General features: G+C 37.3%; 1 long non-coding RNA gene across 1 annotated transcript; it reads left to right on the forward strand.

The window, feature by feature from the left end:
* The first annotated feature begins 12,310 nt into the window (after window positions 1-12,310).
* On the forward strand, window positions 12,311-54,468 carry LOC123462732. The gene is made up of 6 exons (XR_006638493.1): window positions 12,311-12,501; window positions 18,002-18,077; window positions 30,316-30,406; window positions 38,849-38,943; window positions 42,867-42,947; window positions 54,257-54,468. It is a non-coding gene; the product is annotated as an uncharacterized LOC123462732 (long non-coding RNA).
* Window positions 54,469-144,179: the final 89,711 nt, after the last annotated feature.

The raw sequence follows: 144,179 nt of genomic DNA on the forward strand, positions 1-144,179 counted from the left end.
GTATAAAAGCTTCAGATAATCTTGCATTTTCAAATTATTTTCTTAAAAAGCTCAATTTAACATCCTGGCCTTCATTATATTTAAGAAAATACTTCCATTCTGAGTTACAGTTATTTCTCTTAAGTATAACAAACAGTGTGTCCAACTTACATAAAAACCACAATGCCCTTGCATGTTTGGTAACTGGGTAGGTATTTATTGTAACATCCCATACTGTCTATGTAAACACTTGATATTATTAGCTATTCATAACCATGGCCCGACATGTTCATGAAATTAAACAAAGTAATTAATTTAGTTTCAGGCATAAAACAAGGAGATAAGCAGGGCCATTGAAGCAACATGAATACTTGAAGCTCATAGAATTATTAAAATAACAGAAGTGTATAGCCTGTAGTAATATAGTGATTTTTTAAAATTATTTTGTCAAAGAAATACATTTAATTTATCATTAGTAGCCTTAAAGATACAAATTTTAATATAGCTTCCCAGAATTATGAGGCTGCTTTTCATATTTATTGATATAATTATTGCTGGTCAGACCCCAAACTAAACTCTGGCATAACAGCAGCATCATTTCTTTTGTAATAAAGTCTCCTTATTTCACCATGACAAAACATCTGGCGAGAAAATGCCATTCAAAATACCTCTCATCCAGAATACACATCATATAAGGAAAATAAGGACTAATGTAACAAACATAAATGAGATGGCAAGGAGAAATGGAAAAGCATTTTCTCTCTGTTCTAAACAGAATCTAGTTCAGGTATTGAGCATGCTACCATGGCTAATATGCATGCCAAAACAAATGTGACCCTTGAAAAGTTCTTCAGAAATCTTTACATGAAAAAAATTCTGTTTGATATGGGTTGATAAGGGAAATTCTAATCAACAGTTGTGTTGTCATTGTATACGCCAGATCTATCCTGTTTTCAGATGATTTTAACATAACAAATAATTGTAGCACCATAATAATGCTTAATATAAATTAATCTTTCAAAATTCCAAACATTCTTCAGAGGCTCGAAATGCATCATTAGATTAACTCTACATGGGAATCTCAGCTAATGTATACATATTAATTAAAGGCTGAGAGGCCTAGTATTTAATATATTTTAAAATTAGATTATAATTAAAATTCTACATTGAGGGCTGGAGGGTTGACTTAGCAGTTAAGACATTTGCCTGCAAAGCCAAAGGATCTCAGTTGAATTCCCCAGGACCCACATAAGCCAGATGCACAGGGAGGTGCATGGGTCTGGAGTTCATTTTCAGTGGCTATAGGCCCTGGTATGCCCATTCTCCCTCTCTCTGTCTCTCTTTCTCTCTCTCTCTTCCTCTTTCTCAAATAAATAAATGTATCTTTAAAAAACAATCCTACACTGAGACTATTCCATATTGAAAAGATGTACTAACGTAAGATTTATACATTAGCTAACAAAAGTTATTTATTAATAAACCATCAATGTATGCCTTCCATGCTTATGAAGTTTATAATAAATATTTTAGGATAAAAGGAAACAGAACAAAGTGGAGAAAAGAAGAAAGAATCAAAAGAATAAGAAAGGAAAGCAAGCAAGTAGGAAGGGAAGAGAGAAGAGAGAAAGGTGCAGGATTTCAATCCCACATAAATAAACAAAGTCACTTTTACAATCTTCATTAAGAGACACAAAAATATCTCCTAACATGTTGGTAAGGAGAGATGTAGAAGTTGAAAGGATTCACAAAACAATACAGGAATTAAGATGCCTTTGGCCCACTGAAAAATTACCTGTTCCTTCTCTCTACTCCAAAGGGGATTGTTATTCCCAGAGAAAGTATTTGACATGAAACTGGTCTATGAGTAGTGAGTTGTCCCAAAGAACTTCCCCTCCCAAGGTGTGGGAACCCCTTGTCTTATGTGTAAGAACACCATTGACTCTCTTCCTGCTCCTAGTCCTCTGGCTGTAAAGTGGTTAGACTAAAGCCAGGGGGGCTTCACCTAGGTGTGGTATAACACCTCGCTGTGGGACCTACCTGTGCAACCTGAGACTAGAGAGTGATTTTTATATCAAGCATGATACTTCAGCAAAACAGGAATAAATTAATCTAGATAATTTTCTGTTTGCGTTCTAAAGATGGGCATTGAGGGTTTCTCATGAAATAATTCCTCTGCTCCCTCCTTTTTCAATGCTAGGTATATATATTCTGTTATGAAGATCTTGCTAAGAAAGTTCTGAGTACACACATTGCTTTAGAATATCATTACAAACCAGATTTATAGCATATTTCCATTTAGTTATGTGTTTCATCTTGGCCACAGTTGGATAGCAACATGGAAAAAGGGGAAAGAAGGAAAGGAATGGGGATGGGCTTTATAAGGCATTAAATGGATACCTAGGATGAAATTATTTCCCTATAAGGAAATGTGTATAAATAACTTGAAATGAAATTGTTCCATGGAACTGAAAGTAAAACTTGATTTATTGAAAAAGAATAAAAATATAAACAATATAGGGTATTATATAACAGAAGTCTCTTACACAACTATCTTATTACCCTACATATTGTGTTAGTAAGAGTGCACTAGAAACCCAAAATAATCAGAAGCAGCTCTTGAATGGGGAAATGGCCTCTTTATACCGTTTAAAATGAGAAAATAATCTTCAGGCATCATGTGACAATGTCAGAATATTTTGTGTGACCATTTCTTAGGCTTTCCCTCTCTACCTGATTAGAGCAAATGTCAGTAATGTAGCAGCAGAGCTGTCTAAACCAAGTTCTTAATAGGAACAGACACAAAGGCATTTTCTGATGGGATACAGGGACGTCTCCTCTTAAGTGCAGTGGAACAGATAAGGTTCACGCACAGGTTTAATTTGGCCTCATAAACTTAGTTTCTCATGCTTGTTTATTGCACATCTGCAGCTGTTAAATTCCTTTCTTCTGCTGCTGCTGCTTTCAGTTAGGCCAGAGCCGGGAGCAGCCATGTGCCTGCCTGGCCTTCACAGTGAATTCTTGCCTTCCTTCCTGACCCAAGCCTGGCTGAAGAATTCATTAAAAGCGTGTTCCCTCACCATAATAACATGTTGCCACAAACTCCAAATTTTTCTTTTAATCATTTTTTTTCCTGTTAAATAATGTATAACTTAGTCAATAAAGTACTGACTTCTTAAGTATGAGGACCTAAGTTCAGACCCCCAGCACTCATGTAAAGCTCAGTGTGGTGGTATGGACTGCAATCCCAGCACTGGGGACGTGAAGATTGGAAACTCTGGTGCTTACTGGCTAGCCAGTCTCAATGGATCAGTAAGCTCCAAATTCAATAAGAGACCTTGTCTCAAAACTAAAATAAAGAAGGAGTTCGAGAGATGGCTCTGTGGTTAAAGGTACTAGCTTGCAGTGCCTGAATGGCCTTAGTTTGATTCCCCAGTGTCCACATAAAGCCAGATGTGCAAAGGAGAACATGCATCTAGAGTTTATTTGCAGTGACAGGAGGCCTACCACTACACTGAGTTAGTTTTTTTTTTTTTTGGTTTATTTTTATTTATTTATTTGAGAGTGACAGACAGAGAAAGAGGCAGAGAGACAGAGAGAATGGGCACACCAGGGCTTCCAGCCACTGCAGATGAATTCCAGATGCATGCGCCCCCTTGTGCATCTGGCTAATGTGGATCCTGTGGAATCGAACCTTGAACCAGAATCCTTAGGCTTCACAGGCAAGCGCTTAACCACTAAGCCATCTCTCCAGCCCTATGCTGAGTTTTTACATTGGTAATGGGGATCTGAACTCAGATCCTTATGCTTACAATGTCAGCACTTTTCTTATTGAAATAAGTAATACATTCTTTTTATTTATTTTTTTTTTTATTTTTTTTTTTTTGAGCTAGGGTCTCGCTCTTGCTCAGGCTGACCTTGAACTCACTATATAGTCTCAGGGTGGCCTCGAACTCACAGTGATCCTTCTACCTCTGCCTTTCCGAATGCTGGGATTAAAGGCATGTGCCACCACTCCTGGCTGAGTAATACATTCTTTAATAGGCAAAAAGATGAAAAGAAAAACTTGGACTTTTTCTAAACATATTATCATGAAGGCAATGTACTTGTAATGAAGTCTCCAGCCAGTCTCACGGCAGGAAGGAACAGGAAGCACTCACTGCAGAGGCCAGGCAGGCACATTTTCCTCCTCTCTCTCTCTCTCTCTCTCTCTCTCTCTCTCTCTCTCTCTCTCTCTCTCTCTCTCTCTCCCCTCATTCTCTCTGTCTCAAGTAAATGAACAAATAACAATATTTTAAAAAATAAACTAAAATGGAGAGTGACTGAAGACACCAAAGTAAACCTATAGCCTCCGCACACAGATGCATACACCTACCCCACACACGACATGCAAAAAAATGTGTGAATACAATTAATTCCCAATGAAATATCAACACACCTAATATTGTAAAGTTGATAAAATTTTACTTAACCTTTCTCCCCCTTTTTTTTCTTTTTGTTCTATGATTTATACAAAATAATACTGCTTCTCAAATGGCCTGGCCATTTGAGCAACCATTCCCTAAATTTATACAAATGAAAATATTTAAATTGATAAGATAAGAAGATTAAAAAAAAAAATCTTTCAAGCACAGGTTAGGTCTCAGTGAAGTCGCTAAAGGCAGAAAGTGAAATCAAGCACTATCATTGATAACATAGGATTCTCAGGCAGGCCTGGAGACAGGCATCTGCACCACCAGCTACTTGAGACACAAATGAAGGAGGATCTTTTGAGTCCAACAGTTTTGTTTTGCTTTGTTTAATTTTACTAATAAGTATGAAATACAGAAAATAATGGGTTTTATGGTGTCATTTTCATACATGCATGTAACATGTTTTATCACGGTCACCTCTTAATTTCTTGTATCTTCTCATCCCTCTCCTCTCTCAGTCTCCTTTGCTTTCCCCTGAAAATTCCTCTTTCTTTCACATGGTTTTAGTAAATATGGGGGAAAAGCAAAAAAAAAAAAGATACTTGCCTTTTTCTATGTGGCTTGTTCCTCTTCACATGATGACCTTGGGTTCCATCAATGTTCTGCCAATAACAATATTTCATTCTGCTTCCTAGCAAACTGATACTTTGCTGTGTTTATAGACCACATTTTTCTTATCCATTCACCCATGGGTGTGCACTTGGGCTGATTCCACAACTTGGCCATGTGAGTAATACTGCAGTTAAAAGGAAGGCACAGGTATCTCTGTTGTAAGCTGATTTTGTTCCCTGTTCACATGCACCCAAGAGTTGGATTTCTGTACTGCATGATAGCTCTATTTTTGATGTGCTGACTTTTTTGATGAACTTGTATACTGATTTTCATAGTTAATATACTAATTTACCTTCTCTCTAACAGTACATATGGACTTCTTTTTCTGTAGACCCTCACTAGCATTTGTAGGCTTTGGTTTCCATCATGATGGCTGCTCTGACTGAATGAGAAGGAATGTCGAGATAATTATGTTTTGCAGTTCTCTGATGACTGGAAATGTTGAGAGCAAGAGTTTGAAGTCATCCAGAGCAACATTGTGACACCATGTCTCAAAACAAAAATTAAACCTCTCGCATGTTCAAATGTAATTTTTCACTCTACCAAAAATTTCTGCTTTCACACTGTGGTGGTTTGATTCAGGTGTCCCCCATAAACTTAGGTGTTCTGAATGCTAGGTTCCCAGCTGATGGATATTTGGGAATTAATGCCTCCTGGAGGGAGGGTATTGTTGGGGACGGGCTTATGGGCTTTATAGCCAGTTTCCCCATGCCAGTGTTTGGCACACCCTCCTGTTGCTGTGGTCCATCTTATGTTGGCCAGGGGGTGATGTCCACCTTCTGCTCATGCCATCGATTTCCCCTGCCATCATGAAGCTTCCCCTCGAGCCTGTAAGCCAAAATAAAACTCTTTTCCCCAGAAGCTGTTCTTGGTTAGGTGATTTCTACCAGCAATGCGAACTGGACTGCAACACACACTTTTTTTGATTCTGATTTTTTTTGAAGTCTTGTTTCTCTCTGTGTTCAATCATCTATTTCATGTTTATTCAGGAGACATGCTTTGAACATTGTTGGGTGTCTACTGCATGGAACACTGAACCGAGAATATGGTGGGAAAGGTTGCTCTATATAGATTTATCCCTCTGTAGTTTGTAAAGCATGTGCCCGTCGTTCCTAGATTCAAGTTCTATTTTTTCCAATTTTAGCTACATGACCTCTGCAACTATGTGAACTCCTTGACTCCTTTTGTCTATAAAAATGAAAAAAAAAATAGTCATTATTCACAAATAAGTAAGTATTTGTAAAAGCCTTAGAACAGTGATTGGTACAATATTTTGGTACACTATATTTTTATATGAATAAAAATAAACTATACATATACTAATGTTAGTATATAGAATACAGATTAAATGAATTAACTTGTGAGTTGTACAACTAAGCCATGTGACTCAAGGGCTAAACAGAGATTAGTTGTAGTTAATATTCCTGAACAGCACTCTCCCGGGAAGCCTAAGTCACTGTTGCAAGAATTCTCACAGCTGTTCCAACTTATGAGACCCCATCAGCCAATCAGGACTGGCTTGATCAGACAGAACTCTCCTGACCAAAAGTAGATATATGATCTACCATGAGTAAGTACAGAAATCCAGCCATCTCTCTCTGGCATGTACTTTGTGGTTATAGAAAAAGTCAGATACGATATTAGGTAGTAAGAGTGGGACACAGTGTCACACAGAGAAATCAGAAGAGACTGGGACAGTGTCATTTCTAGAAGAGGGTGAAAAGATAGTCCCGCTACCAGTGATAGTTGGATTGTATAGCTGTATCCTCAGTTATCTTTCTACTTCTGACCTGTGATATAATCTCTTGGCACCTAAGTGTACTATGATTTCTACTTGTCCCATAAGTTCTACTGCCTGGCTTTTGTTGACTCTTATGAGTCACAACCATATCTGTCTAATATGTTAATAGTTGACCACCATAATATATTGTTATTTCTAAAATTTAAAGAGCCTTCACACTAAATCAAAGGGAAGCAGGACAATTGCAAAATGTGCCTCTCAATCATGGGTGGGTGCCATAACCACCTGTACTGGTTTTTTCACATGCATAGTCTGGGCCCTACTGCTGGATGCTGATTCAATGGACTGGAGAAAATCCTAGGCATTAATATACCTGAAGAGACCTCTAAGGTGCATTACCGGGTGAGGCATAAAGTAAAGCCAAACTCCACAACCCAGCATGTGGGCTGTCCATAAAGTACTCCATCATTCCATGGAGGCACATCCTTCTACAATGATGAATGTTTTAGTCATGGCTATTAGCCATTCTTGAGCATTCTAATGTATCCTTAAAGTTCTATGTGTTTACCTATGCTAATCTCTGGGCTGAATTGTCCTTTCTCATGTATTTACTATTTACCTCTAAGTATAATAGTTATATATTAGTAGTTATAATGTTATGAGAATGATCTCAATTTATATAGGTCACAGTGTGCTTTCCTGAAGCCTTTCTTCATAACAGTGGCAACAATGAGAAATAGATATGTTCCTTAGAATCCATTAATGGGTACTTATCCAGGTGGAGTAATGTAACCAATTAATGACATATAATGGAATGTTGACATAGATCAGCCAGAAGTTGGAAGTAAAACAAGGTTCTATAACATCAGAGTCCAAGATTGTTTTCAGTTGTTTTCTTTGTTTTAATTAAATATACTCAACAACTTTCTAAAATTGGGACCTCAGCATTGCAAAATCAGATCCAATGACATATCATGAAATCTTCTATAACACTCCTAATCATGGCATCTGGCTGATAATGATGAATAGTAATAAGTGACATTTTTTGAGTACTGAGCGTACACAAACGCTAAAAGGGATATAGCTGCATTGCCATAGCACTGGTCTACTGATGAGAGAGGCAAAGGCTTAGAAAAGTTAGACAACTTACAAAGGCTATCCACCTAACAAGAGGCAGCTCAGAGCTCAGCTGAGCCATGGATACAGCATTTATGTGCTTCACCATTGGGTGGTGCTCCCTTCTCCACCAGCTATCTTCTTTTAACTTATCGAAAGTTCATTAGTAGCATGCATTTCTTCTCTATGCACTAAAATTCTTTGAGTTTAAGAAAATTCTCAATTCCTCCTTGCCACAAACATATGTCCAGACACACACACACACAACAAACACATACATACAACCATCATTTTTTTAACCATTGAGTAGATGTGTAACACACTTATTAGTATGACTCTGACAAGAATAAGATCAGAATCTTTGGGAATCAAATACTCAGAAAATAAATGTTTAAGTTAATTCATTAGCTATATTTTCATTCTGCCACATCAAATTTATCTAGCACAAAAAAATATATTGTGAATGCCTATAGATGTCAAGCCTTCCTTCATGTTGCTTCCTCAGAAAAGTCCAGTGAGATAACATCTGAGCCTTCATCTAGGAATGCATAAATTGCTGAGAAATTTTTACTATCCCCTCAGTTCAGCCCACTCCAACAAGACAGTCATGGATACTAACAGGCATCCTTCCTATGAAGTTCTCCCGCTCAGGCTTTGGTTCTCTATTTCTGAATACTGTCTATGCTTTGTAAAGCTATGTAATTTTCAGACTGTAGGCCTGTCATAGTTGGGATAGATAATATGAAATGTGAGAGGATCCAAGGATCTCAAGTTCCCAGAGTGCCATCAGCAAATGATATTCTTCCTCAGAAACATGTCTTACCATGCTTCTGGAAAAAGTCATACCACCCTTCTATTTTTTTTTTTCCCTGAGGTTTTCTTCATCATTGGACCTACTGATCTTCTCTACTCATCTTATTTTCATTATTTTGACCTGGATCTCTTGATGATTTTCACTATTTCCAAACCTGTCTGACTTACAGGTGGTTCTCATTGCAGCCCATTTAAGAATATCAACAGTGGTTTAGCAATAGCAACTCTGTTCACCCAAACAGCTTGTGACAGTCCATGCACAGATTTTTATCTCTTTACATAAAACCCCATCAATGTTGCAGGCTCAGACACAGAACTTTAAAACCATATGTTTTTAATATATGAGGTTTTCCTTTTAGGCTCTGTGAATCAAAAAGAGACATCACAACCTCCTCATTCTTTCACCAGCAAAAGATTCATCCATACAATCTAAAGTCATTTGAGAGTGAGTCTTCTGTCCTTAAGGCTTTATTTTCAATTCTTTCTAAGATTATCAAGTTCACAACACATGCTTACATAGGAAGAACACTTGGTAGGTCACTCTTGCCCAAGACCATCCAATATCTTATATTTGTCTATTTTCAATAATATTGAAAATCATTTAGAATGTGATGTCAATGGTAATATGAACACAAGGATATGTGCATGCATGTGTGTGTGTGTGTGTGTGTGTGTGTGCGCGCGTGCGCGCGTGCTTGGTCATACCACATGCTACCAATAAATCATTGTAGCTGTGTGAGTCAAACTCAGTTTCCTGGATTGCCTTACTCTAAATATTTTATATTATGATAAACATGAACCTATCAGTTCTCTTTTATTAATTCTTCAATGTAACTAACTAAGTAAACTATATTGGGTACATTATAAGTAAGTACAGTAAGTAAGTCCCATTTATAATCTCAATTTTTTATATGATGAATTCAATTGTTGAACTGATTTAACAGATGAGAAATTGAGATCTAAAGAGATTTGGTAAATATTCCATGGCACACATCTATTAGCTGAGATTTGAATACAGGTGTGTCTCACTCCGAAGACAAGCTTTTAATCACAGGAACTATTTGCAATAATTCTGACTGCTCTGCCATGCACAAGATAGGCATTCAGCCCCAGTCAGGGTTTTGCTAGATTGCTGGCTTTTTTCTCTGTGCACAAGCTACATAATAGTCAAACCATTTAGCAACTGCTTCCTCCTTGCTCCTCAGGCATTGCAGCAAAATTGAAAGAATCTGAGCTCAATGATGTCCTTTCTGTTTAAATTGTATTGAAAAGGTTTTCCTGAAACCCAATAGCCATTAGTTCAGTCTCTCTACTACCTTCTTTTAAATTATTTTATCCTGTATCCTGTGGCTATGCAGTAATAAAAAAAAAAAAAAAAAAGCCCAGGCTTTAGTATCCTCAAAATGAATTTTTCTTGTCAATTCTTTACTCTCTCTTTCTCCTACCCTGCATAAAAGCCCTCCCAGATCCCTAATTCTCCTGGCCAGAGGAATTGAATAACAATTTGCAATATATCTTTCAAAGAACTCTGTTAGGGGTCTGTGAAATTGTTTGGACTGACTATGTGAGAACAAAGTTGAGACTCAAAAACTGTTCTTTGCTATGGAGTGACAAGTAATTTAAGATTTTTTAAAAATGCCCCAGATAATACTTGAAAATTCAGTCTCATATAAAGTCATGCTTTCTCTCAATTCCTTGTTTCCCAGCCTACATATGCTATCATATATAATGTCCATGAAAACATTGATTTAAAGTTCAAGTCTGCAATGGAATTGGGCTCTTTGCAAGTTACCTTGGTTTAACTCCTGACAACCTCTGTAATTGCCTTTGAGACCTGAGTCGCTAGAACTTTAACTCACTTGTGCTCTCACATGAGGAACTTAACTGCTCACTCTAGGCTCTCTCCCCTCCTAAGTACCTTTGGAAGAGAATGACAGACCAGCCCACAGCCTATTTGTGGGTACACGGGGCAACTCCAGCAAAATCTCAGCCACAAAATAGCCTTCTGGGTATTATCCATCTGTGAGACTGGTAATTTGCCATGGCTGTCTTAGGAATCATACCTCCTATGACAGTCATTAATTTTTTAAAATATCCATTGGCTTCTGACCTGTTGGTTTTGAGAAGGTGAGTAAGCAAACACTAAGAGTGGCTCAAAGTTACACCCAGCTCAAGGAGAGGTCAGAGCAGTGAAAAAAGAAGGTATTTTAGTGACCTCCAGGAAAAGCTTGACTTTCTCCATGGGACATGCAGACTCTCCATAGCTGACAAACCAAAAATTTGGACATGTATTTCCTTGCATTTTTAAGACCACTTTAAACAAAAGTCCAAAGCATGTTGTTGTTTAGAAATGTAGTTATTCTTCACTTATTTCCTACATGGACATATTCTGAGGCATTATAAAATTCTATGTAAAGTGATACTAAAACAAATGCTGTGGACTCTCAGTTGAACACTTTCTCAATCAAATGTACTTTGTATATACATGTGCAAGTATGTGCATATGATGTTAACATTATTCAAGGCCATGTGGCAATGAGCTCTTTAATGTTTTCATATATATGTGTATATGTTTCCTGTCTAGACAGTTAAGTGAGTTATCTCTGTCAGTTCATCAGCAAGAAACAATATTACAAATAATTTCCTTTTTCTATTTGCATTGAAAGGTAAAAGACATATGCAAAAGAAAAACAGAAATATCTGTCACTCTAAAGCCTTTCTACTTCTGTTTTTCTTTTTCTTTCATACATTAATCTCTAACCTTCCTAATTCATGATTTGGGTCAGATCCATTTCAATCTCTTAGACTTCTTGCTGTGTTGACTAAGATAATCAATGAGACTCACTAAGTTTCATCAGAGTATTTATTATAGATTTGAGAGGTAACATATTGTGAGTGGTAGAATGCTATGAGGTAGCAAAACATGTGTTTTTAGTTATTTCTCCTCTTGGACAGTAGTTGTGAATATAACAAAATAAGTACAATTCTTGTATTTCCAGATTAACTAGCACTAATTAGCTTTAAAACAGAATGTTTCAGTAAAATATGATGCACTGTACTTTTTGAAGCAATTGCACAGATATTCTATTTCAGGAAGGTGAATCCTTCAACTTGCCCATGAACACTGGCTTCAGAAGTTCCATGGTAGAAAAACAATGCTAAAAAGCCTCCAAAACACTCATGGATATTCATAAATGAACTCCCCAAATGGGAAGGCCAACCAGTGTTCACAAGACCCCTTCACTTGCCAACAAAGCACAGAGAATAAATAAATAAGTTGATGTTTCAGAACTCTTATTTCCCATAAATACAGAAATCTTGCAATTATCTCGAGAATTGGGCACTCTTTAAGACTTAGCGTTTGTTACATTGAAATGGGAAGCTGAAGGGTGTGGAGGGCAGGAAGGAGAAAAGTGTGGCTCTTAATGGATCTGGCCTTATGTTTCTTCAATTTTTATCAGCAATTTTATGCTCTACAGGTAGTAAACAAAAATGGTGACAGCCAAACATGCATTTTGCATCATAACAAACCTGCTAGATCTGCAAACAGTGGTTGGAGGCGCTCCTCTGCACAGGGAGAAACAATGGCAGTTATTAGCAGCGTTTTTCTCTGCTCACAGGATCTGTGTGTTCTTCACTCTCAGTGTCAGCTGTCACATGAAATGATGGGGACTGGCAGTTCAGAATTTTAAAAGTTCAGCTCCTTTCAAATTCACTAAATGAATAAGAGCAGCCTAATTTAGGCTGAAGAAAAAGCAACAAAAATCCCCTGTAAGTATGCAAGGTTTTATTCTACTTTTGCATGCCTAGTATGCACAGAGAATGTTAAATACTTTTCAGCTGGATACACTGTTAATTCTATGAGTGAGAAAGATTTCATTAGGTAAGCTTCAGGCAAGAGTGGGCTACAAATGGAATTCCCTTTTATTTTCTGAAATTCACAGTATATGATCCATAGCCAATGATAGATGGTCTATAAACTCTCTCACTGTATTTAATTGCATAAACTTCCATTATATTCTGCTATTAACATGGGAACACTTTGACAGAAGATCTCAGAAGGGAGTGGGGAAGAGAAGGAAAATACCAAAATCTTCACTGTTAACATAATCAAAATAACCTCAATATCTTTCAGAATTGTATTCAACATGAAAGTTCTATGCATATGATTTTAAATAGTTTTTCAACCAATTAGTTACTTTTAATTTTGGTTGCACAAAAATCTATTAATCACTATTTAATTATCTAGAGCTCTTGCCTGCCTAATTAGAGCTTTCCGTATTGCATCCTCAACTAAACCAGGGACCCCATCAATTCATTTATCTGATACGTATTTGGTGCTCTGGTGAGTTAATTAATGAAAAAAGAAAAAAACTCATTTAAATGGTTCATTCAAAAAAAACCTTATTAAACACTTTGAACATTAAATAAGCTGACTGATTTTATTGGGTTTTCATTGCTCTAAAAAGCATTATATAAATGCAAAATCCCATGTGACATTTCTTGGTAAATATACATTGTCAAAGAAACCAGAAGCAGCAGTGATGAGCGTTTTAACAGCCTGAGGCAGAGGGCTTGAGAAATTTTCTACACACAAATGGGGGCAAGGATTAGATAGAAGATTTCATTTGGAATTTTCTGGTGTTAGAAACATTAAATGTGGTTGTGAATGAAATTACATTGTTATGTTCCAGGTAATGTAATGTAAAAAATGTTCTATGCTAGACCTGTGCTTACAGTGCTGAAGAAAACTTAGACTGATTTTCTGAATCCAAAGTGGCCCTGTCCTACAACCCGTTTTGCTCTGCCTTGTCCAAGGGCCATGCTCTCTCCCTTTCAACTTCCAGCCCAGATGAGAGCATCCCAGAAAGTGTTTCTGAAGCTTATGTGTTGTACTCATCCATGATGTTCTCACAGCACCTGGGAACCAATGTTCATCTGCATTCTGGGGCAGTGGTGGACTCGGATGTTAAACAGCATGACCTTAGCCTCAGAAAGACCTGAGTATGTGTCTATCCCCAGCCATCAATTATGCTGTTAGAACTAAATGAAATTATCTCTGTAAAGCATCCAGCCCTGTGCCTCACACACAGTGAATGACTATTTGGTGAAGATCGCATTCTATTGCACTTGTCCCAGTGTTTCTCCTAGATCTCAGTTCCTTGTGGAAGAGATGCATGACCTGTCTGCAGATCTAACCACTCTGTCTGTCAGTATGCATAGCCATGTTTGTATTCAAAATGGATAGAAAAAAAAATAGTAAAAAAAGATATTTGAGGGATTTGACGAAATTGGGACATTAAAGCTAAATTGCCCTCCATTTTATATTGAACAGTGAGAATTCTGAGACATGAGTCTGTAAATTCTACATTGATAGAACATAATTCACTTTTGAAAATATTAGCTATTTAGCTATTAATAACATCTATACTATTTTCCCTGCAGTTTTATAAAATTGTCAAATAAACACAGGTATCTGATTCCTTATCTAAGTATTCATTTTATGAGTCTTTAAAAAACTATGTGTACTTATTTATTTCAGAGAAAGGAGAAAGAGAGAGGAGAGTATGGGCACATCAGGGCTTCTTGCTGGAACAAACTCCAGACACATGTGCCTCTTTGCATATTAGGCTTTGTATGTGTGCTGCAGAATTGAACTTGGGCCTTAAAGCTTTCCTAACAAGCACCTGTAACTGCTGAGCCATCTGCCCAACCCTCATTCTGTGCATCTTGCCAGTTAAGGAATTGCTCATAGAAAATTAAAGTTGTCACAACATGAAAATCTTCACTAGTGAAATGACCAATGACTTCATGGATGGGTCTCTCACCTAAACTTAGGAGATCCTTTCTGGGTTACCATCATTTGTGCTGGCAGTTGAGAAGAGCACATCTCTGTTATAAGACAGAGCAAAGGGGGATGTGATGGAATGATATACAATTAGTATAGGATTTCTCTGAGACATAAAGTGGATATCTTCATCAGTTACAATCCTGTTGACAATGTATTGCCTGTAACTTCCCATGCAAATGGAAAAGCCACAAGTGAATCGTAAATCATTTCACATATATTTCAAAAAATGGGTTCATACAGTGAAAAAAGTCAAGGAGAACTGCCTAAGTCACAGGTTAAGATTCTATAGTTCTATCAAGGTGAGAGGATTCAAATAGAAGTCTGGGCTGGGGAGATGGCTCAATGGTTGGAAGAGTTTTCTTGAAAAGGGGGAAGTTAAAAGATGATAAAATTCAAAAAGAACAATTTGAAGAGCAAATATTCAGGAAACTCCAGATGAGTAAAATGGTGAAATACTTTTACCAGCTTACTCATCTGATAAACCTTCTCTTGATGTTAAAAAGTATAAAGTAGAGCTAAATGACTGGCTTAGTGGTTAAGGCATTTGCCTGTAAAGCCAAAGGAACCAAGTTCAATTCCCCAGGACCCATGTTAGCCAGATGCTTAATTCTTCAACTATTCACAGAACTTATGAAGAATTTTTCTTGTAACTTAAATTTTATTTGAAAAATGTGCTCATTATTTTAAATTTCGTATTTCTAGCTTAAGTTCTAGCCAGTCTTTCCCCATTATTGTCATTGAAATGCTGGCTTTGATTTTAACTGGATTTGTGGTAAAAGGTCTATCCAGTTAGATTCATTGTAAGTAATCTTTGCCCTGCTTTGAGGAAATATTGGTTTTTGGAATTGCCTCCACCAGCTCTCTGTCTTTCTGCTCTATCCCAACATCCTCTTATGCTTCCAAAGGTCCTACCTGCAAAGGTGGCACTTAAATTCATGAATAATGCCCTTTGAAAGAGAAAGGAAATGATGTGTTGCCGAGATCTTAATAAACAATCCTCATCTCAACATAAGGCTCTGTGCATGGTATAGTTTACCTTTTCCAAGACTCTTTAGCTCAGAGAAATAAGGGAGAAATTCTCCTGCAATGAAAATGAGCATTTAATCCTTGGGGGCTGCATCAGTGCAATGATGACCATGTCTTCCTATGATATATCTTTTGTATATTGCATATAATATTCCAGAATATTACCTGATCTTTTTGCTTTCTTTTCTGACACAACCACTGGTTGGGTAAAAAAAAAAGAGAATTTATAAACCAAGTTTTCATGTGTCTTCCTTTCTAATGTTAAAATCCCTAAAAGGAAAAATACATAATACCAAACTATTTATATTTTATTTTGTAATACTTTGAAAACATATTAAAATTCAATATTCTTTGAAAGTATTCTATGGTCTGTGACTATCTTTTATGCAAAGATATTTACTTTATATCATTGGTAATTGTATATTATACATCCTGTGTTTTTCAAATGTGACAAGGTAAGTACTTTTGTTTCCATTTTAGTGATGCCTTTAAAGAAAAATTCAAATGCATTCATCAGAATGCTAGGGTAATTTTTTTTCTCCATCCCCCTGTCAAGTTAGTTCAGCTCTAATTCAGGCAAATTCCTGACACATATCAGAGTTCTATTTACTGATTATCTATTCTTCCCATTGGGATCATAAGATTTTAAGTGAAAAAAATCTAAAGATTTATTGCTAATGGGATTCTACAAATGTTATCTTTGTTCAGGGTAAAAGTAATATATGATCCTGACTTTGAACAGCATCTTTAATGGTCCTTTTTTGAATATGTATAACTCATTTAGAGACCAAGGATGGATAGTAACTCATCATTTTTGCTACCTACCTTAAAATATCTACATTTTCTCTGTTTGAAAAATAACATAAACTTGTGATTTAATTGATGTCATAACTCCGATTCATCACCACATTCATTGTAAATGAAGAGGCTCTGGATAATGAACAAATGCTTATTGTTCACCAGAAGAAAGGTCAGAATGTGTTATATTTACATTTATGTCATGTCTTATTACTAAATCTGTATAAACCATCTCCTTTCATTATTTCTGAATGGGAGACTGATGATAAGTGCTATTTTCAAGATTTTTTTAATCCTTTTTATTTGTCTAGCTAATTTGTGTGCTGAAGCATTGCAAAGCTGACTCTATGTTTTGCTTGTTAAGTTATTAGAGATTTGTAGCCCCCTAAAATCAAGAATGAGTTCCTAAATGTAACATTTGCATGGGTCGACAGCTTCAGGGGATGGAGGTCAGATGCCCCAGTGAAGGAAGACGAAATCTGTCTGCATGATCCTAATTTGCTTTGAATAATAGACATGGTGCTTGGAATGGGGAATGATTTTTTATTAGGTTAAGCAGCAGGGAAGCTTATGGCTTATTATTTTTACCCTAGATATAACTGAAGGAATGGGTGAGTAATGAGAGGGCCATAGATAATCATAATGATACCAGGCACTGCACTGTGTGTGTCTGGGCCATAGCATGGGTTTATCAGACCAGGATGGCCAGCAAGCCAATACAAACTATACATATTCAGATTACTCAAATCTTTATTACATCTGCAAATAGCTACTGGCATGTTTTTCCTTTGCCACTTTATAATTATAATGATTCTGACTCCAAGCCCTATCTTACATATGAAAGAATATGAATTAAATGTATCACATTGTGGTAGGGAAATGAAATTGTCCCCATGACACCTAGCAGTCACACAATCAAAGCATTGACATTAACAGTGTTCTTTTGTTCCTGGGACACCTGAAAATTGATTCCTTACCAAGTACAAGTCTATCCATTTTTTTTTCCCTTCTCTGTCCCTCCCACCCTTCCAGAAAACTCAGCTCACCCTGTTTCTCATTTGCTGTGTTCTGTCCCTTGTTTAAACTAAAGAGAATATAGGGCCAGTTCTCTTTTTTCTCAAGCATAAAGTCTCTTCAGAATTCAATTCAATGAGATTGTATTTGTTACAATGAACTCAGATTGTTCAATGGGGCAGATTGAAAAAATGCTGAAAAGAGTTCAGGGGTTCACAGGGTGGGGGCTAGCTGTACGGTGGGGGAGTGTGGACTTACACATACCCCATGTTTGTTAGGGTCTAAAAGCACTGAAAAGGATTTGTTCTGTTTGTGTAAAGGGCCTCCGTGCTCTGGGTCTCTAAGATGTCATTCCAAGCTTTCTAGTGCGTGAGCTATTCCCTGATCTTGGGCCTGACATGACCAAATGCAGGACCAGAGCTCTCGGGGTCTGAGCCAGTGCTGGTCCCTGTGGTCACATCCAGGAGTGTGCCACCCAAAGAGTTCACTTACTCAAATGACATATTCATATTAATATATGAATTAGAAAAATGTTTCTGTCTATGATACTAGTTTAACCATTGTTTGACTGAATATTTTCAGCTGTTGAATTAACTGCAGTTAAAAGACCTAAGACCACCTCCTAGGAGAATAAAGGTAGCTCATTACGCAAGGTGAGGTAAGTCATCACTGGGGCCATCAACATCAGCAGCTTGAAAGACTGCTCCAAGCTCTGCTGTTGCACACGGGTCATGATTTGCTCATCACAGGTTTGGTATCGATGGCTTGAACCCACCATTGCCCTATGCCTTATGACTGGCAATTCCATATGATTATGTGATAGTCTATGATTCTCTTTGATGCACAAACACAAGGATCTAGAGATGGTCCATGGACACAGAAAGAACACAGCATTGTGGAGTATACAGTTGTCTATATATGTGTACGTGTTGAACAGTATGCTGTGTTCCTTCTGCGTTCATGGAGCAACCTAAACTGGTCTTTTTATATACTGCTATTTTAATTTTTCATTCATTTGTCTAGCTAATTTTTCCTACCATGGACAATAGCTTAGGAAGTTCTCTGTAGCATTTGTGGTCATTTTTGGTAGTAGAACAGTATATTTATTTTTAGTTATAAAAATACCCAATTAATTCTAAATGAAATTTTGTTCATTTTAAAGCTTGTTCCCTGTGCCAACACAGGCTTGCCTTGCAACTGGATGACCAGAAATGGGAAAGTAGGGTTAGAGGTACAGAGGTTTCTGTTTTCTCTGCTGATTTCTCACCTTCTATAACTTTCTTTCCTAGTACCTTTTTTTCCCAAGGTAGGGTCTCACTCTAGTCCAGGCTGACCTGGCACTAACTCTGTAGTCCCAGGCTGGCCTCAAACTTATATAGATCCTCCTACCTCTGCCTTCCAAGTGCTGAGACTAGAGGCATGTTCCACCATGCCCAGCTACCGTGTACCCTTTCTGTTGCAAGGTCCTCCAAAGCGGGAAGCTGTATGATAGAGACTGGTGGAAAGCACAAAGGCTCATGTAACATGCACTGAAATCCCTCATCTCATGGATGGCTTGGGAGGCTCCTTAGAGGTCCACATTTTGTACCTGTGTGCTATAGCCTTGCTGATGCTGCAACACATTCAAGCTAACTACCTTTTCTTCTTCTCCAGCTTTTAACTTGGCACTATGTTCAATGGCTCTTGCCTGACAGTAAAGGGTCCTTTCTAAATAGTTCTAGTCACCATGAATATAGACCTCTTGGTGGATCCTAGCCACTTCAGCATTAGTGCTTCTCAAACAAGTCACTCCTACCAATACCCTCTTCATAATCTACTCCCATTCTATGCAAGTGCTAGACCTAGCACTTTCTAAAGATCACAAATATCACAGCTTGAAACTCACATATCTCTTCTAATTGACAGCCCCTATGTTCTAAGCATTGGAGCCTTTCACAGAACTGTGTAAAACAGAAATACATAACCTTTATGTTAAGACAAAATAGCAAATTACCATTTTAAAAATGAGACACAGGGTCTGAATCAACAGTTCTCCAAAGAATATATGCAAATGTCTTGTAAGTACACAAAAAGTTGCTCACCATCATCAACAGTCAGCTGAAATACCACTTCAACCTATTAGGATGGCTGTCATCAATAGGATAGATAATAAAATGTGTCAACCAAGATGAAGAATTGGAACTCTTACATGTTGCTAGAGATTGCGTAATGTGTGCGGCCACTTTGCAAAACAACCTAGTGTTTCCTCCAGAGTTTAAGAATAAAGTTATGTTATAACCCAGCAATTCCACACCTAGACCTATTACCTGAAGAAAGGAACACATATGATACAAAGCCTTTTCCACAGATGTTAAAAGCCAAATTAGCATTAGACATAATGGCCCAAAGTGGAACCACCTTTAATGTCTATCAATTAAAGAATGAATAAGAAAAATGTAGCAGTCCCATACAATGAAATTCTTACTATTAGATTTTTTTTAAAAAGTAAGTACTGATACAACATGAATGAAACTAGAAAGACATGTGTACTGAAAGAGCTAATCTCAAAAGACAGAAGACATATATTGTCCATATGTAAGAAATGTGTGCAATAGAAAAATCTATTGAAACAGAAAGCTGATTAGAAGTTACCTAAGATTAGGGACATTGTGAAGATTAAGGGATAAGTGTGAAAGGTGAGAAATTTGTTTTGAGGAGCAATGAAAGTGTTTAAAAATCAAGGCATTGGCTGAGGCGATGGCTTAGTAATTCAACACTCTTGCTTGCAAAGATTGCTGGCCCAGGTTCTATTCTGCAATTACTCACATAAAGTCAGTTGTACAACATTGTGCATGCATCTGGAGTTTGTTTGCTGTGGCAAGAGGCCTCCTCACCATCTCTCTTTCAAATAAGTTTAGATAAAAGAAACAAGATACTGTACAAATGTATTATAAGCCATTGCTGTATACTTTACAATAAGTACATCATTTAGTATGTAACTTGTATCTCATTCATGCTGGGGGAAAACACTAGTCACACTATCTTCCTTGGAAAAGCTGCCAGATTTTCTTTTTTAGGTGAGAAGAGAAAAGCTAGTCCTTTGCAGAGAAGTCTTACACCTTTCTTAGAGTGTGCAATACTTAACACTGATTTCCTCAGCTTGGGAGTCCCAACCACTCAAAGACAGAAAGAAAATCCCATTTAACAATGTGTTAAATTACTAAGAATACAAAACATTACTTATAGCATTCCACTTATCTTTTCTTCATGTCCAATTTCATGGTCGTGATTAAATTTCCAAACTTAGCAGAATGGTACATGTATTTTATAGGCAACATTGTCCTCCCAAGTGATTTAGTTCCCCATAATTCTGTTGGTTATGTATTTCAATTAAAGGAATAAGTGGTAGTCTTACAATAAACCCAATAAATATTTGGTAGCTGCCCAACTAACTATTCTAACAAGAATGTACTTTATTACTTCATTAGTATCTACCTACTTATTCTCAATCCTATCAGTATTTTTAAGTAGCCATTTTACAGAGAAGGAAATTGGAGCCTAAAATGATGATGAACTTGGAGAAATTAAGTCAGAAAGTGTGGACTGAAACTGAGAGTTTTTGTATACATTAGTACATTTCACCATCTTAGTGATCTTCTATGATCAGTCCACATGTGAGCCAAAGTTAACATTGCTACAAAAAATTAACAAAGTTCAGCCTTTATAAATAAAGATTTTCTTTTTAAAAAAAAGAAAAGAAAATTTATACTTGCTATTTTTGACACCTTACTTAACTTCCTGGATGTTTCCTCAGTACCCGACACGTACAGTGTAAGAGGTAGGGATATTCCAATGTCCATTTTACAAGCAACTCAGATGCAGTGAAGAGCAAAGGCTTAAACAAAGTGTTGTATTTTTTAAGTGAGAAAATTGCATAAATTGAAGAAAGGTTAAAAAATAGTACAAAATTAGCCCAAAAGATAATTTGAGTGTTATAAAAAACTAATAGTCTGAGAAGAAATAACTTTACAGCCATACTTTTCTACTCAACTGTAAAACAGAGTAATTATAAGTCAAGTACTCAGAAAACTTATGACCCAAACCACTTCCATGCAAACTCTGCATTACGAGAACACTCAAGACAAATGAGAAGCACCACAGGGTAGATGACGATCTAAGACAAAAGGAAGCATTAGCAATGGAGTATTCACGACAGAAAAATAAATTTAAAGAATTTTTGCTGAAAATCGAACATTATCATGCTAGAAATATATTTCTTCACAAGAGTATAATGGCATTGGGCTCATTAGATTTCTTCTGTAAATCAATTTAAATGATATAAATTTTAAATTTTTATATTTTGGGTTGGATGTATGGTTCAGCAATTAAGGCACTTGCCTGCAAAGCAAGTTTGATTCCCCAGTACCCACATTCAGCTAGAGTCCCAAGATGGCTCATGCACCTAGAGTTCTTTTGCAGCAGCAGGAGGCCCTGGTGTACCCATTCTCATTCTAGCGCTCTCTCTGTCTCTTGCTCTCAGTATCTCTCTCCCCCTCATCTGTCTCTCAAATAAATAAATAAAAATATTTAAAATTTTGTATTCAAGTATTATCTATACTTATGGAAGCTTCCAATAAAAGTTTTACAAATGGATTTAAAAGTAAAACATCACAGCTGGGTGTGGTGGTGTATGCCTTTAATCCCAGCACTTGGAAGGCAGAGGTAAGAAGATTCCCATGAGTTCAAGGCCACCTTGAGACTACATAGTGAGATCCAGGTCAGCCTGGGCTAGAGTAAGAACCTACCTAAAATAAATAAATAAGTAAATGTAAAGCATCAGGGAGGATAAAAGAAAGTAATGAGCTAGACATGAAAAATGCCATAAGTGGAACTATGGAGATTGCTTAGAGGTTAAGGAACTTGCCAGCAAGGACCCAGGTTTGATTCTACAATGCCCACATAAAGTCAGATGCACAAGGTGGCACATGTATCTGCAGTTACTTTGCAGTAGCTATAAGGCCCTGGTGCATCCAATCTCTTTGTCTGCCTCTATTTTTGTGTCTCTTTCTCTTTCTCTCAAATAAATTCTTTTAAAAATAAAAATTATGCCATAATATAACCCATTGTTCCATATAATTAATGTATTCTAATAAAAAATTTAAAATAGCAAAACATCAGCCAGTGGGCATGGTGGCACATGCCTGTAATGCAAGGAATTGGGAGGACATGGATAAAGGAGGATCAAGAGTTTATGACCAGTCTAAGCTGCATAGTGAATTTTAGGCTACAGGAAATTTTGTCTCAAAAAACAAATTTATGGAATCAATTACAATCAATTTTAAATTGGAATGTAAGTATTATATGTCTTGGAAAGGTAAAAAGGTATATTACAGTCATGATTTGAAGGTTAAGTGTCCCCTATTACCTTATGGTTTAAATACCTGATCCTAGTTGATGGCATTGTTTGGGAAGGTTTAGAACCTTTGGAAGGTAAGGTCTTGATGGAGGAAGTATATCACCAGGGGCTGGCCTTGAGGCATTATAGCACAATCCTGCTAGCTCTTGCTCCTTCCTCCCTGCTCATGTGACAATATAATGCCAGCTGCTGCCATGTATTTCCCCATCATGATACAACTTTGCTCAAAACTGTAGGTCAAGGGCTGGAGAGATGGCCTAGTCATTAAGCGCTTGCCTGTGAAGCCTAAGGATCCCTGTTCGAGACTTGATTCCCCAGGATCCACGTTAGACAGATACTCAAGGGGGTGCACATGTCTGGAGGTTGTTTGCAGTGGCTGGAAGCCCTGGCAGCATACCCATTTCTCCCTCTCTCTCTCTCTCTCTCTCTCTCTCTCTCTCTCTCTCTCTTTGCCTGTCACTCTTAAATAAATAATAAACAAAATTTAAAAATACTGTAGGTCAAAATAATATCTTCCTGCCATAAACTGATCTTTGGTGGGTATTTCATCTCAGCAATGAGAAATTGACATACAGTATTCCCAATGTTCTTCAGTTTCACATTCTGCAGCTTTAATTACCTATTATCAACAATGATTTGAAAATATGAAATGAGGCTGGAGATATGGCTTAGTGGTTAAGCTCTTGCCTGTGAAGCCTGAAGACCCAGGTTGGAGGTTCGATTCCCCAGGACCCACGTTAGCCAGATACACAAGGGGGCACACGAGTCTGGAGGTTGCCTGCAGTGGCTGGAGGTCCTGGTGCACCCATTCTCTCTCTCTGTCTATCTATCTGCCTCTTTCTTTCTCTGTCTGTAGCTCTCAAATAAATAAACAAAAAAAAATTTTAAAAAGAAAATATGAAATGGAAATTTCCAAAAATATGCAATTTGTGAGTTTTAAATTGTGCCATTCTAAGGAGCATGGTAACATCTTTAACAGTCTAAGGCATGAATCAAATCTTGGTCCAGAATCTTTACAGTCTAAATGCCACACACCTGCTAGTCATGTTCCAACTGTTATCAACACACTTCCTGGGATCACAGTGGCAGTGTTCACAGAGTGCTTAGTTTACTCAGCAAATTCACAAGTCACTTACTATTCATTGAAAAAGTAAAAGAGGCCTGTTCCTTCTACTTTAAACTTTTTAACATAGGTTAAATTCTCATTAGCATAGATATTACATTAATAGTATCACTTTAGATTTTTCGTTACTTTGCATTTTTTAAAAAGGTTGATATCCTTCAGCACATAAAAAAAAAATAAGATACATCCAAGTATTACTGGTAATATTCTGTCTGTAGGTTACATTCTGGATGATTTTTAATCTTATTTTTTACATTATGTTAATTTCCAAATTTTCCATGTATAATATTTTTCTGCTCAAAGAAACATAAATACTGTGATAATGTTATCTAAGACAATTTTGAAACTGCAATCTAATTCATGTTTTCTAATTCTGTCACCTGCACCTTGAAGGTCATAGGCACATAAAATTGGGAGTTTCTCCAATAATAAGAACTAATTTTATATAAGCTCCTTCAATGAATCTCCCCTTCCTCTTTACTTATTCTCCAACTCTGTAATAAAGGAAAGTGTTTACCATAAGTGTAACAGGACTGTCACACTATTAGTTCCAGCCCTGACCACTCCTCTGTGGCACCAAGTTCTGCTCATTACAGTCCTGAAAAGTTTAGGTTCTTTTCCTCTGCTTTATATCATTAGTCATGGACCTTCCACCCTCATTCAAAACTAATAGGATTCTAAGTGGCAAATAATTAACCCACATTAGAATTATAAAATTATCAACAGGTTTATTAATGTTTCCCTTACAAAAATAACCACCAACACTTCCATCAAGAGTGCCAAATATCCTTTCCCAAAACAGCCTTAGGGATGTATAGATGAAGATCATGTAGGTAAACCATTTACAGAGCATTCCAGTGCTTAAGTTCGATGCATTGATTCTTCTTGGCCTTCTTTCCCCCATCCTTTTATAAGCCCTTTACATCTATTACCTGCCTCCATTCTGCCCACCACTCTTCCCTAACAAGCTGACTTTAGTCTGCATGACAATTTCTGTTAAAAAAAAAAAAAAAAAAAGTTGTGGGACAAAGAGATGGCGAAGAGCACAAGATGCATCATTGAGTCCATTCAGTGTGTGCTTCTCTTGCAGCTTGCTAGCCCAACTGTTTCTTTTGGATTCTTATTGTCTATCATTAAAGAAAAGAGAAAGAAGCTATTATAAATCCTACCAGAAAATTTGAGGTTCCTAAAGCCCACACAGTGGCAGGAAAAAAACAGTCAATGGAATTCCTGCCCCTGTAACCAGAATGTATGTTGTGAAAAGTATAAGTGCTGTCCATCTGTAAAGGTATTCTTGTTATGGTTGTTGTCACATCCAATTGACTCTGATGGGAGAACCTAGTTCATTATTAAAAGCAGAACAGAGTCACTGGGGTGACTGTGGATACGCCTGACAGCCAAGAACAACCATGATAGCCCTTAAAGGGGACCAGCAGCTGACTTCAGAAACTTTATCTAATGGGGTCTTTTGCCTTAATTTCTACGAAAGAAAAAATCATTAATCCATTAAAGACATGTCTATGATTTTTATAAATACTCATGAATATTTCATAAAGTGATTAAAATTGTTAATCCTGCTTCCAATTAATTTGAAACAATTCTTAGAACTCACATATAAATAATAGGCAATTATAATGTTTTATTGTGTGTCATTTATATAACTTAGGCCATTAAAACTACATTTCTGATGTGATATATTTTTAGAGCAGTATGTCATTCTTTGAAAACAAAAGTTTGTTTTTACTTGCTTTGACATTCACTAGTTTTGTGGAGACAGGGGCTGAGGGAGTGTAAGGAAAAGAACAGTCAGCTCTAAGAATGGAAAGAATGGTCTGTCCTCTGAAATACCTTACTAGAACTCCAGGTTCTGCACAACTCCCTTGCTCAAGGTATTCAACATGCCTATGCCAAGAGAGAAAAATGCCATCCTGGAAGTTAAATGAAAGGATAATTATGTTCTTCTTCCCTTCTTTCTTCATACTTTAACTTTTCAGTATGCTTTATTATTTCATGGAGAGAAATGAGAGTTTAAATTAGGAGGCAATATAGAATCACAGAAAGCTCCCTTTCTGACAGAGCAGCTCAAAGGGACCATGACTTTCTAGATGGGATGTCTTGGTCCAATTCCATCACCTTAGTTTCTTCACTGTAACATTACGAACATGATACTTTTCCTATCCACCTTGAAAGGAGTTTTTTAAAGTTAGCTAAAATACATATTAAAGATATTATATTATATAAAATATCCTGCAAATTACACCAAAGGTACTAAATTAACCATGCCGAGTGAATTACTTACATTTTCATTTCTTTGAGACAGCTCCCTAATGTTAAATGAGAGAACTGAAACTTTCATTTGGAACAAGTTCCCTTTGCTAATGATCTAGCGATACATGTCTACCGTTTCTTTAATTTTAAATGGATAATTTCTTGAAAGTACAGGATTTGGAGAGAAATAGTCTGAGAAAGGTGGTCCAAATGTCATGGCAAATTCTGTGCCAGCATCAGGTATGGCTGGGTGTAGTTGGACATCCCCTGAAAATATTCTGAGCCCATACTCTTGAGCCCCAGGCCTGAATGGAAAATACCCACTTCTGAACAAAGGCTTTTGTCAGTAGCTTGACTGACCCTGAGGCAGAACATTTCCACCATTACTGGCCAAAGGAAGCTCTTTGCCTGTTGTACTTTGTAAGACCTGATTCTAGTCTTTGACACAGGAAGGCATATTTATGACATTTGGCTCCGTTATTCAACAGACTTTTCCTTTCTGTGTTTATGAGAGTTAGCATTAAATATTACTGCTCCAGCCTACTGGGCTCTTTCTGTTTAAAAGCATGTGTGTTCTTTGTGCTTCTGGCCATTCTTATGAGACACGGATCCAGACTTGCTTATTACTCTTATGTCCTTCCATAAAAGGTATCTGAATGAAGACAATCTTGTATTTATTATTTCTGGATCCATTAACACAAGTCATCTTATTATTATTAAATTATTATTATTAAATTATTGCTATTATTATTAAAACACACAGCCCATGTAATTATCTGTGACAACACAAGAAGACAGGCACCTGTATTATACACCACTAGATGTCTAGAATACTCTGACATTCTTTAGCAATGCATGTGCTCTGGCCAGCCAATGGTGTGTTGCTCTTAAATATTTGACTTGCTTAGGGGAAACTCATCAAAGATGTAAAATAGGGGTTAGGGTTTTAAAATGTATCTAAACTGTATTCAAAGTTAACATAAACACAAAAAGAAGTTGCATTTTAAGCCAGGTCCATAACATAATCAGAACACAGGATCTGACATTACATATTCTCCATTTGCAAATGCATGCCTTTCTAAAAAGCTGCAATTAATTACAAACTAGTTTTGATGCCGTTTTTGCTTTCCTTAAATATGGAGTGAATTCACCCCATAAACTAATGAAGCAAAGTAGAGCCAAATAGAGACCAGCTGGCTAGATGGCTCAGTAATTTTATCCACATGATAGATTTTATGACCCTTTCACTGAGTAACTAGTCTTTATTCCTACAATCAGCATCAGTGACAACTGGGGGTGGGGAATTATTAAAATCTGGAGAAAGAATAGGCGCTGTTTGCTTGAAACAAAACATCACATTCCTCCATACACTTCTCTGGATAATAGGTGCCGAATTCCAGGTCTCCCTGGCTTCCAAAGGAGCACACCGATTACTTGCCACAGAGACATAATAAGCAACCAATGTCCACATAATCGTTACCAATACTCCATTAACAGCATCTAACTGTGTGGCTTTTAACCATACAAATTGTTTTTTGACAGCTTGTAACCTTTTCAAATAGTTTCCTTTGGGCATTACACCACACTCAGAGCTAATTTTAACTTTTGCTTTGTCTATAATTTATAAGTTTCTTTGGAGATGCATGATGTATTTGAAGAGAATGGTTACATTCAAATAAAAGCTGAAAACAAAATCAATTACTGTTTTAATCCATGAAACAAAAAGAATGGAGGGAAGGACTAATAAACAAGAATTACCACAGAACCTCTTTTAAAATAATCAGGTCAAACCTACTTAAACAGAATTACAACAGCGCAAAAATAAAGTCTAGCACTGGAACATACAAACGTTTGCCTTCAGATCATGCAGTTCTATAACCCACAAATGCAAGATTCCAAAAAGTCTTTAATGAGGCTGTCAGTGAACAGCTAAACTCTGTAACACTCCGGAAGCAGAGAAAATCTCTAGGTTTGCCATTTCCAGATGCTGGAATACATCCACTAAAGGAGGAAGAGTATTGTTCCAAAATCTATTACAAAAAAAAATATATGGATTCTACTCTAAGATCATAGATCACAAATTGTTGGCACCAAAGAGAACATTGCAAACCATCTGGTCAGGCTCAAAATCAAGAGTAGTGGCTGGCTTGTTCTAAATCTTTCTCCTCCCTTACTCCCCACACATAGCCAGCCAGCAAATTCATCCTGCTCTATCACAGGACAAACATTTCTTCCACTGATGCAACCTCAGTACATGAGCGCCATCACCTCTCACCCAGGTTATTACCAAGGCCTAAGCTATGTGGCAGCTAGCTCCAGCCCAATGTGGCTTCCCTGCCCCTTTTCGTACATCATATGAGCAAAGACTAGTATTACATTTGAATATGACTGTAAAAAGTACGAAGAACAGTAATATTTCATGGCATGTGAATTCAAATTCTTGTGTCCATCAATAAAGTTTTATTGAAACACAGCCATGCTCATTCTCTCATGCATGTTGATGGCTGCTTTTGCTTTAAAACTGCAGATGTGAGTTGGTGACGCATAAAATGTATATCCTACAAAGCCTCCATCATTTATTACCTGGCCCTTTACAAAAAATAGTTGCCAAACTCTATCAATTTTCCATTACTATACTTTTTGTCACCATCAATTCTTGACACAACAGTTATCTACTTAAAGCAAGCCAAGTTTGCCACTTCCCACTCAAACCCTCATAAACTATGCTGTTCAGTACAGCAGCCTTTAGCCAGCTATGTATGCTGGACAGCCTGAGAAGTACAGATTGCAAAGAAAGGAGTGAGGTTTTATTTTTTTAATATTTTATTTATTCCAGACACATGTACCACTTTGTGATCTGGCTTTACTTGGGTACTAGGGAAATGAACTTGTGCTGTCAGGCTTTGCAAACAATCGCCTTTAATTTCTGAGACATATCTCTAGCCTGAAGTTTTATTTTTATTATATTTCCATTTCTATTTAATTTCCACTTAAAACTGACAAAATGTAACTATTAGAGAGCTTTTAAGTATGCATGAAGCAATTTCAGTTTGTAAATCTACTATTTGTTGTAAATTTTGTAAACTCTCACTGTAGTTCAAGTACATTCAGTGAAGATTTTGCCATCGAAATGGAGATGTACCATGAATGTAATATGTACATTGGATTTTAAAGAATTACTCCAAAATGAGAGTTTAAAACATCTCATCAACAACTTTGGTAGTGATTACATGTTGAAATGATAATTTTATACATATTGAGTTAAATCATATGTGTTATTAAATCTAATTTATTTCTTTTTACTTTTTTCAAGTGGTACTTAAAATTGCATGGTGGCTTGTATCATATTTTTGTTAGACAATGCAATTCTAAGGGGTTTACAAGCAATAAGAATAAATTCAAACTCCACAGTATTTGCAAGATATCCCATTGCCCCTACCCTCCCCTTCAATCACATTTCTTGTCACTCTACTCTCATTGTTTCCACATCCTGTCTCTCAAAGACAACAACCTAACTTAAAAAATATGTTTATTTATTTGAGAGAGAGAGAAAGAGGCAGATATATAGAAGGGAAGAGAATGGACATTCCAGGACCTCTAGTCAGCCACTGAAAAGAGGAATTTAATCTGAGTCCTTAGGCTGTGCAGGCAAGCACCTTAACCACTAAGTCATCTCTCCAGCCCAAGAACCTAATTTTGATCTCACAGTTTCCCTTTGAATCAACATTTGGCCTTACTCTGGGAATTTACACTAGATGTCATAATCATTCTCATGAGTCAGTATAACTAAATGGCTCTCTTTAGGGAGAAATTTTTTAATCCACCAGTCACCTTTTATTACTCTACCCAGTTTTCTTTTCTCCATAGCTGTTATCAATACCTGGAATTTTCTTTTTTTTTCTCTGCCAAATATATACTCTTTTCCCCTCCACACAGAGGGCAAGAATCTAGTTGTGTTCATTGCCATATTTCTAGCACTTAAAACAATGTCTATTGTTCAATAGCTATTTCAACAAATGATATTTCCTTTGTGGCTGAAAAACCAACAAAAACCATAGTTAGAAGAGTTAATGACATAGCTCAGAATAAAAACCATTCTCTCTCTTTCAGCCCAGAACAGTGCCTCTCCTGGTCAGAGCCGCAGCGACCTTCTGCCTCTCTGTGTGAAGCTTTGTCAGCATGCCAACTTCAAAAGCAAAAGGTCAGTTAACTCAACCATTTAATTCACCCATGGGCACCTAAAAATTTCTTAGTAGCTTCATTGGCTCTCTGAAGTCCTTGCCAGGTTGTTAGCAGCTTCTGAGGTTGCTTCTCAGATGACTTTTCCTCTGGGCATGAAAAATAATCACCAAAATTAAAGAAGAAAATCAATGGCATTTAGTCTCTCCCTCTCTCTCTCTCTCTCCCTCTCCCTCTCCCTCTCTCTCTCTCTCTCCAATGTGATAGCCACAAAACAGAAGAACTAGGTCATCAGGATGGAAGAAAAACCAATTAAATAGTTGCAAGTAACAATACATCCACTACCAGACAAGACAGAAAAATAAGCACCAAGGATCAGGATGCCCTTCCTCTTTTATCCTTTGCATTTTCCTGTTTCATTAATTAACATACAAACTAGGCTCAGTTTCCTACAAATTGAGCGGCAACCCAAAGGGTGATATTTGAAGACCACTTGAAAAAAATGTACATTTAATTCCTCAGTAAAATTCTAATTTTTTCCATCTTTATAACACTATGTATTTGAGCTATGAATCCCTCTTAAAATCAGATATTGCAGATATTAGCACCTTAAGTAAAAAGTGTTTAAAAAGAGAACTGGTGGGAGAGTGTCTATATTATAACTTTGTTTATGGATAGATATATTATGGCAAACATACTATATCCCAAGGTATTAAAAAGCATATTAAAGACCTTTTATGTAAATACTTACTTTCTTCCAGCTAAAAAGCACTTAGGATTCTCACTTATTTCCTCACTCATCATTGGGAAAAGATATTTTTGTTTACCTCCACATGCATTCATCAAGTGTTTCTTGAAATGTATCACCTGAAGTGTATGAGATATCTTTGCTAGCATGAAAGGAGGTTTAGATCCTTGGGTGAATGTGGTAGCATGGGACTGTCAGTGAGCAAATCACTGTGACTAAGTGGAGGCTTTATTGCATGACAAAAAAGAGAGAGATGTATATAGCTCTGAATGCATGAGATGAGAAAACTAACTGACAGGTTGAGTGTTGGAAGTTTATTCTGTCAGTAATATGAAACTACTGAAAATTTCATTACATGAATAAAATATTTTTATTTATTGCATAAAGTGTCATATTTAGGAGAACATTAATGATGAGCATTTGTTGAGAACCATATGTTAAGCATTTTACATGCTTATTTGTCACTTAAGCCTCACAATGACCTTAAAAAGTAGGTAACACCTTTACTATTTCTATTTTACAGATTAAGAAAATGAGATACAGCATACAGCTAGATTAAATATCTAGCTTACTGGCACACACAGCTAGCGTATGACAGAACCAAGATTCAGACTCATGTGGTCTGTCCTGAAACTACTAAGAACAACGGAACAGACCATAAGCATAGACAAGGCTTCTGCTGTCCTACTTGGAGCCTTCGAAACCAATTCAGAAAAGATGCTACTTCTGGGTGAACTCAGCAAAGGATATGGCATTTGAACAGCAAGCGTGTGTGTGTGGGTGGGTGTGTGTGTTTAAAAAGGATCCCCCTTGTGAACATACAGCTTCATGCCTTTGAATGTCCCCACCAGCAGACTGTTGAGTATTTGATTTTCAAGTGAGTTGCTGAAATAAATGAGACCTTTCTGTCCCCTACCCATCTGTAATGGCAATTATATGCCACAGAATCTTGTTTCAGAGACAGATCTCTGTATAAGTGAGTATTACACTGGTGTACATGTGTACATTCACAAAAGTAAAAGCAAGGAAAGAGATTCTGTCCCACTTTTTGGGTTATGACAGTGCATGAGCATGGAGAAAACATAGAATCTTAGAGTTAAGAATCTGAATTCCTAATGAATTCTCTTAGCAATTTATAGAAATCTTTATTAAAGATTAAAGTTCACAAAGTTCACTAGAAATTCTACTGGAGATTCAAACTCATGTAGATATTAAGAAAGGAGAATATTCTAGCTGAGATCTTAGCCACATTACTAATAATTTTATTAAGAGGAAGGGAATTATCCAGAAAAATTTTGAGGAATAAATGTCATTTGATAATGCTATGATTTGCCTACTAACTTAGACAACTTTATTTATATGCATACAGGGTATATCCAGTACTCTATACAAGATACTAAGATAGTTCTTGATGATTCAAAACAGCATCTCCCTTTCTGGATACCAAATTAACATCGTCCTTCTGACTTTGTCATGTCTACCTTTGTCTGTTGAGTTCAATCCATTTGCTTCATTTCCTGACCCCAGTGAAGAAAGCTATGAAAATTATCTACCTCCAAAGACCAGGCTTGTTGCTCAGCCATTCCTACCCCTTGTTCTCTTGGCCAGTTGTTGTCTGGACCCATGGTCCAATATTCCAGTGTATGGCTCTTCAGACATCCTACATCTTAGGGTCTTTTATACCTGAGAAGCCCTGGCCACACAATGTAGTATTGCTCATCTTAGTGAGATAGGAACAAAGACATTGAATGCTCCCTGTTTTTCCTACCTTCAAATGTCTCATGGGTCTGGTCAAGGGAATAAGAATCTGCTTCCTTTTCATAACCTGCATCATGTTTGACTGTTTACTTGAAGTCTAAAATTGATACTGGCTTTAAACCCTAGACCTTAAGTATAAATAACTACTCAAACATCATTTGAGGTTAGATCATAAGCTGACTTAAAATTAAAATTTGCCTCAAATTATTCATGGTTTACATTATCAAATTAACAAATTCATTAAGTCTCCTAAGGAGCTGAAGTTCAAGTTGATTGTGTTAAGGTAGTGCAGAGAATAAAACCATAGTATTTTAAAGAATAATCATTTATTAGCTTTCAGAAGTTCACAAATAGGCTTCAAGAAATCTATAAACTCTCTGAAATGATATACTATAGACAAAAGTGTGTATATAATTTTTTTCTATAAAAGAGTTTGTAGATTTCACCAAAATTTTAAAGTTGTCAAGGAGCTATATTAGTGAGCATTGTCTTATCCAACAATTATATTCTCAGCAAATAGTTAATACCCTAGCACACATTTTTGCCTCCAGAGAAAAGGCAACATATTTGTTAACTACATAAAGCTCATTGTCTTCCCTGCCATGGCTTTTGCCTTGTAGCACTTAAAATGCTTTAAGAGGTTACACATCATAAATCATAATCAGTAAGAGTCTTAAAACACCAAATATGACTTTGAACAGTCAAAAATTATTTTCTTATGAAGGCACATTTAAAGATCTGATATTGGGCTGGAGAGATGGCTTAGCGGTTAAGCACTTGCCTGTGAAGCCTAAGGACCCTGGTTCGAGGCTCGGTTCCCCAGGTCCCACATTAGCCAGATGCACAAGGGGGCGCCCACATCTGGAGTTCGTTTGCAGAGGCTGGAAGCCCTGGCGTGCCCATTCCCTCTCTCTCCCTCTATCTGTCTTTCTCTCTGTGTCTGTCACTCTCAAATAAATAAATAAATAAAATTAAAAATAAAGATCTGATATTATTACTAGTGAGACAGCCACAAAACTGTGTGTGTCAACATTCACTCATAATCTGCTGAATACTTAAATATTGCTAAACATTTAATTTAACTCCTTTTTTTTTTTTACAATGTGATAGCTTTATCCTAAATTCCACTCATGAGATGGCAGTGGTATGTTGTTATGGGGTAAGAGCAGCAAGAAAGAGCTAGTAGCTACAGCACAGGCCCATCCTTGCAGCTTCTTACACTGAGCATTTGGTATATCTGGATCCAGGTGACAAAGTGCTATTATACAACAAGCCTTCCTTCCTATGATGTCAGAAAATCCTGCTGTCCCTCCAAAAGGAATTCATTCTGGTTTAGATAATGTCAATATCTTAAGCACACATAGAAGCACTATTTATTCTATTAAATTGGAAAGGTTATTGGTCATGCAAACCCAGTCAAATCTCAACTTTATCTGATTTTGCCATCCCACTGGGATCACCTAAATCACATTCAATCAGAACAAATACAAGCTTTTTGACAGCAGAACCATTCTACAACCAATACTGCATAATGGAGTCTTTTTCAACTAAGGTCAACGGGGTTAGGATATTAGTTGTCAAATCTTTTTGTTTCCCCTCCCTCCCTCTTTCTCTGTCTCTATTTTCTCTCCCTCCTCCATCATTATGTTTATATGGCAAACAATAAAAGGAGAAGTAGCTTATCTTGGAAATGAGTTGTTTTGTTTTTTTGGTTTTTTTTTTTTGCATTTGCCAACTAACTATCCATAGGTTAAAAAATAACTAAAGGATGATTTCAAATTAAAATACATTTTATAATTAACTTAGTTCCTACAGTTTGGACCAGGTAAAAGTACCAAACAGATTTCTAGGGAATGAATTTGTAGATCCATCTTATTATTGTGCAGCTACTGGGTGAATTGTGTGAAATTTAGACTCAGTTAAAGAACTCTAAGTGGCTTTGTGATTAATATGTGCTAGTGGTAAATCACAATTATACCACATCTGAGAAAGAATGGTGTGGCAAAACCAGATTTAGGTAAAAGTCTCACTTATGGTGCTCACTTTTTATTGTTGCTGTAACAAATTACCACAAACAATACATAAAACAGCACAAATGTATGGTGCTGCAGGTTTGCAGATCAGAAGGGTAAGGAGAGTCTCACTACTCTAAAAATCTGTGCCAACAAGACTGCATTTATTTCAGGAAGCTGTAGGGCAAGATAATTTCTGAGCTTTTCCTAGCATCCAGGGTCCATGCCTGGGAATGGCAGTCTGTGGCCCCTTCTGCTGTCAGGGCCAGTGATGGCATATCACATCAGTTTCACCTCCTCTTCCAAAGCAGACAATCTTGAAGATCCCCCACAAGTAAATCATTCTGATTTTTGCATTTCAGAATTGTTAGATGATTCTACTGAAAAAAAAAGAGAACATGATCATTTGTGAGCAAAATTATGTAATTTTTTATTAAAAATTAGGCAGACCTAAAGAATATTTCCAAATGTCTAAGGCCTAAAAAAGCAAGTTGATTTGTTACAATCATTCTATGCTCCTCAGCAAATGCTTTGGTTTTGCAACTATAAGATCACTAATTTCCATTATGGGTTATATCATGAGGATGTGAAGGACGTACATGAGGCAAATATGAGCCTGCCCAGCCTAGAAGCTTATATATACCTGCTTTAAGTACACATGCAATCCACAGGTCTATAACTCAGAACTTGACACTATTGACAACATCCTTTTCTGACAAATTAGACAGATTCACTCAAGAAGTGAACTTTTTGCTCTAATGAGCAGGACAAGTACAATCTTTTCAAATTTTTCTAGCAACACCTCTTTTATCCAGATGCTATACAAGCAGAAAGGCTGTGCAATAAAGTCCTGCTAAAGAAATATAATTTTCTTATGAACTATTTTTCCATTATATAGTAACTATAAGTATATTCTGTTGGCAAAAAAATGGTTCTCAATATAACAAATTTATATATAATCGCACAGCAAATCTTTTCAAATAACACACATAAAGGAAAAAATATGTAACTTTCTATAAAAATTAATACCAATACTCAAGTATCAACCACAATTTGCTACATTAAAAATAAGGCAATCAAAATGCAGGTAGTAGAAGATACAGAAAATATAGTTTTTAACCTCTGGCTACATCTGCTTCTTGTTTGTTTGCATGGAAAAGAGGAGACTCAAGCCATATCAATTCCTAAATTTTGCACAAACTTCAAGAACCCTCTGTATTGTAACTTCATTTCTGTGGTCTTTACATTAAAAATAACTTTTTCTGCACTGGAGAGATGGTTTAGTGGTTAAGGCATTTGACTGCAAAGCCAAAGGATCCCAGTTTGATTCTCCAGGATCCACGTAAGCCAAATGCACAGAAGAGTGCATGCACTGGCATTCATTTGCAGTGGCTGGAGGCCCTGGCACACCAATTCTCATTCTCTCTCTCTATCTCTCTCAAATAAATAAATAAAATATATTTAAAAGATAAAAAATAACTTTTCTAATCACAAAGTTTTAGAGTGACTTTCCATACCTATTGACCCCACATAGATATACAATTAGTTCATTATGACACCCTTCTTAAAGCACGTAATAAAATACACATATTCACACACATGTACATAAACACACACACACACACACATGCCTGCATACACACACACACATATGGGCACAGTAACTCCATTCAGGTCTCACTTTGCACAATTAAAAATAAACTAATCTGCATCTTTGAATGAACTCAAATGAAATTACATATTATGAAGACAATATCTTTGATGATATATATACACACATATATATTAAATAAATAAATAAATTTAAAAAGAAAGTGTTCAGGCACCTTAATCACAACACAAAGAAAGATATCCCCCCCCCCGCAAAGAGTTCCAAATTATATTTATTCAGTATTCTTTCACAGTGCAAAATTTGTTAGGTTAAAGTGAGACAACACAAAATCATCACTTGAAAACATAAAATATAAATTAATATTTATAACTATAATGAGTTCTTGCTTAGCTACACTCTAGCATAATTTTTTTTGTGTATTCTTATCAAGATTAGATGTAAGGGCTGGAGGAATGGCTTAGTGGTTAAGTCCTTTGCCTGTAAAACCAAAGGACCCAGGTTGGACTCACCAGGACCCATGTTAACCAGGTGCACATGGGGGCACATGTGTGTGGAGTTCATTTGCAATGGCTGGAGGCCCTGGCATGTCCATTCTCTGTCTCCCTTTCTCCCTTTCTCTGTCAAATAAATAAATAAAAATAATTAATTAAAAAAGAAAAAGAAAAAACTAAATGTGAGCCAGGCATGGTGGCTCATGCCCTCAATCCCAGCACTCAGGAGGCAGAGGTAGGAGGATCACTGTGAGTTTGAGGCCACCCTGAGACTACGTAGTAAATTCCAGGTTAGCCTGGACTAGAGTGGCACCCTACCTCAGAAAAAAAAATAACAAAAAAGATTAGATTGTGCATGTGACCCATCTGCAAAGTAAAGCCAATTAGCCTGGGAACTAATATCAAAGAGCATTTTGATTCACTTCAAGCTTGGGGTGGAGTTATCTTTAAACAACTTTGCTTGCAAATGTAGAAGAGCAAATTGCTCTGAGCCAAGCAACAGTTCTTTCCTGACTCAACGCCTTGCAGTGCTGCATTTGTAGCTGGTTGGAAAGCCAGGAGCCTACTTGTGATGCAATATTTCTCCAACACGCAGAGGGAGAAAGCCTGAGGCAGCACTGTGATAGCAGCCCAGACCCAGTGCAGCAGACTCTGGCCTTGGGAGCAGAGCACAATCCATCCAGAGAAATGTTCCAATTCAGACGTCCTCGTGGAAAGCATAAAACACAGTTGAATCTTAAATCTATTTTACATGACTCACAACTTAAAGCACAATATCTGCTCTGTGCTCTTCTCCAAGCACATGATTTTAAATAATAATTTCAGCTTGGATTTTAATATTCTTTCCAGTAGGCTTTTTCCTAATGAAATTTAAGTGATTAAAAGCAAACAGACCCACAGCCATCATCCCTCATCCTGCTAGCAGCATTTGTGTTGTGGGTTTATTTATACTTCTGAAATAAATTTAATTGATGCATACCATCAGATTTTTCTCTTTGACTTACAATAACTAATGTATTTCTCACATAGATTCAATACTGATCTTGGAATACATGACTATTAGAAAAGTTCACATCAGTTTATCTAAATTATTCAGATTAAGGAAAATTATGAGAGAAATTTCTTTCTTAGATCTACCTTTTCTATGTCCATGACTAATTTAAGTGATAATGAAAATTGTAATCATCACTGGCTGGAAGGAAAAGATTTTATTATAAATGAAGTATACTACTATTTCTAAATTCTATGGAACTTGCAATCTGATTTAAGGGTTTTCCCAGAATCAACTTCTGAACATTTGCAATGCTGGTTACTCATTTCATTAGAATCTAATCATTCATTTATAATCCACAGAAATTTGTTTTCTTCCTCTGCACATGCTGACCCAAATATAATTCTTATATTTTCCATCATCTCATAAGGTAAATACATAACACGTTTCATATGCAAACCTATGTGATTGTCCATAAGAAGGCTTAGTACAGGGGAGGACTTGAAGACAGACATACATAATGGAAAACACCTAATGTAAATTAGCAATACTGAAATGTCCATGCTTTAGACCCAATGCATTTTTCAAAATGGAAGACATGTCAAAGTATATGGTTTGGCTTAAAAGTAAATGAGATATTTTGATATATGGTTCATATATTGCTAAAACACATTACTTTCTTTTTGTCTGGGGTTGATATGTTTGTGTGGGGAGTGGTATCCCGTTTACTGGCGTGCTACAGATTTCATTCACCTATGGTGGCCAGAGCAAAACACCCAGGGTCCTGCTCCATCTTTCTTCTGACCATTTTTGTTTGATCTGGAGTCTCTAACGGGTTTTTTTTTTTTTCAGTAACTCCTGTGATTCCCAAGTCTCTGCTCTGCCAAGAGACTGGGGTTACTGGCATGTCTGGCCACGGTCACCTGTGAAACACATTTTTCAAGGACGTGAGTAGAAACAAAGGGTTGATATCCCTTACAATACATTTTGACTCAAAGTTCTACACAAATATAATCTGCCATCCTTTCAGACTAAAAAGCAAAAGGCTGTGTTCATTTATGATCTTTAACTCCCCCAAAATGCAAAGCACTAATTGCACACCCAAGTGTGTGCTCAAGAGAAGGGTGGAGACAGTGCTTACAACACAAAGCAAAAGCAATCCCAAAGAGATTTCAGACAGTTTCTGAGACCAAGCCTTCTGTCCCAGTTGCAATGTGGCATCTCAGTGAGTTTCTGGGTGACTTTCCTCTATGCTGCTGCAGGACAGCAATGGCTTCCAAGACCCCAATGGAAACAGAATGGTCATCCCTCATCACAGACTCACTTCTAGGGACACCAGAAGGAATATAATCTAGGCTAGCACTGGCCCAAACCTGATTGCACCTTAACATCATCTGGGAGATTCAAAAAGAGGTACTGCATTGCATGGACCCCACTTCCCAGCAGTCCTTGAACACTATACCTGGATGGGTGACCCCAAAATTGGAGATATTTAAATATTTATTCCCCAAGTGATTATGATCAACCCAACTTGGAAACTATCAATAATACCATTTACTGACCAATTAGCCTTGTTTGGGCTGATACTAATTGATTATGTCCAGGCATGCAAATTGTTTTGTTTCTTTGATTGCTTTTAGTTTCTTTTTTTCTTTTTTTTTTTTTTTTTTTTTTTTTTGGTTTTTCGAGGTTGGATTTCACTCTAGCCCAAACTGACCTGGAATTGACTAAGTAGTCTCAGGGTCTCAGGGTGGCCTTGAACTCACAGCGATCCACCTACCTCTGCCTCCCAAGTGCTGAGATTAAAGGTGTGTACCACCATGCCCGGTTTTGCTTTTTGCTTTTAGTTTCTTTTGATAGCATATTTAGTACAATGGTGTGTGTGTGTGTGTGTGTGTGTGTATGCATGTTGAAATCAGAGGACAACCTCAGTGTGTCTTTACCTTCCATTTTCTTTGCAGCAAGATCTCTTGCCCACCAAGTTGTTAACCAGACTAGCTGGTTGGCAAGCTTCATGGATTCTCCTGTCTCCATGTCCCATCTTGTGGGAGGTGTGCTGTGATTACAGATGCCTGCTATAGCAGACAACTTTTCCTGGGCTCTGGGAATCTGAATTCAAGTACTCACACTTGCAAAGCAAGCCCTTTATCCACTGAGCCATCACCCTAGCCCCCAAGATGCTTTATACTCAGCCTGGCCTTCATTTAAAGAAAGTAATATTGAAAAATAAGAGACTAGTATGATGTTCTGTGGTATTGTTCATATTTTACAATATTATCTACTTATCTTCCCCAAAGAAAACTTCTTAGCTCTTAAATTATCTCACACTAAAAGGGCACTATGTAGATATCAATAGCCTGGTCCTATTCTCAAAGACACCATCTCCCTCATCAGCCTCTTTGCTTCCTAGGGTACTTCAAGGACTTGCATGGACTCTGACAGTTAACCAAAATTTGTTGTCTTGACTTGTCTAGCTTGAATGGGCCAGATCCAGAGATATGAAAATAGATAGCATTTTGCATGATGTTACCAAACATATAACCTAGTGAATTTGGTCATGCCATCTAAAAATCAAATCTCCAAATTTAAAAATAAACAAGCTGTTACCTAAGTATCCAGCAAAACTAAGGTTATAAAACACCTTCCTAGTGAAGTCAGGGGAAGAGATTGAGCAAACAAAAGGTAGAGGGAGAGCTAATCAAAATCCAAGAGGATATAAATGAATCATATGGAAACCTACTTTTTTTTTGTGGACACTGGAACACTCAGGAGCCATAGATTGTTACTAGAAAATTTTCAGTGCCAGGGAGGGTATACCTTCAAGTGAGTTTTTACCAGAGAGGTCTCTGATGCCCTCAAAACATTACAGGCCATTGCCAAGGCCCTTGGTTTCCCACCAGAAATAGATGGGAAGACCCTATAGCTGAAGACTCTACATACTTGGGCTGCAAGGTCACTAAGAAATCCTGCTGGAGCTGAGCTGAAAACCTCCTCCATGTAGACAAGCTGACAGAAAGCTGGAAAAAGTCATGCTGCATGCAGTTCAATGAGAAAGAGAGAAATTACCAGTGCAGATACTCAACAGTAACTGCAAGACTTGGATTTGGCCAGCTGAGCCAAATAAGTCAACAGGAGCAATAGTGGCATGTCTGTTATGGGGGAAACAAATTTGTCTCTAGTTAGACTGAAAGCCCACTCCGTGGGAGGGAATATATCCCTGATACTGAAAACCTACAACAGGGGTAGTCATGAGCCCTAGGGGTATAATGTCTGCTGGTGTCTGGCTAAATGTATATACTATGCTCACCAAACTTCCCAGTACACACTTTTGTTAATGTTCATACCCATATATTAAGGCTACTCTCACTTTTGGTTAGAGAGCCTTCTCTTTTCAGATGGCAGTGACCTTGGGATAACTCAGAAGGCACCATGGTGCTGAGAAAAAGTGACAGAGGAGTGTTCAGCACTGAAATATCTCTATCACACCTCCCAAGCTCAGAATCCTTTGCAGAAGAGGTGGCGGAAAGGATGTAAGAGCCAAAGGAAGGGTAGGACTCCTTACAGTGTGCTCCCTCCAGACATAAAATGGCCTGGATATCCATGACCTCACAGTGCCTGACACTACCTACACAAGACCATCATAACAGGAGGAAAATATCATGACATCAAAATAAAAGAGACTGATTGAGAGGGGGAAAGGATATGATGGAGAGTGGAGTTTCAAATGGGAAAAGTAGAGGAAGGGAGGGAATTACCATGGGATGTTGTTTACAATTATGGAAGTTGTCAATTTAAAAAAAAAATTAAAAAACACCTTCCTGGCACAGTAACTAGAGCACAGTTGTGGATTAGACTCGCTTTATCAGACTGCTTCTGGTAGTTTTCTTAATTTTCATAGCTGAAAGACTTTTTCCTGCATAATAGCAACAGTGATATTGTATTATTGGTACTTTTAAACTCTTTATTGACAGTGTTCATGCCTATACATTAAATATTTTGATCATAACCCAATCCCATTACTTTCTTTTGTCATTCTCTTCATCCAACCTCTTCTTTCCAACTAGTCCTTCTACCTTTATGTCTTGTTGGTTTGTTGTTTGTTTGTTTTGCACTTCCCATCATCCATGGCAACATGTTGATGAGCCCAATATTATGCAGGGATTGTGCAGCCACTGTGAGGTCATGAATGCAAAGGTCACTTCATGTCCCAAAGATAGCATTCCAACACGTTCCTCCCCACACTCTACCTCTGATATTCCCTGTGCTTTGATTTATTAACATGTAAATCCCTGTGACTGAATGACTGAAGAGGAAATATTCATTCAGGCTCACAGTCCACCATGCTGAAGTAAGAGTGTGGTAGAGGCTGTTCACACCATGGCTGACTGGTAAGAAGACAAGAAGGAGTGAAGGTTAACATATCCTGGATCATCTCCCAAATTTCCCAGAATCTCCCAAGATAGCATCACTCTCTGGGGACTGAGCATTCAAAACATAAGCCTATGAAAGTCATTTCAGATCCAAACCCTAAGGACACCAACCTGACACAGTTTCATTGAAGGTTAAATGTGCTGGTGGATGGGAGAGTTCTGTGATCACAATAAATGCTCAACAATTATAAAGAGGAAGGCTTTGGGATCAGAGGGATCTTGGATTTTGTCCTAGTTCTGCTTTTTAAAAACTCATGGGAATTCCTTCAATGTTCTAAGTTGCAATTACATCACTTATAGCATGAACATAGTTTATACCTACTCTCTGTAATGATTACATTGAGTCAACTAAAGTGTTTCATGTCTTGTTCCATATGCTAGGACTTAGGAGGGAGAATAAACAGCAACAATTTTTACTTTCTTCTCCTATTCGTATTCAGAAGATTCAGGAAGAAGTTATCTGGGTGTCCAGAGGAGAGGGTGCTTGTCTAACACAGATGAGGATGTTGTGGCAGAAGAAGGTAGGTAATAACTCTCAAGCTGGGTCTGGGGCTCATTGTAGTTTTGCTTGTATAAGAAGGCAATGTTTCTCTCACATCTCTCAGTAACATGAATGCTTGTGGTGAGCACAAATCACTAAGAAAACCATTCTCTACCCTCATGGCTGGAGAACAGATCTCGGCTATTGATTAAAATAAAAACAAACAGATCTCTTGGTCACTGTAAAATACTACTGTCCAAATCTACAAATGAAATTCTAAATTTCCATTGTGGAATAAAAGGCATGGAATGTCTCCATGTGACTAAGATTCTGAAAAGGGCATGTAACTCCTCCTCGTCTCCCCCACCAAAGTGCATAGGAACATTGATTCTGTGGGCCTCCCAGCTCATTTGGGAGGATTTGGCCATATCTAAGCAGAAAGCAAACTCTCCTTCCACCAAAAACTGGAAAACAAATCTCCAAGGCACAGGCATGCAGTGAGCTCTTTCAGGGTGATCAACGACAGATGTACAGTGGTAACGACTTTCTGTGCCAGGGCTGGAGGAAAGTCCACAGCAATGTGAGTCCACCCTTCCCCTGCAAAACAAAATCGCATGAAATTTGAAAAGAGGGCAATGCATATTCCAGAGTCCCTTTGGACTTTGTCTTTCACTCACAGATGATCACAACCTAAGTGGTTCTGGCCACAGCAGAAAGCAACAAAAGGACACACAGCTGATGTTTCTTAAATGAAAGAAAGAGAAGTTTATGCTATTCAAATTGCATGGTCCAGATGGTGTTTTCCATCCTGAATGGTCTTCTTCTGGTTGAGGCCACATCTTGCCTATGGCTTTTGTGGCAGGACACACTCACCAGTCAGCAATTTCACCACTGCTTGGGTCCAAATGAGCTATGGAGAAAGAAATTAGGGTGAATGGAGAGGCCACAGCTGGGAGAGATCAGCCACACTCAACAGGCCTTCTCCCACATACGTAAACACAGTAGACAGAAGGAGGAGGGTGGAGAAACAAAATCCTGAGGTTTACAGGCCAGTATTGGAGGCCTGTAAAGCACTAACCACATGGCATGCGCCTACGGGTTCTTCCCCAATTGCTGAAAACTCCCCGAGTGTCTCTGAAAAGGTGGCTATTAAATTTCTCACCAAAAAACGCTCAAATGCTTTCTGATACCACAAGACATTTTTTTCATGCACTTAAACTGTTCCCTAAATACCTCACTGAAAGCAGAGGATCATTTAGTAAGTTCATTCTCTTGTAGGAAAGCATCACCATTAATAATGGACCGCACTCGTTGGGCTGAGTTCCTGCTGTGGTTTCAATCACAATCTTCACTCCAGTTGCTTGTTGAAAATTTCTAGGATTCAGAATTCACGTGGACCCCAATTCTCATCTGTTTATTAGAAGGAACATTAAAGCATGTAACGTGTCTTTCATGGCAGATTGCATTTTCACCTGAACTGTGAGAGGAAACAAATGCCTGGAGCGATGGATTATGGCTTTTTAAGTACCACTTTCCTTGCATAATACTGCCATAAAAAAAGAAAACATCCAAATGAGGTATCATACTTTTTCTACTGAGTAGAAGTGTTTTGAACTCCATAGTTGTTGTTTATGTTCCACCACCTGCTACTGAAACACTCAGGCTGGTTTTTTTCTTTCCCTTTGCCAAAAGTGCCATGCCTCATTCTCTTTCCTTGGTGTCACCCAATGAACAAAATAATGCATACCTAAGAATCTTCCCATCACTTCACTAACTCACCATGACTTTGTGGCTCATCATCTAATGGAGTCATCTCTAGGAAGTAGCACTCATCTATGCTGAGGCCCACATCAGCCACAACTGCAAAGCTCAGAGCTTACCTTCTAAAACCCAATTCACCGCAGGCTTTACTTTTTACTCTCTTTCTTCACAGCTATTAAAATGGCAAAAGGCAAGAAAACAGAAAGAAAAAAGGTGGAGCAGAGGAGGTGGAAAGAGGAAGAAGAGGTTAAGAAAGCCACTCTGATATACTTCTACCTGGAATATGCTAATCTCAGATAAAATGTGCTAAGAGACATAAAGTTGCTGCTAGCCTGGCGATCAGAAATTCTATGTCTAGAAATTTATTATAAATCTTCAAATAAATATTTCTGTAACATATTTCATATAATGATGATTCATGAGAAACCATGTCTGTGTCCAAAAGCAGAAGTTATAACACAAGATGATGGCCTGAGGATTATTAATATTATTCCTATACTGTGAGATGTTATATTTTTCAAATATTCTTTATAGCTATGATTCTAAAGTTGTATGCATGTCTTTGTATGCATATGTTTAAATTTAATTATCCATACATTATACACATAAATAAAATTTGAAAATGGAAGGGGAATGACAGGGCTTTTTCTTTTTCTTTTTTCTTTTTTTTTTTTTTTTTTGCTTGTTTTCTTAAACCATATAATTTGGTACAATAAGAACAAATGGATACTAAAATTAGTGTAGGGGAAAATATGTTAAAAATTTCAAAATTTATATCTTGAAGAAATTTTAAATCATACTTTTTAGAACTAAAAGAAATCCATTTGTCCTAGTTTTCTTACTTAAAAAGTTAATATAATTTGAAGATGAGGATCAGACATCTTTACTGAGTCATCTAAGGGACTAACATATATTGAAAAGATTTCGCCTGTTTTAAATTGGAAAGAAATTGCAATTTATGTATCGTAAGACTACATGGCGGTGCTATTTCAAAGGCATTATCCACTTATCATCTCCTTACAAGGTTCTATTGGTTATCAAGGACAAGTTCTAAGAATTATGGTGAATTTTTTAAAAAGCCCATGAAATGATTGCATTTGATAGAGCAGTCCCAGCACTCACCTTTCCCAGAGATTGCCATACCATGTGCAATGCTGGTGACTCAGCAGTGGGTGCTAGAGTACTATGCTGGAAATTAAAAGCGGTGGGGAAAGAAAGCAAATAGAGGTGTTAGTGACATGATCATCACCACAAACATATGGATCTCCATCTGCATGGGACCCTTAGAGGTGAACAAGGCTTACAATTCTTTCACTGCAGGCAAGACAGTCCCATACTGATTGATGGGCCTTGAGGTTGACTCACTAACATCTGACTGCCAAGATTCAACACTTCTGGAGGCTGACCTGGACTGCAAAATTCAGGAAGCCTTCACCAAACATGTAAGAGTTCAAGTCTTGGTGAACAAATGACTTAAAACAGCATGGTCAATTTCACATCTTTATGTCCCAAAGGAAGAAAAATTGAAGCGCATGAAAGTCAAATGATCTGACCAAGGTCACAAAGTATGTTAGCAACAGAAACAGGATGAAGTCAGTCTTGGTTTTCCTGGGCCTTTCTAATTCTTACACTGTGTATTTTGGAGAGAACATAGGTTTTGAGGCAGATTAGACCAGCTTGCTCTGTAAGCTACACAACCTTGGGCAGACTAGTTAACCTAACTGAAGCTGTGGTTTCTCATCGGAAAAGAGAAGACTATTGTAAATGTTTAATGTTGGCATGTTAGGTATTAAATCTCTTTCAATTGACTTAAAATGTCAAGCAGTCTTCCATTGCATCAGGTCACCAGTTAGAGCTGCTACAAGCCAGTCTATTGTTCTTGTCACTTGATGAAGCATGAGATGTGAACTTAACACCACAGGCCATCATTTGCCACTATCTTATTAGGGTTCAGGACAATTTGATGGTTTCCTATATAATTTAGGAATATTTCAGCTCAATAACTTCTATATTATAATAAAATACCTAAACACATATGGGAATATTATATTCTTTAAAGTTTATAATAATAATTAACAGCTTACCTTCATTTTCATCCACAATCATGCTTTCTAAGTAAAATTTTACTCATGAGAATGCTGACTGACATTGATGGAAGGTAACACTTCCATAATCATGTGACTAGAAATCAAATTAGTCTGAGCCCCAATTTAGATCTGAATGACTCCATAACTAGGGATTTTGATAACTATTCTCCCTTCTATTTTAAAGGTAATTGCAAGAAGGTATCCATCCATGCCACTGTTAGCACACATGCCATTAACATGCCCTGCCAATCCTTGAATCATCCATAGACTTGAGTGACACTCCAATCATCATAGTCAGTTAGTAGGAATAATCCTCCTGCCATGACTGATCACCAGCATAGCCCATCACAGCTTGTCATGCCCACTCTCCTAAGCCAGATCTTTGAAGCCAGACAGATAGAGGTTCAAATTCTATCTCAGCACTTTGTATCTATGTTATGGAAAACAAATGACTTTACTTTGTGTGCCTCAGGTTCCAACAAGTTCTATTCTGCAGAATCCACACAATTAATGAAGGCATATTTCACGAGCCTAAGCTACAATATGGGCTCATAAAAGCATAACTGGAGATTACTACTTCCTACACATTAAGCAAGCAATTATTTCACATATACCATCTCATTAGACTTTCCAGTTTGAAGAATTTAACTATTCTATTGTTCAGTGTCATTCTGTTGTTCAGTGTATATGTAGATGGAACTACTGTATTAACTATATATCTCTTGTTCTGAGTAATCATCATGGCTAAACTTGGCTAGACTTTCAAGACTAAGGAAAATGGATGTTATATTCCTGGAAACTATTCATTGATGTATACCTCTATATGGACAGAGAGAAAATAAATAATGTGCATATATAGATAATACCCACATATATTTATAAACACAAATGAGCAAAATCATTCAGTTTTGCTTTATATACCTTGTGAAAGAAAAGATGCAAATTTTACTATGCTGACTATATAATACATGTATTACTTATCTTGTTGAATGGATAATGTGAAAGTAGAAAAGTGTTAAGCATCAGAAAAGGAAAAAGGGTAGTAAAATTAAGAATCAGAAAACCTATTCTAAACCCGAGCATGGTTGTGCATGCCTTTAATCCCAGTGCTTGGGAGGCAGAAGTAGGATGATCACTATGAGTTTGAAGGGTTTCCGGCACTGGTCTGTGTGCTGGTGGGTGCAGTGGTATGGACTGAGTAAGCCATACCCCTGTTCCCTGGCTCTTCCCAGTCCCTGGATACTGGTAGGTCCCATTGTTTCTTGCTTGGGGAGGTCTGGTCCCTGTGTGAGCTGTGGAATCAGACCTTTTGCCCTGGTATCCTGACTGGCCACTGGGTCCCAGCATCCCTATTCACCTGCATCAGAGGGTACAAGGACCAAAGGAAAAAAATTGTGCTTCCTTCTCAATAAAATAAAGAGTCATCCAAAAATGTGTAGATAACAACACACAAAAAGCCAACAAAAGTCAGAAAACTGAGAGGTCTCCGCCAAGGCTTCTTAGTCCTACAATGGAAGACTCCAATGAATCCATAGAGAAATCAACAGAAATTCATTCCCAAAATGAAAACACAACAACCAATGAGACGCTGATGAAAAAAATCAGTTTGATGGAAGCAAACCATCAAAGAACCAATAATCATCTCAATGAAATTGAACAGAACCATCTCTTAGAGAATTCAGCTTTTGACAGCAGACTTAACTTGGTTGAAGAAAATGTTAGAACCCTTTGAAGAGATATGAATAAATTAAAGGTGAGTCAAGAAATGGAAGATCTCAGGCTGGATGGATGGCTTAGTGGCTAAGATGTTTGCCTGCAATGCCAAAGGACCCAGGTTCAATTCCCTAGGACCCACATTAGCCAGATTCACAAAGGAGTGCATGTGTCTGGAGTTCATTTGCAGTGGCTGTTGTCCCTGGTATGCCCATTATCTATCTCTCTCTCTCTCTCTCTCTCTCTCTCTCTCTCTCTCTCTCTCTCTCTCCCTCCCTCCCTCCCTCCCTCCCTCCCTCTCTCTCTTTCTCATTCTCTGTCAAATAAATAAAAGCAAAATACTTTTTAAAGAAGACTTGATCAAAGGCAAGAATAAATTCCAGGAAACTCAAGAAAATCAGAACACAAATTTAAATTATACCTCAAAAAAGAGATGGGTACAATGTAAAATAACATAACAGAAAATAAAAATCAAATAGAAATTATAAAACCCTCTCTAGAATCCCTCACCAACAGAGTTACACATGTGTAAGACAGAACCTCTAACCTGAAAGACAAGGCAGAAGAAATACATCAGCTAAGCTCAAGAAATCAACTGAACAGATTATGAGTGAACTGTGGGATACCCTAAAACGACCAAGCATCCAGATCATGGGTATGCCAGAAGGAGAGAAAATCCAAGCCAGAGGCATAGAGAACAAATTCAACAAAATTATTGAAGAAAATTATTGAAGAGAGGCTCATTCAAGATATAAAAATCCCACAGAACATTAAGCAGACAAGACCAAAGAAGAAACTCTCCAAGACACATCATAGTTAAACTCTTAACAAAAAGAGAGAGCGGGGGGGAGTTTTGTGTGTGTGTGTGTCTGTGTTTAAAAGCAGCAAGAGAGAAACAAGAAACAGCTCACAATATACAGAGGCTATACCATCAGAATTACATCAGATTTCTCAATGGAAACCCTGAAAGCCAGAAGGCCCTGGAATGTAATGTTTCAAAGTTTAAAAAACTATGACTTCTAATCCAAGCTACTCTACCCACCAAAAGTATCCCTCATAATAGTTGGTGAAAAAATCACATTCCATGAAAAACGTCAACTCCATGATTACATGAACACAAAGCCAAACCTACAGAGAATACTTGAGGGACTACTCCACACAGAACAGTCAAACAACCAATCTCAGGAGCCAGCAAGAAGAAGATCACAATAACCAAAATAGATCAGGCTCAAAATAGTATAAAACGCAAGAAAGCACCAAGCCCCCAAAAACATCTCATCATGGCAGGGTTTAATTCAAACCTCACAGTAATAACCTTAAATATTAATGGTCATAACTCACCCATCAAAAGACACAAGATTTCATGGTGGATCCAAAACAGGAAACTTTATATCAGCTATCTTCAAGAAACCTACCTCACCACCAAAGATAGACACTTCCTCAGGGTAAAAGGTAGGAAAATGATATTCCAAGCAAATGGAAATGAAAAACAAGTGGGTATTACTAGATTAATATTTGATAAAATAGACTCCAAACCAAAAGCAATCAAAAGGATAAAGAAGGCCACTTCTTACGCATCAAGAGAATGATCCAAAATCATCACATCACAATCATAAATATAAATGCACCAAACACAGGTGCACCACAGTTTATAAAACAAAATCTACTCAAAAACAAATAAACACCAACACCATCATACTCAGAAACATAAATACTCTACTATCATCAATAGACAGATCATCCTAGTAGAAGATAAACAGGGAAATAAAAGAGCTCAAATACATCATAGATCAAGTAGACCTAACAGATTTCTATAGAACTTTCCACCCCAAATCTACAGAATACACATTCTTCTCAGGAGCCCATGTAACCTTCTCTAAAATTGGCCATATATTAGGCCATAAAGTCTGCCTCAATAAAGTTAGGAAAATTGAAGAAACTTCCTACATCATGTCAGATCGCAATGCTTTAAATCTAGAAATTAACAAGAGATACATCAAGAAATCCACTAACTTCTGAAGACTGAACAACACACTTTTGAACAATGATTCGGTCATGGAAGAAATCAAAAAAGAAATTGTAAAATTCTGAGAATTGAGTGATAATGAAAACACAACCTACCAAAATGTATGTGATACAATGAATGCAGACCTAAGTGGAAAACTCATAGACTAAATTCCTTCATTACAAAGACAGACAGATCCCCAAATTAATCACCTAACTGTCCACCTGAAGGCACTAGAAAAATAAGATGAATCCAACCAAAACAGCTCCAAACAGAAATAAACAAACATCATTAGAGTAGAAATTAATGAATAGGAAACTAAGAAAACAGTTTCTAAAATTGATGAAATGAAGAGATGGATCTTTGAAAAAATAAAGAGGATTGACAACTGCTGACCAATCTTATCAAACAAATAAAAGAGAGAGAGAGAGAAGTCTCAAATTAACAAAATTAGAAATAAAAAAGGAGACATCACAACAGACATCAATGAATTTGGAAGAATCATCAAGGCATAATTTCAAAACATCTACTCCACAAAATTGAACACCCTGGAAGAAATGGATGAACTCCTAGATACATACCACCTACCAAAACTAAGCTCAGAGCAGATTAATCTCCTCAACAAACCTAACACATGCATGGAGATTTAAAAGGTAATAAAAAACTTCCCCAGAAAGAAAAGTACAGGACCAGATGCTTCTCAGCTGAATTCTATCAAACCACATTGAAGAACTAAAACCAATTTTTCTCAAACTGTTTCTCATAACTGGAGACCAGGAAATCTCCCTGACTCCTTTATGAAGCAAGCATCACCCTAATACCAAAACCAGACAGAGATGAACCAAGTAAAGAAAACTAGGCCTATATCTATAATGAACTTAGATGCAAAGATCCTGAACAAAATCCTTGCAAACAAAATTCAACCATACATCAAAAGTATTATCTACCTTGATCAAGTAGGCTTCATCCCAGGGATGCAGGGATGGTTTCACATATGGATATCAGTCAAAATAACACACCACATATATAAACTGAGCTATAAGTATAAGAACCACATGGTCATCTCAATTGATTCAGAGAAGGCCTTTAAAAAATACAATGCCACTTCATGATAAAAACACTGGAAAGAATAGGCAAGGAGGGTTTATATCTCAACACAGTGAAGGCTATATATAAAGTACCTAAAGCCCAAATGATACTTAATGGGGCAAAACACTAGGAGTTCCCTCTAAGATCATGAACAAGACAGGGATGCCCATTCTCACCACTGCTCTTCAATATAGTACTAGAAGTACTAGCCCAAGCAATAAGACAGGAGAAAGAAATGAAAGGGATTCAGCATGGAAAGGAAGAAGTCAAGTTAGCTCGATTTGCAGATGAAATGATCCTATATGTAAGTAACCCAAAATTCTCCATCTCAAAACTTCTAAAGGTGATAAATTCCTTCAGCAAAGTGGCAGGATACAAAATAGATGCACAAAAATCAGTAGCTTTTATATATGCAAAGGACAAATATTCAGAGAAAGAAATCAGTGAGGCTGCCCCATTTTCAATAGGAACAAAAAATTAGATACCTTGGAATAATACTAACCAAGTATTTGAAAAACCTACATAATGAAACACACACAAAGAAAGAAATCAAGGAGAACTTGAGAAGATGGAAAGACATCCCATACTTTGGATAGGAAGAATTAATTTTGTGAAAATGGCAATTCTACCAAAAGTAATATACTGATTTAATGTAATACCAATAAAAATACCAGCATCATCCTTTACAGAAATTGAAAAATTGTTCTCAGAATTCATATGGAATGGCAGAAGACTTGAGATATATAAACATATCCTCAGCAAAAAAAAAAAAAAAAAAAAAACTAATGATATCACCATATCTGATCTAAAGCTGTATTACAAATGTATAGTGGCAAAGACAGCATAGTGCTGGAATAAAAACACAAACATAGAACAATGGAACAGAATTGAAGACCCAGACCTTAAGTCAAGTAACTACAGCTGCTTCATCTTTGACAAAGGTGCCAATAATGTAGACTGGAAAAAGGACAGCATCTTCAACAAATGGTGTGGGACAAATTGGATGACCATATGTATAAAAATGAAAGTAGACCCACTCATTTCTCCATACACAAAAATCAAGTCCAAATGGATCAAAGACCTCAATATAAGAAAGACCTGAAACTCTTCACCTAGTGGAAGAAAAGACAGGAGGCACTCTCCACGATATAGGACTGGGAAAAGACTTCCTGAAGAAAACCCCAGTACCCCAAGAAACTAAACACGCACTCAACCAATGAGATCTCATGAAGCTAAAAAGCTTTTGCACAGACAAACATACCATAATTACAGCCAATAGATTACCCACTGAATGGGAGAAAAATCTGTATCAGATATACCACTGACAGATACCTAATATCTGGAATTTACAAATAACTCAAAAAACTAAATAAAAAATCAAACAACCCACTCCAAAAGTGGGGCAGAGAACTGAAGAGGGAGTTCTCAGAGGAAGAATTACAAATGACTAACACACACTTAAGAAAATGCTCAACATCCCTAACCATTATGGTAATGCAAATTAAAACAACTATAAGACTCCACATTATCCCAGTAAGGATCATGAACATTAAAAAGCCAAATTAAAATAAATGTTGGGAAGGATATGGAGAAATAGGAACACTCATTCACTGTTGGTGGGAATGGAAGCTGGTACAACCACTATGGAAATCAATATGGAGACTCCTGAAAAGGATGAATATAGAGTTACCAACAGACCCTGTTATTCCCTTACTGGGCATTTACCCTAAAAGCTCCACATCCTAGTTCAGAGATATTTTCCAACCATGTTTATAGCTACTGAATTTGTATTAGCTAAGAAGTGGAATCAACCCAGGTGCCCATCATTGGATGAATGGATAACCAAGATGTGTCATATCTACAGGATGGAATTCTACACTCAGCAGTAAGAAAAAAATGACACAGTGAAATTTGTAGAAAAGTGATTGAACTTGGGACAGATCATTCTAAGTGAACTCACACAATCACAGAAAGACAACTTCTGCATGGTCTCACTTATCTGCAGTTCCTAATCTGGATCAGCCCTAGTTGCTGACTTACCTGAATGGCATCTTGAGGCTTGGACAGCAGGGAGGGTAGGATAAGGGAGGACACCAAACGGAGCCCAAATTTAACTGCTACCATAAATTCCTATATCCTGTTAGTTACACTAAAAAGTGGGACCCTCAAGAGGTCCATAGGGAAGCATCTGACTCAAAGGGCCCTGGAGATGGTGAGATGAAGTATAACCTTAAGACCCTACTGCTAAAGACACCAAACTGTTGGCATGGACCATTGAAAGACCTGGTTGGAATCCAGAAGAGAGCCAGTCCCTGGACAATTATCCCATCTAGTGTTGGATGGTATTACATGAGCTGCTGGGGGAAAAGTAGACAATATATCTCTGAGCAACTCAAAATCTAAGTGACTCAGAAGCAAACAACCTGACGTGATGCTCACACAAATGCCATAGTGGCACACAGCCATGGTGGATAACCAACTGCTCTTGGATTTGCTAATAAATCTGCTCAGTGGAAAGGAAATAGTATCTGGAACTGGGAAACAAGTCAAAATTTTATCCAGATAACGATTTTGCTTTCCAATGTCAAGCTCCCACCATTCTTGGCATATAAGAGGGTCTACACCCTTTGAATTTTCTCTAAATTAAAAATGGTTACCCCATTTAATGCTGGAAATTCTTCTTCTCTTTTTCAGATGAAAGCAGGATTGGAAGAGATAAACTTCACGTCAGCCCCAGCTGAAATCAAAGAGGAGTTTGGGAAATGAGCAAGAGTGCTGCTTTCTCAGTGAGACTGTTATCAGCACAACAGAGATGAAGACAGACACTAAGCACTCTCAACACCTACCAAACCAGAGGTCCAGAGGCTCCTAAGAACTCATCACTGAAGTAGACTTAAAACACACCCAATGTGGCTCAGGGGATTTTGTGGAAGAGGAGGCAGAAAGATTTTTAGAGCCATGACTTGGCACATTTTGCACAGAGACATTTTCTCTCTCCCATAACTGACTGCTGCCCCTGTAATGCATGACCCATAGTCACCATGGGGTTTATCTGCATTCCCAAGGAGGAAGGCCTCTTCAGAAAAAGGACAGGGAGGAGAGAAAGGATGATACCAACATGTGTTGTTTACATACTAAATATGTTCATATCTAATAAAAAATAAATTTAAAAAATCTATTTGGAACCACAAAGCATAACACATTAGAAATCACATCATCCACTTCCCTGAAAAAAAAAATCTATTCTAAAAATCCTATGATTGCCCACCAGTGAAGTTATTTTGGAAAAATAGCCTGGGGTGAAATTGTAAACACCATATCTTTGTGAATATTGAAGTGTTCTCTGTGAAAATTACTTCAAAAAATACCCTCCAATCTCAAGGTTATCTCAAATCAATAGATGTACCCATAACACTAATAAATGTTTTCTTTGTCACCTTCAGTTTTTTGTGTGACCAAAATAAAGAAAACAAAGAGTTTGTGTCTTTCTTGAACTATATAAATATCATGCTTATTGGAAAATATCTTCTGAGGAAAAAGTCTGTCTCTGGTCACAGATGCATTGCTCTTGGGTTACTGCTGCTCTTGATCCATGTTCTGTCATGAAAAGGAAGACCTCTGTGTCTGAGATGTCTCATATACCAGAAAGAAAAAAGTAATTTGTCCATTAAGGTTTTTTTTCATAAAAAATATTTATTTGTAGCCAGGCGTGGTGGTGCATGCCTTTAATCCCAGCACTCAGAAGGCAGAGGTAGGAGGATCACCGTGAGTTCAAGGCCACCCTGAGACTACAGAGTTAATTCCAGGTCAGCCTGGACCAGAGTGAGACCCTACCTCAACAAACCAAAAAAAAAAATATATATATATATATATATATTTGTAAGCAAAGAGACAGACAGAGAAACAGAAAGAGAAGGAGAGCCTCCTGCCACTGCAAACCAATTCCAGATGCTTGTGCCACTCTTTGCATCTGGCTTTACATGGATACTGGGGACACAAAGCTGAGCCTTTAGGCTTTGTTAGCAAGTGTCCAAACAGCCGAACTATCTCTCCACTCCACTAAGTTCTCTTTTAATACTATGATTAGCATTTGATACCGTCAAACAAGAACATCGCAATTCCATACATTGTATTTTATATTTTTTTATTTCCTATGACTATTAAAAGGAATGTAGATGACATCATGGGTAAATTCAAGCTTCAGGATCATTTGGTAGAGCTAACATTAAGTCACAAAATAAAATATTTTAAGAATTTGTTGCTCTGTGGTGACTTGCTGTAAAAGCAGAAGGAAATGACTAGCATGATCTGCGTCACTGTTTGATCAGATGGACATGACGTTTGTAATAACACGTGTCATAGTGCTGCATTCCTAGGAGGGACCATATGAAATAATATGGAATCAAGAATGTATTTTCACATGGTGTTAGTATATACCTCAGTCAACCATCACACAGCTTGGAGGTTATATAAACTTTCTTATATCCATTCTGAGCAAGTATATCAGCCTTACTGGTGAGTAACATCAAATTTATTGAAATTAGGAATGTGTAGTTTAATGAAGATATAAAATGCTTAACAAAAATCTGGTTTCATGTTAATAAAGAAAGACTCACATGCACAATCATTCTCTGTGAACATCTATTAGTGAAACACATAAAGTGTCATAAAAACAATTGCTGTGCAGTTTGAAAAAGTCCTTTAACCACACTGGGCCACAGAACTTTGTCAGCAAGGAGGACAGGGATGAGAAGATTGTGAGTGCCTTCTGAACACTAAGATCTGAAAATTATTCTTTTATATATTTATTTACATAAATTAAATTCCATTTGGAATAACAATGGAATGCTAGAAAGTTTTTAAATGGGGTGATATATTTTTGAAAAACTTTGGAAATGCCCTCTTCCAAATTATTTTCATTCTTCCTCTCATGTTTGTCATTTTACATAGTTACCTAACAAGGTAATAAATAAATCAAATAATTTAATTTATATGTAATTATATATTATACTTTTTGTTCTACTAATTTTTCTATCTTTCTATTCTATTACAAAGTAAGCTTTCTTTTTATTAACTTGACACTCGGGACAGAATTCAGGGCTTTGTGCATGTTAACTAATTGCAACCTTCAGTGCCTCAAAGTAAGAGAACAGGATACATTTGTTTGTGGTCTTGTACTTTTCATTATACGTCACAAAGTGATTTATTTGTAAGACACATTCATTAATATTTTAATAATTAATATTACCTGCTGCATCAATTCAATGTAATGTGAGTTTCTGTCTCCCCCAGCCATTGCCACACTCTGAGGCGGTGGTTATAGCAAAATCTGAAATCCACTCCAACCCCCTGAGCAGTCATCACTCTTGCTCTCTACATCATGGCTTTGAGAACCACTTCACCCTCCTCATTTTGTTCCATTTGGTCCTGGCAACTCTTCCAGGCCTGTTTACCTTGTGTACTGACCTTGGAAACCCCTAAGATGTGCCTTTACTAACTGTCTCCGCCTTCTCTGGCTTCACATTCTAAGCTGTTGCCCAGGACAGGCCTCTGAGACACCATCTGCTCCATCTCACAGAAGGAAGATCATTTTTGATTTCTTTGGACAACATCCATCTTATCAGTTTCATTCGACACTCAGATTTATTTGTAATGGTCACTGGAAACCCAGACTGAAACAGATCTAAGGTTCTCACTGTGAAAATGAAAAGAACACACTCCTTTCCAATAAAAAAAAAACAAAAAAAAAACAGCGCCTACATGGAAAATAAAGCAGAAGAGGAAAAGCTGCACTTAATAATTTGATGTGTGGAAGAGGAATTAAGACTTAAGGAAGATACTAATATAACTGAACTAGAAATACTGTTAAGAAAAGAACTGTGAGGCTTTAAATAAGCAGATTTCATAGAAACCCCCATTGTACCTAGATCTTCCTTATACAATATTTGTGAAACATGATTATTCAGACCACTTGGTTTTAACATATTTCAGAAGTAGCCAATATCTTAGGAGTTTGATGTTTACATGGAATTCTATATTCAATAATTGCCACCATGTTTTTCCTAGCTTAATCCTTGGAAATAACCTAAGAAAATGTCTTCTTTTTGACTCAAGTCTAAATACTTTACGATGGCTATGCAATACCTAATATCACCATTATCCGTGTGTGTGTATGCATTCCTGAGCATGAGCACATATGTTTATAGCTAATCATAAAAGATTTCAGCATGCTAATACCAAGGAAAGGATTTTCTGTGTATTATCGCCTTAATATAGCTTGTATAGTGATTACTGACTCCACAAGTGGGCTCATGTTTAACTCCTCAGGGCATGATTTCTACCACACACTACTAATAGCATAAGCTTGAAGTTTAAAATGAGAATCATGGTGCATACCTCCTCTAGGTGCTGTGAAGCTTAAGTGAGCTAAAGTCTATGATGAGATTGTGTAAGATAAGTATGAAAAGCATGAGATATTTATAAATGGTGACTGATATCCAGCATCAGTATTAATGACTTCCAAACCAGCATTCTAAGCCTACCACGGCACCACTGATTTAAGAGTATTCATATAATTATAAAGTAAATGCAGTATAAAAGTAGAATCAAAAAGTAGAAATAAGACATAAAGGGAAATGAGTATGTTTAGTATACAGTTACTGAATATTTTATTTCCATAGCATTTGAATTCCATATGTACATTAAAGCCATCCACATTTTATTCTGGATTTTTGGCATTAACAAACAACAATCTTTCCAGTTTGGGTAGAGTTTATAATAGAAGACATATATGTTGCGTGTGGTGACACACACCTTTAATCCCAGCACTCAGGAGGCAGAGGTAGGAAGATCACCATGAGTCCAAGGCCACCCTATGATTACATAATGAATTCCAGGTCAGCCTGAGCTAGAGTGAGACCCTACCTCAAACAAACAAACAAACAAAAGACATATAGAATATAATCTCTTTATAATATTGACTTCGGTTAATGTGGACTATTTCATCAACTGAATATGCCACAATTATAGTAGCTAATGCCCTTATATAAACATTTACTTAATGATTTCATTGTTAAAAACAAGTAAATTTCAACTAGGCATAGTGGTGCACACCTTTAATCCCAGCACTCGGGAGGCAGAGGTAGGAGGATCACTGTGCATTCGAGGCCACCCTGAGACTCCATAGTGAATACCAGGACAGCCTGGACTAGAGTGAGACCCTACCTCGAAAAAAAACAAAAAAAAAAAAAACTAAATTTAAAAAAAAGTAAATTTGTCAGGCATGGTGGTGCACTCCTTTAATCCCAGAACTCTGGAGCCAGAGATAGGAGGATCACCATGAGTTCAAGGCCACCCTGGGGTTACCAGGTCAGCCTGGGCTAGAGTAAAACCCTACCTCAAAAAAAGTAAAAAAAAAAAGTCAAGTTTTAAATGCTTTCTTATTAAAGCTTTTACTTTTAATTAGTTTTGAAAGTAGAAGCCTTTATGTACATATATTCAGTTGGTACTGTAAGACAAAATTCAAGATTATGTATGCACATATCTTGCTTTTGCATGTATGAGAGTCTGTGTGACTATTAAACATTGTGTTTGTTTTGTCTCACCCTGACTCAGTGGGTCTAATGTTTTACTATGTTTCTCACTATTCTACAAGGTCACATATTTACCTAAGTCTTTTTTATAAGTTAGTCATATGAACTTTGAGGAAGAAATATGCATTTTGGGCATGTCACTGTAGAAACTACCACAGTTTGTTATCACCCTATTGATTAAACATTTTGGAACTACTGTTCGAACAGCTTGAAATTCAGCTACTATAAAATTATATATATATACATACATACATATATATAATTTAAATTATATATAATCATATATGTACATATGTAAATATATATCATCAACATGGGAAATTTTCTCCCTTAATGTTGGAGTATAAACTGATCCCTATAGCCTCATATGTTTGTGATTAAGCCTCACACATTATCCTCAGCTAGTAAAGCATTTGGGAGATGGAGCATTGCTATAGAAGTTGTCAATGAGGACAGACATCGGAGTGTTATCATTCAGCCCTCCTTTCTAGTGCTAGATAGCTTGCTCTTGCCATTTCCTTTCAGCTGATGTGACAAAATATGACACCCTGTCTGCTCAGTCATGTTGTCCCTGCCATGATGAAACTTCCCTTCAAAACTGTGATAAAAGTCAACCCTTTCCTGCCATAAACTGCTTCTGATTGGGTCTTAGGTACCAGCTATGAGATATAACCACTATGCAAAATATGTCACTACAAAGTAGATTCATCTTATAAAAGTTCAAACAGAAAAAAAAAAAAAGTGGCGAAAACACCTATAAAGAAAATTTTAGAAGCACATCATTTCAAAATAGCTATTGAGTGGCTAATTATTAATGAGAATAATTCATCTGTCTCATTTCTGCTCTCTACACATTTGTTTGTACAATACTTTGGAGATCACTGGCTAGAGACTCTAACCTACAGTTTAAGTATGTTGCTAAAAAAATTAAGAGGCTCTTTGACTAGAGAATTGGATTTGTTGCATTAAAAATAAAACCATAGAAAATTACTGATAAGTAAGTTGTTTTGTTGAATATGAAATCATGAGGGTAGTTGGATTGATGGACTGGGTAAATAGATTAATGTAATTTAATACTCCAGGTAGTTAAAGTTGTTTAAAATTTTTATGGTTAAGGTCATTGTTCTGCTTTCTCTGAGCTTTATTTTGTGGGTTGGCAGGCAAGGTTTATCAAAGTACATTTTTGATTAAAGCATCACCTTTCACACACTGCAAAGGAATTATATATGGATTAGGGAGATAGCTCTGTGAGTAAAGTGTATTTTGTACAAGCATGAGGACATGAATTCTAGTCACAGAAGATATATAAAAATGCCAGGTATAGTTGAGGTTGCATGCACCTATAATCCCACTGCTGAGGAAGCAGAAACAGGTGGATCCCTGAAGCTTATAGACCAGCTGGTCTGTCTTAACTAGTGAGCTTGAGGTCAATAGGACCTTGTCTCAAAGAAGGTGGAGAGAGTCCTGAGGATGATATCCAAGGTTCTCCTCTGGATCCCACATGCATATGAACACACACAGTAAAGAAAGAGAAACTTGGGGCTGCAGGAATGGCTTAGCAGTTAACTCATTTGCCTGCAAAGCCAAAGGACCCAGGTTTGATTCCCCAGGACCCACATTAGCCAGATGCACAAGGGAACACATGCATCTGGAGTTCTGGCATGCCCATTCTCTCTCTCTCTCTCTCTCTCTCTCTCTCTCTCTCTCTCTCTCTCTCTCCCACTTTCTCTGTCAAATAAATAAATAAAAATAAAATACTTCAAAGATAGAGAATGTAAATATGAAAAAGACATGAAACTTACATGTATCGAGTACTTCCTATGTATTATGTATGTGTATATAGATATGTATATATGTATATATGTGCACATATAAATATTAAATGGGTATCATGTGACATTTTCATAGACATAAATACTGTATCAGATTACACATTTATCTCCTCAGATGTTTATCATTTTTAGGATGAAAACATTCAAAATCCTTTCTTTTAGCTTTTGGAAGTATACACTACATTATTGTTATCTATGGTCATAGTAGCTGAGAGTAGATAACTTTCAGAGACTAAAGACAGAAGTGAGAAAAGAGGCATGGGGAAATGTAGACCAGTGTGTACTAAGTTACAGTGCGATAAGACCAAGAAGTTATTTGTTATTGCACAGGGAATCTATGGTTATCCTCACTGTTGTTTCTCATAAGTCTCTATGAAGATAGTAGGAATAAAAGCGCCAATGACTGAGCTACTTTCCCAAGTCCTCATAGGTTTTAAGTGGCACAATGTAACTCCAACTTCAACTTTCAAGTTCCTTCTAAGTCACCATGCTGCCTTTCAGCTCTATATAGCTAACAATCTTTCACTCTTTGATGAAGGTAACACATTTAAAAAAAAAAAAAAACTGTTGAAAAGATACTGTGAGACAGCTTAAGTGAGTTAAAAATATATTTTATGCACAACATAAATGTTACCATTGTCCTGATGATTAAAGTAAAATTTTAATCTTGTTAGTGATGTTTTGTGAGTCTGCAATTGCCTCTCTCAGAACCTTTCACTAGTGTATAGAACACAATGGCATTGAGTTTCTCTTCAAAACCTCACAATTTACTTTTAGTGTCACAACATATTACACATTATCAAAAGATCAGAACACCAAGGATGACTAGTAGTCATGCCCAGTGGTCTGCAGAAAACCAAGATCTTTTATTTCTTACCACAGTAATAGAAGAAAAAATAACTCTAAACTTCAAGGTAATTGATGGGAAAGAAAGAGTGCTGAACAGCCCAATAGTCTACCACCATACCACCCTAAACACACCCAACCTTCTCTGATATAGTCCAACAGTAAATCATTTGTAAAGTGCTTGAAAATGTGGGAGTCCTAGGTTCAATTACCATACACACAAAAGAAAACGACTGGGAAGAGCATTCAGAATTTTAATCAAACAAATCTCTTTTAAATCAATCAAAACTATAGCAGAACAAAACTCCAAGGCTAGGGACCATTGACAAACAGGTAGAAGAAAGAATGCAACAGACAAAGGAAGAGGAGGAGTGTTTACAATGTCGTCAGAAAGACATAGACACAAAAGTAAACCTAATATTCATGACCTTACAGTGGCTGACCCTACCTACTTAAGACCTGCATGGCAGAAGGAAAGAAATGATGACATCAAAGTAGATGAGACACTAGTTAGTAAGAAGAAGGAATTCCATGAAGGGGAATCTGGGAGAGGGAAAGAGGAGGGTGGTGGGAAGGATAATCCCATGGCATATTGTTTGTATTTATATATTATTGTTTAGATATTATACCATAATCATGGTATATTGTTTATATTTATGGAAACAGTCAATAAAAGTATAATGAAACCATAGCAGAGCAAAGGATAAAAGATGTAGCTAACTTTTTAATTTTTTTTATATTTTATTTATTTATTTGAGAGAAAGAAGAAAATAGAAAAGAGGAAAAGAGAATGGGTGTGCCAGGGCTTCTAGCCACTGCAAACAAACTCCAGATGCATGTGTCACTTGTGCATCTGGCTTACATAGGTACTTGGGAAACTAACCTAGGTCCTTAGGCTTCACAGGCAAGTGCGTTAACTACTAAGCAATCTCTCCAGCCAACAGCTTACTTTTAATCCTGGTTTCTTTATTGTCATATTTCATTCCTCCTCGCTTTACCTTACCTCTTCATCTTTACCTAACAAATGTTTATTGTACATTTACTATGTCCCTGGAATTTTTGTAGTACTATTTGCTGCTCTCTAGTAAGAGAAACTGGTAAAAAAAAATATGCATTCATGATACTAGAAAAATATATAGCATATAATATATTAAAGTTCATCAAACTGAACAAAAAACATATTTGGAGCAAAGAATTGAAGAAAATTCCTTAACAAAATAAAAATAATAAAGAGATGATAGGATGAGAGATGACTAATGTTAAATTTCATTTTCACTTTGAATGGATTCAGAATTACCTAGAAAACTAAAGTGAGCCTCTAAGAGTGCATATGAGGGTATTTTAGAGGGCATTAATTGAGGGTGATAAAAGCACGCTGAGTGTAAGTGGCACTGTCCCATGGGCTATGGACTTGGGTAAGATAAAAGAGGTAAAGAAAGAGAGCAAGCTGAACTCCATCTTCATCTTTCTCTGCTCATGATCTGCCAAGATATAATGAAACAGCTTTACTCTCCCCTACAATGGATGAGAACTGGTCTAGAAGCCATGCCTTACACTGTAACAGACTGAATCCTTTTAATCTATGAGCTAAAATACTTCTTTCCTTGAGGGTTTTTTTTTTTTTTTTTTTTAGGTATTTTATCATAGTGGCAGAAAAGTGAGGCAAAGATGATGGCAACTAGACAGATAGCCATATGATAATCATTTCTAGAAGGGAAGCTAAATTTAGATACATGCCATTATACATGGTAAGAATGTGGCATTTTTGTTAACATTGTTCTTAAAACTTTGGTTAATTCCAAGAAGATATATTTGATAATAAGATATATTATTAGTAGTAAAAATAAAATAAAATTACAATAATTTATAATTGATGGATACTAAAGAATATAAAATTTTCAGAATTAGTTTTGAAAAAATAAGTATAAATATAAGATCTTTAATCAAGTCTTTCCTTTGAAACTTTCATACATATGAAAGAAGAGTAGTAAAATGAATATTTGCAGCATTTAAAAACAATCATCAACATTCATTGATTTTTAAAATGTTGCCACATTTTTCCTCTCCTCTCTTTTCCTTTCCTCTTTTCTCATTCTCTCTGTCTCCTCCCACATTTGAGACAAAATATCAGGTTTTGGAACATTTAATTCCTAAATTTTCATCACATATATCAAAGTACTTAAGAAGTCAATATTTTATCAAGGGCAAGCAGTACCTAATTAGCTGATATAGTAAGAAAAAGTACCCTTTGTAATAACAAAAAAATTAACATCTTAGTCCACTAGGATTTTTATAGAAAAATACAGTAAGAATATGAAGAATATGAACACATTTATTTCTTACAGTTCTATAGACTGTGAAGCTTAAAGAAGTAGGGCCATATAAAATTTCTAGTAGGATTCACTTCCTGATTCAGAGATGGTGGCTTCCTGATGCCTCCTCATGTGGTAGATGTCAAAGCAGTTCCCTGGGGTCACTTTTATCAGACCATCATCTCATGCAAGGAATTCACCTTCTTAAACTGATCACTGCCCTAAAGACTCCTCCTCCAAAATCTATTCTCTTGAGGTTTAAAATGTCATGATATAAAAAATAAAATAAAATGTCAACATATGACTTTTAGAAAGATACAATCCCTCAGACTATAGCAATTAATCACCTTATTGGAAAAATATGCTGAATACAACTCAAAGAAGTATAAAAATGCACTGATATGTATAAAGACAAAGTATATTCCTGCATAGGAGATATCAAGTAATAACATTTCCATTTTTCTCAGATTCATATTTGCATATTACACAAATATATGCAAATTAGAATTGTACTGGGATATTTTTAAAACTTTAACAAGATCTTTCTAATGCAAGAAAGAAATACCAGGCGATAATCAAAAATATAGTTTTGAAAAGAAATAAGGAAAGAAAATTGATTCCATATTTAGGCCTCAAACAAAAATTTTACACCATAAAGTTAAGACATGAATCTTGTAATATTTTTGGAAAAATAAGATAAGTTGAATAAAATAAAAGATCATTTATAGTAATGCCACCCGAATACAGCTGTGGTTAATATTTAGGTAGAACATAAATTCCAAATTAGCAAAAAATTTCAAACCATTCTATCACAGCAATTTGTTTCATCTCTGAAGGATGATATAACTTCTCAGAATTTCAGATTCCTATCTATAAGATTAATTTAAAAGTACTTTTTCAGGACTCTATGTATGAGGATACTTAAGGAATGCAGAATAGTGTCCATATATTAGAAAACTTTGAATATATTTAGCTGTTATTGTATAGCTCTTTGGAGATTAAAGTCAATTTTGATTCAAAATAAACTTCAGCGCTATATAAAGAGTTGTTAAGTTTAAAAATAAAAATAGAAACCATAAAATGGGCTAAAATTTATCAAATCTTTTTAACATAATACTGTAAATTATAAATCTAAGCATGGAAAAATTCTGGAAGAAAATGTATTGAAATATTAACAACAGCTGTATTTGAGTGGTAAAAATATGCATGGCCTGTTCTTTTATTGAACTCATCTGCATAATATGTTATAAGAAACATATTTTAACTCTATGTTGAATTTTTTTTGAAAAATAAGTAAGCCAAGATAAAATAACTACACTGAGAGAAAATATGGGATTTAAAATAAGCATGAATATTTCCAAATTCTTTCAAAGCAAGAAACACCTAACTCTTCCAAAGTGAGTAGAGTCAAAAAATGTGTATCCAGTTTCGTTCTTAAAAAATGAGTAAAGGACTGGAGAGATAGCTTAACAGCTAAGGCACTTGCCTACAAAGCCAAAGGACACAGCTTCGATTCCCCAATACCCACATAAAACCAGATGCATAAGGTAGTTCATGTGTCTGGAGTTCATTTGCAGTGGCTAGAGGGCCCTGACATACCTATTCATTCTCTCTCTCTCTCTCTCTCTTTCTCTCTCTCTCTCTCTCTCTTTCACTCTCTCTCTCTCTCTTTCCCTGTCTCTCTCAAATAAATAAATAATAAAGACAAGAAAAAAAATGAGTAAGAAGGTGGCAAGTAGAAGAACTATGGTACACGTAGAAAGGGTGAGGAGAAAAACCAGGAGTACCCTACTTGCAGGTGGGTCCTACCTTTTGTTGTCATTTATAACATGCATGCTTTAGAATCCCACAGTCAAGTTCTGAAAAAAAAAAAATCACATGTCTTAAGTAAGTTTGCAAGTTTGTATTGGGCCATATTGATAAACCTGCAGGTTAAAGATTGGGTGCTTAGGTTTATGAGATATATTTCCATGTTAAGATCTTTTCCTTCCTTCTGCAGATAGTAAGAAGCAATACATTCATCAATGTGTAGATCCTTGAATGAACCAGTGAATGAAGGATGAAGTGATTGAAACATAGAACTTTTTTTTCAAGGTAGGGCTTCACTCTAACCCAGGCTGTCCTGGGATTCACTATGTAGTTTCAAGGTGGCCTTGAACTCACAGGGAACTTCCTTCCTCTGCCTCCAGAGTGCTGGGATTGAAGACATACGCCACCAAACCTGGCTGAAATGTAGCATTTTTAAAGGAGAGAACACTGTGACAAGAATGGCTGGTAGGACAAATCAAGACATATTATAAGATGGTTGTGCAAGTGATAAATGGTGAAGCCTGATGTGTGAAATATTAAATTTAGCTAAGAGGCCAAGTCAGCTAATTTGCCACCTGCTATAAGCCAAATCATATCAGCCCCCATCTCTTTTATACTTCCTCTTCATCACTATGACTGTGTATTTTCTCATTTCTATTCATTGAGGAAGTGGAAGATAGAAGCCAGCATGGCACTGCCTAGGCAATGCTTAGCATGAAAGAGACGATAAGTCAAAAAAAAAAAAAAAGTGCAGGAAGAAGTAAGCTAAGGCAGGAAAGAGAACCAGTGGCAGAGAAAAGAGAGAAGAGTAGAATAAGAAAAATAAATAAATAAATAAAGACAGACCAAAGTCAGGGGGTATACAGAGAGATAACCAAAACATGAACAGGTTAAGAGTTTCTTTGATTACTGAAATAGTGCCTATTCACAGGAAGGAAATTGTCAGTGTTATTTATGATTATTCCAGCATGCAATTTATATTGTGTTTCTTTCTACTCTTTATCCCTTTCTCCATTTCTTGTGCTTTATGGAGGGCGTCTGTCTGCAGATGAACAGGCTTTCCAGGTACAGTCTATGTGCCATTGCTGTTAGTAGACTGCTACTGGTAGTGCAATTAGGAGGCTCAGAGCTACCCTCTAACACACAGCCAAAATGCTCCAGTTCCCAAACTGCCTTCAACCCTAGTGTAGAAGGGGACCACCTTCCCATTCCAGCCAAAATTTTTACAAAGCTATTTGAATTCTTACTCTAAATACTGGAAGTTAATGAATGGTTGAAACAACATGGTCAGCACCAAAGGACTAGCACTGCTGTTATCTGATAAAGGCAACGTAATTTTATTTGCTACATTTCTACTTGAGTTTTAGATCCTCACTCACAGTGCTGCATATAAATATATCCTTGTCTGCTAGGAACAGTTTTTGGAAAGACGATATTTTTATCTATCTGAATCTGAATAACCAAAAGGGAAGATTATGCACATCATGTCTTCAGATTAGAAAGAAAACAACTACGTTTCCATGAGCTACATTGACCACATCATTTATTTCTGTTGGCAAAGGTACAGTGCCTAATGAGTAAAAATAAAGCTAGTGTTGCCCCTCAAGAGGTTCTTTTAAAATAAAATTCATATACAGCATATTTGAGGAATGTTGTTTATTACAGCTTGGTAAATATTTTTAAAGACTTGTTTTGATGGAAGCTGTGTTTCATTTCAGAAAAGAGGTTTGGGGGGATATTGTAGCAACTTAGCATATGCAAATCCACAGTATTTCTGCACTGGAAAAGGAGAGGCTGGCATACAGATATTCAGGACATAATTCTACGTCTATTCTGCTTGCATGCTATCTGCATAAGAAAACATTGTACATGATATTAAATTCATGATATTAAACTGGATGATAATTATACAATAGAAAAAGATTATATCACATGCTTTATAATAGGCAGTGATCTTAAAGCATTTAAGGTGGTGTTTGCAATAGAGAACTAGGCACTATATAATGGCTATGAAAGTCAAAGTCAAATGTGTCAAAGTCACATTCATTAGGTAGAATGGTGTATAATAGAAAATTGAACTTGATAGGTATATTCAGAAAGCATTAGAAAAAAACTATGAAAACAAATGAACCTTAAAACTTGTTCAGTTTTGAATATCAGGAAATACATTTAACCAGTTTACAAAAAGGGGGAAAAAAGCAGCATTTTTTGAGTTTGTTTTTTTTTTTTTTAGTTTAAACATAAAATGCAGTAAAAGTGTTTCTATGTTTTTCTTGTGTAAATGAAGATTGTCCATTCCTTAGCCAGATTGTTGGCCCTGACCACACTGAACATCAGCTTCCAAATCCATTCTTAAAGAAACTATGATACTAGCATAAGGTTTTGACCATGGAACACACCAAACAATTTCTTTGATATTCTCAAATTTTGATGTAAGTGGCACTTGGATATGAATTCCAGAAGTACAGCATCAAGCATCCCTTGAAAACTTATTAGAAATTAACCAAATCTCAAGCTGAAGCCCAGACTTAAAAAACCTGAGGTAGACTCTAAAACCCAGTTGTTTAACAAGCTCCACTGGTACATCTGAGAATCATGGAAACAGTAGTAAAGTTCTTCCTAATAAATGTGCACATCTATTTAGTTACTCAGCCATGAGTAATCTGTGAGTAATCTATAGCTTGAGTTGCTGGCATACCTGACAGGCAACTCGAGGGCCAGATAATAGGGACAGAAGGGTCAGGGGGAGGGAGTGAGAGTTTGGGGGGAAATATACACAAAACTAAACCCAAAATGAACTGGTAGCATATAAACTTTTCTTTTTGATAGAAAACTAAAAGACATAACCCTCAAAAGGAGTATGGTAGGATCATCTGATTAAAAAAGTGTCCTGGAGAGGGTAGGATAAAGCCTAACCTTAAAGTATTTGGTTCAGGTCTATAACCCCCAAGTACCAGAAATCATTTGTTATCCACATTGAACTACTGGTCAGAGAGACATACAAGGTGCCTAAAACAAGACAGGCTTCTGTCAAAGCACTTTATTACCCACCTGAGGTAAAAGGTAATACCTTATTGCTAAAGACACCACAATCTACTAACACAGAATACAAAGTGACTCAGCTGGAATCCAGAAGGGAGTTATCCCCAAATGTTTAGCCTGTTTCGTATTGGAATTGCTACATGAGCTACCAGGGGAAAGTATCCAACAATGATGTGAGCAAGCAGGGGTCAAAGATACTCAGAAGCAACTGGCCTGACAAGATGTACACACTAGCACAGTGGTAGCACACAGACTTTGTGGGTAACCAATGGCTTTCTGATTGACTAAGAGATCTGCTCAGTGGAAAGGAACCCGTGGCTGGACCTGGGAACCAGGTCAGAATCCCATGGAAACCAAGATTATAGTCTCCCATAACAAGCTCCCACTAGTCTTCGGCCAAAAGAGGGTCTACACCCATCAAAACCTCTCTACAGTAACAACTATTTTCCCATTTAACTATGCTCTTTTCAGAAGGTAATGAAACCAGAAGAGACAAACTAGCCCTGTACTTCAGCCAAGCTCCAGGTGAAATTACAGAGGATTTCGGGATATGAACAAGAGTGCTGCTTCCATGGCAAGCCTGACAATCTTCACCAGGTGCTGGAGAAAGATGCTGAGGATATTCAACACATACCAAAGCAAAAATCCAGAAGTTCCTGAGACCTAAACACTGAAGTTGATTTAAAACACACCCACCACAGCTCAGGAAATTTTGTGGAAGAGGTGGCAGAAAGAATGTAAGAGTCACAGATCAGAGGGCATAACCAGAGGCACCTATTCACTCCAGAATGACTGACTTCTGCTCTCACAGCACATAATCTACAACCCCATGGAGAATACCAGCAACCCCACTAAGGTGGGCCTTCAATGGACTGGGGGCAAGGAGGTAGAAAATGATTATTATAACATTATGTGTCCATACAAAGCGTATTCTAGAAAGAAAGAAAGAGAGAGAGGAAGGTAGGGAGGGAGGGAGGTAGAAAGGAAGGAAGGAAGGAAGGAAGGAAGGAAGGAAGGAAGGAGGGAGGGAGGGAGGGAGGGAGGGAGGGAGGGAGGGAGGGAGGGAGGGAGGGAGGAAGGAAGGAAGGAAGGAAGGAAGGAAGGAAGGAAGGAAGGAAGGAAGGAAGGAAGGAAGGAAGGAAGGAAGGAGGGAAGGAGGGAAGGAGGGAAGGAGGGAAGGAGGGAGGGAGGGAGGGAGGGAGGGAAGGAAGGAAGGAAGGAAGGAAGGAAGGAAGGAAGGAAGGAAGGAAGGAAGGAAGGGAGGGAAGGGAGGGAAGGAGGGAGGGAGGAAGGGAGGGAGGGAAGGAAGGAAGGAAGGAAGGAAGGAAGGAAGGAAGGAAGGAAGGAAGGAAGGAGAGAAGAAAGAAAGACAACTAGAACTTCCTACAGTGGATATTGAAAGATCATGCTGAAACTGAGAAGGAATCAGTTCCCTCCTCCCTAGTGTTCATGGTGCTAGAAAGTTCTATGTGAGCTGCTAGGGGATAATAATCACCAACAGTGTAAACAAACAGGGGATCCTGAGAGCTACAAAATCAACCAACCAGACAAGATGTAGACACCTGTGTAATAGTGGCCTACCGATTATAAAGATAATGAATTGTTCTCTGGATATGAGGCCTGCTCTGTGGGATTGAATTCATAAGGTACTGAGAACCAGGTCAGAATCCATGACTTGGAAGATTATAAACTTTAGAGAAAAACTCCCACTGTTCTTTGGCTATGTTCATCAAAAAGTCTTCTGAATGCATGCATTCACCACCGACCCCCCCACACACACAGGCACACACTTGGATCCATGCTGCTCTCACACTTGGTTAGAGAATATGGTTTTCACAGATGGCAGTGAATACTGGGGAGATCTAAGATGCATCAGTACTTCAAGAAAAGAAAGCTGACTGCCTAGCATGAGATACAACATTTCTATCACATCTGCTGTTACAGAGGAAATGGTTTATATGAGTGCATTCTCATGGCTAGCCTGAGAACTTCCTCCAGGAACATGGCAATAGACAGTGAGGAAACTCAAAACTCATGAAAGAAAATCAGAGGCTGAAGAGAGCACAACAGTGAAGGCAACTTGTAACACGCTCTCCACAGCTCAGGGAACATTGCAGAAGGGGGTGAGGGAGAATTAGGTAGAGAGGGCCCAATGGAGGATCACCATGCCTGCCTGTTTCAACAGAACCAGAAGTCATCATTTGATTCAGTCCATCCAGTCTCTCGCCCTTACTTTGGAGCCAGCCTCTATCACAGACTTATCAGCTCTCTCTAAGGCTTAAAGCCCACCACAATAAGATTATAAGTAGATCCTCACCAGGTGGGAAAGGTCACTGTTTTTGGCTTTTCACCTTTCCTAAACTTCTGGATTCCTGCTCTGGTAAGGACCCCTCATCGTGGTCCTACAGGGATGAGATGAGGGGTGGGTGGTGCTGACAGCTACTCCTATGCTAGCTCTCTACCCATCCTGCCTTCCGGAAGGCAGGAGCATCTGCATTTTCTCCACTTTCCTTCTCTTGATCTGATAAAGTCTAAGTCAGACCCTGACCCTCTGGTCTATGGATTTAATTCTTTAAATTCATAAGACAAGAATCTAGGGTTCTCTAAATTCATTGGTTCATTGGCATTGGCAGAGTCCCCAAGACTTCAGCAGCAGAGGGACCAAGACTGAAAGAGCCACAGGGTAGGAAGGAATATGCAGAAGCATTGCCCCCCCCCATCCCACACACACAGACTACTTATTCATGACCCCACACTGATATTCCCACTGAGGAGGGCCCTTAGGTGAATGTAGGTGGGGAAAGGAAACATAAGACTATAACCTGATGGGAATATGAGCATAAACATGCAATATGTTCACAATAAAATTTAAAGAAAAAGAAATCGGTCTGGAGAGATGGCTTAGCGGTTAAACGCTTGCCTGTGAAGCCTAAGGACCCTGGTTCGAGGCTTGGTTCCCCAGGTCCCACGTTAGCCAGATGCACAAGAGGGCGCATGCGTCTGGAGTTCATTTGCAGAGGCTGGAAGCCCTGGCGCGCCCATTCTCTCTCTCTCCCTCTATCTGTCTTTGTGTCTGTCGCTCTCAAATAAATAAACAAAAAAAATTTTTTAAAAAGGAATGTTGTTTCTGCCTTTAAAAAAAAAAAAACAAAGAAAGAAAGAGAAATCATCTTGATACTGACAAAAAAAAAAAATAGTTCCTGAAGTACTTGCAGTAGGAAATACATCACCGGGAACTGCAATTACAAGTCTGGAATGATGGAGAGAAATCAGAATTAACAGTAGAGACAGAGGCAAAAAGGAGAGCACAGATAGGGCCAAGAGGCCAAGATGAAAAAGAAGAAAAGTTACTCTGTCCATTATAAAAATTGCAAAAATATTACTATTAAGATTTTTTATTACTTTTCTTGTTGTGACAAAATATCCAACAAAAGCAATTAAGGAAGGGATTTGGGGGTGGAGTCCTTCATGGTCCAAAAGGCATGGAGGCAGGAGCATGAGGCAGCTGGTCACACTGCACCCCCACTCAGGAAGTGGAGAGAACTGGATGCTGGCCTCCAACTCCCTCTCTCTTTTTTATTCAGTCTCAGATCCAAGCTTATGGACCAGTCCTGCTTACAGTTAGCTTGGGTCCTTCTTCCTCAATAACCTAATCTGGAAACTCCCTCACGGGTATGTTCATAAACTTGTCTCTGTGGTGATTCTAAATCATGTCAAGTTGACAATCAATATTAACCATCACAGTTTACATATGAAATTTCCCTAAAAGCTCAGGTGTTTGACTACTTGGTCACCAGCTGGTGGAAGATATTAAGGAGGTTATAGAACTTTTGGAACATGGGGACCTAAGTGGTTGGCAAAAGCCATCAAGGATAGGTCTTTGAGTGTTATGCCCTGAATACACTTCTGGTCCAGAGTTGTTGTTCCTGTTCCCTGCTGATACAAGCTATTCTTCAAACTCCCAGAGACACATAAAAACCATCCCAGTTGACAAACTATCGCTGTTCTAAGAGACTGAACTTGTGAGCCAAAATAAACTTCTCCTCCCTTAAGTTGATTAAGTATTGTGGTGGTTTGAATATACAGCCCCAGAGGCTCAGACAGTTTTTTATTAAAATGGATTTTGAAACTTGAGTCCCAAAAAGGAAAATCCTTGTTTAGAGTATATGTCAATGATGAAGGACCTTCAGTCCAGCCCTACCAGGTGTATGGAAATCAGTTTTTGAGCTCTGGCTATTCTTGCTTGCTGATGTGTGGGTGGTGTCTCTCTGAGATTGATCTATGGAAGTGAGTCAGATTCTTCTGCCATTGATGATGTTCCCCTTGAATTTTTAAGGATGAAATAAATGTTTTCCTCCCATAAGCTATTTCCGGTTGGGTATTTGTCCACCAATGTGGAGGTAACAACAAGTATTTTGACATCACAATGAGAATGGTAACTAATACAATTGTAAAACATTCATAATGAATGAACATACTCTGTGGGTATGCACAGCACAACAGTACTTTAAGAGTAAAATACATCAAAAATGCCTACATAAAGCATGATTCTTTTAAGAGTTAACAATTACTTCACTTAGGTAAGGTGACAGAATAGAAGGCTTCCCAGAGAAATGGAGGTATGGGTGATAAAAGGCAAGATAACACACAAAACAATGTTTGGGGCCAGAATCAAGATCTATACATGAAACTAATTAGGCCAGGTAAGACACCCATGAAAAGAAGCAGGTAAGGACTGCTGCTAACCAGTGTGGAGTAGCTAAGGCTAGCTGAAAAAATACATCTTCTTATTCACAGCCCCTATGGCCACAGCAAAGGCCTTCAAAACTACAGGGAAGGGCTTATCCCACTGACACCAGACCTGCTGACTCACAAGAACCCAGAGCAGAGCACCATGGGAAATACTGGGCAGAGCAAGAACACTTTGAGACAGCATTTAGAGCATCCTCAGCCCATATGACAGCTCCATCATCAGGCATCATTCCAGAGCACCACGGGGACCACCAGATAGCTCAAGAACACCTCCAGATAGCATTCCAGAGTATCCCTATACCTACTAGATCACAGAAAACCAAGAGCTCCCATTTGCCACATCCCCAAACAATATCAAGACCAGCTGATCTGAACTGCTGCTCAACCAAGCCAGCTGAGGCCAGCCACAGTGCACCAAGGGCAGAAACAGCTTCACAACCCAATGGAGGTTAGGTCAACATCCATCTCAAAAAGTGAGTGAGCTAATTTACAGGAGCAATACATACTCCAAATCTTGATATATAGGTTTGAACTAGAAGTGCTAATCATATCTCTCATCAGAGCAGGTTGCTAAAGAAACATCATAGGGAGGGAAGTAATTTGAAACACATTCACCAAGGCAGAAATACTGATCTTGTTCGGTTTAATGTATGTTTAGAATACTTTGACTTAAAAGTCATTTAATGGTTTTAATACTTTATAGTTACTTTTAATATTAAAGGTAATATGTCATTTTAAACATGTTTTATCTTTCAGTGCCTTTTTAAGAATCTCCACTCATATGTATATAGTTCATGATGGTTTTATTTGTTTTTGTGTTGTTTAGTTGGATTTTAGACTTGCTCTGTATTTTTCTCAAGCCAGTATGCTATTGTGACCTCTTTACTAGGCTTCCTGTACACAGATCATTCACTTTCCCTCTGTTTCCAATCTGTTTTCCACATTCTTTCCTCCTTATTCCCTCTTCTCATTCTCCATTGCCAAAACCTTCCATGGCTTCAAAACCCTCTAAAAGCTAAACTAACGGAACTCCAACTTCCTCTCCCCAATAACTTTGTCACTTCCACCCTTTTCGAAGGTGTCACTAGTCCTCATCCTTACCCACCATACATCCCTCCCACATTCAAGCAACCAAAATCCTAGCGTGCTATATACCATCCTTGTTGTACCAGCAATTATTGAAACCCAGAAAGCTCTTGTTAATTCAATAATAGTGCATTCATTTAACAGGCATCCAACATATCCATCAGCTTGGGTAACTTCTGCTGCTAGAATTCTACTCTGAAAGAAATATAAGACCACAGAGGTAACTAGCTCCTGTACTGAGAATATAGCTTCTGATATACATGCTTAAGATTATAGCTAATAACACAGACTGACAATTCAAGCAAGGAAATAACACAAAATGTAAAAATCTAAATGCAGTATTATAAATAAAACAACAAAGAAATCAAAGTAAAATAACTCCTCTAAAAATTATGAAGCTCACAATAATGGCTTACAATGAGAGCTAATTAGACAAAATTCCAGAGAATTTTTAAAAAGTGATTTTAAGTATGCGCAATGAAATCAAAGAATAAATCTAGGAAGAAAGTAAACTCCTGAAGCAATTTTAAGAGAACTCAGAAATCGGCTGAACAAAAAAAGGAAGTCAGTATAAGATATGAATATTGAAATGGTAATACTATAGAAAACCAATCAAAAATAACTAGAAATTAAAAATACAGTAAGTCATATGGGAAAAACACCTGCATTGAGAACTAGGAAGATGGCTTAAAGTTCAAAGACACTTGCAAACCCTGCTGGCCTAGGTTAGATTCCCTAGTACCCATGTGAAGACAGATGCACAAATTGGCACATGCACCTGGAGTTCATTTGCACTGGCAAGAATCCCTGGTGAATTCATTCTCTCCTCTCTCTCCCTTTCATAAACAAAAAGTATTTTTCGAATAGAAGTAAAACTATATTGAGATTCCCTCTCATTATGATCAGAATGACTATTATCAAATGATACCAAATGTTGGCAGGGTATAGGAAAATAACCCTTATTCATTGTTGGTTAGAATGCAAACTAGTACATACAGCCACTTTGGAAATCAGTGTAGCAGTTCCTCAAACAGCTAAAGTAGATCTACCTTATAATACAGCCATGCCACCCCTTGACATATACCCTAAGGACTCTAAACTTTCCTATAAATATATTACATATGTTTACAGCTGCTCGATTCACAATACTTAAGAAATGGAATCAGCCTAGATGCCCATCAACTGATGAAGGGGAAATTAAAATGTGGTACATCCACATACTGGAGTTTTATCCAGCTGTAAGTAAAAATGAAATGATGAAATTTTCAGGGAAATGGATGGATCTGGAAAATATGATACTAAGTGTGGTAACCAAGGCTCCAAAAGACAAACATGGCATGTTCTCTCTCGTATGCAACTCCTAGCTTTGAATACTTAGATTTGTATGTAAGTTGGAGTAAGAATCAGTAGTAGAGGCCAGAGAGCTATAAAGTGACCACAAAGGGGAGAGGGGGATGCTGATGGGAAGGAGATAGTAGGTGTGTAAGTAGAAGTGCAGAATACTGGGTATTGAAGGATCTAAGTGGGGTCAGGGGAGGGGGATAGAGTAGAAAAGGTGGTGTGGAAGGTTAATCAAAACTAACGATGCTATGAATAACCCATGTGGAATCTAGTTCCTTTGTCAGCTATTTAATACATATAATTTTCTTTTAAAAATTTTGTTATTTTTATTTATTTATTTGAGAGCAACAGATAGAGAAAGAGGCAGAGAGAGAGAGAGAGAAAACAGGTGCTCCAGGGCCTCCAGCCATTGCAAATGAACTCCAGACACGTGCACCCCCTTGTGAATCTGGCTAACGTGGGTCCTAGGGAATGGAGCCTCGAACTGGGGTCCTTAGGCTTCCCAGGCAAGCATTTAACCACTAATCCATCTCTCCAGCCCATACATATAATTTTCATATAGAGAGAGTTTGGGCAGAAGTATCCTGAGGGGTGAATAATGCTGTTCCTAGAAGCCATAGGTTGTTATCCCAGTTCCAGAAGTGGGGTATCTCCCAGTGAGTTTTTGGTCAAAGAGGTTCCTGAAGTCGCACAAACAATACAAGCTATTGCCAAGGTGCTTGATTGTCCACAAGAACTAGGGAGTTCTTATCACCTATTACTGAAGACACCACATGCTTCAGTTGCATGACACTGAATTGGGAGCCTTCTCACTGCTGGCTAGCTCTCATGGTGCTGGAAAGTGCTATACAGATTGCTAGGGGAGAAAAATCATCAAGACTTTTAACCATCAATGGACTCTTCAAAATGCACAACTGAAAAGCCAGGCAAATTGTTCCCACAATAATGGCACATCTGTTGTGGGGATAAACAACAACTCTCATTGGATTCGAGGCCTGTGCCAAAGGAGGAAATCCATCCCTGGTACTGAAAACCTAGTCAAAAGCCTATGGCTGAAAAGGCCATAGGCTCTAGGGGTCTTATTTGGCTTAATGAGTATGGTGTGTTCATCAAATGTCCCTCTAAATCTTTATGTTTATGCCCATAGACTAGTACTGAGAAGCTTCTTTTTGCAGATGGCAATGACTACAGGGGAGATTTAAAAGTTGTCAAAGTGCTGAGAAGTTACACTTGAGTGCTCAGCATTTGGTGAAACATCTCTGTCACACCATTCAAGGCTAAGAAACATTGTGGAAGCGGCAGAAAGAGTGGAAGAGCCAAAGAATAGAAGAGGGACTAGTTTGAAAAATGGAGTTTAGTGCAAGGAGACAGGAAGATAGGAAAAGGGGACACAATAAAATAATGAGAAAGGATTATTATCCAAAAATATTATGCACATGTATGAAAATTTCCTGTAACTTATTTAAAGTTCATAATAATTAAAATAATATGGATCCTGAATTTTTTTATTTTTGGTTATTTATTTGAGAGCAACACAGAGAGAAAGAGTCAGGTAGAGACACAGAGAGAGAATGGGCACGCCAGGGCCTCCAGCCACTGCAAACAAACTCCAGACTCATGCACCCCCTTGTGCATCTGGCCAACATGGGTCCTTGGGAATTGCGCCTTGAACCGGGGTCCTTAGGCTTCACAAGCAAGCGCTTAACCACTAAGCCACCTCTCCAGCCCTGGATCCTAACTTTTAATGTTTGTATATATGTAGAAAGAGGATCTAAGAGCAGACATAGGATCTGAAACTAGATAAGAAACAAGAGGGTAACAAGAAGAGAAGAGGGAAGGGCTACAGGAAACATGAAATATAACAGTAGGAAGTAGGCTGAGTGGGAGAGGGCACAAGAGCTGGAACAGGCTGGAGTGAAAGAGAAACAAAAGTGAAAATTTGTTTGAAAGATATCATAATGAAACTTAATATTTTGGATGCTAATAAAATAACTAAAAGTATGACAAAGAAAAGTAACAAAATGAAATATTGATATAAATTCTTTGAGAAATACAGTTAGATTACATAAAGTGACATAGAAAGCAAAGTGGAGCTGGAGAGATAACTCAACAATTAGAGGCACCTGCCTGCAAAGTCTAATGGCCTGTGATTGATTTCCCCAGTACCTCCTTAAAGCCAGATGCACAAAGTGACATGTGTGTCTGGAGTTTGTTAGCCATGGCAAGATCCATTCCCTCTCTCTTCTCTCTCACCCCCTCCTCTCTGCTTGCAAATAAATAAACAAATAAATTTTTTTTTCAAAAGAAACAAAATAAAAGAACAATGAACAGAGCACCTGGGATGATGATTAAGTTAATTAGGACAAGACTAGGTAAGGATGCTCAAGAAGCCTCATCTTTTGCTCTGAGTGATGGATTTGTGACTAATTCCTTGCATTAATAAAGGATGGATCGATGGATGCATGATGGATGGATGGATGGATGGATGGATGGATGGATGGATGGACGGATGGATGGAAAGATGGATGGATGGGTGGATGGATGATGGAGAAAAAAATAGCAGGCCATGAATGAACTTACAATGACCAAGAATTATGGTTGACTAATCTAATTTTTCTATATTTGATGTCTATTAATAAATCATAAACATTTTAACAGTGATAGGGTATTAGGATAATCAGAATATACATATTCTTACATGCATTCATACATTACCCATTACATATGAAAGAACTATATAGTCTAGATCTATGAGTTATTTATATTTAACAAAGAAGAAAAAAACAATTCTAGTTCTATGTAAGTAACATAAAATATAACAGGATTTTTTTTTGACTGCGAAATCATTATTTTGGTACTGGCTTGGTCCCCTTTATTGTCCCTTATTCCTAAATTCTCAGGGTCTTCATCTGTGGATAGTAAAGAGATAGAGGCATCATCAGCTTGAGTAACCCCAAGTACACGTTCCTGGTTCTAAGCACTGCCATCAAACCTCACCCAGTTTGTACTTATTGCCCAGGGCCTTTCTTCTGCAGCAATGTGATGAGGAGCAATTATTCCAAAGGACTAATTAATCCCCACTAATGAGCTACCCACCTGTTAATTCCTCATTGAATCATGGCTCAGGAAATGTGCAGTTTCTTGAAAACCCTTAAGATTTTAATAATATTTGGAATTTGGAACTGTGTGGTATTTCCATGGAACAAAAGACTTCTGATCCAAGGGTCTGTTTACACCCACAAACAAGTACCATATCTTACTTACATGTAAGGTAATTCATGTGAGTGATTTTATTTATCACACAATACAAAGTACATATGTATGTCCTAGGTAGTAATAGCAGGTGAAATGATTGATTCTTAAAGGTTGGATGCCAATGTGGGAGGAGGCCCAATGCTTTAAAGGCACTTGTTTACAAAGCCTGCCAGCCTGGGTTCAATTCCCTGGTACCCATGTAAAGCCAGATGCACAAAATGGCATATGTATCTGGAGCTAATTTGAAGTGGCAAGAGGTTCACTCTCCCTTTTTCACCCTGCTCCTTGCAAATAAATAAATAAAAGTATCTTAAAACATAAACGATAAGTCTAGACCTGAATATTACTAAACACTTAAATCCTGGTAAGTAATCCCATGGGTAAAAGCATTATCCCACTCTATCTGTGTCCACTGAGATTAAATTTAAGGCCTTATAAAGACCCTGTTTCTAAATCTTTATTTAAATGGCTACAAATTTAAATAAATCCTAATTTTTCTATATATCTATATATTAGATTTTCATCCTGTTTTACTCAGTACAGTGAAATGAAATCCAGATACTGTCAGGTTGGAGAATATGTGTGTGTGTGTGTGTGTGTGTGTGTGTGTGTGTGTGTGTTATATAATATATATATTACCTGACAATATGTAAAAGAGCTTAATTATATCCACTTTCAACGGAATGGCTTCTACAAAGCAGCACAATTTCATACTTTTAGCTACTTTGACTCAAATATTTTTAAGCACAAGTGAAAAGTATCTCTTTATCCATTACACATGAGCAAGATTTCCTTCAGGATAGGTAATGATTTTTCTCTCCAACAATGTACAGTAAAAACTCTAATGGATTTTGCTCAAGGCTTTGCAAGAAGGTATTTGCCTTCATACTAAGAATGGATAGATTTTTAGAAGGTTTTGCACAAACCAAGAACTGTTGTATGATAGAAGTTACATAGCAAATGGACCAAAGTTTGAAGTAGAATGGCCATTGTTGTTGCTGTTAGAGAGAAAAGGAAAGTGAGATCATTTATTCACAGGCACAGATTCGAGCCAGAGCCCCATAAAAAGCTAATGGAAGAATCAGACCCTCATGAAAAGCCATGGAAGAGCATCCTGCCGCACATCAAGTCACTGTGTACAACCACTGTGTGCAGTGTGCACCAATGCATCTGAGAGGATGGAAAGTGCATGATTAAAAAGCTGCTGCCATGCTCAGTGACAAATGTCCACTAGCCTGAACACCACAGTACTTAGCACATCTTTGTCTCAACACTCTTTGGTGAGAACACTAACTGATTTTTAATGCTACAGCTAATTGTAGAAGATGTAGGTAAGTTTTCCAAAAAATTGAAGGGAACTTAAATTTTTCCAACCCATTTCTCAAGATCTGAACAGCCTCAACACACACTCTGATCACTACAATAAATCACATCCAGGTACCAAAAGCCTGTATCTGTTATTTATGACCACAAAGTAGCTTATCCCAGAATAAGCCTGAGTGGCTGCAAACAGTACAACACTGGTTCTGAGCCTGGCTTGGTTTTACCTGGGTCATTTGCTCAAGGTTTCTCAAGAAATTGCAATTGACATGTCAAAGCAGAACAAAGAGAAACCTACGTTCAAGTCCAGTCATGTGGCTAGTGGCAGGTTTCAGGTCTTCTCTGGCCTTGAGAGAAACATGGTTCCTTGCTGTGCTGTGTGGACCATGGACTCCTCACAGCACAACGGTTTTTTCCTCTCAGGGCAAGATGAGAGGAAAAGAAATAACACAAGAGAGCCAGCAAGATAGAAATCATAGCCTCTTGGTAACCTGACTTTAGAAGTGAAAGAACTTGTGTGATATTCCAGTCATTTAGAAATGAATCCTAAGGTCCAATCCCCACTCAAATGAAGTAAGGGTTCATAAAAAGGGCAATGAGTCTTTAGGAGGCAGAATCCAAGGAGCTCTGTCAGAGGCCATGTACTATAAGACCTTCCTGTCGTTAAAAAAAAAAAAAAAACTCAACTATGTCCTATTGCACAGGATTACATAAAATTTCAGATGAACAGTATTTGATTCCAGTTTTATCTATATGTAGACTTACAAGCAAATATAAGATCTTCTGTCTAGGAAGTGCAATAAGAGAGATATTACTATGCCTAGAAGATAAGATTCTCCTGGAGAAAATTTTAGAATATTATCTGAAAGATGGTATACTTGGTTAATCATATGTAAGTAGAGGTCTGGATAAAAGAAGAAAGAACAGATCTAGCAAACACACAATGAAGATTCATATTTACAACCCCTCCTACTCTTTCTTGGCCATCTTTTCTTCCCTTTTGCTCATCATTTTTTGTTGTTTGTTTTTTATGAATTTATTTTTTTTTTTTGAGACAGAGTTATATGTAGCTTAGGCTGACATCAGGCTCATTATACAGCTGAGGATAGCACTGAATTTCTGATCCTCCTTCCTCCACCCCCCCCCCAAGAGTACATACAGCAGGAATGGTTGGGCACACTTGTAATCCTAACACTCACATGGTAGATGCAGAAGAATTAGAAGTTCAAGGTCACGGTTGGCTACACAGTGAGTTCAAGGCCACAGTAGGCTACATGAGACCATCTCAAAAGGAGGGAGAGAATGAGAGATAGAGGAACTACACCACTACTTACAGCTTGTTTATCAACAACTAAATGACTCTTGTTTCTCCCACAACTCTGTTCTCTTAATGCTTCCAGTTTGTTTGTTTGTTTGTTTGTTTTATTTTTCACATTATTGGTTCTCTCATTTCTCATTTTGGGCCACAAAGTACCTACAGACCTGACAGTACCAAAATACCAGCTGCAGCCCTGAGTTTTCTTTCATTATTCTCCATCAACTTGGTTTGGATCGGGTATACTTCCTAATTTCCATCTCTCACAGGGCTGCTCTCCGAGCAGTTGATGGACCAGAAAACAGCTATTGCCATATTATGCAGCATTTGCTCCATGGAGCTGAAATTCTGAAGGATGTAAATGTTTGTGGGTTTTTTTTTTTTTTGTGAGGAGGATGACATTCAAAATTAAAAATATTTGTTTATAACAGGAGCATTTAATAAGCCAGTATGTAGTGTGAAAATATGGATGCATTACTTTTCAAAGACATGTAATATAAAGATTTTCTTGGTGGACTAATGGTGTTAAGAGGATTCTTCATTTAAAAACGTTGATTACCATCCATAAGTACATTATGCTTTTGATGACATTTGACTGATAACATAGAACCATAGTAGTGGGGAAAAGTACCCAGACATTTTGGCAAGCAGTTGAAAGACTGAAATGTTAAAATTATTTAATTACTGTTGTAGTTACCTTCCTATTGCTGGTACAAAACATCTGACCAAAATCTGCTTAAGGGAAGAAAGGATTGATTTTGGTGTACAGATTCAAGGCGAAGCTTCATGATGGCAGGGGGGAAATGTGGCATGAACACAGGCTGGATATCACCTCTTGGTCAACCACAGGTGAACAACAGCAGCAGCAGAGTATGCCAACTACTGGCAAGGGGAACCTGGCTATACCACCCATAAGCCTACCCCTCCAACAACACACTGCCTCAAAGAGGCTCCAATTCCCAAATTGCTTCTAGCTCGGGACCTTTTATTCAGAGTACATGAATTTATGGGGGACACATGAATGAAACCACCACAATTACCTACTTTGAAAGTAGAAAACAGGGCTGGAGAGATAGCTTAGCAGTGTAAGGCTCTTGCCTGAGAAGCCTAAGGACCCATGTTTGACTCCATGTCCCACATAAGCCAGACACATGAAGGTGAGGCAAGCACAAGGTCACATACCCAGTAGGTGGCACAAGTATGTGGAATTCAATTGCAGTGGCTGAGGGCCTGGCACACCAATTCACCATGTCTTTGTTTCTCTCTCTTTATAAAATAAAACTTAATCAAAGAAAGTAGAAAACAAAATGTTTTCCAAAGAAATAGAACCTTCCCAATATTGAAAATACGTTAAGATTTTTTTTTTTTTTTTTTTTGGTTTTTCAAGGTAGGGTCTCACTCTAACTCAGGCTGACCTGAAATTAACTCTGTATTCTCTGGTTGGCCTCGAAATAATGGTAATCTTCCTACCTCTGCCTCCCGAGTGCTGGAATTAAAAGCGTGTGCCACCACACCCGGCTAAGATTTATTTTTATTAGAGACAGAGAGGGGGAGAGAGAGAGGGAGAATGGGTGCTTCAGGACCTCTAGCCACTGCAAACAAACTTCAGATGCATACACCACCATGTACATTTGGCTTATATGGGACCTGGAGAATTGAACCTGGGTCCTTAGGCTTTGCAGGCATGTTTCTTGACCGCTAAGCCATCTCTCCAGCCCAAAAAATATTTTTTTTAAATTATTTTGACATGGAATTTTTATAGTAATTCAAGTACAACTTTCTCTTCTTAGTTAATGTCTCAGCAATCCTAATTTCTTATTTCTATAATGCATTTATAGAAACATATGAACATATATACATTTCTGATGTCTTCGTAATTATACACAGTTCAACATATTGTTATTCACATCGCTTTAAAAATAGCATAAATACCTACATCTTTATGTAGGGACATCTAAGCCCTTATGAATTTCTTTTGGTCAAATGTGCTTTGATAAAGCTATCTTCCCAATATTATGAGAAATAAGTAAAGTACACTGCAAGTTAATTTCATAATATAAAAACTCTGTATGTAGATCTGTAATTTTAATCAAAGCAAAAATACTATGATAATAATGGAAGACATTTTAAACCCATAAGATGTTTATGATAGAGGCAATGCAGAACTCAGTGTCTTCTCCTGTAGCACACTTTATGCTATTAAAAATCTCTCAGTGTTTATTTTATTGAGAATACTTCTTTCTGGAAAACAACCAACTCAGAACATAGTTCAAAGGTTAGTTACAAGATAAACTAATAGCTATGCTAAGCTATTACTTTGTAGAGCCAATAAAAAAAGAAATAAACTATATTATTTCCACAATCCTTATGGTCAGCCCAACAATGCCAAATCAATAATAAAACATTTTTATTTAAACTTCCTCCTCCTTCCCTCTCTCCGCTTATGAAGTTTTATCCCAACAAGGAAATCTCCTTGGAATATACCATAAATATAAAAAGTATGAGTGGACAATGTAATAAATGTTTTATTTTCATTTGTTAATAGATGGTGGAGTTCAGCTCCCTCGTGGTTTGGCTTTAGTCTTCTACATTGAACAATGTTTCTTAAATACAGCTTTCATATAAGGCCAGCCATCTCAAACCCCTTAACTCACCCTGGAGAAATAGAGCTACACATACATACATGCACACATACACACACCCCAACAATATAACTTTATATGATGCTATTTTGCATGCATGTGTGTGTGTAGTATGTGTGTTGTGTGTGTGGTGTGTGACATACATGTACTTATGCAGACATGTGCTCCATGCATATGGACATGGAGGCCAGAGGAGAACATTGGGTGTCCACCTTTCTTCACTTACTTGTGTATTCTTTCTTCGAGGTGGGCTCTCTCCCTCAACCTGTATCTGTTGTCTGTCAGTGACCTCATCAGTTCTCCAGTCTCTACTCCCCACAGATTTGGAGCACAGGTTTGTATGGCCATGCTCTGCTTTTATACAACTTGTTATTGACAACTTCCACAAATTTAGACAATATACCATGATCATAATCCCTTCATGCCACCTTTATTTTCCCTCCCCAAAATCCCCCATCCACTTAATCCCTTCTTCTTTCCAAGTTGTCTCTCTTTTATTTTGATTTCATCATTTATTTTCCTCCTATTATATACAGGTCTTGTGTAGGTCGATTCAGCCACTCAGAAGTCATGAATATCAAGGCCACTTTGTGTCTGGAAGGCAGTATTGTAAGCACTCTTCCCCTTCCTTTGACTTTGACATTCTTTCCACCATCTGTTCTACAATGTTCTGAGCCTTGAAGGGTGTGATAGAGATGTCTCACTAAGTGTTTAACACACCACTGTCTCTTCTTCTTAGCACTTTGGTGAGTTTTGAGTCACCCTAGTGGCACTACCATTTTAGAAGAAAATCTTCTCTAACCAAAAGTGAGAGTAGCATTTCTATAAGGGCATAATCATAGGTATTTAGAGGCAGTTTGGTAGGCATAATATATCCAGTTAGTCAGACAACAGTAGTAGTTTCCCTCCTAGGGCTTATGACCTTACCAACAATAAATATTTGACTGGATTTTCAATACCAGGCTGGAATTCCTGTGGAGCAGGAAGTCCAAATCGCAAGCTGATGGTTTCTCCCATAACAGATATGCTGCCATTACACCAGTTGGTACATTTGGCCTGGCTGGTCAGCTGTAAAACTTGCAGAGTTCACTGCTGATTAAGATTACTGTTGACTTTTTCACCCTAGCAGACTGCATAACTCTTTCCCAAATCCTGATAGCTAAGGAACAGGGAGGAGGTTTCCAGCTCAGCTCCAGTTTGATTTCTTAGAAATACTTGCATAGAAATACTTGTAGCCCAAGTATGTGAAGTCTTCAACAATAGGGTTTTATGTAGTCCTGGTGGGCAACAAAGAGCCTTGGCACTAGCCTATAATGATTTGGGGGCATCAGAAACCTCTCTGGCCAACAACTCACTGGAAGGTATCTCACCCCTATCAAATCTGGCAGTCTGCAGCCAGAGAGGGCCTCATGCTTAAGGATCATATACTCTTAACCACTGAGCCATCTCATCAACCCTATTTCTTATTTTTTTATACAATAGAATTCAAATCCTGTCTTTAAGCATTATAACAAGATGTATTAAGGCCTGATAAGGGCCATGAGCCTATAAATACAGTTTGTAGGCTATGGCATCAGATAAAACCTTTATAGTATTTCACTGTAATATTTATGTTCATAACCATTGCTGATAATAAATGAAAAATATTTAATCTTTATGACAATGATTTTCATCTAGGCTGAATATTTAGAGTTCATGAAAATATTCATACTTGATAGGTTTGGAGCATAGACCAGAAGGCTATTGTTTTTGAAGTTCCACAGGTGTTTCTGATAAAAATTTAAGGCTGAAAATCATTGGCTTATTAAACCCTTACTGTGGGCTGAGCCCTGTGATATGTGATTTACATTCATTATCACCTTAAATCCTCATATTATATTGGGTAAGTTTTATAGGATATTAACACCTAGAGATATTTAATAACTTATTCAAGGTTTCCTAGACCTGGAATTCAAACCTAAATATTATACGTGTGTGTGTAAGCAAATGGATAGTTCTGTATTTTTATCACAGAATTCCTTAAGTAAATAAAATCTGAGGTTAAGGCAAAAATGAGTTAAAGAGAGTTCTAATCAAATTAGCAAGTGGTTTACCCAAATGGCCTACACCTAAACTGGTTTCCATACCACTCTCTGATCCTCCTCCACTTGATTCTCCACCCAACAGCACAATAATCACTTCCAAAACAAAGCTGATTTAGGTACTGAGTTCCTGAGCCATGAGCTGCGGGCAGTCTTGTCTGGTTTGACCCTCCTGTGGGTTCTCATCATCATCATGGCTCCTAGTGCTTAATGAAGGACCCACAAATACCTCAGTAATGCATGTCACAGACTTCATCTGCTTCATCTTCAACAATTCTTATCTTCCTGTTTATAGATTCCTTTGGAGCACATCCTGCTTCCTACTCTCTCTGACCTCCCTGCAGAACTGCTGTGAGGCTCCTAGGTCCCAGTGAGCACATATGCCAGGCCTGATGCTCCAATCACTGGAGGAACCAGATATCCTGATGTGATCCCCAGAGCTCAATTCTTCTCTGAGCAGATCCTTTCTTCCCTGCCTGACCCAGTGAGGTCCTCACTCCTGTTTCTGCAAGAGCTTTTAGGACACAGTACACAACTATATTTCAATGGTCAGGCCCAGTGTATTATGCTGTTCCTTCCAGAAAAAAAAAAAAAAAAAAAAAAAGGAAGAGAGAATGCAAAAGCCATTTATGACTCTGAGAGAGGATTAAACCAGGAAAATTTAGTCCTACGGTAGAGCACCTTCATAGTCTGATTTAACTCCAACTGCCCAGTGTTAAATGTGAACTTAAGCCCAAAGGGACACAGTAAAGGGTTAACCATCTGTGACTTCCCACCTTCAAGGAAAGAAACAGCCTGTCCTCTGCTTTGGGAGTGGAAGACAGCTCAGGAAAGTCTCACATGCATGTATGGTGCCAGATGTTTTAGGCCCAAATGAGAAAACTGAGCAAGATATGTAAAAGTTAAGAACTGACTCACTGAAGAGGGATTTGGGCATTGATGGACAGTGTTAGTGTGATACCTCACGGAGACTTTTGCTTCTTGCGTACTGTTATGATTGCATAGCAATCTCACCCAGCTAGTGTTTTCTTAATGTCCTGGGGAGCCTGATCATTGTAAATTACCTGTGACATCTCATTAATCCTCTTTTTCCTCACAAACGCATAATTAATGGTAACATTGACAATAATACACAAATTAGCTAAGTGACGCTTTATGGTGTTGGTTTTGATTAACGTCAGGAACCCAAAAATGACATTAATGTAATGCAGATCCCAAAAGGCAGTATGCACTTTGACCCCAGACATACATTTTGTTTGCACCATCACCAAGATTAATCCTCCTCAGGATGAAGACGAGACAAAACTCTGGCCACTGGCAGTGTGTGCTGGGCTGTCAGAAAACAAGCCACCTCAATTGCATTTGTTTAAGAAGGAAATCTTACTGCACAGAAAACAACAGCATAGTGTCATTTCCCATTGTCTAGTTAGGACGAAGATAAATGAGCAACTGTCAGGTTGAGATCAACTGCTTCTCTACCAACTTCTATTATTTGCTTATTTATGGACCAGTGTTTAATTAAAACTATAACTAGATATATGAACCAGATGATAAAGTGATTGAAATTCCTTCTGCTTTCACTATAACTGGCTTTTGGAAATCAAAACTGACTTTTATATGCATTTCCACCTGCAGGACTTCTAAAGGATAAATTCTTATTAACCACAAAAGGGTGTTAAAAAAAAATCAATGCCTGAGGAAATAGTCTTTGTCTCTGACCTAAGGAACAAAGTGAAGACTGGGACAGGAATTTGGATAAAGTCATGTCCTCTGCTTCAGAAGGGAGGCATCTCTGCAGACAATGAGGAAGCTAACTCAGAAACACTTTCCAAATTGTGGAAGAGAGATGCAAACACTTTAGGTAAGTCCCAGTGTCACGAATAGCTGCATCATCAACCTCTAAGCTCAGGTTTAGGTAACTTCATTATAATCATGAACACTTCCTTCATCACAATTCTCACAAATCAAATCGAGCACTCAATCTTTTATAACACTCTAAAGACGTAGCATATGAAATTTTTTTACTAATTTTTATTTTTTGTTTTATTCAACTAGGGTCTCACTCTAAGCCAGGCTGATCTGCAACTTACTCTATACTTCCAGGCTGGCCTCAAATTCACAGTAGTCCTCTTATCTCTGCCACCCAAGTGCTGGGATTATAGGTGTGCACCACCACCACGCCCAACAAACATGTTAAAGATTTGCTAATAGTGTAATATGTATAATACACACTATAATATATACACTATTATATACACACTAATTTATATTATATGTATGTGTGTGTGTGATAGTAGTCTCATTCCTAATTAATTTGACATTTTTTTCATCTGGGTTATTTTTCAGTGTGTTGTTAGCAATCTCCAGGATAACGATCATATTCCATGCAATAATGGAGTGGGAGAAAAGCCATGTTTTCATGTTTTCTTCTATTATTCACATAAATCACTACAATTTGGAGAATGCTGTATGGACAAAAATATATAACACATAAAGTAATGTTGGAAAATTTGAGATAAACCCACCAAACTGGGAAAGTAAAGACCACCAGAATTATGAAACATATGAGTCTATTTCATTTTTTAAAGAAAATATTTATTAAAAAACAAGAATAATTTAAAAAGAAGATTTTAGTTGCTATGGGCATGCATTTTCAATTATAATACACCCTATTCCCTTCTGCACCAAAAATAAGAAAACAGACTGCCTTACAACTGCTTGTCATAGGAGTTTAATTTAGAAAAATGCCTCATCTGTCTCTCCTTGAAGTATATTTGCCTTATGACTAGGCTTATCTTTTTTTGTTGTTGTTGTTATTTTAAGTTACAAGGAGCAAAATAATCTACTTGAAGAGAATTTCTTTTTTCCTCATTTAATACTATTTTAAAATCAAAAGCAGTTCATTTTTTTTTTAATCAACATGTTAAGTGTTAGCTGCACCAACTTTCACCAGCACACAAACCCACTGTAAAACAAAGTGGAATTTAAAGGGCAGCAGGGATTCTTTCCGAGGTCATATTTTCACTGTGCCTAACTAAACCATAAATCGATATTATAACAGTAAATTATTTTTATTATTTTGGCAGAAATAAGGATGAGTTGAGCTTTGAAAGATATTTGTGTTTAATTCATATGCTAAGCAGGCCAGCATAAGCCAGTGGTAGAAGAAATTAAAACTGACCCTACATTAAATAAGACCCCAAATTAGGCACTCACCACCGTACTAATTAGTAATTGATAAATTTACTAGAGAAATACAATTCTTTTACATTGCAAAGCCAAGAAAATAAAAATAAAAGAGGATTATTGAGAGCTTTAAATGAAAAAGAAAACAGCACTCTGGCAATCTTTTATTCAGAGGGCATTGTTTACAGTGGCTTAAAGGTAGTCTGTAATAACATCTTTAACTTTTTTAAAAACACTCATCAAGTTATAAAACTACTTTTTAGATGACTAATAACAAACTGAAACCTCTGCAAATGCCTTAATTTATATTTTTCCAGCAGTTTCATTGGATATTAATCTATATGTATTGTTTTCAGTTTTCATCTTCTTCTGGAGCGCACTCTGTGAAGCCATGACGACACAGGAATCTCTTCTCAGGTCTAAATGTTCTATACTGAGTTTTAATAAGATCCCATAGTTTTTCCAAGTTTCTGTTTCTGTTGTGCCAAGGAATTATTTCATGCAAATAAAGAAGCAACTGTGTGGGAAAGTGTGTTTTCTTAAGTGTTTAATCGGGTATTTCCACACCACAACACCGTGTAGACATGTTCTTGCTTTGAAAACACAATCTTATCAGGGGTACTTGGTGTTAAATTCTTGTCTTTTTTTTTTTTTAACCTTTGAATTTGAGCTCTATTTATAAGGTTGGACTCAATGATGTGTACAGCTAAGGCATTTCCTTACTGGGGAGTTTCACATGACCACAGTTAATATAAAAGCACACAGCAGCAGGGTGTCAATTCAGTTTTCTGAACAGTCAGTCTCCCCCTCTCAAAGACGACATTGAGAAGAACACTTGATAATGTGGCTAAATATGTATCTGCATTTATCTTTCTAATATTTTCCTGTTGCTGTAATACCTTTTCAACATAAACAAGAGAAGATGGATTCTCCATTCCTTATTTGCGTATACAAGTGAAGTATGGTCTCCACCATGGTGGGAACACAGGACTCTCTCCTCATGTGGAAGAAAATGCTAAGAAACTTGATTTAGACAAAATATAAACATCTAATTCTGGTGACTATTTTAAAATATAATGTGGTTTACACATAAATCTGTGATGACACATTTCATAACATTACCTAAGATCTTTCGTGTGTTTTTTTATTCATGAAAGAATGGTTTGCAGAAAAATATAACATTATACTTTGTTTCTCCAGAAAGTTAATTTTTACTTTTATGTGAATATACAATTGGTGGGGAGGAGGGAATAATACCAACGTAGGCATAGCATTACTTACCTGTTGCTGTGTGCAAGTTCCCACCATCAAAATGTGCTTTTACTTCAGTACTTAGGGCCCAACATTAATGCCGGGTGAGCTTGATACACAGGGGCTTTGGATTTGCATTTGGTTTAGGGCTTTACAAGCAAAAGTGAAGCAGGGGATGATATAACGTCCAAATAACATTTTTACATATGTCCAACTTTGGTTTTCTTGGTAATTACTCTTTGGAGACTGTCCTTTATTAAGACTCTTCACGAGTGTTCTGCCTGTATTTTTCTACCAAGAATATCAAATAAGGTTTGAAAGCAAATGTAAACTGTAATGCAAGTGACACACACTAAAAATAGCCCTATAAATCTGTTCATTTTGTTTAGATAGTCTGCAGAGTTGTAAAGAGTAGGACTGCTCAGCTTTATTATTTGTTTTGGAAAAACTAATTCTGTAGTATATAGCCACTGATAATGCTCCATTACTTTACAGAAGATTTATTAAGACTGTCACTAGATTTAATTTTTTTAAAGAAACTTTATCCTGTCCTTTTTTCTAATGATCTACATGATAATTAACTGAATGAAATCTATAAGAGAAAAATGTTTTATTTATGAGAATTAATGTTTTAGTCATATTTATCTAAAATGGAATGAATTAAAATTTCACATAGAATTCTCATCTCTTGTATTCTATCAAACATTCTGTTTCCAGGAACAGAGCAACAATATTTATTACCTAACATACCATGAGGTTAAAAATAACTCCAGGAGAACTCTTTTAGAACATTTACAGTCTGAATAGACAACTTAAAAAAAATCAGACATTTCTCTGTGAAAAATAGCTATTGTAAATTACAATGTGCGATGGAGGATATATTTTTAGAAAGCCATGTAATTTGAATTTGAGAAATTGGGTGATGAGAAAACATTGAAGGAGGAGGCATGAGCCCTATCGTTTGTTAGAGGTTTAGAAAAGTGGTTTATCTTTTCTCTTGAGAAAAAGTCTAGAAGGCTTAAACCCTTCCTTTTCCTCTTCCTCAGGATAGGCAGTACGACTTCTTGAATTGGCTAGATGACTTTGCACTTAGGCAGAGATTGATTGCAATCTAGGGCTTTGTTTCTTGATGCCTTATCCCAGTGGAGGTGTGTATAAACAGACAAAATGACTAAATTGGGCAGTAATCTGACCTTTCAGAAGACAGGCAGTTTAAAAACTACAGCAACTTTCCTTTGAAGAAACAAGCATCTTGTCATTGCAGGGAGCCTTGTAGCTTAGTTCTTTTTCTTCCACATGGCCACACTGTACACTTGAATTACTAAGAAATAGAGTTTCAAGGCTTTGGGTATCCTTCCTCCACCCCCACTCCCAAACCTCTTCCCCTTGAGTTCAGAAAGAAAATAGTGTTACTGTTCATGTGATCATTGTCAAAACCTCGACCAGTGCCAAACAAGAAAGTGCCAAGAAATCATTAGTTCAGTATTCATTTCAGATTTCTCTAATGTTCAATTAGTGGCTAGATTTCATCAGGCCTTTTTTTTTTTTTTCCTTGTAAATTCTTGGTGTGCTTCCAGCCATCTTTTAAAAGAATCGTGTGAGTCAGGATTATTGTGTCTGTATTAGTTAATATTAAATTTTTTAAAAACTAAAATATTGCTTTTGAGAAATTTACATACTCTGTTTTTAGCATATAGAGTCTTAAATGACTAATACAAAAAGCTAAATTGCTAGAGTGAAAAATTTGCTAGCCCCATATTAGAATTCAACATTGTAGCTAAAGGTCTTAAAACATAGAAAGGAGATAAAATAAATAATCATTTCTATTTTTTTAATTTATGACTTACATAGAGAGATAACACAGAGAAAAAATTAAGAATATTTTTAGTTAGTCCTAGTAAATGTTTATGCAAGTCTATGTTTTGCATAAATGAATTATATCTAATGCTTCAAAACTCTAGAATATTATTGTATTTTTGTAAATAGTTCATAGCAATGTGCCACTGTGGAAGAGTAAATATTACAAAGATAGTAACCTACTGGAACTTTCAAAAACAAAGGAAAAAGAATAGCATAATTTTTGTTTGTAAACCCATTGACAGAAGTCGTCTAACCTGTCACAAATGACCTTTTAGCTGCCGTATGTTATGTATAGAACAGTCAAACTGATAGACTGTGCTTTCACCAGATTTGTAGTAGATTCTGAGAACCTGAAATGGCTTTGGCTTTTTTGTTTGTTTGTATGTTTGGGCGTTTTGTGGAGAGATAATACAATGAATCTAGATAGCTTGCCTTTGCTGGACATAGTTAGTAGAATTCATGTGTAGAAAACTGTTTGGGCTAAAGAACAGGTTATTGCTTCTAAACCCTGCTTAATAATATTTTAAATGTCTGCTAATGAGAGTCATAAGAAAGCACAGAAGAGAAGAGAATTGGTTCCAGGGGTAATCACACAGTAGTCAAGAAGATTAACATGCCACTAGGGGACAGCAGAAAGTCATAGAATGAGGTAGTGCCAGAGAGACCAGAACAAAAGGCTTTTTCTTTGTCAAAAGAGAGAGAGAGAGAGAGAGGGAGGGAGAGAGAGAGAGAGAAAGAGAAAGAGAGAGAGAGAGGTGTTTCCAAACCCAAATCATTTCTGCTAGTGAATTGTAAGTATATATTTTAAATACAGTAAAAAATATTTTCATGAATCTACTTTTAGAATGTTAGGTTCTGTGTACCACAATGTTATAAAATATATGTAACTATTATCTTGGTAAAAATAAATTCAAATGTAATTCTATTTTCTGCTCTTTAGAGTGGAGAAAAGTTTCATACATCCAAAAGAAATAGTGCACTGTAAAACACATTAGATGGAACCTATCAAAGACAAAATGACAAAATGCACCTGAGAAAGACTGAGCTAAACATAAGGACAATCCATTCCATTTAGCAACTGTCTGAGGAAATAAAACTAACTTGGAAACTGATAACACTAAGGAAGTAAACTGGGAATCCATTTGGTTACATGGACCCACAGTGTGATACATTATAATCTTGAAGAACAGCTCTGATTACTGGTTGGAGGTGAGATCATAGTTTAAGAAGATTGAGCAGTTTCAAAGCTAATGCACATCCCTTAACAATTGCAAAGCTATCCAGCACATCCTTTAACAACTGAGCTTGCTGAAATGGTCACTCATGCTGCGATATTTACACCACTCAGAATGATTCCAAGTGCAGTGGATTTCCCAGTCTCAGATGATTTCCTTATAATGCAACCTTCTAATCAAAAGGCAATGAGTCTTAGAGTTCAAGTTTCTTAAATTCATGGATCACATTCCTTTGTTTGATCTGCATAATAGATCAGTGAACACTTAGTTAATATATCCCTTGATATAAATGTCACTGACTTTTATAGTCATGTTTCTTAGTAACTTCTACCATTGTAACCTTGCTTCTTGAATTCTATACATTCTTAATTCTTGTTTCATGGGGCATATTAGTTTATTCACCACCATAGTCACCATTTTCCCATATGTTATAAAATCAAAATGTTGAGCAAGATTTGAGGTATTATTTTCTTGCCTTTCCTAATTTTATATATATATAATATATATAATATATATATATATTAAAATAAAGCCAGGTATAAAATATAACTATTCTGTTTGTTAGTCCTATTTCTACCATTTAACTGCAACAATCCCACAAAATAGGCTAAACTTGGTCAAGGAAGATATCTATCTCACATATGGGTAATTACAATTCTTTCCCATGACCAGAGGGAAAAAAATCTTTGATTAAAATAGTCTCCTTATTTGAAATATATGCCCTATATATTTAAATGTTCATGGTTGTTTTCTTTACATTTATAACCTCTGTCTTTTTTAAGTAATGTATTTGTTTCTTCTAACCCAAAATTTTGACTTATACACTTCTAAAATTTAGTATTCCATTCAGCCCATATGGTCTTTATCCCCAGAACACCATTATTTGTTCTTTTCTCCATTGGTTCCATTTTATGTATTTTATCCTTTCTTTTTATTCTTCAAATTGTACTAGCTGACTTCAAAAATGATTATTACTAGTAAGTCAACATGCTCTAAATCCTGAAAATCTGAACTCTGTCTCCCCGCACTTCTCTCACTGAAGTAGAGAAGTTCTTGCTAACATCTTTCCAGAATCTCCATCAGCTGCACTTAAGACCCTGCTGTCTTATCCTGTCCTCAGAGGAAACAGAGAGCAGCTGTTCACCTCTACCTGCAAGGACTGTGTTCCCTCACCCACACGAAGACTGCTATTAATTCATCCAACTCAGCTTGTCCAGACTAAACAAGCCCACTCTTTAACCCTCTCTTGATTGGACTATTTCTCAACCCTTTGGGGAATTTGTTGTTGTCTATACCTACTGTAAGTTCTGACATTTGGCAGAAGTATCAGGATCATAAAGGATACAATAGGATAATGACAAACTGATTGATATTGCATTTAAGATGGACAGCTGTTTATATTCTTCAATTCTTCATTTACTGTCAGTATTTAGTCTTCAAACCATAGGGTTATATTCTTAACCCATAGTTTGTGATCCACTGTGGGGCCCTCTATCTTCTGCCTTCTTTATAATTAAACAAATATTTCCTCACTCATAATTAATTTTTTCTCTCCAATAAGTAATTGTTTTTAATCTTTTCCAATAACTGTCTCTTGTTTTTCTTTTTCCCATGTGCTCCTATATTTCTTTTACTTTGACTGTTGTCTGTTGCTTAAATTCATATATTACAACAATCTGGACAGTGACCAACATCTTGGTATTATTTTGGAATAGAAAAGTAATTTAAATTATATGCAATTAATTCCTTATTAGTAAATTAGCTTAGTGTGTTTTGAAGAAATAAAAAGTCTGAGAAAAGATTAATGCTATTTTAAAAACTAGGTAACTTTTCTTTTCAAACATACTTGGTAGTGTGGCATGCGTATATGAGAGGGAGACAGAGGTGAGAGTGTTGGTAAATATAACTAGCATAAGGTAACTTCTAGAAAACTGAAAGCCTTTGGCCTTTGCCTTTTTCTTACCTCAGAAGAACACTTGGAGTTATAGTTTCCCTCCCAACTGTACAGTTTGGTATGGCTAATGTTTTATCAGTCTACATAGAGGGAGAATATAAATATACAAAAAATTATACCTCATCTCCCTTGTTCCTACCACTTGCCAATTATAGCATGTCTTCAACATGTCCATTTCATAGAGTGGGTTATTCCACTTACAAAGTATGTTAGGCTTTTTGGGTTTTAGTCTAGAGAGAACAGGCTGTGAAAGATACTTGCAAATTCTAAGTCATTCCCATGGCAGCCATTCACTGGTGTCTAAAATGACCAGTAGTAAGAATGAACCAAGGAGAGTAAAATGCAAAAATTACTATGTAATTCTGTTGCTATCTAAATAGTATACTGTGGGAGAAAAAGGAGAAAATGCAAAATTACATAGATTTGATGGAAAATTGTTTTTTAATGAGCTAATTTTCATTTCAATCATCAAACACAAAGGAAGATCACTACTTTCTGCAAAATGGTCATTATTTGCTATTTGTCCATACCAGAATTTTTTATGTAATGCTGGGGATTGAACCCAGAGCCTTACATATGCTAAGCATGTGCTCTACCACTGGGCCACATTTACAGTCCCTAGGTCACAAAATTTGTCTGGAAAAAAAAAGTATCAAAATATGTGAAACTGCTTGTATCATTTTACATCCATTCATTTCCAAACTTATCTTTAACCAAAAAGAAAAAAAAATGGGGAGAAAGGGAAAAAATACTAAACATCCTAAATAATAACAATTCATTCAGCTACTAGCCTACAAGGAGATAGCCTCACATATCTAGTCAAGAGGCCACTGCTTCAAGAACTTGCATTCAAGTAGCTAAAATCACAACAAAACTTTTTCTCTCTTGTATACATGTACATATCAGTCCTCTTTCTTGCCTCTTAAACCTTTGAGTTATCCTCACAAAGGAAATGCTACATTCCAAAAAGAAGACACGAGAAAAATAAAGGTACACTTTTGTGCATATCATTTTAAGTAACAAATATTAAAAGTAAAATAAATAAAGCATTGGGAAAGTACTCTGGCTGTCATTTGGCCATGGTGAGTATAACCAGACTGTTTACTTACACAAGAGTCTTATCTGAAGGTCAGAGATGTAATCAAAAACCCGAAGAACTACAAAGGGAAATGTGAAAATGAAGTAATCCAAACTCAAAATGCCTTGCTTACATCATTTTGCTTACATATATTTTGTTTGAGGGCATTGAAAATTATTATTATTTCTCTGGAAATCATTCAAGCTTTAGAAAAAAAAAAAGCTAAATGTAAAAGCCTCCATAATGAACTTTGAGCAGACTTGCCACCACGCGCCCTGCAATGAGGGCAACGCAGACCTTTCTCAACAGGCGCATTCTTGTGGGGCTCCCGGAGAGGAGAAAGGTGAAATAGAGCCTCGAACTCACCATGCCCTAAATGGAGAGACCTTTGTCTGGAAAACATCAGGGGCATTTTGGTATCTTGTTTCCCTAGAACATTCTCTTGTTATCAGCTTTTAAAATATCTTCCTTTCTCTCTCGGACTCTAAAATCTACCCTTTTACTTTCTTTCTCTGAGTCCAGTGAATCTCGCTTTTCCTGCAAAACAAATACATTCGTTTCGTTAAGTGATACGTATATTTTAATTTCATGATGACTCTTCCTTATTTCCTCTTCTCGAAATCATTTCTGTCCTTCCATACTTTTCTCCTTTGGGTCTTCTGTGTTCCCTCCAGCCTTTTCTCTTGTTCTTTCATCGCAGGTGCTTCTGAGCTCATGGTTCTCTTTCCTTGTCACTTTGCACAAACCTCCACGGCAAATCTCTCCACGCCGTTTCCGTGTCACCTGGGGTGTTTTGGGGGAGGATGGCTCACGTACCGAGTCAGGATTTGGGTCAGGGGTCATACACCAAAAAAATGCAGAATGTCTCAAGAAAAGTGGATTTTTTAAAATATTTTGTTTTGATGTAGAGTACCAATAGATGCAAAAAATTAAAAAGTACTGTCCACAAGACACAGCCCCCTCTGTCTCAAGCATACTGCCTTTCTATCCTCTCATATTCAAGTCCCAGTAGAAGCCAGTTCATTTAAAAGATCTCCAGTGATTTTACGTTTACTTTTCATTTCCCAAAAGGTTTTAAAAGATTTCTCTAGTATCATTGACCAAAAGGAAAACAGACAGAAACATTTTTTTTTCTACTGAATCCTAATACTTTACTTAACCTCCAAAAAAATGTATTTTATCAAGTCGATGTTTAGTGGAGATAGAATTTCAGCAACCTATTGTGCACTTCATTTGTAAATAATTTATTACTGAATACAAATGGGCACACATTCTAACATGTCAAAATCAACAGGAGGCAAGAACTGATATAAGGGTTCACCATTAGCTCAATGAAAGTTTTGTCCAGACTATACGAAAGGCATGGTTAATATTTAATTGAGCTTATAAAACACTGAAAGCCTCTGACATCTACTTCATTGCAATGATGTACAAGGCTGAACTGTGTCTTCCTCTTTGCATGAAAAGAAAAATATTTAAGTTTCCCACTAGTGAAAGAATCTTTGAAACTGAACCACTTTTAATATGTTCCGTAACCCCACCTTTAAAAGACATAATGTGCATTTATATGAGGATTTAGCAAGGAATAGAGTATCACCCACTTTCTCCTTACCCCCTGTTCTCTCCCCCACCCAAAAAACTCCCACAACTTTGCTTACAGGTTTTCAATCTTTGCTCTCCTCAGTACAGCCTAGCAGAGCAGAGAATAATAGGTGGGTTTCATGTAGTGCCTGATTGGTATTTCTAGGGTGTGAAAGTCTCCTGGCAGATTAGGCTGATCTTGCATATTCAAACACACACAATGATATATTTGTCATTGCTATTGACCTTTATCTTTGTAGCTTCCTGACAACCTTCTACAGTTATTGACATTACAAATACCAGCAACAACGTGCAGGGCAAAGTATAACCTTTCATTTACCTTCATGTCCCTCAAATGACTTGTGTAGGTAGTTTCAACAAGAGCGGCAAACAATGATACTGTTGATTTTTTTCCCTTAACTTGCTAAAATGTTTTCCATTTTCCTCTTGTTCTCAGAAAATCATGCCAATAACTCTCTACAAAGGAAACGATTTCAAATGAATACAGGTAATTAGAAGTGTCAAGAAATCAGCAAAGTAGGGTGTCTGCCATCATTTCTGTGGAACGAGTGCCAGATTCTCTTTCAAAAAGGTCTTTGTCATTTTTTAATAGAAGGTAATTAATGTAGACTACAGGAAAATGTGCAGGATCCCAATCGCTTGTCTTTCTTGCCATAGAAATGGGACCATAAAGATGTTTTGATATCTAAAAACAATCTTCTGGGGTTATTTAAAAATGACTTTTAATTACAAAAGTAGTCCTTTTAGTCTTTTCATTTTTAAAGAAAGGATTTAGAAAGGGCATATTTATTAGAAGACAAAGGAGAGAAAGTTTTAAAGGAAAAAATTATCTGGGAAGTGAAACAACAGGATTTTATACAGCTGACAAGAGTTGAGGATGCTATAAATTCGCTTATAATCTCAAATGCTTCCAAGAATAAGAGAAAGAGCACACAATGTACTACTGAACATAATTATACATTCCTGACACTATACCATGGGCAAAATAAGAGTTGTTTTTTTCCTTTAAGTCCAAAACTGAATTGATTATTTGACTCTACTAAAGCCGCCCTTTAGGTTAGATATGCAGCCCAATACAAGAGCTACAGCACTCTGCAAGTACTGGGCCCTGGCTTCAATCCAAGGGTGGGGCAAACACCCCTCTATCAATCAGCAACAACAAACGACCCCTGAATATGTATGGGATGAGAGAATCTTAGCATTATTTCCATTCTTTTGGACACGAGGGTTGGAGAGGAAATTATCTCAACTCTCAGATTACCTAAAGGTCACAGTTTCTCACTGTGTGCTATGCAAATGGAATAATCTGTCCCAGACCGGCACATGTTCTCACATATACAATTATTTTCATTTCATCTCGTGGCTCTCAACACACAGTATATATTATTCCCATTGGAAGTTTGCTTATCTTGAAACAAGTATCAATCACAACAACACAACTTGAGGTCTGAAGTTAGAATTATGAGGCTATTCACTATTGACTCTAACATTGAAATATTGATTAATATGGGATCATGATAAAAGCTCACAAGCCCTGTAAACATAGGGGAATGAAAATATACTAGCCCATGCCCACCAAATAGTGACTCAAAACACGTTTTTGTTTTAAACACAGATGTGTAAATAAGTACTCAATAGTGTTATGATTATCTCTTATTGGGAAAAAAAAAGTAGACTGGGGAAAGTAAACTCACCCTACTCTAATCTTTTTAAGTACAACAAATGAAATAGTATTCTATTTTTTCCCTTAGCCCTCTATTCTGAGATTATAACTCTTTTTTTTTTTTTTTTTTTCCATGATAGGGTTCTGCTCTAGCTCTGGCTGACCTGGAATTCACTATATAGTCTCAGGGAGGCCTTAAACTCATGGCGATCCTCGTACCTCTGCCTTCTGAGAGCTGGGATTAAAGGCTTATGCTACCATGCCCAGCTGAGATTATACTCTTTATGAAACCCATACCACGCATCAAATAAATTATTTGACTACAATTAATGTGGTCACATTTTTAATCAGTTTCCAATATATATTCTAGACATCAGAATTCAGTGTTTATTAATCAGTGAAACAGATTAAATTTTTAAAAACAATGAGCCTGGGAATTTTAGAGAAGAAAAGGTCATACTACATGCACCATGGTTTTTAATGTCTGGCATCAAATTAGTGTTTAAATCATAAATACTTACCTGTGGGCTGGACAGATGGCTTAGAGGTTAAGGTGCTTGCCTGAGAAGCCTAAGGACCCAGGTTTAATTCCCCAGAACCCACATAAGCCAGATGCATAAGGTGGTGCATGCATCTGGTATTCATTTGCAGTGGCTGGAGGCTCTGGTGTGTGTGTGTGTGTCTCTCTCTCTCTTTCATAAATAAATAAAAATTTTAAAAATGTAAATACCTTTGATGTGTTACCTTTTACTTGAGATATTTCAAAATATGCAGAACCATTCATAAGAGATACTCTCTCAAAGGAAATAAAATGCTAAATATTTAAAAGAAATTATATTTAAAAGAAAGTCTAGGAAAACCTGCTTGGCTAATTTGGTCAGACTGATGAAGGTACAGGCAATGTCCAATGTGATGAACCTATGATTAGAGCCTGACAGAGGGAAAATAATCAGAAACTGTTTCATTGTAGAAGAAAACTAGGACTGGAAGGATGGCTTAGCAGTTAAGACACTTACCTGTGAAGCCCAAAGGCCTTGGCTAGACTCCCCAAAACCCATATAAGCCAGATGCACAAGGTGACATACGCTCACAAGGTCACACATGTGCTCAAGGTAGTGTATGTATCTACAGTTTTAGAGGTCTGGCATGCTAATTCTCTCTCACACACTCTCTCTCTCTCTCTCTCTCTCGCTCATAAGCTAAATGAAAATAGAAAGAAAATCACAGCTCAGACTCTGTAATGAATTTGCAATATTCTGATTCACAAACATAGCCTAAAGTCAGACAGAAGGAAGGAGAAAGTATCTGTAGGTAGAGTGTGTAAGAAGCAGATCCATGCCATCAAAGAGGAAGACTGAGTTGGAGAACCTGCATTTAGGCCATAGTGTTTTATCTTATATACATTTCATTTATTTATTTATTTGAGAGAGAGAAAGAGAGGGCAGAAAAAGAGAGAGAGAGAGACAATGGGCACACCAGGGCCGCCAGCCACTGCAAACAAACTCCAGATGCATGTGCCCCCCTTGTGCATCTGGCTTATGTGGGTCCTGGAGAATCGAATCGGGATCCTGTGGCTTTGCAGGCAAGTGCCTTTACTGTTAAGCCATCTCTCCAGCCCACAGTGTCTTATCTTAGCGACTCTGTTCCTTTAATTCTGGAGCAAAGTGTGGTCAGGAAGGTTAACAGTCTGTGGGGTTATCGCAAGTTGTATTGCCTAGCCCTCAAATTTCTATGTCACTTAGGATCCTTGACATTTGCTTTTTCAGAGTTTATGCCACAAAACTCACTGGAATCCAAGGAGGGTAGAATATCCTGGCTGAACATAATCCAAGCTATTATGGTATATTACTGGTCTGTATTTATCCTTTCCCTCCTTTCTAACTTGAAAAAGGATAATTGCATTAGGATGCATGGCATCACTGCCCTCCTTCCAAAGAAATGAAGAGGAGCCATCCTTTCTATTTATTATGTAGTTTCATTATGTATGACCTTAAAGAGCAGATGAACCTGTTGATTAAACACTGTCAAAAGTAATAGCGGATGGGTGTGGTGGTGCACGCCTTTAATCCCAGCACTCAGGAGGCAGAGGTAGGAGGATCGCTGTGAGTTTAAGGCCACCCTGGGACTACATAGTGAATTCCAGGTCAGCCTGGGCTAGAGTGAGACCCTACCTTAATTAAAAAAAAAAAAAAGTAATAGCAAACATTAACAATATCTTAACATAAGATCACTAAGTATACCTTACTGTACACACATAGGATTCTAGGCAGGACCCTTCATAGTTGCTAGCCAGTAATAACTATCCAATACTCTTACCTTCCATGTTGCCACCACCCTGGCTTCCTATCCCTAAAGCACCTCAGGCAAAGCTTTTTGTAACATCCAGTTCTCTAGGGGACAGTTTTAGCAATATGACTGATGTCTTCACTTCCTGGTTTGTGCTCATACCATAGCAGATCTTAACTGATTTTATAATTACCCCTGACTGCTCCTCCCTACATCCAATGGGTTAATTTATTGAAACTTATTCCAGACTTATTCTAGAAGGGATACATGTATGAACACACAATAGTGGATAAAATCTGCCCTTAAATCTCCTAGTCAAGTTACGTCTTCTACAGAATGAATATGTTGAGAAGAGTCAAAGATGTTCTAAAGATTAGCTTTATCATCTCCCAATTGCACCTGGACAGCCTTTCTCTGTGTGGAAATAGGATGATACTTTCTGAATAAGAGGGTCTGTCAGGCACATTAATTTTAAATTGTGATAGAATACCATCCTTTAACCTGAAAATCTGATATCTAAAATATGTATGTGAGGGTGGGCGGGTAGAGGTCATTGAAATAGAAAGGTGATCAGAATGGAAAAATAAGTCTTAAGGAAAAGTCGGGGAAAGAGGGTAATAGAATGCATATAACTTGAAAGCAGAAGGGAGGCTAGTTTGGGGAAGATGTGGACCATCAGAAGAGGGCAAGAAGTTAGGGGAGAGAAGTGGGTGAAGAGGATCAACAAAAATTATGAAAATCAAACAGGCGAGATGTCTCAGTGGTTACAAGCACTTGCTTGCAAAGCCTGAAAGCCTGGTAGCCTGGGTTCAAATCCCCAGTATACACATAAAGCCAGATGCACAAAGTGGTGCATGCATCTGGAGTTTGTTTGCAGTGGCAGGAGGTCCTGACACACCTACACTCTCTTTCTGTCTCTCTCTTAAATAATAAATGAATGAAGCTGGGCATGGTGGTGCATGCCTTTAATCCCAGCACTTTGGAGGCAGACATAGGAGGAATGCCATGAGTTCAAGGCTTTCCTAAGAGTACACATTGAATTCCAGGTCAGCCTGGGCTAGAGCAAAACCCTACCTCAAAATAAATAAATAAATAAAAGTATTAAAATTTTAGAAGCCCATAATGAAAACATTAATTTTATACTAACCTAAAAATAATAATAAATGAATAGTATGTAAATCTCCATAAGTATACAGCAATTTCTACATTTCTGGCTAAGAAATTGGAAGCATACAATACCATGCTTTACCACAGAGATACCTGGACATCCATGTTTATTGCTACCCTGTTCACAAGAGCTAAGACATGGAATAAACCTAGATGTTAGATGTCTGAATGGATACAGAAAATGTGGCACATATACATTGTGGAATATTCCTTAACCATGAAGAACAACGAAATCACATCATTTGCAAAAAAAAAAAAAAAAAAGGATGGAACTGAAGATCATAATATTAAGCCTATTAAGTCAGACTCAATAAGATAAATAGTACACATTTTCTTCCATATGTGGAATACACATTTAAATAAATATATATATGACATGGTATGAGGAAAAAGGATATATAGGGAGAAAAGAGAAGAGAGGGTGATACAAAGAAAGACAAAACACCATTTTCCCTCATAGGCAGTTTCTAGATTTAACCCACACAACATATATATGAGATGAAACAGAATGGGAGACTATTTTAGAGAGGGCAGAGGGATAGCCAGAGGTGAAGGAGGGCAGAGAAGAGTGGTGAGTATGAGCAAAATACAATGATATACATGTATGAAAATGTCATGATAAAGCCCATTATTTTATACACAAGAATATGAATTGAAAAGTTAAAAATAATAATATCCATTCTGACAGTATGTGGGGTTCAATCTTTGCCCGTTTTTCATTCAACTTCTGCCAAAGTAAAGTCAAGATGAGCAACCATATTTGAGAAAATCAAAGCAATCATGTTGAGCTCAAGATGGAAAACTTGCTACTGCCCAGCCAAATGTCTCTTGCAATGCACTCAATAAGCATTTTTTTCTATTAAAATAAGTAAGTGGGCATGGTGGCACACACCTTTAATTCCAGTGCTTGAGAGGCAGAAGTCAAAGGATCACTGTGAACTCAAGTCCAGCCTATAAGGCCAGCCTCGCATTACAGAGTGAGTTCTAGAACAGCCTGGGCTAGAGTAATACCCTACCATGAAAGAAAGAAAAATGACTTTTGGTTTCTCTTGCATTTTCTAAGCTATATTCTAGAATCCACATTAAACAGTAGACAATAATGGAGTTAGACTATATTAATTTGGCACTCTAGATAAATAAACTAATTGAATTAGCAAGTGTTATTGGAATTCAATACTGGAGAGGGCACTATGAAGAACAGTTTCTGCATCTCCCAACATCTGATTCAATCTCACTGCAAAGTTTATATCCAATCCAGCTAATCAGAACTCACTTTTTAGACATCTTTAATATCTCCACTCTCTCTCTTATAGGCAACTGAAATTCAACATGTCTAGATTCAAATTAATTATTTCTGCCCCAAATGTTCTTGGCAGTGATTTCCTAGCCTAGCAACTTCAGAAGTTTGAAAATTCAAGAATAACTTTTGCATGGTCACTCTGCTTTCTCTACATATTAAATCCAGTGTCAAGGGAAGTTAAGTCAAATCCTACAGTATTTTTCACACGTCTGTGTTCTCCCTACAGTACCATGTTCACTAAGACACTCTAACAACTAATTAGCCCTCTGTTTCGATTCTAGATCATCTCTTCTTGGTCTCCAGACTGCAAAAGTGATATGTGCCAAATCTTGTGTCTTCTCTGTTAAGAGATCTCCAGTGATGCACATGAGCCTTTCTCACCAAATTCCAGCTACAGAGCCTTTGAAAACATTCTTCCCTTAGATCCCACCCCTCCCCTTAGATTTGTACCCTCAAAAAAAAAAAAAATGTTGTGAGGACTCACTTAAGCATCTTGTTACAACAAAGATTTTGGTATAATCGGTCCAGGGCTGCTGCCTGAGGTTCTGAATCTCCATGAAGCTCCCAGCTGATACCAGTGCAGTGGGTCCATAGACAGTGCTTTCAAAAAATAAAAATAAAAAAAAGAGCCAAATGGGCACTGCATGTCTTTAAGCCTTAAACTCTACCTGGCTTTTTGATGAAGGTTTCCAGAACTCCAAGTTCAGACCACCTTTTGTCATGTATGCCATAAACATGCTTTTCTTTACATATTCTAATGATGAAATTTTTAATTGCAAATGACTGCAAGGTTCAATGGCTCTCAGGGCTCCAACTGCAGACCTCGAAACTCTTTTGCTTATCATTAAGTCTCCACTGACCAGAAAGACAATACGGCAGCAAGACACATTTAATAAAGCTGGATGAAAGCAGGACGGATAGAAGGTCGATAATGTTTAGTATAACAGAATATTTGAAGTTTGCTCATGCTGAAGGGAATGCATACCTTCCCTCTTATTGTATAAGAACATTATAACCCACCATCTTTTCCTTTTTGCCTTATGTGTTTGAAGTTTTCCTATATTTCCTGTTATACTGTAATAATCAACTTAACACCAGTTTGTTTGTTTTTTAGTTTTTAATTATATTAACCTGCTTTCATTTTTCCATGGCTATCATCATCTGTGATTGATATATATATATATATATATATATATATATATATATATATATACATACATGTTTTTTTTTCTGAGAAAAAAGAGAAAAAGAAAGGAGGAGAGAGAGAGAGAAATGTGCATGCTAGGGCTTTCAGGTTCTAAAAACAAACTCCAGAAGTGTGTGCATGTGTGACATTGCATGCTTGTGTCACTGTGTGCCTGGCTATATGGGACCTGGAGATTCAGATATGAGTTCTTAGGTTTTGCAGGCAAATGCCTTAACCACTAGACCATCTCACCAGCCCTTGTTTTATCTTATTTTTAACTGTATTATGTATTGATTTTTTTAGAAGCTGAATTATTTTACCTTTAAAAATTATAAACAAAAGGATGCACTAGTAATTATAAGCTATAGATAAAGATTTTGGTCTCTGGAATTCCATAGTTTACATCTGAACCCTAACTTCAGGACTTAATATCAGGGTGACCTTGGATAAGTTATTTTCACTCTCTCTTTTGTAAAGTTGTGATATTTGAGTTAGATGGTCTTGCAAACAATACTGTTCTTAGACACTGAAAGAAGTCATAAAATTGTAATTATTTGCTTTTTATTCTATTGCTAATTGGTACTACCAGTAAATAAAACAGGCTTATACATTGAGTTACCATTTATTTTAGACAACAGAATCAGGCACTCTTTTAGCTAAAATTTCTAAAACATTATTCAGTGAGTTAAAATTTGGGGCATATTTTGCATGGGTCCAGACAAATATCTACAAAAATAGTAGTATTATCTTATATTCAAATAACTTTAGACAAAGTGTTATTAAGTAATTTCTTGAACAAATTCATAAAGCCAGCCAGTGGTAACAGTATACTTTTCAATATAGAATCCAGGAGTAATTACTATTCCATAAGTTTTGATTCCCCAACATAGTATTCAACATTAAACATTAAGATATTTAGAATAGCACTTTAAATGTTGAAAGTAAGCTTTATGGCATAATAAAGTTGGATAATTTATCTTAGATATGCTTGTCCACAAACTGAGGATGACACAAAAAATTCTGTCACATTGCAATGGAATAAAATTGTTCCCCCTAGAAAAGATTCTATTTAAAAAGTTCTCTGTGTATAAATAACTTAAGCTTAACTGCAACTGAAAGCTACTGATTATCAGTATGAAGTATAATGTCAGAGCGAAGTTTGGCTTCTACAGTTATGTAGAAAGAAGTCTTCTGATCTCCAAATAGAGGCCAGGTAACATCAAAGTGACTGGGTATTAGGGCAATATTGGAGAAAGACCTCACAAGAGTGGATCTTCTTTAAACAGCTCCTTGCTGTGTAAAGAAGTTTAAAAGGATGAGAGAAATAAAAAGAGAAGTAAGAAAATACATTTTTCCTATTAAAAAAATGTTAATTTATGCAATGCACTGCAGTTCCATGTACATTATCATCTCTGTCAGATCAGATGAAAAGGAAGCAAATTGTTTATAAGAAAAACTCAAAGTAGCCAAGAATTCTCTTGTGGAATTAAGGAGCTGTTATTTTTCAGCTGATGTTTTTCAGTTTTATATCTGTAATTCATGAGTCTCCAAATGGTAGACAAAAAAAAAAAGAAAGAAGGAAAGAAAACTTTTTTAAGGAAGAGAGAAAATATTGATTTTAGTCTGAGAATGTGTCAGACCTCAAACCTAAACCTTAAAATACAGAGAACTTTCGGCTCATAAATAAAGAGACATAACGAGGGAATCAAGCCTCCTACACATGCAAGACTTCAGCGGAGATTTACTTACCCCTGAATAGTGCAGGGCAGCTTGATAGTTGGGCAGAGTTCAAATGCTCTTTCTTCTGTCTTTTCGGCCCCAGCTGAGCCACTCAGAAAACGTGGGGAGGTGAGTAGGGCTTTCACTTCATTCAGTCCTGGGACCTCCAGGTTGTGTGAGGATCTGCCCTGAATCAGGAGAAGGGGCAAGTTCTATCTTGTGTGATGGAACTTTAAAACCATGCCTATTGCTTTTAACAAACATACTTATTACTGCAAATCAGAAGAATTCCATACAAAAGAAAAGTTCCCCATGAAAAGGGGAAAAAATGGTTAATTTCTGGTGTAAATAAAATGGCATTACACCTCCAAAAAAAATGTGCATAGCTGTGGAAAAATGAAATGCAACATTTTAAGGGCTGAAGTGTAAGAAAACCCTCTGTCATGAAGACATCCAAATATCTTTTGAACTATTTACACCATATGCGTCCCAATAAGGCTCTTTTCTGATTAAATAATGACAAGTAAGTGGAACCAAAGAGGGCTTCAAAGACCCTTGAATCTTTACACAGCTTTTTGTAATTTTGTAAGTGTGAAATTTAGCTATCATTATACAAATGTTCTAAAGCATAATTTTCTTGGTCTGTAAAATATGTCTAGGAATGAGATGCTGTGCCCATAGTAGGCACTGGAAAAATAGGAATGAATAAATTAATAACAAATGAGTGTTTAGCAAAGCAATTCTAATGAAATATGCATATCTTTTAAAAACTTCAAGCACAAATTGAATTCTTAAAGAGAGTAATTGTAAATCTATGGTGGATAACTGCCTCTTAAGCAAAGTAAGTTGAGAATTAACTGAGTGTGTTGGATGGTATGCAACAATAAAGTGATGGCTAAACACAAGCAGGACACAAAGAAGGAGAAGTTGTATAATCATTAGAATTCTGAATAGCCTGTAATGATGTGGGAAAATATTTTTAATAAAATATCAAGTGGAAAAAGCAGGGAAAAGTGCTTGCACAGTTAACTATGAATGCTTTCATTTTAATGGGAAACTAAACTGAATTAAAATGGGCAAAAAACATAAACAGACTGCAGATGTTTAGTTTTAATTTTGATGAAAATGTCTTTTAATAAGTATATACAACTTTTAAATCAGAATTAAAAGATGTTCTTCAAACAGTAAAGGTGCTATAATATAATAATACTTGTAAGAAAATATGACTATTTAAAAAGTGTTCTACAGAACTCATGGGCTATTTGCAAAGTTGACAGCTTCCCAGCAGATACTCCTCCTGTGAGATCCAGAAGTGGGTCAGTGCCCATCTGGGCGAGACAAAGACCATCTGAAGTGTCTAAGCAAAGGGGAGAAATAGCAAAAGATGGACATTTTATTACTGTTGAAATAAACCTAGAACAATAACTCCAAAACTCTAAGGCTTATTTAAATTTTATTAAGCGTGTGTGTATTTGTGTGTGTGTGTGTGTGTGTGTATGCACATGCATGTGGAGGCCAGAAGTCTATGTTGGTTATCAATCACTCTCTACTTTATTTTTGGAGACCTGAGTCTCACCAAACCTGGAGCTCATGGATCCAGTGAGACTTGGTAGCTAGCACATGCCAACATTCTTCCTACAGTCGATTTTCCTTTGCTGTGATTACTGGTGTGAGCTGCCGATCCTGGGTCTTATGTGAGTGCTGAGGATTCAAATGCAGGATCTCAAGCTTGTGAAGGAAGCACTTTACCAACTGAAGCATCACCACAGCCCCAGGATTTTTAAAACTTTTCTCTTTTCTCATTTGTAGGGATGTCCTAAAGCCACCAATCAAGATACTTCATGGTGATGTGTAAGAATGCACCAGTTTGCCTTGTTATCATAGATTCTTAGAAACTGATGAGTGAGACACTTGATGTGAGGCTTGCCATTTGGGAGTTAGTTACACCATCAAACACATGCATGAGTCTATACAATCCTGCTTCCTCGGCAAACGTGGTAGTCAAAATTAATTTTCTCCCTGTGTTCTTAGAGAACACACATACTCACACATACCAGCTTCCCCTTTCCCAATTTTTAAAAATTAAAACTCTGCATCATTATCATTCTGTATTGAGCTTTATATTCAATTTGAACTCATTTCTATGGTCCAGGGTATGAAATCCACTGACTGCTTACTTTAGACAATGTACCCACCTTTGTAACTGATTACAGGGTCAGTTCCAAAAGTGATATATCAGAACTTAAGATATCCTAAATAAATGGCAGAAGAGGTAGTAGTTGATGATGTTGTAGAGAGGTCAAAGACAGAGAGATAACAGATCCCTACTCCAAGCCTTATCTTATTTATTCACTTATTATTTACTTATTTTGCATCTGTTTTCTCTAAGTCCCTAACAGGGCAGGGGAACAGAATTTTCCCAGTAGAAATGCAAGGAAGTGAGTGTCATTTTGTGTGAGCACCATAGGGTTCTACCGGCTTTATAATGAAGAAGCAGAGAAATGAGCATGGCAGTGAACTATTTCACAAATGTTGTGGGGATATTAGCAAACAATGAAATAGAATCAAAGATAAATTTTGCGATGACCCATGCCATCTGCTGCCTGGCATGGTCTAGTATAAAACTGAAAATTCTGTCACCAACACCACATGCCTTCAGCCTTTCAAAAAAAGCAGCATCCAGTCATCCAAGGTGTTGGGCACGAAATGACTAGTCAGGAATGTAGTTGTTTGGGTGACTGTCTCTGATAATCCCATACAGGCTGTGGTAAGAATGAATGTGTTAGAAGTAGTGAAATGAATGCAGGAAGTGTACCACGGGGTGAGAGAGGAGTGTGACTGTGTTCTGTGAGGACTGATAGACAGATGTCTCAGAAAGCTGTAAAATAACTAAGGGGAAATTCTGGGCGAGAGGGATAAAACTTAAAGGACATTGCTGAGGGAATACACTAAAGTACATGCCTATCCATGTGCTAATAGAAAAAAGAAAAAAATCTTTAAAATAAAGTTAAAGAAAATGTAAAAAAAGTTCATTTCAGAGAAGAAAATAAGTAAAAATATAAATCTTGTGGAGAAAACTCATTCTTTCAATGTATAAATTTATTTTAAAAGTTGTTAAAACAATTTCATCCTTTCAAGAGGTATTTAGTAACCACTTTGTGACAGCTTCTGAACTCCATCCTTCCACACTGTAACCCTAAACACAGAGGGTAAAAAATTTACAATGTAACAGGACTTATATAGAGCAGAGTATATAAAAAGGGCTTCCATCAGGTGTGGTGGCACATGCTTTAATCCCAGCACTCAGGAGACAGAGTTAAGAGGATTGCTATGACTTTGAGGCCAGCTTGAAGTTCCAGGTCAGCCTGGGCTAGATGTAACCTAACCTTGGGAAAAAATACATAAAGAAAAAACATTTCCTCAGAGTTTACTGTCATTTAAGAAGGAATATAAAGAGCCAATAATTAGGGCAGCAGTGAGTCAAAGGTTAAGGGGATGCTATGTTTGAGACCATCCTGATGCAACATGAAAAACACTGTGGATTGTGTGCCAAGACTGGAGGTGAGGCCACAAGAAGCATTGGCAGCATCTCAGAGAGACTTGAAAGCCCTCATTCAGACACTGGTGTTCGTATCATGCACACTGAAACCTATGCAAGGTTCTACAAAGAGTGGGGCCTAAGAAGGTTAGCACTTTCAAGGTCATTGTGACTACAATGTGGAATGTGGCTATCATTTTATGAAATCTGAGGATGGATGAGCAGGCTGAAAAAGCACATAGTGGAATGATAGAAGGCTGACAACAGAGAAGCAAGAAGAGAAGGATGGTTAGGAGGCCTAGTTGATAGGATTCCAGAATGAACAAGAAGAGGAGGGACATTGAGGTGTCAAGGACATCAGGTTTCCTATAACCAATGATCACAGGTTCGTACAGACAGGGAACCCTGGAGAAGGGACAGGATAGAGGACACCTGAATTTCATGTTGTCTTGGATGCCTTCAGTCTGACATGCTTCTGATATAACCACTTGTAAAAGCTGGGACAGAGGGCTGAGGTGGAGAGACAAAACTAAGACACATTTGGTGCTGAATAACAACAACAAAAAAGAAAAGAAAAGAAAAGAAGTATTTAGGGATTTGGGTGTGGACAAGAACATCAGTGAGGAGCAAAGAGAAGGAATGAAGAGTTGGAAAAGCTGCAATGCCTGATGTTAAATAAGAGCATATACTTATAAACAAATCCAAAATAGACAGACTGCTCTGTGTGATAAAGGCAAGGAGGATTGTGTTCTATGGAAGTCAAGAAAAAAAGAAGGCTTGGAAGTACAACAAACTGTTATCCATGAAGTGACCCTCCATCACCTGCAGCCTCCACAAATTAAAAAAAAAAGAACTAAAAGTTGAAAAATCAAAAAAAAAGAACTAACTCACAGGGTGTGTCTCCACCACCCAAATGGCAAAAAAGAGCCTTACTTCAAGCCATTAATGTGTATTAAATAACAGTATTGCTTTAGTCTGTATCAAAAAGCAAGCCTAGCTGGGCATAATCCCAGCACTCCGGAGGCAGAGGTAGGGTGATCGCTATGAGGTCAAGGCCAGCCTGAGACTACATACTGAATTCCAGGTCAGCATGGACTACAGCAAGACCCTACTTTGATAAAATAAATAAACAAACATACAAAACAAACAAACAAAAAGCCTAAATGAGTACAAGTTTAAAGGTTTAATAGTATAATAGTTTAATAGTTTAATAGTTAAGTTTAATAGTCCTGGTAATAGGAAATTCTTCTTAAGATTATGCCTTGCAAAGTAGTTGTTTCTTGCCTTCCAAGGCTCAGGGAACCCTGGGAGCTCTCCCAGTTGCGAGGACGATGCTGCCTTATTTGCTGATGCACACTTCACTGTTGTTCCTATGCACAGGTCACCACCTAAAATCGCAATGCAGAGGAACATGGACTTTCTGTTCCCACCTTTGGCAGCAGCAGTGAGACAGCACCATGCCCCTTACTTCCTCCATCTCCATTCGGTCGTTTGTTTTCCCATTTGAAACAGAGACCAGCTCCAGATGCAACTTTGGCGATAGTTATGCCTACCTAGCATTTCTCCCTTTGAACTCTCAAATTTCACTGGAAGTTCTTAAGGATCCTAAAAAAAAAAAAAATTATATACCTGGAAGTAGGTTGAGGAATTACTGAATAGGAGTTCAAGTGTAGCTCAGTGGAAGGGTCTATGTTCAGCATTAGTCAGGTCTTGGGTTTAATTCCTGGGCACTGAAATAATAAAAACTAGTTTAAAAATACTGATTATTAAAGTACACGGCACTCTTAAAGGGTTAATGTAACTTTAACACATCCTTGAGAGGTAGATGACCATCGGCCCCGTTTTAAGACTCAGCGAAATTAAGGCATTTAATGTTTCCGACTAGAAGGCACTAACTGCCTTTCTGCTACTCAGAATTTTGTAGACAGGGCTATGGCTACTATCGGACCAACGTATTAGTTTCTTTTCTTGTAACTGTAACCAAATAGCTGACAAGAAGCAACTTAGGACAGGAACAGTGGGCTCATGGTGTGAGGGACGGCCATCTGTCATGGCAGGGAAAGCACCCGGCAGCAGGTGGCTCCCGGGCCGCGGGACCTTGCCCCTGGAACTCCTCACCTTAAAGCTAGAAGCCTTCTGGCCTGCCCCGCAGTGACCCTCTGCCTCCTGAGGGGCTCAGCTCCTCAAGGTTCCACAACTTCCCAAAACACCACCACCAGCTGGGGAACCAAGTGCTCAACTATATGAAGTAGTGGGAGACACTTCACGTTCACACCCAGCTAGTCCTACAACCTTCACAAGGAGTAGTGTCCTTCTCTGAACAATCTCAGAATTTTAGTGTAGACAACACACCCTGCCCCCCAAAAAAATCTGATTTAGCATGGTTTTATCATCCTTTCATGAGGGATTAGAAAGTAAGAATTGGCTAGGATCACACATCCTGCACAGAGGAAAGCCAACATTAAAATCAGTTTTAGGCTTTGTTCTAGGCACCTCATACCACATGTCACCAAAAAGAAAAATAATGAGCTTCCACTCAAATATTATCTAAGAGTGATGCTTTTCCCTCAATACTGGCCTCTAGAAACTTAATTTTTTCCCCACAAATACATGCTTCTGCATTCTATTGTAATTTTCATCAATTCTATAGGTAGGAATGTTAAAGGACAAAAAGTTAGAAGTACTACATAAATAATACAAGGTAAACTTCAGATAGTTCAGCATTTCTTCTAAAAAATGACCACTTCTACAAACAAACACATGTGGATGCAACACATGGATTCTTGTGGATGAATCTCTTGTTCATTGTCCCTTAAGAAGTGGGGTTGGATAAATCAGCAGATAAGCATGTGTTTCAAAAGCATGAGAACCAGAGTTCAGATACCAAGTACCCTCCTAAAATGCTGGGTTGGACAAGGTGGACTTTTTCTAACCATGGTAAGACAGGGATACTCCAGTAAGCTAGCTACCTAAACTAGCCAAATTGGTGATCTCTACGCTCAAGTGAGAGAGTGTGCCTTAGCAAATAAAGGGGAGAACAATAGAAGAAGACACACAATATCAGCGTCTGGCCTCTGAATGCATGAACCATGTATAGGTGCACAAACACATATGCACTCCCCCTGCCACACACATGTACATACAAACATATAAATATGCATCAGTATACACATGCAAAAGTTAAACAAAAGAAAACATAAGTAGAATAAATACAGCTACTTCAAAAGCTTTACTTTTACCTATTTTCAGAGACCCTTACTAAGCATCTTAATGTAGCTACAACTCTTGATTATTTTTTTAAAATACTTTTTTGTTTTGTTTTCAATGCCTATATTCTCTGTGTAAGTCTTTGGGGTTTTAATTTCAGAAGTGCATCATAAGCCAAAAATACAATTCATAAGATTTAATTCAACATACATATGTGTTACACATAATCTGTACATATGTATGTATTTATGTTGCTACATACATTTTAAAGCTTAATATTGCCATTTGCACAAATGACAATGAATACTAAAAGGGAAGTTAGATTCTGCAACCTTACAGCATCAATCATGATTCCCTTGAAAACATGACACAACGATTAACGGCATATCTAGCATGTATAGGTGCCTCTAATCATGCCTCAGACTGCGTATCAAAACAGAACTGGCCAAATACTTCCAGTAAATTATTTTCATTTACTCTGTGCAACTGAGTAGAAATTTTCTGAATCCTCTAGACAAATTGTATCTGCTGCCCATGGATTTTTGATTTGGACAGGGGAACATAGAGAAATGGTAGTGATCCAACAGTAAATGTGCTGACTGAATCATGTGATGATCACTTTCAATGCTCAGTTGAGAATACATTTGTTAACATTATTTTATAATAATATTTCTGCTACAGCTGGAACTACTATCTCTTGATCAATTAAATGAAATGTTCCCGAAGTGACTATAATAGTCACAGAAACAAGAGTCAGAACCTAGGCACTGCGTTTCTTTCTCTTGCCCTGAGGCCCAGACAAGTTGGAGCAATAAGCACAAACTTCACTATTACACTGTTCTCATATTTCATTTCATTCCAAGTGATGTGTACACATAAACTTCACAACATCCTGTATCACTATACTAAGCTGCCCTTCTAATCATTACATTATCATCATCATTTCAAAGTCTCATTGAAGATAATTCAGAGCAATGTTATATTAATATGCCAGACCTCATAACAGATACTTTGTCTTGGATCTTTTCAAGATGGACACAAGTAGGCAGGTTAATGGCACATTAGTAGGACTCAGTTATGTTTATGAATTGTTAGTTATTTTAATGTTTTAAGTGTTCTTGATATAAAACACAATGTCTTCATACATAAAACAGACATATAGATATAGATAGATAGATAGATAGATAGATAGATAGATAGATAGATAGATGATAGATAGATAGATGGAGATAGATAGATGTCAAGAAAGTGAGGGAAGAGAGAGAGAAGAGTTTGGTGACAGCGACTTTCATTCAGAGGTATGTAATAACTAAAGCAAAAGAAATCTGAATTTTGCTGAGGGTAAACTCACCAAGATTTAAGGGTTTAATAATTTTTTTTTAAATGAGAAGAAATGAGTATCAAAATAAAGCAGATTCATGTAGAAGAAAAGATTGTATAAAGTTTAATCCAAAATTTATTATGAAGTGGGATTCTTTGATTCATGAATATTCTCGTCATCCTTTAGAATTAATGTGATTTTTTTGTGTGGAGTAGATTTTCTCTCAAATATTTCAACATGGCTTGTGCTTAATCACTGTATTTGCAAAGTCAATGTAGCTTTATTTGCTGCCCTTAAACTTACTTGGGTGCATAAGAAAAAACAACATCATGTTGATCTGAGGAAAGAGAACACAATGGCCTGGACCAACTGCTCATAAATGTCAGATGCCCTTTGCAGGCAGAGATTAGCATGTCCGTTAGGTCATGAGGGCATGGTCATTTCAGTTCAAAACTCCCCAAATTCACTTACCTTTTGTTTGTCATCTGTTATGCCATTTGAAGCTCAGTTGTGAGCTTTTCTTGGAATGTCTTCTCTCATTGTGTCTGTAATTCAGAACTCCGTGATTCTATATCATGATGAAAAGAAAGCCTTTGGTACCCATGTTCTCAAGTGCTTATTTACAAGTGATATTTTATAACTGGAATTTGAAGGGCTTCTGTAATGCAATTCAAAAATGCCTCTCACAAAGGGGATAGGTTCCTAAAGCAATGAATCAATGTATATTAGATATGGAAGGAGAGGGAAAAGCCGAACTTCTTTCATTGGTATCCCTCTCCCTAGCCATAACCGATCTGCTTTTTTTTTTTTTTTTTCCTCTATGCTGACAGGGATTCACAGGCATCTTTTTAACATGCATTAAATAGAAATACTCAATAGGAAAACAAAAGAATGTGTACGCTGCTGGTAATAACTCAGGTAATCAACAACTCCTTCCATTAACATGGTTGCTTTTATCCATTTCCACATGTAAACTTATTCCTGCTTATAAATCAGGAGACTAAAGGGGAACAAATACGTACATAGCACAGAGATCCAACACCCATCCCAAGCCAGCCTCATCCTGTGTCACTGCCTAAGTCATGCAAATTACACCAGAGCTGCCAGTTGACTAAGATTAATGACACTGCGCCAGCTTCTTTGTTTCTCTCTGCGGCCGTTTAGTGTGAAATACTATCCAAAAACATTATCTATCCTCGATTAATCCCACAAATTTGTTCACACGATGCACATTGTTTAGGGCAATTTACAACAGGAACATACTGAGCACAATTGCATTTAATTACTTGGGTTCTAATTACATTCATTAAAGGCTAATAAAATAAATGAAACAGCTTTAAAAGCTTCTGCAAAACACATGGGTCTTGTCTCCCTAGTGAAACATACAGTAGATATTTGATATGAAACACAGATTTGACCATATATGCGTGTGTTTATAGCTTTACATATATACATATTTCATGTGTTATATATGGGAGATTTCACATCATAAGCAGTAAAGCTTCAACTGTTCTGTGAATGTGTTTATTTAATAAGGGACTGATAGGCTTTAGAGACCAAGTACTACTATGCTACTCTTATTTTATGTGCAGAATAGAGAAAAGCAAATCTGTTTTCAAAATCTCCTTCAGCCTTAATTGTTTCTAAGTGCAGGGCCTGGATGCTCAACCCTGGTTTGCCCGTGCCCACATTCTAGAGGCCACTGACCAGCAAAACAGAAATGCATTCCCCTCAACTGGGGTCCTGGAGCATGTTACCGTCAGGCTCAATCCAGAAACTCAGTGTGGACTTTTGGCTAACTTTCCTCTAATGCTGGCAGCAGCTTGTTGAAAGACTGTGTAACCTATTGTATAAAAATTCACAATTAAAGGCATAGGAGGTATTCTGTATAAATTTCCTTGTAAAAGATTTTCTTAAATTAACTCCAAAATGCATGCTTTTGCTACCATTTTCATAAATAATTAATGTACAATGAGTTTGGACGTTAATTGTTACAGCATCTCTAAAAGTATCATTGCTGATAACTACACCAGAGAGAAACCAGTATTGGACAATCAGCAAGGGTTTAAGTTTCACCCATTGTTTCTGCCGCTCCAAAAGAGTTCTCTACATGATTCAAAGACAAATGTCTACCAAACTAGTTGTTCTATATTCCTTTATGGTCCATGTGTTGCTTCTGAGGAACATGGGAAATTACAACTGGCAAGGCTGTCTTATGCCTTGCAAAACCATCCCTAGTGCTTAGCACTACAAAATGGAATATCAGTCCTTGAATCTATGTGCATGAGATGGACATTTCTCATTACAAACAGCATTTTGCACATGCCAGGATTTTAAGGTTAATCTGAAGAAAACTCAGTAATTTGTGTGATAGACATCTGGGTTTCGGATTTCACCTGGACTCATATCTTTGCCAACAAATAGCTTTTTTTTTTCTTTTAAACAAATGCATTGGAAATATCCTATTATTACTGTCTTTAAAAAAAAGTATATTTTTTGACAAGGCAAATTTCTTTCAGATCTGCCTTAAGACTAAACTTGTACATACATAATACAAATGTTGTGAAAGTAGCAATTACTGTATTGTTTTTAGCAGTGGAAATATTGGAAATATCTACATTGTCGATTAAAGGCATTATGAATAAATTATAAAAATACATATCCTATATAGCAATTAAAGAAGCAGGGCAAGTCCATATATCAAATATGGAACGTTCCTCCAAGCCAAACTGAAGGAAAATATATACTATATGATTAAGCAAGGTAAAATGTGTGTGTGTGTGTGTGTGTGTGTGTGTTGCAGACAAATACATGGAAGGGAAAATTGCTAACTGATAGTGATACTGAATAGTGACCTCTAAGGGGAGTAGACAAAGTAGATATGGGTAGCTAGGTAGTGGTGCACACCTGAAATCCCAGCTCTAGAGAGGGTGAGGAAAGGGGCTTGTGAGTTCAAGGCCAGTGTGGACTATAGAGTGAGACCCTATCATCACACACATGTACACATGTAGGCATGAATGGGGAGAGTGTCCTCCAGAGAATGAAAGACTACCACTTATTTCTCTACATATGGAAGTAGTAGAATTTTGTAAGAATATATCTATATATTCCATGTAGCTTTTTGAAGTTATATGTCTATGTATTTAAAATCCTAAACATGCTCACACACTTACATGTCATAATTTTCCAGGTTTTATAACCAACAGCACTTCAGAATATGATCTTAATGAGTTTTGGGGGGAAGTTATGAGAAGAAGAAGTTGTAGGATTTTACTGTCTAGAAGTTTTCTCACTTTCATGCTCTCTGAGCTCTTCACGTACCATTTTCATTTTCACTTCTGGAAGCGATTTGGGGAGTCCTGTTCTCACGGAAGTTGCAGGGGTGCTTATTGGCTGCAGTGGCACTCAGCTTTAGAAGCGCAGAAGCTCAGAGTCATGTCAAACTGGGAGGATAGTTCTCTGCGTGAAAAAAAATATGATGTAGGCTTTGATGCAAAACAAGTACACAACTCAAAAGAATAATGTTTGGGGCTAAGGAGATGGTTCAGCTGTTAAAGGCACTTGTTTGCAAGACCTGTTGGCTTGAGTTTGAGTCCCCATTACCCATGTAAAGCCAGATGCATAAAGTGGTACATGCATCTGGAGTTTGTTTGCAGTGACAAGAGGCCCTGCTGTGCCCATTCTACTCTTTCTCTATCTCGCTCTGTCTCTCTCTGCTTGCAAATAAATATTTTTTTTAAAAAAAAAAAGAATGATGTTTTGCTGTCATCCAGTGGCTACCTAAATGATTTCATAGAATTTCAATCCTGCTTTATAAAACAGAATCATACTGGCTCAGAAAAGAACTTGACACAGGGAAAAAAAAATGTTGCATGCACTTAACAACATAACATCTAATAATAAGTACAGAAAGGGCTTTGAGAAAAATAGATGGGCAAAATTAAAAGCAAAGCAGGAAGTATAAAACCTAAAAATGCATTTTCTGATTCATCCTTACTTCTCATCCCCACTGCTCATCACCTTGTGATACCATTTTTGGTGCTTGTGAGATTAAGAAAAACAGTTATGGACACCTAACATCTCATCACATAGGATCTCTGGCTAATGCCTACAAAATGCTGTCCAGATTCTTAGAAGGCCTTCACTCTATCTCTCAATACTGTATTTCTATACTTTACATACCATTCAGACTGAGGATGGCTCTCTCTTGTAGAATCTCTATTCATTCTGTCCCCTATTTCTCTCTACCTACTAGGATCCCACAAGGTCTGTGTTAAACATCATTTCTTCCACTGATTTCCCCTGGAAGCCTATGTAATACTTTTCCTATTGAAAGTCAATTTGACTATTACTATAGCCCTAATGCCATATATATATAATCTGTGCATTACTGATACTGGTGTATGTTGAATGTTCTCCTAGTGAAATACAAGCTCTTTACACACTGGGACTGACACCAACCTGCCCCTGAGAATGAATAGATTGCTGAGTGTATAAAGAAAATAAAAGCATTTACAAACCTGATAATTAATCAGATGAAAATGGTAATAACCTAATTATTTGATTAATTTCTTATCTCTTTTATCAATATGTAGCTATTATTAGAGAGTATTGCCACACCTAACAGAATAACTGGTCTGAGGCAGGTGTCAACAGGTATTTGTCAACTGCCTATAACTAAGTAAATGAAAAAGCATGGGAAAGTGTCAATGAGGTGATTTTCTTCTTTCTTCCTTTCTCCTTCATTTCTAGAGTGATATATTTATTATGGTACCTTGTTACTAAAGTAAAAATATCATGGTATTTCATCAAATATAGCAGTGTTTGGTTTTGTATCTGAAACTATACAAACAGCTTTAGGCAGGGCCAGTAATTCAAAATATAGTTTCCATTAAATGTTTCAAGCCTTGGCTGGACATGGTGGTGCACACCTTTAATCCTATCATTTAGGAGGCAGAGGTAGTTGGATTGCCATGAGTCTGAGGCCATCCTGGGACAACATAGCGGATTCCAGATCAGCTTGGGCTAGAGTGAGACCCTACCTCGAAAAATTTTTTTAAAAAAAGTTTCAGACCTGACTCACACACAAACACTTTGAATGTGTTCTGTTTTACAATAAAGATATATAATCATAATAAGTTCTAGGGTCATAATTCGATAGCTTTAGAATTCAGTCTTCATGCTTGCAGAGGTTTAAAGATGGTCATTTTAAGGTTAAGAACAGCCTAAGGGGCAATGGCAGAAGCCTGTAAGTTGAGGTGTTACAATGCTTCTTTGCACAGTAGGAAGCTGTCTTATACCTTAGATGGTTCTAAGTGAAACGCTGTGTGTTTTCCTGGATGGCCAAGAACACATTCACTATGCACACTCAGAAGGACTGAATCCTTCATATGATTCAGGGGTTCACTTGATGCACAGGGGGCATCAAAAGACTTTTAAATAATACCAATCCCTCTTAATGAATTTCAGCAATTTCTTTCTTCCTCTCCTTTCTTCTCCTCCTCCTCCTCCTTTATTAAATGCTGGGAAACTAAAAGGAATTGTTCCACATAAGCACCAGAGAAATATATAACTACAAACTGAGAGCCCTTGGCCTCAGTCCTCAGTCGCCTCCTTGCCCCTCATTACTGCAGCAGTTGGTGTAGGGAAGGATTAAAGAGGGCTAGAAATCATCGAGAGAGCACACAAGGGCTCAGAAACTTGACCTACGATACTTAAAGCACACAGCCTTCACTAAAAGCTGGTATATGAGGAGAATTAAAAACAGAACCAAGAAAGGTCAGGAGGAGTGCAAGATCACTAACAAAGATGAGGTTGAAATGGTAAAGAAAAACCTTTAAAAGATTAATCTTTTTGTCCACCAGACATACCTTGGTGTCATAAGGAAACATTCTGCCTTTTGCCACTAACGAAACATGCAAAAGAACCTTCATACCAAAAGCAAGAGCTAAAAAGTTAGAATTGCCAGAACCAGAAGAGACTTTAGAATGCAACTGAACACACAGGAGACTTCGTTAGGCAATAGCCAGTGAAATGGAGTCAGGCGCAGAGTGCCTCCCTCTATATCTGATAGCTTTTATTATCTGGATCTATGAATTACACCAAGTTTAATGGGAAATACAAGAAGAGATTACAAAAGGACTGACTAGTAAAATATTTTTACAATTGAAAAACAGCCAGTCTCTCTTTTTCTAGAGAAGAAAAATAAGGGACAAGGGGCTAACACCATAAAGCATATGCCCATGGCAACAGCCCCGCTAGGGCATGAACTCAAAAGCATTTCAGAAAACCTACACTAAGAAGGGAATGATTCCCAGCTGTCAGCAACAATGGGCCCACATTATTCATTGTTCGGGCAGTGCTGCACTCTGCAGCGGGCCTTATCTTTTGGAGATTCCCAGTGGTAGGTGAGGAAACTGAGTCATTTAATTTGGACTCAGATTAAATAACTCACCTCAGATATGGTAAGCACCTGAGATCAGTAAATATTTGCCTAGTTCTGAAAGAAAAATCCAACAATCCACTATTTTCTTCATATGAACAATAATTATAAAGATATGTAATCATTTCAGAATGGGTAACACAGTCTAAATTGTTTCATAAATTTTCAAGGAAAAATAAGTTGTTGTCATAAAGGATAAGATATACATGTTCTGAGCTGGGCATGGTAGAGCATGCTTTTAATCCCAGCACTAGGGAGGCAGAGGTAGGAGGATCGCTGTGAGTTCGAGGCCACCTTGACACTATATAGTTAATTCCAGGTCAGCCTGGGCCAGAGTGAGACCCTACCTCAAAAAAAAAAAAAAAAAAAAAAAAAAGATGTACGTGTTCTAATCTAATGTCAATACCTATCAATCTCTCTTCTTCTTTCTCTCTCCTATCACTGTCTCTGGCTATCTTTCTCATTGTCTCGTTGCTTAAACAAAGGAGTCTTTCTTTAAAACAGTGCTGCCCAAAAGACTTATAATCCAACACATTTACATAATTTAAATGGTTGTAGTATCCATAAAGGAAATGAAAAAATTGAACAGGTGAAATTTTCATAATATAGTTTATGTAAACCATTGTATCAAAATGATTTAAAACACTACTAATATAAACATTATTGTGATGTACTTTCATACTTCTTTATACTAAGTTTTTGAAATCAAATGTAATTTACCCTTACAGCACATCTCAGTTAGGAATGGCACAGTTCTAATCCTCCTCTGTCCTTGAATTTGAATGTTATTGGGAGATATCAAGATTCATTTGGTGTGAGTTAGCTTTCTACTTGCCAAAGATACCTGATAATACATTTGAAAGATAAACACACTCACTCTCTAGACCTAAGGATGGGTGGATGTGTGTGTGTGTGTGTGTGTGTGTGTGTGTGTGTTTCCATTGGAGCCCAGGTGTGTGGTATAACCTTGACAAAAACTAAGTAGTATGCTCATTATTTCAGGTAAAGCAATACACTAAGCATCAAGTTGAGATCAAATCATCATTTTGTCCAAAATATCTGTTAACTCCTTACAATGCATCACATCAGATGAGCTCTTTCATTGCAAACCTCAGGTCAATTCTAAAAATTTCAACAGTGGATTTAGCTTCAAAAGATGGTGGAGCCCTGATTTCATGTCTTTTCTCTATTCTTTAAAAGAACTATGACTTTTAGTAAGTCATTTCCCCATCCATATTTTTAATTTACTCATTGGTAAAATGAGGGCTTGATATCCTAAACTTTCAGTGCTAACAGACTGTGGCAAGATAGTAAGATTTCAGCCAACTTTGATGATGCATGACTGTAATCGGAACACTCAGTAGGCTGAGGAAAGAGGATCACTTTGAGATAAACACTAACCCTATTTCAGGTAAATAATTAATAATAAAGTATAAGTACGCATCATATAATGTACTTATAATGAAAAATTATCCATTATTTAACTGAATTTCCAACTTGAATATCATTATACATTTTATCTGGTGACTCTAGTATTATGAAAGTCTCATATCCCTCACTCTACCACAAGTTTGAAAATATCATACTGTAGCACTTGAGACCAGCACACGTATGACGTCATAAATCTGAGTGCTGGCTTAGTATATTTCACTCCTTCCTTGCAATTGTTAAAACAGACATAAGAGGTGAGTACTTCTCCATAGTCTACAAGTGAGAAAATGGATAGCCAGAGAGGATGGGGTAGTCCATCATGCTCATTGGCAGAATTGCTACTTCCTCATGAGAGGATAAGCACTACACCAAATCCACTCTTCTAATTTGCTCTTTGCTTCCTACCACCTATCCAGCCCTCTTAGAATGAGCTTTCCCAACCTGAGTTCTTCTCATGGTTTGATTTATGAGTTGATTAATACAACCAAATGACAGAATGGAATGGAATGGAATGGAATGGAATGGAATGGAATGGAATGGAATGGAATGGAATGGAATGGAATGGAATGGAATGGAATGGAATGGAATGGAATAGAATAGAATAGAATAGAATAGAATAGAATAGAATAGAATAGAATAGAATAGAATAGAATAGAATAGAATAGAATAGAATAGAATAGAATAGAATAGAATAGAATAATCATATATTTTGAGGATAGAAACAATGTTACAGTGCTCTGTCCCCTCTCAGTGAATGAGGTAATATCTTGTATCATTTAATAGAATTTTTTGATGGAATAATAATGTAACTCATCACATAGTCTTTAAAATAATACCTATTTTTGTCTCCTTGTAGCTAACGTAACCTTTTGCACACCGTGAAAATTGTCCACTTTATATAACCAGGTCTACCCAGCATAGTAAAGCTTTAGTGAGTGGTGGGCAAAAGAGGCAAAACAGGGTCAGGTTTATAGTGTTAGAATGCTGAAGAAAACAGTGGAGCCAGAAGTAGGAATCAGGGCCTGTATCCGTACACTTCCATTCGGCTAGTGAAGACTGTTGCTAGAGGACCCTGATGTTTGAGCCCCCCAAATTTAGAGTGTGATAGTACACACTTTCTGTCACTTTGAGGACCAATATATCTACAATCTAGCAGTGCCTAATCTTTGGAGAAGTTACTAAAAAAAGGTATCTGTCAATGGTCCGGCTGTAGAGCAGGCTTTCAGAAGCACAAGGAGCTTATGTAAAACCTCAGCTATGCCCACTTGCACACTCTGGCCTGATGCAGAAAGATGAATGGCAGCCCCATGCTAGAGGACATATGAAGACCATAACTAATACTAGACCAGTAGGCCTCAGAGTTGTTACAAGAGCAAGACTAATTTTAGATCCCACCGCTGTGGAGACTAAAATCTAATGTTCTTACCAATCTCAAGATTTGAGCCCAGGAGTTGAGGATGACCAAATGCATAGATAAAGGACCTTAGCACTTACATTTAGCTATAGTCTTAACAGGACCAAGGACAATAAATGCTGATTATTTATTGAATAGTCGATAGATCATTGTCATCAGCAGTTGGATAGACTTAATATTATACATACCCTCAGTCTACTCAGCCATAGTTAAATGTCTCTTATTTAAAGAAAATTAAACCTAAGGATTCCTTTAATATTGAATAATAAATGCATATCCATACAAAAATATATTATATGGTACTCTATAAATATGTACTATATTTTATTTGACGTATAGATTAAATTCTTAAATTTTAAATCAACTAAATTCTTAAAGAACAGAAAGTCATTTTTATAACTTTAAATATTAAAGCAATCTATTGAGAGGCCAGAGTGGATGCTTTTCCTGGGTTTAGAGACAGAATATTTTCTATCTCTTTCTCCTGTGCATCATGCAGTTGGCTTAGAAACATGTCAGAAGTTGAAGGCTCACCTCAAGGCTGCCTGTCATACTGCACAGTCATTCTCTTTGGACCATCAACTATAGTTGACACAATGGCAAAGCCATGGAAGATGCCCTGTGACACAGTTCTAGTAGTCCCTACACACAAAGGTCGGGAGGAGGATTGAGAGATAAGAAAGCAAACTGAAAGGAAAATCAAATCAAAGAAATAGAAGTATCAGGAGAGAAGATATCATGGAAGTTTAAGACAGAGTTTCAAAAACTCAGTTATAGTTTTGCTCTGGGGCTCTCACACCTGTTTACATAGCTTTCCAACTTTTGTCTCCTGTTGTCACTAGCTTTTAGCAAGAGCTAGAGAAGGATTACAGACAGCTTAAGCTAAAATCCCCCAGAACAAGAAGTTTCCTCTGTATGCACTGGGGAGTGTGAAACTAAGGGGTGACTGGGGAATGTGGAGAATTGCTACCAAATCTGAGAGCTGAGCACATGTTTATTTTAGTAAGTTAAAAAGGATAGGAGTCAAAAGTCAGTGAAGTTGAGCCTGATGGTACACATCTATAATGCCAGAATTCAGGAGGCTGAAGCAAGAGTATCACAAGTTTGAAGCCAGCCTAGACTACATAGTCATTATCACAGCAACAACAACAAAAAGAGTCAATAAATACCTAAGTGAGAACCAAGATAGTGTTGTTTAAGATTCTTTAGATTTGTATAGAAATCTTTCTTGACAAACAATTTCATATTCCATCACCAAAGCCCTGCACTGGAGTTCTTAAAACTTCTCCTAATCATATAATAACCTAACCTTTAGAGTCCAGAGTAATTTGGAAAAATGTTAGATTCAAGCAACATACTATGTTTCATATATTAATTTTAAATATTAATTTGAGGTTGTCATATTAAAACAATGACAAACCTTAACAATCTTTCATTTTGTTCTAACATATTGGAAAATGTCTTAAATTTGTAACAAATTGAAATTTAGAAGTTTGAAATCTCACTTAAATATGTAGAATAAAAACCCACTAGTCTAAATATTTTTTCTGTTTATTGTCTTCATCTGTCTAGGCATGCTATGTGGGACATAGGACTTTTCCAACATTTTAAATTCTATTAATCTGAAATATAAAGCCCTATACCTGTGATATATTACTAATGGTAATAGATAAGATCACCCAATTATAAACTTAAGTTTACTCTTATTAATGTAGCAAATGAAGCCTTCAGAGTAAGTGAGATCTCATTTTGGATAAGGTTCCACTTCTTGTTAAATGTTGTTATTTCAGAGTCGGGCATATATCATCATTGATATAACAATAACAGATGTCTTATTTGTGGATTCCTCTCCTGTCTGCCTCACAGCAATGATTTTACTACTTGTGAAGGATTACAAAAAATTACTGGAGGATTTACAAGAGGTCTCTGCAGTATTTACTTAGAAGCCAAGTATAATATTGTTTTTCCAAACCCATTAACTGATACAACTTAATCCTGACTCAAAAGAGCTACATTATTCTTTCCTTAGTCAGCCTGTGTGATTATGGCTTTGGACTTCACATCAGTAAGCATTGAATAAGTCACAATAGTAGATGTTAGGTGAAGAAGATGATTCCATCTTTCTCATCTATGGGAAACATCAAGATCATCTGTTGCAAGAGAAGGTAGCACAAGCTTTGTGGTACATACACTCTGAGTCTGTTGCTTTTTAAAAAAATTGTTTATTTTTCTTTTTTTATTTGAAAGTGACAGAAAGAACGAAAGAGGCAGAGAGAGAGAGAATGGGCACACCAGGGCCTCCAGCCACTGAAAACGAACTCCAGATGCATGTACCACCTTGGCTTACATGGGTACTGGAGAATTGAGCCTTGAACTGGGGTCCTTAGGCTTCATAGGAGAGCACTTAACCACTAAGCCATCTCTCCAACCCTGAGTCTGTTGCTTTTTAAATTGTAATTAGACTTTGCATTGTAATGAGGCCCAAAGGATTTGAGGGCTTGAACTTGCTTCCCTTCAGGCTTAATTGAAGTTTTCTTGTTTTTTTTTTTTATGAATTAGTTAATAAAAAAGGCAACAGAAAATTTGATAGTTTTAGAACATTCCAACTCCCATTGTTAATGAACTACTTAAAAGAAAACCATGAGGGCTGGAGGGATGGCTTAGCGGTTAAGACAGTTGCCTGTGAAGCCTAAGAACCCAAGTTTGATTACTCCAGGAGCCACGTTAGCCAGATGCACAAGGGGGCACATGCATCTAGAGTTCATTTACAGTGGCTAGAGGCCCTGATGCACCCATTTTCTCCCTCCCTCCCTCCCTCCCTCCCTACCTACCTCCCTCCCTCCCTCCCTCCCTCCCTCCCTCTCTCTCTCTCTCTCTCTTTCTCTCTCTCTCTCTCTCTCTCCCCTCCTCCCTCTTCCTCAGTCAAATAAATAAATAAAAATAAAACATTTTAAAAAGAAAGAAAACCATGAGGAGATGATCCTTTGGACACCACAGTGTTGGGTATTGTCACAGGGCTAGGATGTTCTCAGGTACCATCAGCAACATAACTACAGTTCTAGACAAAATCTGAGTTCAAGTATCTGACCAAGGACTTGTCAGTACTTGTCAGGAAATAGCTTATAGGCTTTCCTAATACTCAGAAAGTGCCCATAAGGCCCGACTCAACACTCCCAAGGACATATTTGCGTAAGAGGCTAGCATGGCCTTCCTACAGGGTAGGCACAGACATGCCAATTCTTTTTCACATGTGATTCAATAGATATAGTTTTCTTCTCTTCCTCTCAACAGCATATTGGATAGGGTTTACTTAAGGAAACATACTTTAGTTATGTCATGAAGAGGCAATTCAATACAAAGAAATGGTCACCCTGTCATGGAATGGCTCAGAAGCCAGACAAGGGACAACAAAACAATCAGAAATTGGCAATAGCAAGGAGCACTCTCACATCAAGGGTTTTAAGGAGATGGTGCCCCCAAAGCCAAGAAGCCAAAGCTGTCCAACGGGACTTAAAGCCCCAGCTGAGTCCCCAGTGGGGACCAGGACCATGAGGGAGCTAGAACTACAGATGCAAGAGAGCCACTGCCAGGCATCCATCTTCCTCAGCCTTAGGAGATTTGGGGCTAGAGGCAAGGAGGCTGACACTGCTCTGTGTGCCCATCTTTGTAACTACTGTGTTGGCTCTAGCTCCATTGTCATCTGAATTATTTCAACACTGTTGCCACCCCCATTAATCAAAATGCAGTTAGTGCCTTCACCTTATAGACTGCTAACTATTGATATCCACCATGTTCTTTCTCCCATCACTGCTCACCTTTGGTATCCACCAAGTTCGTCCTGTCATCACTGCTTGCTATTGGTATCTACCATGCTCATTCTACCATTACTACTTGCTATTAGTATCTACTATATTCATACACACAAACGGGACTTCTATGGAGATCCAAGCTAGCTCACATACTAAACACTGTTCTTACTGGGACCCTAATTATATAGTTCATGAGGCTTACAGAAGTCTGCCCCATGAACTCAGCCTATTGCTTGTGCTTGCTTGGTTTTGTTTTTGTAGAAAATCAAATGTTTCAGGAAGGCATACATCACATTACAGAAGAAGCACACATAGGTGAAATATCATTTGGTATGGCTGCAAAGCACTCCACTATGGAGAAAATGTTGAAATGGATCCTTCATTCGTGCATGCATGCATGCAAGCATGCATTCAGCTCTTGTTAAATGCCTTTGTACTGGCAAATCAAATATGAACAAGATATTGAGGAGAGACCTGTCCCCAAAGAGTTTACATGCATAGCTGTAAACAAATCATCAGAAACAAAGCAGTGGTGTTGTACTAGAAGTAATGTCAGCATGCTGAGACAGGATAGAGCAGGGTAAGAATAATTTTGTCTGTGGGTGTCAGAAAGGACTCCAGTAGCAGGTGGTGTTAACAGTAAGTTTATCAAGTGGTGACAGAGAAAAGGAACATCTCAGGCACAGGAATGCACACATCCATGAATAGAATTAACTCATATGAGAGTTTAGAAGAGTGAGAATGGAGCCAGAGAGGGGAATCCTCACTGAAAAATCAACAGGACCACTGTAAATTGAGAAATAAATTACTGTCTAGAAATAAATAAAAACCTGGAAGGCCCAGTTTAGGAGCTTTTAACAGCTGATTCCTGCTGAGGTCTTAAAGGAAAGAAGTAACTTGAGAATTGTTTTCAGAACCATGATACTACCATCTGTGTGAAGAATGGACTTGGGGGACTAAGACAAATGTCAGGGAGATCAGATGGGAGGCTGTTTAATACTCCAAACAAAAAGGATGAGGGTCTCAGCCAGTGACCATGAGAATGATAAAAAGGGGCGTTAGGCAGAGGACACTTCTGAGAGAGAAGTGACAGGTCTGATGATCGATTGGATATGGAAAGTAAGGGACATAAGTCAAGGATGACTTTCACAGTTGTAGCTGAGGCAACAGGGTGAACTGAAATGCCATTAGCTGAGGTACAGGACACCAGAAGGAAATACAGGTCTAAGGATGAAGACATGGGCTAGTACCTCTATTTTCGCTATGTCAAAATTACTTCACAAGTGGGCATGGGGATTCAGTTTCTGTAAACTGGGGAAATCCATAGTTGAAAGGATTTAATCGTTTGGTTTGTATAAAATAGTCAAATAACAGGTAGCCTAACTTCTTAATCTGTTAAGTGGGATTTATTTACCAAGACATGTAAAAAGACCAAGTTAAAATCTGTACTCTTAACATTTGAAAATATTATTAGCAATAGTAATGTATTTCCAATCCAAAAAAGCATCTGTATGGTTTGGCAAGCATGCAATATGGAGATGGAGAGAAACAATAAAAATCAGGGTGGGAGTGTTACACGTTATATCTGGCAACAGAGGCAGTTTCATGAAAATGCTTCTAGTGTCCATAAAAAAAGGCAACACACATCCTGGAATTAATAGGAATATATATTCTAATTAATTGACAGCAAGAGCTGTTGATAGAATGAAAGAATAGATCTCCAGCTCCCTAAGCAAGCACCCAGACACAGCTAAATAAATTGCAGAGACTCTGTCTATGTAATGTATGAAGCAGTCTTGCAATAATCAGCCAATGCGTTCCTATCCTCCATCTATTATTTTGGTTTTGGCATTTTTTTTTTACACTTGCATCTAGTATGTACAAAAGAGAAAAGTTAGAGATGAAAATTAGAACAAAGAGAAAAATTAAAAATTCAGAAAGAACCTTTTATTCAGATAAAATGGCCACCACATTTTATATTCAAGAAGTCAGTGACTTTTGTAAAAATAAAAATGAACAAAAAATCATTGCAGTACTTTTTCCAGAAGTGATGAGCTATATTGCACCATCAATGTTTTCTTGTCATGTCCTTATAACCAAAACATATTGTGATACAGGAGGTTAAAGTTGAAAATACAATCTACTTTCAACAAAATTAGTAAAACACTTTGCCTAATTAGTAGTTTCTTAACTTAAAAATAGGCTGGAATACAGCCCAGTATTGGAGTGCTTACCTAGGTGCTGGATTCTCTTCTCCAGCATTTTAGAAAATAAACAAACAATAATTTCCTAGAATAACCATTTCAGACATTTCATCTACATACATGTCAAAATTCTAGGAAGTATTTAAATTAGATAGAGGGAAAGGATTTATTCAAACTCATGACTTCCCTGTGTCTCACTGCCTTATAAAGTAAAGCCATCAAGAAATCAGACTGCTTGCCAAAAATGTTGCTAAAAGTGATGCTTCTATATTTGTATTATACCAATTTTGCAACATGTAAATATTTTAAATCAGACTATTCATACAAGCTCTTTATTTTAATACGTACTTGATTAGCTAGTACTGCACATAAAGAGAGAATAATTGTAAATTGCCCAAACAGTCTACAAATCTTCCCCTTAGGAGTGCCAAAACTGCAAGCCATAATACTAGGAGAGTGACAGAAACTTGAATAAACTTCTATACATTAAAATGTATTTTCTAATGATGTCTCTACCAAACTGATATTATTGTGACCATTTAGTTTGGTAGAGACATCATTAGAAAATACGTTTTTCTAATGATGTCTCTACCAAACTGATATTATTGTGACCATTTACAAGCAATTTACTTGGTGCCAGGCTTTGGGTTTAGAGGGAGGGACATAAAGATTAATATAATTCAATTGCTGCTCTCCAAAATCAGTAGTGTAAGCTGAGTGTCATAGCTCATGCATGTAATTCAGCACTCAAGAGGTTGAGAAGGAGAATTGTTGTAAACTTGAGACCAACCTGAGCTATACCATGAGTTCCAAGTTAGGCCAGGCAACAGGGTTAAACCTTGTCTCAAACAAAACCAGTAAGTAGGGCTGGAGGGATGGCTTAGTGGTTAAGATGTTTGCCTGCAAAGCCAAAGGATGCTGGTTCAATTCCCCAGGACCCATGTCAGCCAGATGCATGAGGTGGAGCATATATCTGGAGTCCTTTTGCAAAAGCTGAAGGCCCTGGCACACCCATTCTCTCTCCCTCTCTCTCTGTTTCTCTCTCACGCTCCCTCTTTCTCTCTCTCTCTCAAATATATAAGTAACTAAGACTAATAAGTAGATAAAAAATACATGCTAGATAGATAATTTTAAAATTCAATTGTTTAGAAGCTAAAAGTATCACAGCCATGTCTAGAAACACAATGATACTTACTATCATGCCTACATGAGCAAACAAGAGAATCACAATGAAACTCATTCATTACAGAGCCTAGACTGTAATGAAGGATTTCGTAGGTATTAAGTACTGGGGACAGGCTTCATATAATGCAGACATTTAATCAAGAGATTGGTTGTTACTGGATATTGTAATCACTTTCCTCCAGCCATCAGCCAAGAGAAGTAAAAGATCATCACTTCTGGTTGGGTCCAAAAGAACACAAGGGCAGGCCAAGCAGGCAGAAGTAAGCATGTGAAGTAAGTGAGACAGAATGGGAAAAAAATCAAGAGATCATAAAATGTCAACTTGGATGAGGAAATGGGGAAATTTGTAGATAAAATCAGTAGGGAACAAAATTCCCCAGCAGAATGAAGAGTGTTCCATGTGGACCAACAGCTACTGTTTTACTCTGCAGCCTGGTGGACACCTTCCTCTAGGAATGGAGAGAATGGCCCTACAACTGCCATGAGACACTGGAAGAGGGAATGTGTATGAGGAATGGCACTGGAGATCAGGAAGGAGTGGCACTGTCACTACATGGCGTCACCTGTCTCATAACCTACCCAGAACAAAATGCATTTTAGCTCAAGAGATAAAACAGTTCATAAGTCTTTGCAATACATAAGCATTGCAATCCTGCTACAGGATTTAGGATCTCAGTGTCTTTCACTCAAACCCCTCCTGTAAATTTTAGCTCACAACATAACAAAAGACACCAGATTCTTCAAGATCCAAGACAGATTCCCTGCTGGGATGCAACAAATTCATCCATTAACTTTATCCTGTTGTTAAGATTTTAAAATTGCACAAAGGACTATTGTTTGGTAAAGAGTACTGGGCAAAATAGAAAAGCTTCAGGAGACTGAGCTTAAGAAGAAACACCTAGGGAGTATTCTATGTTCCTTTAATGCTTTGCAAAATTTTCATATTGTGGTGCCCATAGAAATGAATTCTGAATGCGCGTCTAACAGTAGGAGAGGCTGTTGACAGCTGGGTATGTTGGAAAGCTGCTCACTTACGAAAAATGCTGCAAGGAAAATTGTGAATTTCCTGCTTGGCATTCACTTTAATTCGGCAATATATTCCTTTAAAAATGTAAAATAGTAAGAAAGTAGGAAATGAAGTGCATTTTTATTTGTTTATGACTTGAGAGTTCCTGCCCAGTGCAAAAGCTAAATGGCCTAAAGGCAAAGGAATCTTTGGTCTCCAAAGGCAAATGTTGTAGATGAAAATAAAGGTTGAGTTAGGGATTCAGCAAAATTCAGAACCACTCTCGGGGGAAATGTTCTTCATGTGGGGAGACTCTTAAACTCATTCAGGCCACCAGGGCACCAGTTAGCACAGGGCAGCTGTAATTCACTAAATGGAACCCTGGTGGCCTGAACGAATCAATGCTACCAAAGAGACAAACTTACCTACAGGGAGCAAATTAGGTGCTCACAGAATGGCTGGTTATTTTGCCATTTATATTTATAGAGTCAGTGAGTCAACAAGTATTTATTGACCCCCCAGAGGTTGTACTGTTCGCTAATAAATGTGTGGGTACTTATTAGTGGTTAGACACAGTCTCCTGCCCTCAAGGAGATTTATAATCTAATGAAGGTGATAACTATCCTTTAAAATGGACAGTTATGAATAAATACAACAAAAGGGAAATTAGAGAGAGTGGGTTAGAGATTTTCTTGACACATTGGAAAATTCAGTGATCATAAATCAGGATAACCCTTCTGGAAGGTGTTGTTAAGTTTTTTTGTTGTTGTTGTTTGTTGCCAGGTTTCTTTTGCTTGGTGTTTTCATCTTTGTGTAGCCACTATGTTGTTTTGTTTCTCAAAGCAGATATGTGACATGACAATAAGATGGGAATAACTACTTGTGACTTTCAGGAAAATCTACCTTAAAAATTTTCAAGATTAAACAAAGGAGGAAAATAATAGTAGTCCAAAATGAATACTGTCTTGGTTAGTAGGCTAAAAGAATACACAATCTGAATTATACAAGAGCAAGGAATCTATTTCAGTGGCAAGTCTCTCTAGTTTCAAAGGGAAAAAAGGACAAAGGCCTAGCAGAGAATTCAGAAAGTCTCTACAGGTAATTATTCACAGAAATTTTGCTCGCAGTAAATGAGTAGTGTTAAGGAATGAATGGGCTGGAGAGATGGCTTCAGTCAGCAAGTGCTTGTCACGTAAGCATTGAGGCCAGAGCTCAGAACCCACCACCCACCCATCTGAAAACAATGAGTAGCTTTAAACTCAACAAGAGAAAGGCAGGAACAAGAAGATCCCTGGGGCTGGTTTGCCAGCTTGTCTCACCAAAGTAATGAGTCATTGAGAGATCTTCTCTCAAAAATAGGGAACAAAGCAGGGCGTGGTGGCACACTCCTTTAATCCCAGCACTCGGGAGGCAGAGGTAGGAGGATCTTCATGAGTTCAAGGCCAGCCTGGGACTACATACTGAATTCCAGGTCAGCATGAGCAAGACCCTACCTCAAAAAACAAAAACAAACAAACAAAAAAGGGAACAATTGAGAAAGACATCTGATGTCAACTTCTTATGTACACATATGAGCACTGGCATACACACACACGCATAAGCAATGCTTTTAACTGTGGACAATAGGATTTACAGTAAGTGGAGTTTAGAGACTAAGCTGTCCCTGCAAGCAAGACCAGTAAGTCTCAGATCCAGGCTTACGTGACGCTCTATGGTGGGGCTAGAGAAGACAAACAGGAACAAAGTTGTCCTTGGAGAAACCTTTCAAAACAGGAAAAGTGTGGCAAATAAACTCCATTTGACTCAAACTGTGTTTGGTAATAACATCAGGAAACCTAGTCAGTTTCATACTGATGGTCAGGAGAAATCTGGGGACCAAATAGGAAGTTTATGAAGAGAAGCAGCTGGACTTAGTGGCTCACACTTCTCATCTCAGCACTTGGGAAGCCAAGGCAGGAGGATTGCTATGAGTTGCAAGTCAGCCTGATAACATAATGATTATAAGGCCAGTCTGGGCTATATTGTAAGACCCTATCTCAAGAAAAAAAAAAAAAAAAAACAAGAAAAAAGAATGTGACATAGCAAGAGTGAGACAAATATGAGAGATTGTATGAAACTGTCAAGAGATGTCCAAGAGGAAAACTAGAGTAGTACTTGAGATATTCTTATGAAAATATGCTTTGAAAAGAACAAATTTTTGCTTTCATATATGTTTTCACCAAGTTTAGTAAGTTTTGTTCAGGATCCTGTTTGGATTAACAGAGACAAAAAAAAATTAAGTCATGGGCTGGAGAGATGGCTCAGCAGTTAAGGCACTGGCCTACAAACCCTAATAACCTGGGTTTGTTTCCCCAGTTCCCACCTGTAGCCAAGTGCATTACATGGCACATGCATCTGGAGTTTGTTTGAAGTGACTGGAGGCCCTAGTGAACCTATTTTCTACCTCTCTCTTTCTCTCTCTCATAAATAAAAATGTAAAAAATTAAGTCAGAAATATTATTATTAAATAAGTAATAATAATAATTACTACTAATAATAAAACTTCGAGGCACTTATCAGATGACACTAGAGGGTTCCGTGAAACCTTGCTCCCCCCACAGTGGAATGGTCAACTCTGTGGAGTGGATCTTGGCTTCCTTGTGTGCTATATGCTCTTGTTCATACTGCCATATCACCACGTCTCCATGACTCTGTAAAGTGGTATAATAACTCAAGCAACTGAATTTCCTCTTCATCTGCTCTGAAGCTACGTCTGTTATCAGCTTGGGTATCCATTTCTTCAACTATCAAACATAACTGAAAAATAGATTCTTTCTCATGGGGATATAGTGGATATTAAGATAATATATGTTAATTGTCTAATATGTGAAAATTACTTAAGAAATACTTGATATTACTCCAAAATATTTTGATAAAATATGTACACAACTGCATATTCAATATGCCATCAACTCTTAACTACTATATTTTTTTGTTTTCCATAAACATCTTCTTTACAATCCATGTTCTTCTTTAGAATGTGTAGTGAATTCTCAATTTTTGTAAACAAATCTCACTTTGATGCTCAGGGGGGGAAAAAAAAAAAGGCTATGCAGTTTTAAACTGAAATCATTTATCCCCATATCAGCATAGCTAAACCTGAAAGGACCAGGGATTTGAAATCAGAGCATGTATGTCAAAAGCTTTAGTTAAATAATTTGCACAATTTTTCAACCTCTAGGTTATCTGAGTTTTTGTTTTTATAAATAGAAATAATAGCAACAAATATATACTCTATATCATCAGCAACACAGGGTTATGCAAAATTCTAAAGAGTGCTGGAGAGATGGTTTAGTGGTTGAGGCATTTGCCTGTGAAGTCTAAGGACCCACGTTCAACTCCTCCTCAAATCCTACAAAAGCCAGATGCACAAGGTAATGTATGCATATGGCTGTGCATGCATACAAGAGGCTCAACTGGTGTTCAATTGCAGTTGTTGGAAGCTCTGGAATGCCACTTCCCTCTCACTCTCAAAAAGGAGTGTGCCACCATGCCCTTCCAAAAAAAAAGGAAAGAAAGAAAGAGAAAAAAAGAAAGAAAGAAAAACTAAAGAACTGCAGCAATTGAAATTTCTCATGATAAACTATTCTTAATGGTTTTAGTCTTTTCATTAACTGTAAGGTGAAGCCTTAAGTAGACACCATTGCAACCAGTGCAGAACTTTCACCCAATGAGCACTTAAGACACATTATTTGTGTGTCCATGAAGACACATTATTTGTGTGTCCATGCAAAAGAAATTATTGGCAGACATAGAGAAAAGACAGATGCTGACCAGTATTCCATAGAGTAAGCTTTCCAAATAAGAAGATGTAAGGTTCAGAATGACCAAGACCACGGAGACCACTATGAGGCAAAGATGGAAGCTTTTATTTGGGAAAAACACAAGCTGCCAGGACTGACTCTCAAGAGTGGAACAGTCAACTTTGAGATTACAGATAGTCAGTGACATAGGGCTCTTCATCTGGGGGAAGGTGAGGAAAGGAAGGAACTCCTTTGTTCTTTACATTAGCCATAGGGTGAGACAAGAAGTGACAAGGGGGAAATAAGGAGGCAGGAAATCTAAACCTGGGGCATAATTAACCAAGGAAGGGATAATGGCTGGGTGGTTCCTCGAGACCTGGGGTTGGGGCCTAACTGCTGAGGGGTGTGGCCTGGCATGTAGAGAAATCCAAGAGCAGGCAACCAGAGAGGGACACTTACCAAGAAGCAGATGGAGACAGGAAGAACAGTGAGGCTGAATCGTGGTGTAGGTGAGAGCTTGTATCAGACAGAGATGGTCCAAAACCTTCAGAGGGTCAAATGGCAGCTTGGTCAGGGGAAAAGGAGGTCTGGCCACCCAAGAGGGCCATTGGGAGCCTCTCCTAAGTCATGAGCACCAGGTGTAAGGTTCAGGAGTGACCAAGACTACAGAGACCACTCTGAGGCAAAGATGGAAGCTTGTATTCTGGAAAAACATGAGCTGCTAGGATTGACTCCCAAGAGGTGGAGCAGTCTACTTTGAGATTACAGATAGTGGGCTATATAGGGCTCTTCAGTTGGGGGAAGGTGAGGAAGGGAAGGAGCACCTTTGTTCTCTACATTAGCCATAGGGTGAGACCAGAAGTGACCAGGTGGGAGACAAGGGGGCAGAAAACCTAGACCTGGGCATTATTAACCAAGGAAGGAATAATGGCTGGGTGGTTCCTTGAGGAATGTGGATGACCCACTTCCTTATGTCTCTTGTCGTCCTCATATGATCCTCGGTCACTTCATTTTATCCTTACCTAACATTCCAGCCTTTTGTTAATGATAAGAGATGAAGGTTAATTTTTTCATGCTGACCATAAGGGAGATGAGTTCTTATTGGGGAAGTGCTGGATAATGTGCTTGATGGGTGTCTCTTCAGGGCAGGTGATGAGGAGGCAGTTTCATGGTGCCTAGAAGTGGCAGAGTGGTGAGATCAGCAGTGCCAGTGTAGCATGTTGTTATGACTTGGTCCTGAGTGAAACAGAGAATTTTCTCATACCATCCCTGTATTGAGCTAGCTTCAGGGCAGTCACTGGCAGATACCTGTTATAGAGAAGGTGAAGGAGATGGGCTCTGTGCACTCCATGAGAAGACAGAAGGTAGAATAAAGGAGCATGTTACTCTTGTCAAAATGCCAGGTATAAAGGGAGGATGAGTTTTCAGAGGTGAGAGATAGAGAGCTTGGGGAGGCAGAGGGGCATTTTGGGATCAGGGGAAGATTAGGAATATAAGAGAGTTTAAGTTTGAGAGTGCCCATTGGGGTGGCAGTGGATTTATCCCTGGGTGAGATAGGGTAAGGGCTAAGAAAGGAGGAGGCCTGAGGAACAGCATTAATTCTGGCTAAGACAGGTGGGAGGAGCTGGGGTCAGAGTAGGTGAAGTTAATCAGGGACAGACAGAGCCAGAAGACTTGAGTTAATGTTAGAGTCCAATATTGTAAGTCACCATCAGACAGGGGAGCCTATTAGTCTGAATCATTGTTTATATTGTAGTTATATTTTTCTCATTGGGTGATTAAGACCATGTAGGCTGCCAGAATTAACTGTATACTTTGGAGGTCAATAATGGTTCTACAGTAGAGACTTTCAGGGACCTGATAGGATAAGTCAGGGTCGTGCCGACCAAGTGGCCCTCCCTCTTTTGGGAAGCCTGGAGGACTGATTTTCCTCCAATGTGACTCTTCTGTTGCAGATACACTGAGTTGGAACTCATTTCTGGGTTTCCATATCCTCTCTGATCAAGAAAACAGGTAACTTACCAGAGGCTAGAAGTTCAAGTGTCCCATCATCTCCTGTGGCCTTTTGACCCAAGAGTAGGAAGCAAAATATTGGTTATACTTTTAACTCCATTGTTTTCAATTGATTTGGGCTTCTACCTATGGTTATTACTCGCTCAGAAAGACTGTACATATCTGACTCACAAAACAGATTAGTTAAAAAGGGTGCAGAACATATCTGGTTAGCAAAGCAGATCTCATTAGTGAATGACACAATAGTTTAAAATCATTCTGATTAATATTTAAGTTTAGTTGTCAGGTGACAGTGTAAGCTATATCTGAGACATACAAAGCATACATTCTATCTTTTAAGTATCTGTCAGTTATAAGTATAGACAGAAGATTTTAATATCTCTGAAAACAATATTTTAATCAATTGTTTTATCAATAACTTTAAGGCAATTGATTTAATCTAGAAATTGTATGTTAAGAAAAGATAAGACAGTATAAAAATTTAGCATCTGTGTTTGAAAACAACTTTGGCTAGTCTGTATACCAATGTAAGTACCAATTACCACCCCACCCCAAACTGGAAGTACAACAGCAATTTAAAAGATTGTGTTTTTAGGGCAGGAAACATGTCTTAAGTATCAATATTTCCATAAGCAATGAATTTAAGATGACAGAAATGAGACAATTAATTAAGTGAAACCATGACTGAGACTAATTACACATATCTTAAGAATAAAATAGGGTTGGAGAGATGGCTTAGCAGTTAAGCACTTGCCTGTGAAGCCTAGGGACCCTGGTTTGAGGCTCAATTCCCCAGGACCCACGTAAGCCAGATGTACAAAATGGTGCATGGATCTGGAATGTATTTGCAGCTGAAGACCCTGGCATACTCTCTCTCTCTCACTCTTAAATAAATAAAAATAACAACAACAAAAAAAAAAACTTAAAAAGAATAATAGCTAGGTGTGGTGGTGCATGCCTTTAATCCCAGCACTCGGGAGGCAGAGGTAGGAGGATTGCCATGGGTTTGAGGCCAGCCTGAGACTACATACTGGATTCCAGGTTGGTCTGGGCTAGAGCAAGACCATACTTTGACATACCAACAACCACAACAAAAAGAATAAAATAAAACTTGGTCACTGTTGAGTTAAGCAAGCCTGACTTTAACATGTATTAGAGACAATATAGCAGACACAAAACAATTTCTTAAAGTTTACCTTTTACCATTGAACAATTTTAAGGCTTAACCAAAGAATTATTTATGACTGTTACATGAAGCCTAGACAAACTATATTAATATTAATTATTATTGTTAATTAATTAATTATATTAACGTTGTTTGTATTTCCATATGTTAAGTATCAATATCTCTATAAGCAATGAACTTAATATATCAGAAATGAGACAATTCATGAAGTGAAACCTTGACAGACTTATACATAGCTCAAGAATAAAATAAAACTTGGTCATTGTTGAGTTAAGCAAACTTGCACCAGAGACAGTATGACAGACACAAAGCAATTTCTTAAATAAGTACTTTTTACCATTGAATAATTTTAAGGCTTAACTAAAGAAATATTTATAGCCGGGCGTGGTGGCACACGCCTTTAATCCCAGCACTCGGGAGGCAGAGGTAGGAGGATCACTGAGAGTTCGAGGCCACCCTGAGACTCCATAGTAATTCCAGGTCAGCCTGAGCCAGAGTGAGACCCTACCTCAAAAAAACAAATATATATATATACATATATATATTTATTTATGACTATAACATGAAGCTTAGACAAACTATATTAATGTTGTTTGTATACAGTAGATCTTTTTAAGACATAGGGAGCTTTTTCAGTTTTTTTGTAAGAACAAAATCACAATAAGTCACTTTCTACAGGACTTAGTGCTAACCTCAGTGATAATCATGTAGCAAAACCAGCATGAACAAGATAAGAACCATCTTCAAATTACAGAGTTTTATCCAGACATGGTGATACATGCTTATTGATGACTAAATATCATGGACTTTATAAACCAACTTACAATATTCTGATATCTGGAAAAATCTGGATATTCACAAAAAGTAGAGTTTACATATTTAAGGCACATGAGGCTACAGAGAGTAAACTATGAACAAAAGATCTGCTGACAGAATTTAAAATAAACAAGAAATCTATATTATGTAGTAATATTTGTGGCTTAAATATGAAGACATGAAAATTATATAATTTTTAAAATTCATCAGAATTTATATATGTGTATATATATATGTATATATATGTATATATATATACATATATATATATATATATATATATATATATATATATAGAGAGAGAGAGAGAGAGAGAGAGAGGTCCCATCTAATCTATAAATCAGTTTTTGAAATTAATTTAGTTATATTTAACATACCCAATAGAAGAACTGGATTAAATTGCCATGATCTAATAAAAAGGAGACAAGTCTCATGGAAAAGAGAGGGAATGGGCATGCCAGAGCCACTCGTTATTGCAGACAATTTCCAAATGTATGTTCCACTATGTGCATCTGGGTTTGCAAATAAGTACCTTTAACTGCTGAGTCCAAATGAAATATTTCTAATCTCTTAACATACACAAAATTTTATGACACAATCTTTAACTATTTGAACCTTAACCAACTCTATAATTCTGCCTGTGATAATTTGGAAAACTTGTTCAGCAATGACATAAGTTAAAATTAAAGTATTAAGACTGATGGAGGAATTGAGGAATTAATTACATCTTAAATCACAACATAACTTTGTTTAGAATTTTATTTTTACTGTTCGCCATAAAGTAAATAGTTTTCAAGTTAGATAAATACTGTTTAATGTTTTAAATGTGGTCTATTTACCTTATAAAATCGGGGGGGGGGGAGAGTAAATAGTTTTTCTGTGGGATTTTTTTTTTTTTTAGGCAGGGTTTTGATATACTAACCTTAGGAGAGAATTAAATATTAATGAGTCAATTGTAACCTTAAGATTTAGTTAAAAGGTAGACAAATAGAGGAACTTAGTTAACTTGGTTGAGTGCTCTAAATTTAGTCTTTCATGACCATTATTATGACCGGATTAACATCAATGATTTAAAGTTAAGTTTACAACCTGAATACCATAGCAACCTGCTACCAGCCAGGGCCATACTTTTTTAGTCTGATGCAAGCCGTAGGCTAATAGTCATTTTTTATCTCAAGAAGTCTGTAATCTGATTAAGTACTTTGTCTTTAACCTTCTGTTTAAGCTTACTCATACCTTCATCTACATGCTTTTCTTTACAATCTATGTAACCACTCTGTAACAATCTTTGTAAAGTTTTCCCTACAGTTTCTCATAACTACCAACAAAAACTTTTATTGTCCTTATCATAACACTTTTAATATGATTTTTCCCCTCAAAAGGCCTTTTGAAATAACCTTTTTAAAGAAAGAGTAGATCAGATTTGATTTATGCTACTTACCCAGAATAAACATATCGATTTTGGAACTTTGTTTCTTATAATTTTCCTGAAACACACTTTTAAAAAAAAAATATGAAAGCAGATTTAAGCATTAGAAATTTTAGAATTATTTTTTACAAATTATTATCGAGTACTTCTAAATTTAAACATAAACCTTGAGGCTGTCTGTTAGTTCCATACAGGCATGAAAAGATAAGTAAACATAAAACAGGTACATATTTCCTATAAGTCCTATCTGTTTATACCGACTTGGCATTCATTCATCATCATGCTGGGGCCAGGATCCTGAGATTCCCTGTGCTTGCAGACTCCTGGCTCTGTAAGGAAGGAAAGCTAAGAAAGAGCTGTTTTTTGTTTTTGTTTTTGCTTTTTTTTTTCTTGTTATTGTTTTGTTTTTCTTTTCCTAAAATTCCAGGGAGAGTTTTGGTCTTTCCTCAGAGCTATAGGCTGCTTTCTGATCCTGCCATTTTACAACTGTTTAAGAATAAGAGAATCTCGGGCTGGAGAGATGGCTTAGCAGTTAAGCGCTTGCCTGTGAAGCCTAAGGACCCCAGTTCGAGGCTTGGTTCCCCAGGTCCCACGTTAGCCAGATGCACAAGGGGGCGCACGCGTCTGCAGTTCGTTTGCAGAGGCTGGAAGCCCTGGCGCGCCCATTCTCTCTCTCTGCCTCTATCTGTCTTTCTCTCTGTGTCTGTCACTCTCAAATAAAAAAAAAAAAGAATAAGAGAATCTTGTATTAATTAATTTAATTTTTGCCTATGATCTTAATTACTTTTAGTGTTCCTTATGGGGGGGGCACTCAACTGTAAAAATTGGCTATGCCATCTCATACAGTGGGCTTGGTGGAAAATATCACCACAGTGAAATGACACTGCTCAGAACAGAAATCATTCTGCAACCTTAGGGCTATGAGCCACGTACACATACACACACACACACACACACACACACACACACACACATTCACTTTAAGTGCACTTTTCATATAAATTCTAGACAACAATTTCCCCTTCACACATTCCTTCATTCATTTATTCAGAAGTTATGCATTCCTATTTTACATTTCTATTCTATTTACAACTCCGGAGACTAAAATCAAACCTTGTTATC

This window comes from Jaculus jaculus, chromosome 8 (assembly GCF_020740685.1).
Source record: "Jaculus jaculus isolate mJacJac1 chromosome 8, mJacJac1.mat.Y.cur, whole genome shotgun sequence".
NCBI lineage: Eukaryota > Metazoa > Chordata > Mammalia > Rodentia > Dipodidae > Jaculus > Jaculus jaculus.